The 144,179-nt window shown below is 40.3% G+C and overlaps 2 protein-coding genes across 2 annotated transcripts; one reads left to right on the top strand and one right to left on the bottom strand.

The window, feature by feature from the left end:
* Positions 1 to 44,021: 44,021 nt before the first annotated feature.
* On the top strand, positions 44,022 to 106,758 carry SHTN1 (shootin 1; the record flags this gene model as incomplete). Its single annotated transcript, XM_080348092.1, has 17 exons — positions 44,022 to 44,079; positions 53,267 to 53,319; positions 60,496 to 60,556; positions 64,578 to 64,672; positions 66,680 to 66,848; positions 70,087 to 70,184; positions 71,124 to 71,205; positions 72,946 to 73,040; positions 84,400 to 84,546; positions 85,779 to 85,932; positions 87,994 to 88,099; positions 89,991 to 90,073; positions 93,770 to 93,879; positions 94,533 to 94,586; positions 97,318 to 97,438; positions 98,017 to 98,200; positions 106,548 to 106,758. 17 exons carry the CDS (start codon positions 44,022 to 44,024, stop codon positions 106,756 to 106,758), a joined length of 1,881 nt encoding a protein of 626 aa, XP_080204218.1.
* A 1,762-nt stretch (positions 106,759 to 108,520) lies between these two features.
* On the bottom strand, positions 108,521 to 130,074 carry ENO4 (enolase 4; the record flags this gene model as incomplete). Its single annotated transcript, XM_080347836.1, has 14 exons — positions 108,521 to 109,221; positions 111,265 to 111,382; positions 111,947 to 112,014; positions 113,001 to 113,196; positions 115,492 to 115,617; positions 117,370 to 117,537; positions 119,648 to 119,701; positions 120,477 to 120,542; positions 122,028 to 122,159; positions 122,388 to 122,557; positions 124,668 to 124,822; positions 126,174 to 126,364; positions 127,571 to 127,699; positions 129,916 to 130,074. 14 exons carry the CDS (start codon positions 130,072 to 130,074, stop codon positions 109,049 to 109,051), a joined length of 1,905 nt encoding a protein of 634 aa, XP_080203962.1. The 3' UTR covers positions 108,521 to 109,048.
* Positions 130,075 to 144,179: the final 14,105 nt, after the last annotated feature.

Below are 144,179 nucleotides of genomic sequence, written 5' to 3'. Positions count from 1 at the left end.
TCTGATGGAAGATGCCCAAATCCTGCTATTCAGAATATGTCTCCGGAAATCTCTTCCTGCTAATAGGAGTTTTGAGTATGTATTTACCCTTTGTGGACTCTGGGGGCAGTGAGTACTGTTTCTGTGATGGGATGGTATTACTGTCTCAAAACTTCTTCATGAGCCAATACCTCACATAAATCTGGATATAGTTATTATGAAATCTAAGGTTTGAGCTATATCTCTGTCTTGTTATCAATAGGTAAGACGAATTTTCTAAAGTTCTAGGTAAATTTCTGTACATTATTGTTGGATAGACACATGAATCTTAGTGTAAAGACACGATACAACCTCTCAGAAACAGTGAGGCCCTAAGACATAACGATTTCAGACAAAGACAATCACCTTTTTAACAATTTCAGACAAAGACTATCACCTTTTTTCTGCAAGAGTGCCCTGAGCACCAGTAACACGACTGAGAGTTTTGTGTAGCCACGACCAAGAGCTGACGACGTACCCGTTCCCTACCAGCTCTGCCGGGCACTGGTGCTGCCACAAACCTGCCACCTTCTCACAGAGAGAAACCGCTTCTACAGGGCAGGTCCCTCTGGGAAGCTCCGTGTCTGGAGCCGGGGAAGGTTTTTGGGAACTTGCCCTGACGGCCGCCGGGCCGGGGCCGCTCAGCACCGCGGACAGCGGCGGCCCCGCAGCGCGGCCCCGGCCCGGGAGCAAGGGGGTCCCGGGGCTGCTGGTACCGGGAAACACGTTGTGAGGATGTGGGAGCCCTAAAAAAATCCGTCATGGGTCTGTGGGCCAGGAGCATGGTCTGGCAGGAGTGAGCTTACACCATGTGGGAATCGGTGTCAGCGTAAGAAGGACTTTTGCGGAAATTATTTGAACACATCCCAAAGCACTTCTATAATGGTAAAGTAGTTCTTGATAAAACTGGAATCAGAGGTCAGGGATGAGACAGCATGTCATGAATCTCTTTAATCAGGGAAGAGAATTTAGCAAAGACAAATTATTTCAGCTGAAAGAATCTGTTGCTGCAATACCCTTCTGTCACTGTGCTGCGCATCTTCATCAGGCAGAGTAGCCAGCTCAATCCAACACTGCCACTCTAGACATACTCCCATGTTTCCTAACCTCCAGGTAACCCATATGTACAGAAAACACATTTTTGTCCTATCACAGTCAACAGGAGCAAGCTTAACATCACTTAAAAGAGACTTTTAAGATCTATGGATGAACAGGATCCTTAATTAGAAGAATTCACTGCTCTTTCCAGATCTATAGTTGTTTGTCTGGGAACATTCTGCTAGGAAGTATTGCATGGTAACAGACTGAGTGGGGCCAGAATATGCAGACCTTTGCTGGTAATCAGTCAGCTCCAGTTCTAGTACTTTGTCCCCTTGCTTTCCCTTTCCATTCTGCTCCTACTATTATTTAGCTTATACTGTAAGACTTGCAGGTAGAAACTCTCTCCTGCTCTGCTTTTGCATAATTAGGCCAGTCAGTAAACATTGCTTTAATACGAATAACAATAATAAACAGCTTTTCAATCCTTGAGCATATAGTAAATGCTGAAAACTCTACAGTCAGAAGTTCAAATCCTTTAATGAACTGTAATGCTAGTTTATATTAAAATTAAGTTAAATTACAATTTTCTACTTTTTCATTTGGTTTCACAGCCTAGAGAGCAGATATACCCCTAAGTGCAAGTCGATACACCACCACTATAAGATACTCTTGTTGAATCCCATGGGACTATATCAGTGAAAAAAAGGTTTACGGAGTTCATCTGTTTGAGAGCTTCCAATAAGTGTAATATCTGACTACATTTTTATGTATGTGTGCTCCTGCTAAGAAGAATCTCTGAATCAGCCCGTACTCCATATCTAATTGGTGTGGATATACAGGTAACACAGAAAAAAGTGCAGTGACAAGGAAAGATCAATGACTTATTAAAGTTCAGATGAAACATTGAGTGCTACCTAAACTAGAATGCTCACTAGACAATCACCAGTTAATATAATACAACTCATTCTATGTTGCTATGTAATAAATGTACAGCTCCATGCATACCTTTACACTGTGTGCTTTGAGAGAGGGAAAGAGGCACAGGCAGCATCGTTTTTTCATGGGTTATCCTGCAAACAAACAAACAAAGAAGAGTGAATAGTAGTCTTTTCTAAAATTATATAGAAATAAGTGATGTTCTTGACTGGAAGGAAATAACTTACCAGCCTTATTTGGCCATCCATTCTTCATGTGGAGAGTAAAATTTTGCAAAGAGAAGTTTGTAAATCTCTCAGTGGAGAATTTCTAGCTTGTACTGGAGAGATGTATTGGAGAAAGCTGAAGGGAAAGCATAAGATTTAGAAGCCTTAGAGTACAAATTACCATTTATCTAGTACTTTATACTGGAACATGATCCCACAGCCCCATTTACCACAAATTCTTGCTGACTGTATTTGGCAGCATAAAGCCTTTGGGGTCAAGGTGCTCAGTTTCCAGTTTTGCCCTTTCAGTCTCAGAAGTAAGGGAGCATTTCAAACCTTGAGCTTCTAAAAGAATTTAAGAAATGCACAAGAGAGCCAACTTTTAAATGAACTGGAAAGATTTTATGAGGACAGAAGATCAACAAGTGACCAGGACTCCAACTGTGAAAGAAAATGTGAGAAACAAGCACCTCTTCTAGTGTGAAATTAGTCTAATTCTTGGGGCCTTTAGAGTGACAGTATCAAGCAACTGGCCAATATGTACACTTTCTGCCACCCACATGGCATCAACTCCATTAATACATCCTGTGAAGCAGTCAAATTTGCCACAGTTTTGTTTAACCCCTCATTTGAAAGTGGAGATGAAATTTTTTTCCCTCTCTGAGGGCTGTATGTGTCTTTCCTAACACACCTGGGAAGCCGGTCTTAGCATACACCTCAATGCTACACACAAATAACTCAGCAGAACAAACTCATAGAACCAGAAGCCGTATGAAGCAGTGATGCAGACATACCTGATCTTAAGGAGGGCTTATAAGAAAGATGGGGCCAGACTTTTTAGTAAGACCTGTAGCAATAAGAGAGGGGGTAATGGTTTTAAACTAAAAGAGGGTAGATTCAGACTAGATAGAAGGAAGAATTTTTTTACTATGAGGGTGGTGAAACACTGGAACATGTTGCCCAGAGAGGTGGTGGATGCCCCATCCCTGGCAACATTTAAGGCCAGGTTGGATGGGGCTTTGAGCAACCTGATCTGGGTGAAGATGCCTCTGCTCATGGCATGGGGGTTGGACTTGATGACCTTTGAAAGTCCTTTCCAGCCTAAACCATTCTATGATCATTGGGAGGTGAGTGCATTGGTGGTCAGGCAACAGGTAAAATCCCAGACTACAGCTGAATCTTGAAAGAAGCACCTACTTTGACAAAGGTCCAAGCCAGCTAATTATAAGTTGCTTATCATCAAGACAGGGCTTGAAAAAGGGTGAAGGCTGGCACACTGCTGCAGATATTTAGACAATAGATGTACTTGCTGGGTTTCATTTACAGTGTCTAATAATGCCTTTCTGTAGTTTGATGGATTTCCAAATACAGACATGAACAGATCTATCATATCCTTTCATCCCGCTTTGCTTTGCACCGTCATTTGGAGGAACAGGTGTCACAGGGTCTGGCTGCTGGCTCTGCCAGCACTCCCAGCCTGTGCTCGTGTTGTTAAGTCTTCAAATCTGCTACTGCAAGACACCTTAATAGCAAAAAATGCATTATGGAGAATAACTCCTCTTTGTCCCCAAGAAGCAACTCTGTCTAGTGTGACTGCATTTACTATTTTACTGGCAGCATGCAAGAGGATTGTTTTGAGGTGAGTGTGTGTATGTGTGCTTGTGCAAGTGATTGTGTCTCTCTCTGGTGGGCAAGCCAGGTAAAACTGCTTCTCAGTAAACATGCAAACACAGAGACACAGAACAGTGTGATTCATTAAACCACTGATCTGATGTTCTTAACACAAATTCCTATCAGATCCTGGTTCACAAAGCAATATTGATCATCTTTCTAAAGGAAAGAATTTCCATGATATTGTTGAAGAAAGGAGGAACATTTTGTCAAGAAGCTGTATTTCAAGTAAAATAACCCTCCAAGGAGCATTCACTTTCAAATTAGTAATGTGCAAGTATAGCTAACTCACAGACAGCAGCCAGTTACATACGCAGATTTCAATGAGGCTTTTAGGAGAAACAATGGTGCTGTTTTTAAGGGTGGTTGCCCTGTTGAAGTGCATTTCTCTGAATAGATACAATGCTGTAGTGCTGAATGGATTCAATGGTGCTGTCTCAAACATGGCCAGGAGTGTCTAGAAGTGGGTAGAGGTAGAAAGAGCTGGTGGGACCCTTCTTATGGTTGACTCAGGCTGCCTCCTCCAATCCTTTCTTTGCTCTAGCAGGGGCCGAGGTTTCCTTCCCCTTTTGCCCTGTGACAAGCTTCCTTCTCTGCATGAATATTCCCCATCTGGAAATAACAGAATGACATTTTTTAAAAGTGGGCTTAAAAAAATCAGGCGTAACTTTGTCTGAACAAGACATCTGGGCAACAGAAGAGTCCTAAGGGAAGTGAGTGATATCTTGACACCTTGACTATTTGAAAGCGGGAAGGAAAAATACATACACAGATAGAATATAATGTAGGAATCAATCCTGCATTGGCCTCTGTAAGGGAAACAAGTGACCTTAATGATCTATTCTCTCTCTAGAGCACTCACACAGAAAGCCATGCTCGTTCCTATTCAGCTGTGTGCCCAGCACATAACACAATGGACCTCACTCCTCGGGAAGCTCTAAGTGCCATTGCAATACAAATAAACAAGTCTCGCACAAGATGGTGAGGGCACCAGCAGCCTACAAAAAGCAGTTTTTGGGGCCACACGAAGACTTGGAGTGGGGGGGTTGTGCTGCAGAATGTTTACTTAAGGAAATTCCCTTCCCTTCCCTTGTTGAAGAATACACGTCAGTTTAAAATATGTGCCTCCTTTTTGCCTCTAGATATTTCACACACACATTCCCACATATGTCAACATAGAAACACAATGACTGCAAGCTTATAGGTGACACCACTGAACAATGCCACAAAATACAAGACATGAGGCAGAAATACATAAATAGCTGCAGGCCATGATCTGCTCTCACTGTTTGTGTGCAGCTCTATTAGTACTAATAGGAGTTAAGTGCACAGAATAAAGTGACAACTATCGCCCCTCAGCTCTGCCAGCAGTTCTTAAGTACTGCTGTGGTCCAGCCAGCACTTCTCTGTGCTACACAGAGCTGCTTCTGTCACAATGCAGAATCTACCACGGGACCCCAAGAAACAGCACACTCCATGTGCTCTGACCTGATGGAGGATGTTTTTAAGGCTCCTGCCTCCTGTCTTGCTATGACCTATTGTAACATGAAAGCAATAATAATTATAATGGTGCAATCTTGGCATGCTTATGCCTTTTTCAGGATTGTAATTATTTATTGTAACTTTGAAATTGAAAGTGATACTAAAAATAGATTTGGGTGTCCTGGAAAATGGCCTTGAAATTTTTCAGCTAAGGAAGCCACAGACAATACATGGCAGAGGACTACCATGGTAGTCCTATGTCCCACCCATCTCATGTTTTCAGTTTTGTTTTGGGGGAGGGGTGGGTTGCTATCTTTTTTACTTTTTTGTGAGATTGTCCACTACCCCTGTGTTCTGAGAAGGAAATTTGTAACCCTGCAACAGTCTTGGGATAGTTTGCTGTTCAGGCAGTAAATTACTAGTGATCTACTAAGCCACCCATGAAATAAATGGCACAGACTGCTGCAGGCACCGCCTTCTCATTGTGACTTTATCAATGTCTTGTTCCCTCTCTTCTACGGATACAAGGGGAAGGGGTGGCTGGAGCTACCCTGGGCATCTCTGCGGTGGGTAACTCTGAGGTTCTGGGCAGAATGTCACTGTGCTGTGAGATATGGGTTGGGGTCTGCTGTCTGCAGGTGCTGGGCTGTCTCTTCAAGGCTGGGAGGAATCTCCTAGATGTGGTCAGTGCTGGCTGGACAGGGCAGACAGTTTTCTCAGCAGCATTATGTGATCTTCCCAAAGAATTCCCTGTGTTTAGAATGATAGAGTTATAAGAGGTGTGAGGGACCCTGGGGACATCAGAAGTCACTCCTTCAATATTGGGAAGGAACATGAATGTCAACTGTATAAAATATTGTGTGGCCTTTTTTTTTTCTTTTTCTTCTTTTCTTGATAGCAATATATTTAGAAAAAGCTGCTGAATAGTTCTTAGGATGTGTCATTCTCTTCTCAGCTAACTTTTAAAAGCCAGGCAGCTAAATTACTCCCAGTGGCAGAAAGATGATGTTCAGCTAACCTCTCTTTCTAGCTGTCTCTCTGTTCTCAGTCCACATTTTCCAAACAATTTTCCAATGTGTGTCAAAATAAATTTTTAAATACAGCTCACCTGAACTCCAATCCAGCCTCCACTGTTGGCAGGAGAAAGTTTCTATCAACTTCAAATGCATTGAATCAGACCATGAGGAAGAAGTTACCATGTGAACAACTTTAAGCTTTTATTCTTCTTAAAGTTTAAACATGTAAATGTGTGTTCACACATGCATAAAAGAAGTATCTTTTTTTTCTGTCTGTTCCACCTTAGAACAGATAATGTTTGGATATTTTGCACACTTGGGTATCCTTGCTCTGCTGCAAGTAGCAATACCAATTCACAGCTAACATGCAGAATGGAGGTTGCCCTGCTGCTCCCTTGCTGGTGGTGCACAGCTCTAGCTCCAGCTCAGCCCCACGCCATCACAGTCCTCGCACTCTCACAGAGCCCAGATTTCCGCACAAAAGTAAACAGGCACTCTGGTCTTGGGACATGATTCAGACACCACCCCCTAAGGGTATCTCGGGACCTCAAAGGAGGGGAATGTTAAGATAAAGCAGTTCCTGGAAAATGAAAACTACAGTCAGACGTGCAAGGTAGATTTGCTTCTAATCTACAATTTCAAGGCAGTAATTTCTCCCTCTCACCCCTACTGTGATGCTCACTACACAGGCTGGGTTTTTAGGCTTGGCTCTAGAAGCAGAACTTGAAGCTTACTGTGCCTTTTGAAAGAAAATATTGGAGGGCCTGTTATATCTCTTTATTAATAGGTTTTAACTAATCCTCTATTCATTGATGTCCATTATGAGATTATACAGCTCAAATTAAGTTAGTGCATACAGTATATCTACAAAGAATTCAATAATTGTGTGTTTCTAAAGGAAAAAATGGTTCAATAACTATGGCTGAGATTAGCAACTGGCATCATAGTCTTTGTTGACTGAGGAATATTGCTAAAGTGGGGCAGCTTTTCTTTGCCTGTACAAGTTAAACCCCTAAATTGAGGTGGTTCTGCTCTCTTGGAAGAAATGTTAAGAAGTGTTAGTAGTGTACATAGGGCACAAACATGCATTTGGAGGAGGAATCAAAAGCCACAAGCTGGCAACAGTGAGAACTCCAGTGGCAGGAGCTATTCTCAGAGGAGAAGAGATTTATGAGCAGTTACATTCATGGTTTATTTCCATCAATAGCATTTGATAAGGCCGTAGCAGGTCAGGATGGCCGAGCGGTCTAAGGCGCTGCATTCAGGTTGCAGTCTCCCCTGGAGGCGTGGGTTCGAATCCCACTTCTGACAGCTTCTTTTCTGGACAAGGAGATTGAGATGGGCCGAGGCCAATTCTATGAGGTTCAACAAAGCCAAGTGCCAGGTCCTGCACTTGGGTCACAACAACCCCAGGCAATGCTACGGGCTTGGGGAAGAATGGCTGGAAAGCTAAGCAGTGGAAAAAGATGGTAGTGGTGTTGGTGGTGATGGGTTGTTAGTCAACAGCAGTTGAATATGAGCCAGAAGTGTGCCCAGGTGGGCAAAAAGGCCAAGAGTATCCTGGCTTGTATCAAAAACAGTGTGACCAGCAGGACCAGGGCAGTGATTGTGCCACTGTACTCGGTGCTGGTGAGGCCCCACCTTGAATCCTGTGTTCAGTTTTGGGCCCCTCACTACAGGAAAGACATTGAGTTGCTGGAGTGAGTTCAGAGAAGGACAATGGAGATGGTGAAGAGTCTAGAGAACAAGTTTCATGAGGAGCAGCTGAGGCAACTGGAGTTATTCAGCCTGGAGAACAAGAAGCTGAGGGGAGACCTCCTCACTCTTTACAACTACCTGAAAGGAGGTTGGAGCATGGATGGTGTTGGTCTCTTCTCCCAAATAACAAGTGACAAGATGTGAGGAAATGGTCTCAAGTTGCACCAGGGGAGGTTTAAATTGGATATTAGGAAAAATTTCTTCACAGAAAGGGTTGTCAGGCATTGGAGCAGGCTGCCCAGGGCAGTGGTGTAGTCATCATCCCTGGAGGTGATTAAAAGACACGTAGATGTGGTGTTTAGGGACATGGTTTAGTGGTGGACTTGACAGTGTGAAGTTAGTGGTGGGACTTGATGATCTTAAAGTTTTTTTCCAACCTAAATGATTCTATGATTCTATACGTATAACCTCTTTGAGACAAGGATTAGTTGTTCAATAAGCACCTATGACAGTTGTGCCCAGATGTTGCATGTATACCCACCAACAAAACCGACCTGAATCACCTGTTCTCAGGGGGCTTCCTGGACCTGGCACACTCGGAAAGGATTACATCATTTGTCAACCAGATTGTGAATGCCAAGTTTTTTTTTTTTGGAGGAGGAGGAGAAGAGGTTAGTTAGTTGCTTTTTATGAGCAAATACTTTTATAATATGCTGAACTAGCTAAAGCTCTGCTTTCTGTCAACCTTAATTTACTTTGTATCCAGAGCTTATTATCAGGCTTGACTGATACAGAAGTCTTCTATGCTTAAGATGTGAAAAACAGAAAAGAGCATACCTCGGGTATTCTTCCTGTCTGATCACTGCGTATGTAGATAAAATCTGACTACAAGCGCACGCATATGAGGAGCTTCCAGGAGAGGCAGAAGTTCAGCATAAAAATAGGCAGCTAAGTACAAAAGGGAAGCTAATCTTTCCAAGAAAAGTCAATACATTATGCTTCAATTGGCTGCATACTGTGCTGAGCAGGTAAATTGTAGGAGCTTTACAGGACACTTGTGTCTAACTAAAATAGCTTTTTGGTTTTAAAATCTCTTCAATTTCCAACAGCTTTCTGAAGTTAGATCCCCCCTCTCCCTCAGCTGGCTGGTCCTGCTCTCTCACATTTGCTGCTTACAAAACGAATTGCCTCTTGGGAGTCTGGTTTACCAAAATGCAGAGTCACATCTGCAGTCCTTACTCAAGCAAAACTCATATTGATTCATCCGCACTTTTATAGAAATAAAGACTGCAGAACCTGATCTTCCCTCACAGCCACAGTGATACCTCTGGTTAAAAGGGGAATCATCGAAGGAGCAGTCCCAATGAATAAAATAAGCCAACAGTGAGAACTTCCATCCCTACACCTTCTCTCTTCAGTGTGAGTGAAACCATGCCCTCATCAAAGTCAGGGACATAAATGACTTTGACTTACAGAACCAGAAATTTCACATTTTAGATAGATTTGATATGATCTCTGCAGATGTCTGGAAGAGCTGCAAGACCATCACAGATGATTCCCTCTCTAAATATGATATATTGAGCTGACTCATGCCACTCACATTAGCTGAGTTGCTTTATAAATCCAGTCTTTCCATCTAGTCTAGTCCCTGTCATGTATATCAGACCTGAATGGGTCTGGATTTTATTTTCTGTTCTTCCTCCTTTTATCCTTGCATTTAGCAATAGAAACTGATAATTCATAGAGCAAAGGATGACTTTGCTGCTGTGCTTCCAGACTTAAAGTTGGTGTCTCTGATTAAGTACCATCTACATTTTTCTCAGCTAAGTTCTCCCACATCACATTTTCCTTTAATTTTAGATTTTATGTTGGCAATGGATGGGATGCATTGCACCACAAGCTGGCTAAAGAGTCACTTACAGAGAGAAAACCTCCTTGAAACAGCAGGTAAAGGCACTAACTCCCAAACTCACACAGCCACCTGAACAGCCAGCTAGCCCTCTACTAACCAGGGAAGAGCAAGCAAGGGAGAAGAGGTGTGGAGGAGAGAGAGCAGCTTCACTGGTAGGGCACATCTGGGGTCCTGCTCTGCATGCACGGAATGGTATTTTCCCTTCACTGAATTCCTGGGTGAGGGTGACATCTGCCTCCTCCAAAGATGAAGACTTTTTTGTGGATGATTTTTACAGTCCCTGAAATATATCTCTATATATACAACAACAACAACAACAAAACAAACAAAGCAAAACCAAAACCTAAAAAAACCCCATCACCTAAGTGATGTGGGATTTAAATAAGGAATAACCACTCAGTACTTTGAGATCTATATTTTAGGAACAGGAAATGGGATGTTCTGTTTGGTAGCAAGACAGCTGCCTGGACTCTGCCTTTAATCCTGGCTTTACATTGGTCCAGCCTTCACAATCACATAGGGAGAAAGGGCAGAGGGAAATAAACAGAAATGATGTATGTGTTTGTTTGCAGAAAACAAACCTGAGGGAGTACTAGAAAAACAACCAGGAAAAAATCCATTATGAAAATATTTTACATTCTGTCAGCTTTTGCCTTTGTCAGACAAGAAGTAAAAAGGCAGGAGAGCATGATATTAAGATGCCACTACCCAATAATTTGTTGATAATTGCCGTTCAAGAGCAAATGACAATGAAATGAGTAAGGTAGAGCTTTCACCCACTCTATCCTGATTTAGGCAGTATGCTTTGGTACACACTTCCTTTGAGTAAACAGTACCTATAGTTATACAGGATCTATTCTCCCATTGATGTACCAGGGATTTATGTAGGTGAGTCCCATTAATGCTAATGGAAGTTATGTGTGTAATTCCCCTTTTTCAGCAATGAGAGAATAGACCTTTATGTTTCTAAAGTAATTACAGCCTTAGCTCTGGCTAGGCTGTTCTCCCCACCCTCCCCCTTTTGATAACTTCTTTGCTTCCCTCCCCAGCACTGACTCTGGGAGAAAAAAAAGGGATAAATTCCTCCATTCAGAAAGGAAAATTGGAGAAATAGCTGAAAGGTGAAACAAATGTAACTAGATCCACTCATTGTGTGAAGGAAATGCAAATACAGGAAGCCAATCACATCCGCTACCTTTGCTGTGCTTTTGGGGACAGATGTAGATTGATTTTCTGTAAATTGTGTATTCACTGGGTATTCATTGTTTTCTGGGCATGTAGGTTATTTAGAGAGAACGAGGTTGGTGGGTTTTTGTTTGTTGTTGTTATTGTTTTTTCCTGGCACTTAATCCATTTTAGAAAAACTGCACATTTTGATACTGCCAGAATTTTGCAGAAAAAGGTTAAAGAGTAAAGTGAATGGGGATTTTGGAGAAGGAATTAACTGATTCACAGGAACCACTGTTGCCATCTGAGTCTGAGTTGGGGGATAACATACCCCATGTGAGAGCTTAAACAGTCTGGAGTTTGTAACACCTTTAATGGGCTTTCTCAGCCCTGGGTTCAGTAGCAGCAGGTTTTGGAGGGCACACTGTAGTGTCAAGCCCCAAAGGTTTAAATATTGTAATATGTTTATGTTCTTTTCCTGGTTTTGTGACAGATTACCTCTGAAAGTCATGTGCCAGGTCTTTTATTATAATACTGGACCTCTCCACCTCTAAAATGAAGATGCTGTTATTTTCCTTTCAGAACAGGTCTTATCTCATTGAGGCACATGGGGTATGCAGAGAACACCTGTATTATTTATCTGTTTAATCACTCTAGGCCTTTCTGTGAATGTTTTGCGTCTTTCTGAAGAAATCAGGTCAGCTTTGCAGTTCTGCTGACTCCATTTTGGTCCCCAGATCTGAACCAAGGTCCCTCACAAGGGATGGGGACAGGGGGAGTCCTTGTGTACCTGGCTCAGGATGGAGAAGGACCCTGGAAGGGCTGAGCTCACTGCTTCTGTGGCTGTTGGTCACGATGTGTCTTTCTTCTGGCACCACGCACACCACAACCCCTCCTTCCCAGCCACCTGGTTTTGCCGGTTGCTGACATTCACAAAAACAGGAATGAGGACATTTTTTACACCCTGGAAATGTGTTGCCCTCTGCAACTCTATTCTGTCCGTGCATCCAGCCAGCCCCACTGCCATAGTTACATTTAGAGAGAGTAGCACTCTTGGAACTGATTTAAGCAGGTGTGAGTATGGTTCTGACTTTCACCAATGTCCCTGAAAAACCACAAATGTAAATTCAAACATAAAACATACAACTGTAGAAATCCTCAGCACACAGCTCAAAGTTTTGTGGGTGCAACAAGAGGGGTGAGGAATCCCACTGCACACTCTATCTCCTTATTTTTTTCCCCTTTCATTTAAATTCTATTATTTTTCTTTCAGTTGCTACAGAAATCAAGGGGGACAGACGACACGCAGCAGGATTGGGCCCTCATTTAGGAATCTTTCTATTTTACTAATCTCTTGCAAAAAGGAGTTGTATACTCTTGTGGTTCTTTGCCACCTGGCAGGGATAACAGAAAATACCCAACAGTTTCTTATAGGCTCCCCCAGAGTTTAATACCCCTCCTGCCATGTCAAGAGAAGAAAGGAAGAGTGGGTGGAAACTTTTCTTAAGTATCAAATCAGTCAAAATGCTGATTTATTTTCTTAAAAGCTTGGTAGAGATTAACCCCTGTGACATTTACAACACACATACATTACCTGGATTGAAATACCACTGGAGCTGTAAATGTGAGGGGCAGTGGAGGGAAATGATTGGAATGGGGAGGAAAAAAAAGTTCAACATATTCACTAAACACTCACCTCCCCAAAGAGGATGGAGTGGTTTTCAGAGGCTACTTCTCTCCCTGTATTTTTTTTTAATGCAATGATACTGAGTGGAAAGCACAGATTCACACACACCACCAGCAGTTCAGAAGCATGGCTTCATTGGAAAGCTCTTTCTCTGAGCAGTCCAGTGAAAAACAAGAACCATTTGGTCCTCTAGAGTTCTTACTTACTTTGCAATTACCTTGAAAATAAATGCTACTTTTTTTTTTCCTAATCATCTGCTGTGTTTCTCAGCCCTTGTTTTAAGGTGAACTGTTTTCTCCTCTGATCCTATGCAGCTCCAGAGAAGCTTGCAGAATTTGGAGGAGACACAGAGGGATTTGCAGCAGGATTTCTTGGGTTAGTTAGTTTAGTCTCTTCTGCTGCCACATCTCGTGCAACTTCAGGCCTGTTTCATAAAGAGCACTGTACATGGATGACCCTGGGACAAGCCCTGCTCACCTTACTCATGTGAATAATCAGTTCAGTTCAGGAGAGAGAGCACGATTCACCCGCAGACGATGCAGGGACTGAGGTCTAGGTTTGCAGAATCGATTCCTTTTATTTCTCTGGGTTCAAACTCTTCAAATATGCAACCTTTTCCATCGGCAGATGCTCTGCCTTTGCTGAGCATCTCCTCCAGCACACCATGGGGAGGGCACATGGAAACACCCTGCCACTTACCCAAACCCTGGCTCCCTGAGTCACCTTGAATTCCTTCTTCTTGCCTTTGCTTTTATTGTGAAGAAGTAAATTGAAACAGAAATAAACCTGGGAAACATCCAAAATCATTTAAATCTATCTGTACGCTCTAAAATGACAGATATATTGTGGGAAAATGCACGTTATCAGTCTTTTTACCCATGCACTGAATTTTTGACATTTCCATTAATTTAATTTCTCAGCTTCTGAAGGAATTATTTTCCAGCTTGATCATCTGTTTTTCCATCCGTCTCTTAAGGTGCTGTTGTGGTGTGCCTTGGTTTTGCGATATACCTTACCTTAACATTTTTAAGCAGCTGACCCAGAAAGTGCCAAGCCAGAGAAAGACTTTTACCATGATGAGAGCAGTGAACCAGTCATTCATATCAAAAATGCACCTTGAGATAACTGAACAAGATTAATTGAGCAAGATTAACTTTGGGTAGATATCTTTTCTTTAGTTGACATTGAAAAAATACTCATTTTTTTAAATATGGGTATGGAAAATGCTGACATTTTCATTTGCAACCTTTTCATCAACAGAAGTGCTTCAGGAGACTGACAGGAGAGCGCACAATTTTTTACTGTTATCTCCAGATACTCCGTATTTCTTTGACATTTTGTATCTATAGGGCTGGTTTGTTTGTTTTACAGTAATTGTGCAAGTGTTGGTGTCTTTGCCTTATCTTCCATCTCTAATGATGGGTCCTTGTTCTTTGAGCAGCAAGTATCTGCTGGTTAAGGAATCTATCATTTTATATGCCTTATTTTTTTTTTCTCATATTGCAAACACTTATGAAAAAGTACATCGTAGTAGTTGTTCTTTGGTGAAAGAATTGCTACTGTAGTTTCCTTTCTGTGTACACTGATGTGCTATGGAAGCTTTTATTACTGGGTTTTTACATGCAACACCTTGAAACATTTATGTGAAAAGAGTCTCCTAAGTGTTTTGCCCTTGCCTAGAGCAGTGTCTAATAAAAAATATTCATCATGAGCAAATGCAGGGATGAAAATATACCAAATGTATTCTATCTAAAAACTTGCGTTCAGCAAGATTATAATAATACACACACACTTTGTATCTTTCTACTTTATCAGGCTGTGGGAGGCAAATTCCTTTGACCTATGAAGTTGATCTGTGAACTGTGTCAAAAAATTCAAAACCTCACCGTTGAGGTTTGTGCATTCTATTAGCATAATTTACCACCCAAGCTGTAAATGTACACTTTGTACAATGGCATGCTGAACAGATAGCATTTTACAACTTCCTAAGGGGAAGTGTTTATATCTAACATTTCTTGTGCACATTTGATTATAAGTTTGCCATAATAGCTGCCTTTTTTTCCCTTTTTCCATCCATTTTTTTTTTTCCCCAGCTGCTCTGGAAGTGCCTAATAAAAATGTCTTCTCTACTTCAGATCCTGAATGTTTATTTGTGCCATATAACGGACCATCAGAATACGCAGGGAAATGGACTTTTGTCTGGACTTACTCACATCCTTCTGAGAAGAACAGGAGAAAGGATACTGGACCTTTGGGTTGCATTTGGGTTTCTCTCTCAACCACCTCCAGCCCTCCAAAACACAGTTCGTGGGTTAGAATAACAAAATGGAAGAAATATTCAAACCTGAACCTGAAATATTAGCAGCTCTCAGCTTTATTTTGTGTGCGTGTGCGTGTGCAAAGGGCGTTTGTAGAGCTTACTTCACTCTTACTAAAGCTTTGTACGACCGACTCAGAATCAGCAAGATGATGTGTGCTGTCTCCCCTCCGCCCCAACCCCTCTGGCTACACCATCCCCTTCTTTTTTTTTTTTCTTTTTTTTTTTTAATTCCTGAAATTAAAATGTGTTGGAATGCTCAGTGCTGCTTTTCACTCTCTTTTCAATGGGCCCTTTAGTTTTTCACACCAAGGTGTCCTTTGGGGTGCCAGGTCAGGCTACCAAAACAGCTTCTAGGAGGGGATTAGGACCAATTAACATCTTTGTACACAAAAGCCACTGGCAGCTGAACAGGCGGCCTGGTGGCCCGCTCGGGAGCTGCATTTTAAATAGGGGCCTTCTGTACTTGAGCTCAAGTGGGAAGAGGCGGAGAAAGTTTTTATTTATAATTGAAAATGCTGCTCCTGGATAAAGTCTAATGAAAGGCAGAGTGGTGTTCAAAAGTATCTAACAAATACCATTTGAATATTGGCCTTTATTGTATGATTTCCATCAAGGATAGCATAACAATATAGTCATTTCTCCTACATATTGAGATGAAGTGATTTTTCTTGTGGAGGAAAACAGCTTCATCCACACATCGCGTCAGCCCTTCTGGTTCTCATTTCTTGTTTTAAATTCAGCCATACTTTAAAGACGCCTGGTAGGATGGCCACTCAGGAGTATATACGTCCATAAATCTCTTTTTGAAGGGAATTCTGGCACTCATCTACCTGACCCACCAATGCATTAGCATGCGGAAAAAAATTAAAAAGATATAATTTAGGTATATGCATGCAGATGGAGGAGGAGGGAGTCCTACAAGGGAATTGCTGTGTTTCATATGGGTAAACTTGCATTTATACCCCTTGGGTTTGTGCAAATAGGGAAAAAATAAAGAGCTCCAGGTCTGAAGTGTTGAATTCAGCTGAGACAGATCCTCAGCAGAGGTAATGGCTTCAGCAGCTTGGCCCTGGGTATTTTGCACCTGACTTAATATCTTTACTTCTGCTCTGCTTTGTTTTCAGTGCATATCTCTTCTAAATCATCACTCTTGCAATCTGATCAGGCATTAAAGCAAAGGGAAAGAAATATGTGGTGTGTGAATTACTATTGTACGAAACCCAGCAATTTACAAGGGATTGTAAGTGGGAGCTGTGTGAATTCGCAGCGATGTTATGTTATAATGATTGTAACAAAACTGATTTCTGGATTTTGAGGATGAGCTGTTTTCAAACACAATATTTGTAACACTGCATAAGCATTCCTCCTTCTCTTTTCATAATAATAATAACATGGAAGTTTTGTATATTTTTGTCACTCAGACTGAAAAGTCATTTCTAGAAGTTTCCTAACTGTGTGTTTGATAGAGAGAAGATTCATGATAGGAAATAATAGCACAAATGTAATAAGTCCACCGGTCAAGCTGGTACTGATGTCCTGATCGATACGCTTTTAAACGAAGGAATTATAAGGTGGAAGGATGGTGCACAAAAGTTTCTGGGAGGTTTGCAACCGGCTCTCTGAAGGTAAATAAGAGGAGGACAGAAGCTGGGTCAGTCTGCATTGGTTTAGCTGCACCAGTGCACGTGAAGGATGCAATCTGCTAGAAGAGCACTCGATGCCATTTGCTACGGTGTTTATTAATGTATTTTTGGTAAGCAACTAAATTATGGATTTCTCTCCGAGTTGACGTGAATAGAAAAACCCTAATCACGATCATTTTCAACCTCCTGGTTTATACAAATAAGGACAGATTCCACTTAGTGCAGCGTTCTGCAGCAAACATTAATACACTCGCTATGTGTGGCTTTGCCCCTTCCTACCCCCTCTTTAGTTTCAGATACTGTATTGTATTTCTTCCGACATGTTGATTCTACCTCATGTTAAATGGTAATTGGCAGTAGTATAGGTGGGGAGAGAAACATTGTTATATTTTGTTCATTTTTCACACTTCAGCAGTTATCCCTTTCTCTCCCTGGCTGTACGCTTATTAGTGTATGAAATGCAGGTGTGTGGGAAATGGCAAGCACACATTGACAGGTTATTTTGTTGGCCACTGCCTAATTAGTAGCATAGTGGATGCACCCTGCTAAGCTTTAGTGTGGTGCAGTAGAGCTGGTCTGTTCTAATTTCCTCACAGCTTTGATATTCAGCAAGAGATTGACGGTTCGCACAAAGAGCCAAAGCGCGACGGAGGCCTGCAGAAACAATGGCCCTTCTTGCTTGTAGACACCACAGATGTGAGAGAAAGCTGACTAAAAACAATTGGCCGACACTGTCTAATTGTCTCCAATGTCAGCATCATTAATGTTTTCCCATGTAAAAAGTAAAAGGCCAAGGTTGTATCCTCCCTTTATTTTGAGTCACATGATTATGTAACTTACTGAGATTCAGATTAAGTGTTAATTGTATTTGTGCAATAAAGAAACTGAAGCTACCTTGAATTTAATGAATATGTACTTAATTAATTTTGACAGCCTTTATCTTTATTACCTATTGAATAATCACAATCAGAATTAATAACATTTATAGGCAATTAAAATTACAGCCTATTTAATGATAATATATGTTTACATCTTTTGCTGAGATACAAATTATGAATACTTATTAGCAAAGAAGTTGTTTCCCTGCCAGGAGGGTTTCTTGTCTGTGTTAACAGCAACAAACAACAATAATCAGTTCAATGTGTAATAGTGCCTTTCACATCAGACAATCTCCCAAAGCGCTGCACAAGAGCACATGAGAAAAGGCTTCACAGAATTTAAAGGTAATCACTAAATGGCAAAAATTGTAGTGTGCCTGGAACAAATGCTTCAAAATTACACACGATAAGACAACTCTGACAATATTTGAGCAGTTTCAAAGCTTTATTTTCTAGCAGAAAAAAAATAATCAGAATAAAAAGGGTCCATCAAGGTGCAACATCAAACTCCTTGCTGACCCAGTAATACCAGACCTGAGCTTCAGCAGCTACAAGCCAGAATAGTTCCAGTGATATTAGTGTGGCTAAAACTCCTTTGGCCCCGAGATTTTACATAGAAATCCTAATTCAGTGATATTATAGAGGGAGAGCAGACATGCCTCTGATTCTACCTGTGACAACAAGAGTAGGGAGCTTGGTGGGAAATACAGTAAACTGTACAAATAAAGATGCTTTGGCACAGTGAATCCTCTTTGCCACCATCCAAGAACAATAAGGTCAGTGCAAGGTAAAAGAAGAAGGACATGGGCTGTTCAAAGAAGGAAGAAAGATCAGGCCTGGGGTTTGTCAGGCGCAACTTAAACCATCAAATGCATCGGAGAGAGGCAACTGGTGCATGTAACCACTCTGCACACATTTGTACTCACTGTATTAGCCTGCACAAGCGATTTCACTCTTTGAATCTTTATTTTCTTAACATTTCTCCCATTCAGAGCATGGCAAGTCTTTGTCCCACCACACAGCCACTGTCCTCAGAGAAGATGCACAACTCCCACTAAATAATGGAACTTTGCATCATCTAGTTCAGGAAAGAACTATGTCTGATGTATATGTGACCTAAGATGAGATATAACTAACCATCTCACTAGACCTGAACACACAGCAGTTTGGTAATTCCCCACAAAGCCAGGATTCAAAACATGCATGTCTGGACTCACATGCTCAGCATCAGCTTTATTTTCCTTTCCCAACCCTTCCTCTCATCAGTGTCCTTCTTGGCTTTGCAGGGCAATGCTTCTTTCTCACTCCTGGCCCCAAATCATCAGGCACAATCACTTGGACAATATATGTCAGCAAAATGCCTAAAATCTCAGCATAGAAGAGAGGCAGTGGGGCTGGGTAACAGCTGGGGGAACAAGGCTGTCTTTCTTCTTTACATAGTCAAAGGTATCTCACCTACCCCATTACATGGCTCCTTGTGGGAATTTCCTAAACTGAGACGTATCCTAAAACTGATTAAAAAAAGAAGAGCAGTAGTGGTATGCAGTTCCTTCCTCCTATATCTAACAAGGAATACTTTCTCCCCCCTCTAACCATAGTGGCATAATCATTAAAAGTCTTCTGTGGTAAAAGCACAATGCCAGACTCTCCGTTATGTGTGTGTTTGTCCCAGTCACTGGAAGATCAAGGTACCTCAGGATGGCCACCATGGGTGAAGCAGGTACAGGAAAGGGCCTTGTGGGATTCCAAGTGAATGTGCTGCTGCTGTGTGGACTTGGACAGTCTCACAAGGTGACTGGCAACAGAAAGCAAGGGAGGTTCTCCTTTGCTGAAGAGGGGGAAAACAGCATTTTTGGGTACAGCTACAGGGTTAAATAAAAGAAGGGAAGGAGCAGGCTGGACACCTGAGCCTTCCATTGTCTGCATTGCTTAGATCAGTTCCCAGCTTGCTCTCAAGGCTCTAGCTAAGTCTCCAAGGTAACATGAAGGACAGGTTGCTGCAGGGATTGCTCCCAGGGGGTAGCATGTCTTATGTCATACCATGCAGTTTGTCTCCTCTGGCATTATCCCACAGGCTTTGGAGTCCTAAACATTCTCACAGACCACTGTGTCTCAATTGCAGTGCATAGCACATAGTCTTGGTCTATACTAATTAAAAAAAGAAATTAAAAAAATTATCTAATGAGCTGCAATACATCCCTTGCATTATTTCAAGTGTTTTGAAAGGTAAAAAAACTCTGAAACCTAAAAATACATTTATTTCTGTCTAAGCCTACAGTTTGCCTAGGAAGTAGAGAGCCACCTCCAGGGTAGTGTAAACATTACCCATCAAGAGGAATTAGCCCTGAGCAGCAAGGATACAAGCCCAGATGAGTCTGTTGACCTTGGGAACAGAGATTTCTCCCTGGCTTTCTTTTGTTTATCAATGTAGATATAGCCTTTGTAACACCTTCTGAATGGGCAACCGTTACAAAGCATCAACAAGTGACTAAAGTAGCTTAGAAAAGCAGGTCACTGTATCCCAAATTATCTGATCCCTGTCCATGTCATGAAAAGAACAGAAAAATTCTGAAGTGAAAAAAGAAAAGGAGGGAATAGTGTGAGACAGGGAAGCTGAAGGAAAAGGCAAAGAAGGAGATGTAGAAGAGAGGTGGAGCCACACTGTTCTCATATGGTTGTGTTCCTCAACTGACAAGCATCAGGCTCCTGGTCTGGGACCTGAGCTGTCCCATCTGAGGCCACAAAGCAATTATTGGTTCTTAAGTACACATGTGGTCACTCAGCTGAGAGCTGTAACTCTGTTTAAAGGAGCCCCACAGAGATGGAGTGCTTTGGTGTGCTTCATCTCAGTTTGCTTTGAGTGTGTCTCTGGCTTGTATCCTGCATATCTGGCTGCTTTCTGTCTAACTGCACATCACTGGTACGTGTATCTTGACCTAAGTTTTGATATTAGCTATTGGGCTGACTTGTTGCACCTTAGTCTTTGATGCTCTCTGTTATCTTAAATAAGGGGGTTTTGTCTAAAAATGTTTAGGAAACTTCTGCTATTGACTTCTGTGAATCCTTGTAGATGTAAACTGCAGGGTGCCTGGAGAGTGAATGCTGGAAAGGATTGTTTAAATCCTGAGCTTCCCTGTGGCACTGGATTTGGAGAACTGGATAGACTCTCTCACCTGAGTACAGGTTCTAAGCAGGCAGTGCCTTTCTAGAAACCAAACATAAAATCAAAAGATGGAGCTTTTACTTCATGCCGTAGTGATCCCAATAAAACACAGGTGTTTAAGCTAGAGCATTTAAGTCAAGTTTATTAGCCATGGCAGTCACCATGCCTGTATAAAGTTAATGGAATGAGTTGCACTTGAGTTATGTTTGACTGATAAGAAAGCAACTAATTGTGTAGTGTGAAAGAGAAGATGAGTGGGGCAAGTAAGCAAAGGTCAAATAAGTTTGGGAACTGGAGAGCCTTTGATTCAGAGAGACTGACAGAGCTTTGCTTGCTCATACTATGGAAATGAGGGTGAAAAGGGAGAAATTATTACTTTGTATAAGTATATAAGGAAAACAGCCCTGAGGGAGAAAAGCTATAAGGTAAGGTTGATGCTGTGAATAGGTAGTCAGACATTGTCTAAGCTCTAGTTTAGCATTTGAGTAGCTTTGCAATCAGAGTTAGTGTGAGTAGTGTCTACCTGGTCCTAAAAAGGAGCTTGATAAGTGTATGAGAGTTATTGTGTGAGATGGTGTGTAGGGCTGAACAGTCTTGGATGTTCTCTGTTCATTCAAGTTCCCTGAGCAGCAGAAAGATCATGTCAGAGGTGGTTGTGTACAAAGAGCTTTGATGCCTGAGAAAATGGAGTTGTCGTCTTGTCCGGACTCCAGAGTCTGGATTGTAAGGGTAAACTGAGGCTTGGAGAGAGAATAAACAACTGCACTAATTCAGATCTCTGAAGAAATATGTACTGACATTCACAGTGCTTAAGTAGCATGTTTGAGGGCCTCTTACCAACCATTTAAAAATTGTGACTGACTTCAAGGTAAGAGTCCTGCTAACTCCCCTCTTGTGCAGGGAGACAGCAAATAACCAGTTACTGCTGGGAATTGACAGGAGAAAAACGAACAAAAAAAACCCCACCAAACCCACAATACATTTATTTATAATAGCTACTGTGTATGAAATCCCAGAATCACAGAATGTCACGGATTGGAAGGAACCTCGAAAGATTATCCAGTCCAATCCCCCTGCTGGAGCAGGAGCACCCAGATAAGGTTACACAGGAAGCCGTCCAGGCGGGTTTGAATGTCTGCAGAGAAGTAGAGTCCACAACCTCTCTGGGCAGCCTGTTCCAGTGTTCTGTCACCCTCACTGTGAAGAAGCTGCTTCTCATATTTAAGTGGAACCTCCTGTACTGTAGTTTGCACCCATTGCCCCTTGTCCTATCATTGGTTGTCACGGAGAAGAGCCTGGTTCCATCCTTGTGACACTCACCCTTTACATATTTATAAACATTAATGAGGTCACCTCTCAGTCTCCTCCAAGCTAAAGAGCCCCGGGTCCCTCAGCCTTTCCTCATGAGGGAAATGCTCTGCTTCTTAAATCATCTTTGTTGCCCTGTGCTGGACTCTCTCCAGCAGTTCCCTGTCCTTCTGGAACTGAGGGGCCCAGAACTGGACACAATATTCCAGGTGTGGTCTCACCAGGGCAGAGTAGAGGGGCAGGAGAACCTCTCTGACCTACTGACCACCCCCTTCTAATACACCCCAGGATGCCAATTGGTCTTCCTGGCTACAAGGGCACAGCGCTGGCTCAGGGTCATCCTGCTGTCCACAAGGACCCTCAATCAATGTATATTTATTGTTCTGTCATTTGTTAAGTTGTGGAGTGCATAAACAGTAATTTCACAACCCTGAATGCCTGCTGCGTTCTTTTATTCAAATGCAAGATCCACCTCTTTAATCCCATAATTCATCAACTTTGTTACACTTAAGACATTGACTTTTCCATCAGGCACAAGGAAGTGAATCACTCACCTCTTATGCAGCTTGTGTACTCTTACATCAGCTTCTCTCACCTTAGAAGAGTGTACTTGGTTGTATCTAAGGCAATTGAGAGCTCAAAGCCAGGTTGCTTCAATCTAGGCTTGAACATTAACCTTTTCTGCACTGCAAAGGAGGTGCAAGGAGGCTGCACCACTCATATGCCTACTCAGAAAGTGCAAAGCAGGAGCAGATGCTGCCTGTAGCAGGGGGTGACTGAGGAGTATGTTGGACTTATGATGGAATGACAGCCAAAGGTGAGACCTTGAGAACTGTTTTACAACTACTTATCTTCAGGGATTTTATTTTCCATTATAAAGGTGCTGGAATTCAGTTCTAGCTATGCAGTTAATTGCAGTTATTGGTTGTATGACTGCTTTTCTCTGTATGTCCAACAGTGTAATGTACTTCAGGCTGTGCATACCTACAAACAAAACCACAATATCCAGAGGAGCTGAGACAGTGCCCTTGCATCAGTAAGTGAATGATAATACAGAACTCCCACTAAATAGATATGTTTCTTGTACACACCAGCGATAAGAGATGGAACTTGCCATATGCCAGAAATACTTGCCCATGTGAAGGGATGTGCCTTGCTGTCTGGCCATGGGACAACCCCATCCTCCTTGCTGCTTGTCAGTACGCCTCCCTACATATGAAATGTGGATCAGACAGGATCTGCAGCACAGGTGCACTGGTTCAAGCACAGCAGTGGGATATGGCTGATTGAGGAGAGCTGCACAGCATTGCTAGCTGAGGTATGACGCTTCTTTTTGCTGCGGAAGACACTCCAAATGCGAAAGCCAAGGATGCAGACTTAAAACTATCCTTTTCTCAGGTGCCACTTATATCAGAAGCCATTCTTCCTTTAGTTGTCATTTACATTAACAAATTTGAGGTATCAGCTTGTTTTTCCTCCATTTCTTGGCAAAAGGTAAACTACAGGGCTTTGTGACTTCAGGGCATTTTTTTCTTCCTTGATGCAGCGGAGTAAGCAATGTGCTACTGAGTGAGTTGTTTGCAGTGAAGTTATACCTTTATAAACTGTCCTTGCATTCCTCAATGACTTTCAGTGGCTGCACAACACACCCTGCTATAGCCATACCTGGTGACAAAACGACAGAAGTTGAGCAGTTGTCAAAAAAACATTGATCACCAAAAAAACCACAGGTTTTGTCTGAAACATTATACGTCTCTGGGGAAGAGCTCCCCTCTGGTGCAAAGCATTTTGAAGAAGGCTTTAAGTAGGAGTGTCCTCACCATCTGCATTGGGAGGCTCTGGACTCCAAATGTTCCTACGGGATCCCTTTGCCCAACTAGGAGCTTCTGCACCTCATAAATCCTAACTTTCTCCTTAAAAACAGTTGGGAGTTTTGCAATATACAGATCACAGTGCATTTCCTGCCAAAAGTATAGACTTTAAGCTATGTTTCAAAAGCAAATTCCATGCAAGTATTCTCCTTACCTTTTTTCAGTGTCTGTTTTAAGTTTTCTTAGTGTTCTGAGTTTTTACCTGAATGTGTTTTACCTTAATAAAAGGCAGGTTAAATAAATGGTCCTGTTTCATCCATTGCTATGGTACCCGTCAAGGAGATCAATAAATGAAGCAAATCTTACTAGAAATAAGGAGGCCAAAGAAAAAAAAATGTAGGTGAGTTTTGCAGTATCATTCACTCAGATAGTAGTAGTTTGCAGTAATGTAGGCAAGAACAACAGTATTGACTTGTAATCCATTATGAAATAAGGTGTTAGCTTTGTTTGCATGGTCTTGTTTTCATTTCTTAAGATTTCCTGGTGCCTTTTAGTACTTTACATCTTCATTAAGGATTTGAAAAGCAAAGATCTTTCCTTACATTTAAAATACTTTTCAAGTGCTATGATGAAGCAGTCACTTGCTAATGGATTTCTGAATGCCATTTTCATTATAATATTTTTATAAGACACCTCTCTTCCTCTATTATTACATTTGCTTTTTTAAAATGGTTGAGACATCATGTACTTTAGGTCCTTTAAATATTGTTTCTGTTTACCATTATGTGAGAGAGTTGGTGTTTTATTTATATAATAATAAAGCCATAATCCAGTTTGCCTTTGGCAGCTAAGTGCATTTATGTAGCACCTACATTTATACCCAGGATGGGTAATAGGCCATCCTCCTTCAGTATAAATCAGTCATACAGTTAACTTTGAACTATATACATGTAATATTAGCTGAAGCATTAGTCAATGCAGTCTTTGTAAGTGTCCAAAGGGATTCCAAAATGCCATAAAAGTAAACTGGACTGTATAGGATAAGTGATGTTATTTAGTGGTGAAGAAGTATCAACAGCTTGACCATCCCAAGCATGACCATAGTCTGTCTATGAGCAAAGAGGGAAAGAAGTGCAGCAGTGTCTCTGCCCATGTAGAGACACCTGCTAAGAGGTGGCTCCTGTTTGGTGGTTGTCTTAGTTAAGGCAGTTTTGGGTCACTCCCTGTCCCCAGGTGGGAAGGTCTCACACTCAGATCTCCCTTCTGGTCTGGAGGTCTTGGTACAGAAACTGCCCTTTATTTAATGAATCAGACTGCAGGCCTGACTCCAATCCAACAACACTCCAACCCAAAAGCCTTTCGTGGGGCTGCTTTGCTCCAACTTCTTTAGACAGTCTTGCAGCTCATGGGTTGGGGCTGAGAGCCCAGACCTGCCTGATCCATACAACAGCCATGAGGTGGGAACAAATCCTCCACTACTGCTGGTGATTTGGCAAGGAGATATCTGATGGCTTCTTGGTAGCTCCTCCAGGGTGTCCACTGCCACCCTCTTCACTTGAAAATACAGTGTTAAATTCTCTCCTGATCTACATCAAAACAAAGTGGGAAGGCAGTCGTTCTGGTTGTAACACTAGTAGTTCAACAGCAGGCTCTCTGTCACTGTCCTCTCTTGCAGTCATCTTTCTTGATTTAATTTCATGGAAGGTAGAGTTGACCTCTGTTCTCTGGATATACTTCTTCAAGTTTCTGTCAACAGAGATGCACCTTAAGTAAGAATAATCTAAAATTAATGTGGTTCCTTGCTGCCCAGAATACAATGAAGAATGACTGTTACAAATATCAGTAATGTTAGGATACATGACAAAAGCTCTGTAACAACACTCTGTATTTCTACTAGTGTTTTTCAGTTATTCCTGCCCTAGGATGTCAACAAGCTGACTTAGTGGCTCAGGATTTGCTCCAATGAGTAGAAGTCAAGGAAAGAAAAGCAATTATTGAGCTTGGTGGGTGTTATATTCTGCCTTAATGCATCTCTTAACTGATCCGTAAGAAATATTTCAGACCTATTAATCCTGAAAAATCTTCTTTCAGTTCATCTGTATGATTTGTGCTGCTAGCTCTCCTTTCTTGGAGCAATGATAACAATACTTTATAGAATTCCTACATGGTTAAAAGCAGGTGCTACCCTTATGAGGATGATGAATCTCACACGTTCAATGTGCCAAAGCAAGGACAAAAGAGCTAGAGCCTTGAGCCCAAGGGCTGCTAATAGGTAAAAGGAGATGGATAAAACAGACTGTCTAATACAGCACTAGTAGCGCTTCCTTTCTACCAGTCTCTGTTTGCATTATCTATTGAAGCTGATTTTCTTTTTGGGGGGATGGAGGCAGGAGGAGAACTTTAACTGGTATACTGTCTCCAGGAGTTTTTATGGCAGCTGGGATGATGAGCACAGAGTTCAGCTGGAGCTGCTGAGGTGCCACAGCAATGCAAGCAAACTGAATACAACTCCAAGCAATTGCAGGTGGGGAATTCCTGTCCCAGCTCCAGAGGGCGGGTGGTGGGCATCATGAGCAGAGTGAACCTGGAACCTGAAGGGACCTGGAAAATACCTGTTCAGTGCAATGCTTTCAATGTGCTGAGGTGAAAGAAATGAAGGGGCAGAAAGGCAGAGGGAGACAAAGTACACACCAGAAGGCTGATTCTTCCTATGCTAAATATTGTCCAGCTAGTTGAACTCCCATCCCTATTGTGATCTGTTCTGGCCTTTTGTTTGCTATTCTCTCCACCCCTCTTCCTTTCTTCATATGCTTCTGACCAACTTATACTACTTGATCATTTGTAGACACCTTGAACTTAATGTAGTTTCACTGAGGAAGGTGGCTTCATCCTAGACATCAGAGAACCAGAAAGCACCTGGTATTTTGAAGATATTTTCCTCCCATATTGTTATTGGGAGGATAATTTTCTGATGTTTGACATAAGCCAGTAGGTTCTCGACCTGGAACTGCAGGCTCAGAGACGTTTCAAAAGCATCACTGAGATACTAACTGTCCAGACCGCAGCCAAGGACAGTAGATAGCAGAGCTAGAAAATGTTTATTTACTGGAAGCGTAGCAGGCTTTTAGTAGCTCTGGACATGCAGGAATGTGTTCTGGTGACACAGTGTAAGAGAGAATGTTGAAATTCAAACTTTTCATCTTCAGGTTACCAGCTCAGACTCAGTCAATATCTATTTGCTGATGTGAATAGCTTCTAGAAAGAGACAGAAAGGTATTAGCATCTGTCAGCACTGCTAAATTGTTTAAATGAGCTGTGGGTGGAACAATTTACAGTATTTTTGCCTGCAGTCCATTGTTCTTCAGCAGAAAGAGTAAGAATAGGGATTAAATCAACATTGGTGCCTGCCAAGGACTTTATCAGACCCAGGTGGGCTTGGGATTTGTTACTAACTCTGTTCACACCAGAGTTGGACCTGAAGGGGATCTCATAGACCTGGGTGCCAGCTCTCCCCAGACAGGCAGCGATTCTTACCCCCACAAGCTGCCTTCATTTTCAGACTCTTCCTGAGAACACATTTGGTCAGAGGCTCTGCTGTTACTTCCAGAAAATATAGCTGGTTAATTTATAAAAGTCAAATGGCATTTATGACAAGGCAGAACAGGCTGTTCAGAAGAGCTAGGCAAGCTGGACCATGTCCCACGCAACACACAATTGCCTGTGTTTTTTTCCTAACTGCACCAGAATGCCTTCTTTACCAGTTTAATAAGCACATGCTAGTTAAACAGACATAGTTCTTGAGGCACTGTGGGAAGTAAAAATGTAACAGTGTTTTTTTTGCCAAGCATTTGTTCCAAAGAAATCTGCTGTTCAATAAAGACTGCTTGTTCTTGGCTCTTCTGCTGCCTCCAGAGCGGCTCAGAAGCGTCTGTATGTGTTTGGTGGAGGGGAGAGCAATTTCTTCACAATCTGGTGAGGCTGTAGGTCAGTTCATTCAGTGTGGGGACCCAGAGCCAGGATGGAAGGGTTGGTGTGACATTTTTACTACAAAGCCATGCTATATTTCAACAGCTAGTCTGTAAGCATTTGGGAGCTGGTGGCATTGCACAAACCATGGGCATGACTCTCTGCCTCAGTAGCCTCACATGAGCAGTGCCACAGGCCTGGGTGACCTGATTTTGGTGACAGCAGAGAATGAAGCATCTCTGTATCTTCCACTCTCTGGAAAGGATGGAGCTGCTCAGACTTGTACCTGTGATCCCAGGACTGCGTGTTACAGCAGCCTAGGCTAATAGTGGGGTTAATGCCACCTTTGTGGCGTTCCCTTTTCCTTTCCTTTGTCCTGACCCTGCTGCTGTAAATTCCTTATTCAGCGAAGAATTGTCAAGGTTAGAGCTTTTCTTTAGAGCACCTAGACCCAAATCTTTTCTTTGCAAAGCTGACCACTAAACTTGCCACCCTCAAAAGGGTAGTTATTTTATGTTTGTCTTATAATACCACCTAGAGGCCCTGGCTGACTTTGGGTTGATAAACACTCAGGTTTTTCTGAAAATTGCCATCTTTAAGGTTTTTCTTTAACTGGATGCTCCAGAAATGAAAGCCCCAGGAAAATGTGTCTTGCAGGAGTTGTGGTGTTTTCTTTCAGGCAGACATCAGAGCAGTTTCACCAGCATTACTGAGCTCTGCAAACTTCTCAGAACAGTGTTTACTTTTTCTATGGTGGCAATTTTGCAAATGCTCTGCTCCAGATGCGAGTTACTTCAAAAATAAGAGGGAACATGGCCATTGTATTGCTCTGGCTACCATTTCTGTATGGTTCAGAGTCCAACACTTTGGGAAGGCAATCTACCTGAGTATTAGGTTTGAGGGTATCTCCTATAAGTATCGCAAAACCTAAATTGAGAACAAAAATGTGCTGAAGTGGTGGATGAAGATGTACAGAGTATGGAGCACTCTTCTAGAGAGCACTCTTGCAGGGTATCCAGCAGCAGAAAGTGGGACTGTTTCCTACCAAACTGCATTTTCAGTGCTCAAATGTAGCTCTTTCAAATCAGAGCATCGTGGTCACACACTCAGACTCAAGCAGGTGTTGTGGAAATGAGCTCACTTCTGGTATTTCGTCTTAATGTGTTAGGAAGCAGGACAGGTTTGCTGAAAGCAGTGAGTAATGGTGCTCCCATATTCTACCTGTGGTTTCTCAACCTGGCATGCTTTGTTTTGAAAAGTGTGAGAATAACTGTAACATCTGATTTACTTAAAGGTCTTGTTTTTCCATCCATACAACTGCTTGCCATCAAACCAAAAGAAGATTTTGTCTTGAGTCATAAACCCAGGCCTAAAATTAGAAGTTAACTCTCTGTATTCCAGGAAAAAAAAATCTACATTCACTGTAGAGAATGGAATTGCTAACAAACCATATAAAAGCACTTAGACAATGCAAACAGTAATCCTAACTTGAAAATAAATAAATATTGTCTTTAACAAAATGTTGCATTAGCTACCTCTAACAGGCTGTGGTGTTTATTTGTACACTGTCCTGTCCCTGCAGCAAGGTGGGCAGGACTGCTATTAATAATGGCAGTGAATGGAATAAGACAGGTCCCATGGGGAAAATTATGATGTGATCATATACCAAAGACTGCATACTCAAGCATACAGATAAAACAAGCCAGCCTTGCTGTGGGAACAATCTTGCACAAGCTTCACAGTTGGATAATGCTTCATGTTATGTTTCTGGATGCTATTTCCTAGGCTTTATCATACTAAAAGCTGGGGGGAGGAGGAGCAGGAGACAGGTAGGAATAGTCTTGAGCTTCCTCTCAACATGGGTGATCACCAAAGATGAATTTTCCAGAGCTGTTGTCTGGAGGGGTTGGTAGCCAGAGGAGGGGGCTCACTGCAGTGAGGACATCCCACTGGGGGTGATGGAGATGCTTTGCTAGTGGGTTCCTTCAGCATCTGTAGGGCCAGGGAGGAATCTGAAGCTCAGAAATAATGGGATTGCCTCCAGCTGGGCACTGGTTCCCAGTATTACAGATCACACTGACCTTCATTGACCCCTACTTCCCCTGTTTTCCCACCTCTCCCAGCTCTCCCCTCCTCTTTCCACACTCTCCTCTGTGACTTTGCCTCCCACCCATTCCTTCTCCCCCTTCTCACCACAGCCCCAGTGTACACTATCTCCTCTCACCACATCCCCTCTCATCCTCCTGAGGCAAAAGGGCTGTCGTTGCCCACCTCCAGGTTGCTCTGGCTCAGGTGGTACAGAGGCCACCATCTCCAGGATGCCCCTGCCCCATCTCTCCCAGCCTTCTGCTTTGGCAAGACCAGGCTGTGTGGTCAGAAGGTCCCCTGGCCATCACAGAGATCCCTGGCTGGGTTTTCAGAGCTGCCACAAGGTGGTGAGGTGCTACAGCTTCCCAGCCAAGTGGTAATAAGTTTTTTGCCTTTTTTTTTTTTTTCTTAAGGTACCCTAAATCAGCGGCAGTGTAACTTTACCCAGAAACTTGCTAATGAATTCTTTAGTCGATATCATTATGTTTTTGGCAGTGCTATAAACAGAAGAAAACCAGTCCATATAATGATGTGTGTGACACCAGACCTGCTTTACAGGTAGCCTGAAATATTTTATAGTAGGTACAGAAGTGTTTTGATTCCCATGCATTTACATAGTGCTGTGTTTTTGTAAGGAGTATCCAAAAAGTAGTCAGTTATAGTGTGGTGGGGTTTCTTCGTTTGTTTGTTTTAATTGTTCTATGGCCCTCTAATTGAGGACAGCCTTCTTTAGAGACTTGTATCACACAGTATCACAGTATGTTTGGGATTGGAAGGGACCTCAAAAGATCATCTAGTCCAATCCCCCTGCCGGAGCAGGAACGCCTGGGTGAGGTCACACAGGAACATGTCCAGGTGGGTTTTGAATGTCTCCAGGGAAGGAGAGTCCACAACCCCCCTGGGCAGCCTGTTCCAGTGTTCCATCACCCTCACTGAGAAGTTGTTTCTTCTCAAATTTAAGTGGAACCTCTTGTGTTCCAGCTTGATCCCATTACCCCTTGTCCTATCATTGTTTGCCACCGAGAAGAGCCTGGCTCCATCCTCATGGCACTCACCTTTTATGTACTTACAGACATTAATAAGGGCCCCACTTAGTCTTCTCTTCTCTAAACTAAAGAGACCCAGCTCCCTCAGCCTTTCTTCATCAGGGAGATGCTCCGCTTCCTTAATCATCTTTGTTGCCCTACGCTGTGTACATACACCACCCACTAAACAAACCTTTTATTTCAGTGCCTGTAGCCTTTGGCATTACAGATGAGATCATTCACTGAATGGTTTACTGGCTGGTTTTTGTCAGTTTTCAGCAGCACTTAGCATCAGCACAGCCCATCGGTGTCAACACCTTGGGATTGCAGCCTTAAATGAAAACAACCAAGGAAAGAAACATCACCTCTTCAGTTCCTTTATTTGAAGTGTAACATTTTTAAGATCAAAGTCAACCTATTCTGTGTGAACTCCTCTGCAGAATTTCAGCATAGGAATGCAAAAGCAGGATTATCACTATATGTTTTTATGTATCCTCAGCTATACTTCTGTGCATTTTTAAGTGGCTTGTACTGCAGAACAGTCTGATCTCCAGCTCTGGCATCATTTCTCTAAGGTTTTATTGGATGCTGCTGTATGCAGACTTGGATGGTTCAGAGTTTAACATTTGTCCCTTTGCTTGCAGAGGTGTGGGAGTGGTGGGAAAGGCATCCTCGGGGAGCCACAGTATGAGGGGTGCAGTGGGCAGCATCGCAGGGAGATGCAGTGGGCAGTGCAGGCAGCATCGCAGGGAGATGCAGTGGGCAGTGCAGGCAGCATCACAAGGCGCTGTCTGCAGTCACCAGCTGCACCAGTGGGCTGCGTGACGCCAAATGCACCATGACACAGGTGCACAAGGGGCACTGGTTGAACGTCTGATCCCCAGAGCGTGCTCACTCGTGCTTCCCAGAGCTGAAATAGCAGCTCAGAGATACTGATGGGGTCACACTTTGCTTATGCATTTTCTCTAAGTGTTTTCATCTTATCAAGAGATGTTTTGTATAGCCAATGCAAATTACATATCCGTCTTCCTCCAGGGACAGAAGGAGAAAATAATAGAATAAGGGATTGAGTGTTTGCTTTGGCTTCTAACACAAAATGTAAGTGGCTATCATAGGAGTGTGAAGCAGTTTTTAATATTTCCTGTTGTTTAGCAGGTGATGAACAATGGCAAATGTTGCTGTTTGACATACAAGCTAGTGCAGGGAGCTGATGAAAGTAGGAGATAGAGACATCTTATACAATAGCAGTGGAAAGCTCTGCTGTAAACATTGAGCTAGATACTCAAGATAGCTTGAGCCTTACTTAGGTTATCAGTGGTTCTGGTCCCTGCAGAGCAGGGATGCGGCTCAGAGGCCACAGCTACTAGTCTGAATAAGACAGTGAAGTCAAAAGTATCCAGCACAGATCAGATCACAAGCATCTCATTTGGAGTTTCTCAGCTGAGTGGATTTGGGGGGGAATAATACAAGATGGCTAAGCTGAAGGCTGCAGTGGCACCACTACATTATTTGGATGAGCAGCTTGCAGAATTTCTCAGCTCTATTCTATTCTCGGGAATAGTGTTCTCGATGAACATTTTGGTTTATTAATGCTCATCATTATCTAAATTGCTTTTTGTCTTTCAGTTATTCCTGCTGCTTCTTGTAGGCGGTGTTCATAGGAACTTCTTCCAGGGAGAGAAAAATTATCATTAACCCTTTGTTTGCCTTTCCATCCTCTCTTGATTCTAATAAGACATGAAAGGCAAAAATCTGAGACATCTGCTGTTTCTTTCAGTCATTTCCACAGAGACATTAGATAGCATTTCAAGCACTCAACTGACAAAACAACTCACCTTGTGAGAACACTCTGATTTATTAGATTGTTGTATTGCACTACTTTTGCACTATGTGGTGAATAGTTTTTTTCTCTAGACTTCCTTTTTCCCATTAAAACAGTATTTTTACACAGTTTTATAATATTTGTTTATGTATGAGTAATCTTATGCATGATATTTGGAATGTGAATGCAGTATGTTAAAAAGAATGCAATTAAACCCCAAATTAATCTACTGGTCAGACCCAGAGATGTGGTTAATGCATCATTTGCCATCTCTTTAACTAACAAGCCTTAAAATAGAATCAATATACTAAGAAAAAGCACTGGCAGAGTGAGAATACAATATGTAGTTTTTCCAGTGTTAGAAATAGTGAGAAGATGGTATGCTATTTCTAATGATAGGAATAGTATATAGTTTGATCCATGGAGCAGAGCAAACTTCACTCTGTTGAAACGGGGTGGACCAAGGATAGTTTTAAAGTTGAGGTAGTTACAGAAAACTAATTTTAGCTTGGCAAGCAGGATTTTTATGCCAAATGCTCACCCTAAGGAGTTCTTGTATGGCCTGTTTCATTAGACAAGACACAGTGGAGTGATGTGTTGGCTAAACCCTCTGCAGGGGCCTGGCTGGTGATCGCTGGTGGGTGTGATGCCCTGCAAGGTCCTTCTCATTTTCCCTTTGATTCTCTGTTTCGGACTTGTGGAAACATGCAACAGCCTCTTGCTGTACATTTTAAAAGGCCATATAACACTGAGAAGCTGCAGGGCAAGCCCCATTTCTCAAGAATGAATTGCTCTGCATAGGCTCCAAGAGCAGCAAGTCCTCTTAAACATTAAGAAGCGCTTTGGGACAAATTCAGTCCCAGTAAAATTCCACTGCAAATAGATTTTTCTCTCTCCTGAACAGCCCTTTATGAGCTGCTTGGAATTTCTCTTGCAAGATTCATTACCCAATTTCTTTATCTTGAGCTGCAGGAGCTGCCCTGTGCTGCAGCAGATCAGCAAAATGAAGAGTGTTGCAAAGGATATATTTCTTTGGTACCTGATGATGAACAGTTGGGCAAGAAGAAAAACGTTTGTCTGATATTTTTTATGGGAGTAAATTTGCTTATTCTTCAGTCCCTTCTGCCTTGCTAAAGGATTTCCATAAATGTTGATTAACCTGGTGAGAACACTTGTGGCAACTTTCAGCTTTGTCTCTGTCCTTAAATTCTTACGAAGAGCCCAATTTTCTACTGGCATAAACTGATAGAGCTCCATAGCATACAATGATGCCATGATGATTTTTATCAGCAAAATACCTGGCATAATTATCTTAGCATAGCAAGTGTGGGCAAGTGGTGTGATGTAATCAAACACCATCTAAAGAATGCACGTGACAGCTCTGTTTTGCAAGAAGGGAGTAGAAGGTCTTGTTCAAAGGGGAGCCCTAATGCCTTTTAATTCAAGGAATTAGCATCTGATCCTAATTATGTAGTGAAAATCAAGGTAGTGCAAGCACCAGAAAATGGACAAGTTTGCAACAGGAACAAAATCATCAACTGCTGCTGAGCTGTATGCAAAGTTCAACTGAGAGAGAGAGACAGACGAAGTGGCTCCAGTTGCACATAAATACTTGATGGAAAGCATGTTGACGAAGCAGGGCAACGAGTTATTTCTCATAAGCTTCAAAATTGCTTAATATAAGTGAAGTAAATTGCCCTTCCTGTAGAAATTAATTATGGAGACAACTTTACAGAGCAGTGTAATAAAGATGTAGGCAAAATAACAGTGGCATTGAATTCAAAAGCTATGCATAATGAATGGTCTATTAACATGTCTATGATCAGTACCAAGAGACCTTGACTGTTGTACAGTAACATACTTATGTTTCTAACTAACTGATTTTATTACTTAGTTTGACATGATGTTAGTTGTTTATCAAAGAACAAGGTCTAAAATACAACTGCAAGCTCCAGGAATAACTTACCAAGGAATAGCTTCTCGTATGTGGTGACACTTCATTAGATTTAAGTGCATTCTTTCCCTAAGATTTCTTCCACAATAAACACCTGTCCACACCAAAATATGATTATGTCCATGTTTCATACTGAAATTATGAGCACAGAGATACTTGATTCTACAGGGCTAAGATTTATTTTTTCACCCAATCTGATAGATCATCCCTTCTTCCTAGGAAAAACAAACCAACAAACAAACAACAACAACAAAGCCCACTTCTTTGCTGTTGTCATTTATCATCATGTAACATATTGTAACTAAACTAGAGTAGAGACTATTGGGAGTAAATGCTGTTAAAGTACTTGCAGATGAGCAATACATAGATCAGGTAATAGGCAATTTATGATATTTCCAGAATGCTGATAAGACTGTGTGAAGTAACTTCTTTCCTAGTGGGGAACATCAGATTCTCTTTCAAGTAGGTATGTTCACATGTGGTCTTACCAGCTTCTCTCTTCTCTTTGCAGAATATCATAGAAGAGAAAGCATCTGACCAGAGGTATCAGTGGGGGGAGAGTGTCTTTCACAGACCAGTTGAGGCTGGAAGGAACACCTGGGGGTCATCATGTCCAACCTCCCTGCTCAAGCAGGGCTACCTAGAGCTGCCTGCCCATGACCATGTCCAGATGGCTTTTGACTGTCCCCGAGGATGGACAGTCTACAATGTCTCTAGGCAACCTGTGCCAAAGTGCTTCATCACCCTCACAGTGAAAAAGTGTTTTGTGATGTTCAGAGGGAACCTCCTGTGTTCCAGTTTGTGCTTGTTGTGGCTCATCCTGTCACTAGACACCACTGGAAGAAGCCTCGCTCCATCATCTTTGCACCTTCCCTTCAGGTATTTATACACATTGAGATGGATGGATCTTTTTTCCAGGCTGAACAGTCCCAGCTCTCCCAGCCTTCCATCATGTGTGAGGTGCTCCAGTCCATTAAATCAACTCAGTGGCCTCTTGCTGAATTCTCTCTTTTATATGTTTAAAAAACAAACATACAAAAAACCCCACAAACCAAAAACAAAACCCACACCACTTCAACACTTAAGAATCAAGAATTGATTTTTAAATTATGCAAAATTTTCCATCCGAAACCAAATGAATTAATTTGGGAACTGTAAGAGGGACTGCCAGCTCTTGGGCTGCAGAGCTGTTACTGGCAGAGGTTTGGTCTTTTTGAATGATTCAGGTCATTGGTATAACATCTACAGAAAAATAAAAGTGTTAGGCCTGCTTTAAAGATCCGTCCCTCAAACTTGACAAAACAAATCTCAGATACTCTGAGTGAACACAATAACGTAGTTTCTAAGCGTAAACATACAAAAATGTTTCATGCAAGGATGTTCCCATACAAAGCCTCTTCTTCTCTGCTTCAGCAGCCCATTTTATCCAGAGATCCAGAACAGACCAGAGCAGAAGCCCAAAAGCGCACACACAAGCCACTGCAGCCACTGGTGAAACACAGCGTGATACTGGTGAGACGGTGTCCCCCACCTTAGGAAAGACATCTGGAGAGTAACTCAGTTTCTTGCTTTCCAAGAGCATGATAATTGCCTGCCAGGCTGGAAGCAAAGGAGATCTTGTATTTTGTTAGTAGGAACATAGTGATTCACTCCTGAACTATTTGTTATCTCTAAATATGTGTCCTTGCAGGTGTTGGCAGGTGTTCACATCTCAGTGGGTGAAACCCACCACCTGTCTGTGCTTGCAGAGAGAGGAATCACCTATTGCAACCAAATTATACAAGGTGAAGATCCATAAAGTACCATGCACTGCTATGAAGGGTGGGTAAACATAATTCGCCTAGTTATGTTTTATAGTTACAAATTTAATATTCAGGGTTGTTAATTATGGTATAATTAGAACATTTTAAAATGCTATGCTAAATACGTAATCTTCTGATTTATCCTCCAATCAGTTTGTGGGTTTTTTTGTGCAGATAGACATGTTTACCATTCTAGATGGGGACAGCTAGCAAAGATCATGCCAGTGTCACTAATCAAATGGTTAAGTTTTTCAAATGAATCCATATTATCTGAGTTTTTTATTTCTAATCATACTTATACTCCAGTTTGAATGCATGTTGATTAGTTAGTTGTCATCTTAGGGAAACACAAATGCTTATATTTACCCAGATATATTATGCTAGTCATTATTCAGCACTGATTGGTTTGATGGAAAAATATACATTACCTCAGCAGATAAGCTGCTTAGTCTTATTCATCATGTTAATTATACACTCAGATAGCTATTGCCATTTCGTATTTTTATGGAGTTTATTAATAGTTGTTTTTCTGTATGGTGATTATGGAGTTTATTCCTCCTTGTTCCCTCCTCCCTCTCCTCAAAATATGTCTGAAAGTGACAAACATATGGCTGTAGTTGTGCCCTGAGGGTAACTTTGGTCTGTACTCATAGTTGTTCCCACAAGGTAGCTTTCCTCAACAGGAGGGTGATGAATCCTCAGGAGCTAATTTGGGCCTTGCAGGGACTGATGGAGGCCACTGCTTCAGAAAAGAACCTACCTCTCTCCCAGGCAGAGCAGGTCCCCTGCTCTCTTCTTTGCCTTTTCTTGTTGAGGTTTTATTTACCTGAGAGATAGGATTGTCTTTTTGTCCATTAAAAGGTCCAAGTCATTTTTAGCCCAAATGAGGAGCAGGAATATGCACATTCTAGCATGCATAACAACTACATCAAGTTTCTGATTGTAGTAACCATTTGATAAGGTACCAGACTCTTCACTTCTGCATGTACGATTGTGTGATGTTCTGCTAAATAGTTAATTCGTGAGAAAAAGAAATGTATTCTATAAGGATGAATAGGTCAAGTTCACAATCTACTGTCTCTAGATGATTCCAGGCCAAAATCACCTGTTCACAAGATAATTGTTTCCAGTTCCTAGCTCTTCATTCTGAAGCCTAGGAATTCAGGAGTTATGTGAATAATCACTAGCATTTGCTTCAGTTTCTCATTGTGTGATGTTTTCAACTTGTGGAGTCCACCTGTGTGAATACTCAAAGTCCCATCCAAGAGGAGAACAGGCATGTTCTTAACCACAAAAAAAACCTGCAAAAGTGATGTGCAAGATAATTATTGGTAAGATTCTGCAGAGGTACAACAATCTGAGTTACTCATACGTGCTTGGAACTGTTCATTTTCATCAGCTTAAAGCATCAGTGAAAACAACAGGAGGTGTCCAACACCTCACTAAAATCTATCCCAGGGGAAGACAAAGTTAAATCTCTTGGTATTTATCTTCTATTTTTCTATATAATTATCCTATTTTATATGGTTGTTTGTTGCTGTGAAATTGAGAATATCTGCCAGATTCGCATCCACTGCAGCTCTGAGTTCTTTCTTACTTGTTTTTCTGATATGGCCCCAACTGCACAGTTCCCTTCATGCTGTTTGCTATGAACATCTCTTTTTACTCAGCTCAGCATCTGTTCCTGTAGATATTGCAAAGGAATCTCTTCAGAGCAGAGGATACAGTGAAAATAATGGTTCATTTAATTTTATTGCTATTTTAGTGGGTTCTTAAAACTGTGAACATTATTCTTGTTCCACCCTGTGCACTGGTTACTTGACTGCAGATATGTTTTGATGCAGACAGATGTGATTTTTATGAAGAGCTCTCACAAGACTGAAGCCATTCTAATAGCAAATATTGATCTTAGGCAAATTCTAGATGCTTTATATGCTTTTTTTTTTCCCTTTAGCTTTTGTCCATTTTTATTATGTTTGTTTGTGAGGATACTGGAAACCTCTGGTCATAAAAAGTATAGGAATGCTATATGAGTTTAACAAGCAATATAATTTTTAACAAGTTAACAAATATTTGTATTGTTTGCACACAACTTAAACAGATTGGGCACAGCCCTGGTGAAAAAACATACATGTCTATATATTAAATACCTCATAAGTAGGAACAAGTCAGTAAACAGCTGCAGTCAATAAAATGAAAACTTGGGAAAATTCGAAAAGATGTGAGGAAATGCCTCCCAAAATATTATCAAAAACTGATAGTAGCAGGAAGAAATGATGAGCAATGAAGGTCACAAACTATCTTATGATTAGGGAAGTTCCTGTATGGCCACAAAAGGAATTGCCCCTCCAGGAAAGGCATCATCATTTTGAAAGCACCCAGGTCTTTGGCACTGCTCCTCCTGTTCTCTCTGGATGCAAATACAAGAGCTGCTCTGTTCTTAAATCAGCAGGCTCAGGGACAGGCTTGTGACTAGTCTGCTTGCAAGAGTCTGAGGTTGTCTTGCTTATCACCTGCTCTTTTACCTGCATATTGGCACTGACTCTCCTCTGGAAATCCTGTGGAAGAAATGACCAGCTGCACCCCATGGGCAGCTGCCCACAGCTGGGCAGGCAAAGGGAAGGACAGCAGACATGGGGTTTTTTTAAAGATAACACTTGGAGCTGCTGTGGTTGCTCAGAGATGTGACCCTTGGTTTATGGGTTCCTCTCTCTGTTCACTCCAGGAGCTGTGGCTTTACCCCATTTCCACAGGTGAGCCTACACAGCCCTGTCCAGGGCTCAGGAGCAGCAGAGGCAAGGAATGAATCTGTCCTGCTGCAAGCAGAATAGCAACAACAAAGGGGTTTGAATAAATGTACCAGGGTGTTATTTCTGATAAGGCTTATAAACATGATCATCTGTGAACAACGGAGCGTGGGAGCAGAGATATGGGGAGGCTGAATCATCCCTCAAAACACAATCTCTGCAAACCCTTCCAAGTGTCTGTTTTGCGTTACTATGTTGAGAGGTGCAGCGAGGAAGAGGTATTGCTGTTCAGCTCTCGTTTTCTCTCCCATCCTTCTTGGAACCCATTATCAGCTCTTGGGTATATGTGGGCCTGCCTGGAGATACAAAGTTGCCTGTGAAGAGTTGGAAAGTTGGCAAGGAGGTGTCTTGAGAAGTTAGCTTTGGTGTGGATGATGGGAACTGGAGGCAGAGTGGAGCAGGAGTGGTACAGTCTCAGTCTTGTCACCTGCACAAATCATCAGAAGGGCAGACTCTCAGGTCAGAAACTTCTGAAGATTTCACGTTTCCTCTTCTTTGTAGCCTATTCTGGTGCTTACAGTAAAAAGTTTTAATACTAAGCCTGTCTTCCCTCTTACAGTTTAAACCCTGCACCAGTTCTCCATTTCATTGGTTACTAAGGAGAGTTTATTAACAACTTTGTGATGGTCATTCACTGATATCAAGACCTTCATTATTCTTTGTCTGGGTTTTCTCTACAGGAAACAACCCTCCAAAACACACTCCTTTTTCTTCTTACAGGCCCAGATTACGTTTAGAACTGATCGCCTCTCTCTGCAGACTCTCTTCAACTGGTCTGTGTCTCTGTGTGACGTGTGGCAGCAGCTGACATGCTGTCCTGCCTGATGTTTCACCAGAGCCATGCACAGCAGGAACAACCCACAGCATGTCTTACGTACCTATTTATAGTCCAGGTTTTGTCTTTTTTTTTTTTTTTTTTCACAGCCACATATAACTTTCATTTAGTCAAACTTCCAGAAATTATGCACTTATTTTACTGATGAATTTGATTATCATTGTTTCTATGTACCATAACAGAGCATTGTGCAGAAAGATACTCAGTTGAAATTACTGATCCACTTGGGTAAGAGCTGAATTCCAGTTCTACAGTGCTTCTAGCCTTCCCCATGGTATCACTCTTTCATTCTCCTACCAAGTATCATTTGTGATTCTCAAAAATGTGCAGAGTTTATGACAAAGCTATCTCAGGTCTTGGAAGAACAGGCACAGATGGGTGGAACATGAAGATATGGTGAATCTGAATTTTCCTCTCCAAAAGGACATGGATTATCCATGACATGTCAACCCCTGACATGGATTGTCCAGTAGAAAGTGACTTAATCCTGGATTTTTTTCCTAACACTGGTAGTGACTGTGTATTGGACAGGTATTTAGATTCCTTTAATCTTAGCTTTCCCACTTAACAAATAAATACTCCAGTGTGTTTCAAACACATGGACCCTGCTTTGAGTGGAAGAAGACACTTTGAGAGGCATTTGGGACAAATTCAACTATCCTCTCGACATTATCCATACAGCAGGTGGAGGGAACGTAGAGCATTTATAAAAAGGTTACTAGAACTTGATAAGTCATTACACCATTTGTGAATTTTTGTGGAATCGTAACATGCTGCCATTGTGAAATATACCGCTTTGAAATTGGGTCCATCTTTTTGAAACACCCTGTATTCCTGAAATGTTATCACTAGAAACTGGTTACATATGTTCAAAGTACAATGTTGCTTTTCTTTGATAAAGGAAGCAATTGCTACCCAATCACTGTTTAAACATTATGAAATCAGCTGTTGGATGCTTGTATTGCCTGCTCAGGCCTTTTCTGATCTTAGTGTTTTACAGCATTGACTATCAAATTACAATGTAGACATTGTATTACATTAAAATAGGCATTACAGACGCTTATTTAAAATAACCCTAAAACAATGAACTGAATTCACAATCCAGGGAAACTTTTCTGGGGATGTTAAATCCTTAGATCATAGGGGGATCCATTAGCAAACTTAGTGATGGAGATAATTTTTTTGTTGTCTGCTAACTTACAAGAAGAAAAGCAACATTTCATTAACAATTAATTAATACCTTTAAGGAACAATGCTGCAGTGGCACCCATCCTGCTATTGCCACAAAAAGGGTCTGCAACAAGGACATCCTTGTTTTAGACACTTTTCAAGGTATTGTAACTTGATGTAGGTCTAAGTGAATAACAATGAGAACAATGATGAAGCTGCAATACAGAAATTATGGAAGGAAATTCTTTTGACAGAGCTATAGTACCTTAATTTGAATAAATAAATAAAATAATGGAAGAATTGGTTTAGTGTCTCTGCAGATATCAAAGAGATTTTATGCCCTATTCTGGCTGTGCACAACAGACAGAACATTGTTGCAAGACGAAGATGTCCGGTCTCTTGGCACCGTGCAGGGATAAGCAACCCCACAATGACTCTTTTGCAATGACTGCTATTGCGCTGCATGAAACCAATTGGTTTGGAAACGGAGGGGGGTGATATCAGCAATGGGAAGGGGGGCTTGGAAAGAGACCTGTGGCTGAAGGGAGGCCAATGAGCAGCCCAAGAAAGGATGCTGAAAAGTAAAACCCTGGCAAACCTGCTCTGACTTGAAGTGGAGGCTATTCGAAGTTGAGGTCAGCTCAGAACTCCGAGGACTTAAATAGGGCCTCTGTGTTCCTTCGAATGGAGGCGTTTATTGATGTGTGACTTTATTTGTAGTTTTTACATTCAGCTCTGGTTACAGACACAGATTCTGGTTTATCCTTTTCCACTAGGCTGAAAAGCCTTCAAGTATTGAGGATTTTCTCCCGTGAAATTAACATAATCAAATAATTTGTTTCCTTTTTGCTCGATTAAAAAGCTCAAGGGTTTGAGGTCTCTCATTGTGAAGAGCTCTCCTCAAACCTTGGGTATTTTTTATTTTTTTCTTTTTGTGCTTTCTTGTAAATGTCCCTATACCGCCTTTTCAAGAACTGGATACAGTAACTTTATTTTGGTCTTGTCAATGTCATAGAAGAAATTGTACATCCCATTCTTTTACTGCACTACCTTACTGGCAGCACGTATGTAATTACTTGCACACTTTGCCTCCCACCTCCTCTACAGAGCCTTCATTTTCCAAGATGATTTCCCACTCTTTGCATACGACTCCACCCCTAGGAGCATGAATTTAAAACTTTGCATTTGGTACAGTTAAATGAGTTTTGTGATGACTAGTTTGAAATAAGCTGATTAGCTGATGAATTTTCCTGCACGGCCTTCTTTGCCTTATAGTATGCTTGTGAGACACTGGTATAGCTCACATGGATCTCCTGGCTTCTTCCCAGGATGCTACACAAGTTATCAACTACCTCTAGGACAGATTATGTTGTTAAAGCATCAACATGGAGTCTCTTTAAAGGTTTGCCAAGTCAAGATGAGAAGACTGGAGAATACAGTCTGGGAGAAAGGAGGTAGAGAACTGAGTAACTCTTTGTAGAGAGGTATTTTTCTTTTCCTTCCCGGATATTTCTAACTAACGTTGCCACGTCTGTGGCAATGCTGTGTTTTCTGACCCATCCACCACTGTGAACGATGGGTGTTTGCCAAAGGAGGAGGGGCGGAGGTGCGTGAGTTGTACCTTTGCCCATGCAAAGCTGAGATCATTGCCACTCAGTAGCTGAATGCTAGTAGCTCAGTAGCTCGGCAAAACATAGACATACACCGGGTAGCGCAACCATTTTAATAGAAACCTCGTCACTGGATCCCCTCCTTTTTCACACCGCGATCATCAGAGAACAGCAGAAAGAACTGTGCTGTTCTGGGATGGACACAGCAGAGTCTTGTTAAAGCTTCACGTTGTTACAAAGTTGCAGTTAAGCGCTGGACACCAGGGTGGGCATGCACTTGCTTCATTTGCATCCTTACATTAATAAAATCCCCACCCCCCTTTTTTTTGTTTTGTTTTTTCTTTGTTTCTTTTTAAATCTTTTTGCATTCTTCACCTCTCTGTGCTCAAACAGCAGTTTCATGTGGTCCCACCGCTCCCCTGGGCAGCGCACGGGCCCTATGTGGAAAGCTGCCCTGTGCAAATCGTGTGGAAGGGTTTATTACACATGCACACACCTGCAGCAAATGCAGGGAGCGGAGCGGGATGGGAATCCCGGCTCACCGGGGCGAGACCCCTGACCGGCTGGGGTGCGGCGGGAGCTCTCGGCATGTCCGTGCCTGGTTGAGGGCGGCTGGCACAGGGTTACGAGGACAGATGTCTCCCTTGACAGGCGGCCCGTTGGTGGGTTTTTCCCCTCGTACCCCCTGGCTAACGCCCCGAGCGGCCCTCCGCGGCCATGCCCGGGCTGGGGTCACAGGCGCCCGGGGGCTGCCGGGTGCCAGTGCCTGCCCGCGGGCTGCGGTGCCGCCGTGCCCGCACCCTCGCACATGCTCACTGGGGCGCCGCGGGAGTCTGGGCATGTGCAGAGCGGGCCGGGCCGCTCGCCGCGCCCGCCGCGCCCCGGGGCTCCGGCCGCCGCCGCCCGCCCGCTGCCAGGTGAAGCCGCGCTAGGTGGGGCGGAGCGGAGCGGGGCAGCCGCTGGTCGGCGGCGGCGGCGGGGCAGGATGAACAGCTCCGACGAGGAGAAGCAGCTGGAGCTCCTCGCCAGCCTGAAAGACCAAGGTAAGGGCGGGCGGCGCCGTCACCGCCGGAGAGAGCGGCTCCCCCTCCGCGGGCCCGGGCTCGGCCGGCGGGCGGGCGGGCATCGGGCGCGGCCTGCGAGCGCTGGGGGGCGGCTGTGGCCTGGGCGGCCCCCGCCCCGCCGGCCGTTCTGCCCACGCAGCGAGAGAATAAAAAAGAAGCCTGAACAAAATAAATGGGGGGGGGGAGCGAAACGTGTGGGTTGTTGCCTTGCCCGTGCCCTTCCCGGCTGCCTCGCCTCTCCGCAGGTGCTCTCGGCTGCAGCCGGGTGGGCGTCGCGGCGGGCGATGGTGGGTTGGGATGAGCGCAGGAGGCCGAGGTGCAGCAGCACATGGACTGTTCCTGTCAGCCCGGACCGCCCTGCCCAGCGTTCAGGCTGTGTGCACGGCTGGCGGTTGGCATTGGTCTCTTGGATGGCTGCCCACCATCTGAGGTGCTTCCTTGGGACGGTTCTAGGGGGTGAAAGTCTGTTTGCCTCATGGTTCCACTGCAGAGCTTCTCATGGAGTACCTGGCTGTGCCTGACTTGGTGTCGTGTCCCATCTCCCGCGCTGCCCTGCAGGATCCGATACAAACCCAACCCACCAAACACACCCTGTCCATGCAAACTTCCCGCCAATAGCTTGGGGCTCGCCCTAATGTGCCCTAAGTTTCTGTAGAGCCTTTGTGCTTCCAGTGCAAATGAAAGGAAGTGCTTGTCCTCAGCTGTTTTGGTTCCCCCTGTGAGTCATTCTTGGTGCTTTTCTAGGGAAGTCCAGTGTTTTGGTTTTGTAGATGATCAGCTTTGTGAGCGTGTACTTTGGCTGGAAAACGAAAACATACTTCATCTTCTGTAAGGAGGGGGTGTGGGAAAGAGCTCGGATGGTCAAAAGGCAGCCCAGTTTTGAACTTCCTATGTCAGTCTATCCCCAAACCACATTGGTCCAACAAAGTCTCTACCTTGTCTAGTTCATTAGGTAGGTGACATTTGAAGAACCAGCATTACCAGCTGTTGGAATTGGGGACATCTGCTTGTGATCATGCATCAAGTGGTTGGCATGCTGCCTGTCTCGCAGCTTCATGGGCAATAGGTACAGAGAACCAGTGCTGTGATTCACAGCTGGTGATTCCCACCGCCGCATTCTGTGCTCTCCTGGGAGCCTGGGGGAGCTTCTTTGGAAAGGACCTGTTGGACAAAGTTGTGTGAGAGAGTGAAATTATAGAGGTGTGATCAGTGCCCCTTTTTCTGTCATTATTTCTGACCATAAATGTGCTTGGTCACCTTTGTTGTATAGCAGAAGCTTTTCTTAACCAAATTTCAGCTGGATATTTATGAACTGTTTATGACCTGCTTTGACACTTCTTTTGGCTGTTCTGCATACTCAGCATGGTAAATTCATGATGACCAGCTGCACTGCATAGATTCCGACTTAGAAGGATTTCAATGGGTGTAAAATTCATTATAATATTATAGGTGTGTGTTTTGATAATATGGGGCTAAAAATCTGGGGTTTTTCCAACTGACTGCTTCTCTCTAGTACTTTTGGCTCCAGAGTTGTCTTGGCACAAGGGGCTATAACAAAATGACAATAATCAGTTGCAAAAAAGACAAGTTTGGGTTTTTCTTGTAGAGAAATCCTGGCCTCTTGAGCTTGGTTAGATTGGGGCTTCAGTTCTGATGCCAGAAAGTCTTCTGCTCCAGTACAATGAGTATCCTTTAATGTCTAATGAAATTTTATGGGACTGCAGGAATTAGTTCAAGGGAAAGTTACTGTAACTTGAGGACTGGCTGTCCCAGATCCACTGAAGGTGTTGAAACAGAAACTGTACTCGGCAGACTCTCCAGTAAGGTGCTGCTCTTGGTGAATGTTTGTTCTCAAATGTAGCAGTTGTATGTTGTTGAGTGGTTAACAGATGTTTTTGCAATCGAATGCCTGGCAAGGAAGTTGTTTTATATGGGTGAAAAGTTACTCAGTGTAAAACTTTTGAAAATGCTCTTCTATATACTGTTTTGCATCTGAACCAATGCAAAAGTATGAGAGCATACCATAGTTAAATTATGTTAACTGACAAGTCTGAGGTGCCCAAAGCAAAGAATCTTAAGTGATGAAAAGGTAGAGATGCATAAAATTGTCCTAACAGTAATGACCTAAATATTGTTACTGTAGGTAAATTTGCTGCTTCTTTATATACTGTAATTTGAATATATATATTTCCTCTCCATTCTTATTGATAACAAAGCAAGACAATTGTACGTGCTAACAACTTTCCTCAAGTAATTTTAGGATGCTCTGGTAAACAGAGGCAGTATGAAAAGAGGAAGAAAAGCTAGTGGTTTATTTTTCCTCTTTACTGCTTCCACATGTAGATAATAGTATTACTTGGAAGTAAATGCAGTTGGTCTCTGAATATTTGGGGTAGTGGGTGAACATACCTGTCTTTATTGCATTCAAAATAGCATATGGCTTCAGATTACTGTAATGTTATGGTCTGTAGTCAGGTTTCTGAAAACCATCCATTGATTTGGAGGGATTTCAGAGAAGATTAGTTTAGTAGCCATTGTTTGGTTTCTGTTTCAGGATGTGTGTTTTTAGTCTTGAGAAACTTGCCTTGACACCAGGTAACTAAACTGTCCGAGAAGTGATCTGAAAGGCAGAGGGGAAGGCAGACAGCAGTGTACGTGGCTCACAGCTGTCGTGTTTCTATGGCTGCTTATACTTTTTTAAGCAAAGTCGGTAGCTTGGACCTGGGGCAGGTGTTTTGTAGCTGCCCGCTCAATTCTCAGTGGCAGCTGTGACGCTGACTGGTGTCTGGACAAATTTGCTCGGCTGTTTGGCAGAGCTCTGAGTGGTGACAAGGACACTGAAGCTTGTCTGTGTGCAAGATATGCTTATCTGTCACCCACGCTGAATTTTCCAAGTCCTGTGTGTTAGACTCAGATACCTGATACTGATCGTTCTTTGGTTTGCTCCATTACCAAGTTTAAGGTGAGCATCATGAAGAAACATGATCTCTGTATTGATGATATTTAGGACTTAGAAGTATTGTTTGTGGTTTAATCCTTTCTGATGTGGCTCAGTTTGATAAAGCTGATCTGCTATAAATATTAGACTGTACCCTGACTGATATTTCCAGCAGTGCATGTTTCTGTTCAACTGGCCCTTATGATTCCTGTAAGTAAGACTTAAAATTGAAACAAAACCAAATCAGGTGGCAAAACCTTGTGTTGGCAATGGTTGATTGTAGAACCTGAGGAACTGTCTTAACAGCTGCTTCATACCAGGAGCTGATTACCTGCATGGAAGGCTGCCTTGTTTGTCTTTGGTTTTATTTGCACTGCTGGTACTGTGCCCTTAAAGGCAGAGTCGTCTTCTCCTGTGGTCACTTCTGCCTTCCCTTGAAAACAGGAGTCAGCAAGCAAAACGTCTGGAGTTCTAAACCAGGTGAAATTACACTTCAGCTGCCACTGTCGTGGTCATGTTTCTGATCGCTTTGCTAAATTGGCAGCGGTTAATGACTACTGTTAACTATGCATATACTAACCAGGTTTATATGGCCTGGGTTTTCTTCATCAGTTTTAAAGATCTTGTCTTGCTCTGTGTTTGTTGACTGGATTTGATGAAGTGTGATGATTTCCAGTCTCTAGTCCCAAGCACTGAAGCTCTGTGTGATTCTTTTGGTGTTAAGATCTATCTGATCTCTTAAAAAAGGGAAAAAAAAAGACAGAAACTTTGAATAAGGGAATACCCTATATCATCTAAGGAAAAGGCTGCCAATCTGACAGCAGTATCTTGGAGTGTAATTTTTAAGTATATGCTGTTGTCAAGATCTTAATGTGATTTGACAGATTTATTCTTTGTTACAGAGGGGTAATTTTTACTGCCAGAGGAATTTCTTTGTTTGGGGTAGGATATCTTGTTGGCTGCTACGTTCGCCTCTGTAGTCATCTTTTCTATAGCTTTTTTTTTTCCCATATACCTGTGTATGTGGGCGTTCCCACACAACAGTCATCATTCCCTGGCAGAACCCATCCTGCTGGAGTGTTTTCTTCATTTATTAGAGTTTGAAAGTGTTTCCCACTTCAGTTTCTTGTGTGGAACCACATCTGTTTTTCAGAAAGCTGTGAAGGCAAATCCGGTGGTGTGAGCTTAGTGGTTGGGCTTTATCAGGCAGTGGTGGTTTCATTTCCCTGCCTGGTTTCTGGGACTGCAGGATGCAAATTTGGGGTTTCATTAAAAACAAATAAACAAAACCTTTGTACACACTGTTACAGGTTTGAGCAAAATCAAAACGTGGGAATACAAACACAGGGTCTGACTTAAAATATTTGTACTTAATGCTTACCTTTGAATACCTACACACATGATTTTTGTTTGTTTGTTTTTTAAGCACTGTTTGGTAATTGAATCTTGTAGGTATCAGCTAGTGCAACTGACACAAGACCAAAATTTTGGTTTGGCCAGCTAAGCTTTAGGCCTAACAATAGATTTATATATTCTGACTCAAGATTTGGAGTAATTGTAAAGTAACGGGTATAATGCCATCGCATACATTCACCTTTACACGAGTCCATACGCTCTTGTTCCTCAGCTCCTCCTCTGTAATGATTATCCAAACCTGCAAAAAAACAGGTGTTAATTTACTTCTACCAATAAAACATTTCTTCATTAGTATAGCTTATCTGGAGTGAAGGACTTCTTGTGCTGTCAGCTCTTTCTCCTGGCAAATAAGAGCCTGGTCCGTAGCCTAGAAGAACAGTGGGATGACACTCGCTTCCTTTGACAGCTCTGCTTGCTTTTTGAGTAAATAAATAGGTTTGAAATGCTGAAGTGGCATTACTTGTTGATCTGGCATGGAAGGGCTCTCACTCTACTTGAAGGCCACCCTGGTTTACATTGTAAATGCTAAAGTATGTACATGTAACATTTTAAAGTTTGTGGGTTTTTTATAATTTGTATTTTTTAATATACAGCTTTAGAAAGGCCGTTGGTGAATTTTTTTATTAAAAAGAGCAGCAAGGGCCTCACCACCTCACTCTGTGTAAATGAAGCTGTCTTTTCTGTTGTTAACTATGAATTATAGTCATCGTATACTTTTGCCTTTATGACCTTGTTTCACTAATAAGTGCTTTTTAGCCATAGTAAGTATCTGATATCTAAACCATCTAATTTAGATAATACGTATCTTGTGTTAGCAAATGCAGGTTCAGGAGACACAAGTTTACGACTAAAAATCAAAAGACTAAAATATAATTAAAGGAGCTTCTCTATACAAAGTTACCTACTTAATACAGATAATTGCATTGATACATGTTGACAGTCCCTTTTGGCCAACTGGGCTGGTGAATGACCATGGTTATGTTATTAGGGAGCATTCTGTGTTAACTCATGTTGCCTACTTTGTTGTTTGACTGGTTTAAAACAAGAGCAGGGTTGGCAGGGAATATGTATTGGGTGGGTTAAGAGCTATAGCCCAAATTATTCTATTCCATTTTCTGTCTTTTTACTCTCCTTAGTCTTGAAAGTGTAGTGTTGCTCTTATACTGCATGAGGGTAGCCTGAAGCAATGGAATGTGATTTCTGTCCTGATAAATTGTTTATATAACACTGCTGTATATCAGGAATAATTTTATTAAGGATAAACTTAAGTTAACATCAGACAGGAACAGCATCTCAAGAGATCTCTGATACATATTTATTATAGTTCTTCAGGAGGCAAATGAGTAAAACATTTTACTATCAATATATACTACAATATTGAATCTTTGAGAAAATGATGTATTGTTCTAGAATTTTAGTAGCACCTTTTGTAAAACATCCTCACATGTTTGTTTCTTTCACCACTGGTTTATTGGAAAGACATATCTTTATTCTAGGGTAATGTACATATATAATAATCTGAACAAGTCATGGTGAGATGTAAGAAGTTTTGAGATGCTCAGGTGCTGTTGTTTATATTGTTTATATTGTGTGAGAGCCTTCGTAGGTTGAGAAAATATAGTCCTGTCTCTCAGAGAAGGTTTAGGGAAGTCCTTGTACAACAGCATTTATGGCTTGTCAATCTATGAAGGAGTGACAATGATACCCCCTATTTTACCAGGAGGTTTTACAGCTAAATAATCTATGTGGGGTTTGGAACATGTGAAATGTTGCCTGGTGCTGCTGGTATTAGTTCTTCTAGGGTAGTTTTAGGGCAAAGGGATCATTGTCACCTTTATGCCATTTAGTGCTTCAGTGAAGGTGATGTAGACTCCTGGCTTTTTTGAGATGGCCTCAAAACTTCATTGTACATAAAACTGTTGAAAAACTTTGTATAAAAACTTCCCAATAAACCCCCCAATGTTAAAAAATGCACTGACTTTTCAGTTACATTTCAAAACCTTTTCTGCCTTTGCAGATAATCTGATATACAGCAGAAAATGTGTGTAGTCTATTTTTAAACTATTATTTCTGTTTCCAGGCCTGATAAATGCAGCAGTTTCTTTGTTAGATGTAGTGTTTAATAAATTCATATCCAAAAATCCGAATGATGGGTGTATGGGTGGATCATGTAGAGGTTGCCATCCACAAAGAACAATCTCATTTTAAGAAGCCAGGTCCTTGCCATTCATTAGCTGTATTTAGAGAAGAAGTAATTTTTTCAATGACAGGAAGGGGGTGGGCACGGTAAAATGGTGCTATAGAAAAGGTGTCCGAGTGTGGCATGAAGGAGCTGATTTTGTGGAACATGCCGTGGATCGTCATCCACGGTAAAAAGGGGAAGAGTTACCCTGGCCAGGCAGTTCCATTCCCAGTCTCACACAGGTGAGCCCTTGCTGGGCTTTGCTGGAGCATTGTGTAAGTTCAGTCCTTGTTTTTTGGTAACCTGTTCTTGTATCCATGCCTTGAGGGCTGATGATTCAGAGCCCTCTGTTCACAGAGTGTGTAAGAACTGTCAAGGGTGAGGGAAACCTATATTTATGTTTTTCAGCTGTTTATAAAGTATTGACTAGCAAGTATGAGTTTGCCTTAGAGGTGAGCAAACACTAGTAGTTTTTGAGTATGAAGAATCTTGAATTGTATCTATTGATACAGTTTTTGTTCCTTTTCTTGTATCTGGATGCTAGAAATCTCTTCCCTTGTTTTCCTGAAGGGAACAGGGAAATGGCTTAGAAGTGGAACAGTGATCAAGAGGTATAGTTTTCACATTGCTGTGTAGGAACCATGTTGTTTCACTTTAGGTGCCCTTAGAGAAACTGCATCAGCTGGTTTCATGCCTGTTCATCTACCTGTTAGTTTTTTTCTGCTTTTTGTGTATGGGAGGTGGGTAGGTAAGGAGAAATGGGGACAAAGTATAGGGATGAATGTAAGACCTTGGTGTGGGGATGCAGGGCACATTTTTAAGAAACCTTGTTTTGTTTGTTCCACTCTCTAGAGACACATTTTTACTTGGATGAGCATGAGTGAGGATTTTTTTCCATGTTTTTAAATGATTAGATCTTCTATGAGTTTGCGTGCGGACTGTGACTTTACCTTCAGTGGTTTTATTTAACTTCTTATCTTTGAGAGGGCTGGAACTTTTTCAACACTTGCTGGTCACAGCAGAGCTGAGTTTCTGGCTAAAAGGTTTCTAGTTTTCCGCAGTTTCCCTTTCTAGTTAATATAGTTAGCAGGGTCTTGCCATTTCCCCATCGCTGGTCAGGACACACAAGGAGCAGAACCCTGTGCATTGAGTTACTAGCCCACTAGCTAATACTGCTGCCTATATGCCAGATGTTGTGTACCTCAGTCCTGCATCTCTAAAGTGAAGTGATTTTGGGGAAAAGAGGAATTAGGATAATTGGAGTTTTGATATCTGAGGTATTTCTGTGCTGCTGCTGAAAGTAAATAGGCAAGCAGAATAGCGATGCTTGGGGTGAGTTGAATTAGTTTTATTTCAACAGGCTTTAAAATGCTAGAGAAGGAGGAGAAGAAGGATGTGGCAACAATGTAAAGTGTAACTTTATCCCTAAGAGCTTCTTATTTGGAAGAGTTTAACTATCTAAAGCTAGAAAGGGCTCGTAGGTTTTCAGGTGGCTAATCTACCAGACTCTACATATTCACATCTTCAGATATAACATCAGTTACGTTAAGTTTAAGACAAAACTCCAATATCTCTGCTATCATCAGCTCAAAACTCTATATTCATATCCTTTATCTAGTTTAAATTAAGTTGGCTTGAAATAACACCTGTATGCCAGTGTAGCTTCTGTGAGGTGCAAGAATAAAATGAGGAGATACTAAGGGGCTGCAAGAAGATGTAATGTCAACAGCCCTGTCCTTTTATTCTTGCAGTATGCATCTTGTAGACTGAAAAATGTTCTTTTCTAGCAAGGTTTACTCCTCTGAGGTTTGGAAGTGTATTGGGCTTCTTTCTAGTGACAGTAAAATTTCTACTGTCTCAGGTGCCAAACAGCCCACATGGGCCACACTGAAAGAAAAGTAGAATTAGGAAGTCGGGGCAACAATGTCATGTCCCTAGGGTAGTAAAATGAAAACTTTAAGAAGGGCATATAAAAAAATACACTGGAAGCTTCATTGGTAGCTGATTGATTGTGTCTGTGTATTATTTACTAGTTTGAAACACTTGGGCATCCAGCGTCCTGGAGGTTGATCCCTTCCCTGCTGATCCCTGCAGCTGAGTTCTTGTGTGATCTTGGGTAAATCAGACAATCTTTTCATGTCTCCACTGTGGAGTTTAAAGCAAAAAAAAAACTCTCATAGGACTCTAGCTGGAAGAAAAAGTTAATAAATAAATGAATAAATAGAGATGCTCAGCTACTCTGGAGTACATACATGTAACAGTATTGTGTTAACCATGCTTTCTAGCATTGATCTGTAACCTGAGCCAGTGTGGGTTTAAAATGGTGACTGCGAGCTTGCACATTCACCTTGTAATTTTTGAACTCGGTCAATAAGGTTGTTTAACTCTCCATTGATCAAAAATTGATTGTTTTGGGAGCCACCATCTTTTTCAGACGCTTTCCAATTACTTCAGTTCTAAAAGGATATCCAGTTCATGCATAGGCTATTAATGAAGTTTGTGACCCATGTTACTTAAGAAGCCTGTGTAGATAGCCAGAAGAGCTTTACAGTGAATGGAGAGCTCATTTGTGTAAAGGAGGTGGTGCAATATTAACTTTTTTCTTTTTTTTTCTTTTTCTTTTTGTATAGCTATTGGCGAATATGAAGAGCTTAGAGCAGAGAACAAGAAAACGAAAGAAGAGGTTTGTATCTCTTGATTATTTCTTTAATACTAAAATGCTAAATACCTTATTGGCTATGGGAGGTTGTTGTCTGCTTTTGTGAGCTCAGCTGGTTACTTACAACAATCTCACTCATAAGTACTGCTTGTATACCTATATGTGTGAAGGAGCAAGGAATGCAACTCCCAGCAGCTATTCTAGCTGTCCCACTCCAGAAGAGTTGCTATAAATATATATATTTTAAATGAGTGGTGCTGCCACCTGTTTGCATATGGTTACAATGTGAGCATAGACCAACTCAAGTGTTTAGATGTTATTAGGAAAATTTGTTTCTCTTGGATCTAAACCTTGTTTTATTACAACTTGGTTTGCACAGTGGAAAAGAAAATAAAACAACTCCCCCCTTCACCCAGCCCCTCTGAAAATTCACTAGGTAGGAATATGATTTCTGAAGGGATTTGAAATCTTTCTCCCTGCCCCACCCCCCAAAAACCCCGCAGCTTTTAATAGGAGAGCAAGATGTCTTGTCTCAACTTGCAGAATGGCACCGCACCATAGAACAGATTTGCAGCATTATCACATATCCTTCTGGGAAATCTGTGCCTGTCCAACTTGAAAAGAGCCTTTTAATGTGTAGGCTGAACTTCATACGTTACCACAGGCTTCATTTTTTAATGTTCAGAGGTACTTCAGTAGAGAAATAATGACCACTTTCTAGATTGTTCATTGTAATGAGGATGCGTTGTCTTCCGAACAGTAAAATAAAGCGAGTGTGATAAGGTAGATCTTGCCACCCAGGACTCTTGTTCATTCAACACACTTGATTTCTGCGAGGAAGCCAACAGGAACTCTGAGAGATTTGATGGCAGTGCTGTGTTGCATAAATCCTCATCAATGTGCAAAAGGTTTTTAGCAGGTATCTGCCAAAAGAAACTGTGGCCAGTAAAAGCCTCTTATCAGTTCTAGATAGTGATGAAGGCAGAGGAGTCAGTGCTGCGCTGTGTTATGAACAGAAAATTGTCTTTTCTCTCATATTAGTGAGATGAAGATGCAAGAAACATGTTGGCTTTCAAATCCCTGTTAGCTGCCAAGGCTTGTAGGTTTAATTTGGCTTTTTTGTGAAGTCATTTCTGAAGGGTCATGTTTAGTCCACTTGTTATAAATGTTGCAATTAAGGCTGTATTGGGAAGACCTTGTCCTTAACTACTTTCTCATTATTAACAAAACCTTGAAGCTTATCTTCACATTATGGGTCAGCAATGAGTATCTGTATTTCCACCGAGGTTGACATATTGTGCTCCACTCCCTCATAGCCACTGACCTTGTCTTTTTTACTGTTCTTGTTGCTGCGTTCCTGCTCTGCTGCCCTACCCCTGAGCCTCAGATATCCCAGGGAATCTGTCCTCTGGTTTTGCTGTTCAGAACATTTGGGCAGTTCATCTCCTAGTGCTCAGAAGAAAAGGAGAATGAAACTGAATTAGACCGAGAGTCCATCTAGTCTGGTATCATGTCTCTGACAGCACCAGAGAGGGTGAAGCGTAGAACATGTATAGGACCTCCACAGACGACTATTCTGGTCTCCAAACCACTTACAGCCTGGGGACTTCCTCAGCTCTGTGTGGTTCTGTGTGTTCTGCTCTCTCTTCCTTGAATTTGTCCCACCTCAGGAGTGCCCACTGCGTGAAAAAGTGACTCCCCAGCTTCACCCTGAACACACATCCTGCTGGCTTGGGTGTTTCTTCAACAAAACTTTGTTTAGTTTTGGGGGGGGGGGCAGTGTGAAGGCTTTTCTTGAGCTGCATTTTTATTTAGAAATTTTTTTCTTCAAAAGCAATGAAGTTTTTGTGGCCAAAACTGTGATGAAATGAGATGTTCCGAGGTTGTTTCTTGCATTCTGCTGCTCTTTCTTCCTTGCTCCTCTCCCTCACAAGGCGTTTTTCCTGTAACTGCATATCTCTAGCCGCTCCTGTGTGTTTCTTCTGAAGGCTGGTATGATGTTTTTCAGAATACTTGCGTAACAGCTGAAAATCCTCCAACCCTGAGCACATGAGGATTATATCCCCAGTCCAGCAAATTAGTTAAGCACGTGCTCAGGGTTGGAGGATTTTCCGTTGTTACGCAAGTATCCTCCATCCAAGAGGTGTGCTTGTGTAAGCAGTCCTGCTTAATTGTTTAAGTGCTTGGATTCAAGTGTTTAAGTGCATTTCTTCTACAAAAAAAGAATCTACTGATACCAAGTTAATGGTTATGTTTGCTGACAGTGCCAATACTGGAAGAAACTATTCCTTGTGTTGCTGCAGGGCTGGGTAATCCTGAAAGCTCGTTAGCATCTCTCTAACTTGGTATCTGAGTTTATGCTTTGCAGGATCAAACCTGATATTGGAGGAAGTAGAGCAGGGACTGTCACTGCCTGGGGATCTGGGAAGTTTTGGAGAACTTCTGTTCCAATTTCTGCCACTGTCTGTCAGTATCAGTGTAAGCAAGTGGCTTGCTCTTTATTAGTTGTGGTCACATAACTGCATCGATAGGAGGAAGAGAGAATTAATTATTTTAGAGAAAGACCTGCAGACTATTTGTGGGAAGTACCACATGGGAGTAGTTAGGTAGCAGTCTGTGTGTATGTGCTTTGATGCACTTGGTTGGTATTTTTTTCTAACTCACCACTACGCTTTGGTTCTGAAACATGAGCTGTGTCATGGGGAAATGATCCTAGTTTATGTTACAAACAAGGAACTTAAAATAAGATGTAGTTTTAATTTTTGAAAATTTATGCTCTTTGTTCCGTATTTTTTCTTAAGATTAGAAAGTAAATTGACTTTTACGTAGGCTACTTTGTTCAAAGCACTGCTGCTTAAAAAGGGTGCTATTAACCATGAAAATTCAGGAGCAAAATGTAAAATCTCTGCACAATGTCTCTTCCTCATTGCCAGACTGCCAATTTGGAGGCCTCTGGTGGGGTCTCTGACAAAAATAATGCAGGCTTTTTATTTTTATTAGTATTTTTAAATACTTTCAAAAACTGGAGCAAAAATGACATTGGTGGATTACATCTCTTAGGTCATCCTTTTAATTGAGGTAGCTGACTCAACCAGTCCCCAAAAAGTAGATAAGTAACATTCAGTTGCACACAAATGTGGATAACTTAATGTGCAGTTCTGACATATTCAGAATCAGATCATGAATAAATATTTGACTACTTGCTAATCAGACAGAAATGACTCTCAATACTGGTTTTGACAGTGTTTTGTCATGCTGCCAGTAGGGGGAAAAAAAAAAGGCAAGACAGCTTTCCCAAACAGTAGGTGTAATACAGTGTCTCTGATACATCATTCATGGTGTTCGCTCTGATAAAGCACGTGTATAGAGTGGATTATATGTTTTGTCACCAAATGGGAACGGAGATGGGGTTCTGCCTCAATGACATGCTCATTCTTTCTGTAAGCAGAATATAACAAATGTCAAAGGATACTTTTGAGCATTGTACCAAACTCATAATTTTAGAACAAGCATTAAATCTGCATAAATTTCACAATCTGTGTAAATGGGAAAGAATGTATCTTGTGTTGCTTAGCAATGGCTTAATTGACTATATGGCTACTACGTGAACTTCTTGCATCTTAATATCTGGGTGGAACAATCTCTTTCTTGTTTTTGCCCTTTGAAGGCCTTTTACTGAAGTCAGTAGGAGCTTATGTGCAAAATAGTTGGAAAAAAAAAAGAGAAGCCTGTTAGAAGAGAATGGACAAAAAAAACCCCAGGCTGCCCCAGAATTAGTGGCAAAGAGTCATTAGGCTGATGGGAGCGGGTGTGTGGAGACCTGGGTATCCGCAGGCTGGTTGTGACTTCCCAACATCACATTGTAGTGTCAGGTTCACCTGCTGGTGTGGAACTACCCTGGAATTGTGTTGGATCACAATACAGGCCACGTTCATGGGCTGCTCTTCACATCCCCATACATGCGGTGTTTGGTTTGAGCACTGAGCTTTGGTGCGGATGTGATTTACTTGTCATTAATCAGCAAATCAGCTCTCTGTGCTATGAATGAAAGTATCACCTCATAGGAGGCAAAACTCTGGAACTCCTGAACTTGCTCCTGCAAAGATGAAAAATCATAAGGGAATATTCACAAAATGAATTTTGGAAATGGAACTGTTATTTGTTTCTAGAAATACAAATGCAATGTGGTGTTGTTTCCAAGAAATGATCATTGATGGCTGTAGCTAGTTCAGGAACTGGAATGGGAATATTGTCTGTTACCTTTTGTTTTATTTGGATAATGGTGCTATAAATATTTGACTAAAAATATAGTAAAATTATATAAACACTTATTTTCCTCAGCGGAGAAGCTGGAACTTTTAACAAAATAAAAACAGAGAAATAAAATAAATAAAAAATAAAATAAAAACAGACAATCCACGAGTTACTGGCTCTTTTTTTTCATTTGAGGGTACTCTTGAGTACGGACTTATCTGTTAATGCTGACAAGTATTAATGCTTTTTAATTTTTCAAGTAAATACTTGAAAACTGTTTCTCCTCAAGAGCTGAAGGTGCTTGAATGTGAAAAGTAAACGGTAGAATTTATAGTCATGTTATGCTATTTGCCTTTTAACATTTAGGTTTAGTGATATTCTTGTCAATTAACAAATCTACTATATACGTCTTTTTGCAAAATGAGGTGGTTGTGAATTTTGAAGGCTTCTGTGCAGCTTTTTGAGACCAGCTGACACTTGTAAATCTTGATATTTTAAAACTTTCCAGTTTTAAAGGTAAGGTCAGTTTATTTTAAGGGGTATCTTTTTATTATGAAACTTAATTACATAAATATTTTTTGTTTTCCTAAATTTCCAGTTTGATGCAGTACAAGTAGTTAAAGACAATTGCAACTTTTGCTGCTTCTTAGCTAGATTGGAGATAAACTATTTTATTCGGTAGGACATATAAGAGCTCTGCTTGCACAGGTTTGATTACAAGACAAAAGGCAAAGTGCTTTCCATTGATCATTTCAGCGAGAGCAACAATCTCCCACTCTTCTTTTCTTCCTGCTCTTTCATTCTGAAGCACAGTAGCAGTGAAAGGAAAATATTAAGAAAGCTGCGACTGGGAGCAGGAATTGCTCTGCAGAGACCCAAACTTGCAGCCCTGATTGCGCACGGAAACATGCGGAGCTGCCGGGAGAAAAGTCGCCTTGCCGCGGCCCACATGGAGCTCTGTCTGCAAATAGCTCTCGAGGTGAAGTGGAACAGGTCAGTTAGCATCCCTAGGGAAAGCTGTTGCGCCTCGCAGCATGTTGTGGAGGATTTCGAAAGGAGCTTTTCCTACCATTGGGACAGGGAGTGTACAGCATCCTCCACATCGAGGTTTCCATCAGTAGGAAAGTGTCTCCTTGACTTCCACAGGCAACAGATCAGATCCTTAAAGCACTAATCTTTCTGCTTTTTAAAGCGAGCATTAGAAGTGCTCGCTCAGTGTGCCGTGGGCTGAAAGCTCGCAGTGTGCAGAAAAAGCAGTGGGAGAAGGATGCCAGTGTGGTTACAGTGTGTCTCGTAAAATCTGAAGAGGCAGCAGCTCCCGCTGATCCCCCTTTTGCAGCGGAGCTGTGCTCTGCAGGAGCAATCAGAAATACTTTCTTTCTGCGCCTTTTACTGCCTTCTGCTCTTAGACTGCGCTTCTGCCAGTAAGGTAAGGCAATTTTTTGCTGAGGAAACTGAGAGGGAGGACAGCAAAGCAGCAAGACGTGCACGGATTCCCCTTCCCCAACTCTCCCATGCGAGATTCTCTGAACAGCTTCTTTGTTAACAGGGCTGGACAAAACGGTGAGTCCTCATCTGGCGCCGCTTGCTCAGCACATCTTGCTCCTTCTGCCTTGTTTCACAGACCTTTACAGCAGCTGCTGGCTGACCTGTCCCCCCTGCTGAGCCTCTGTCCCTTGCCTCGTCACCCCAGTGCCAGGAGAAGAGATTGCTTGATGAGTGCAGCTCCTTTTTCTCCCACCCATAGCCCTCAGCAGCACGTACAAAGCCAGTGTGGAGGCTGCCCCTGAGGTGACACCACGGGCGTCTTCTCCTTGCCCAAGAGCAGATCCTTCCTTGGGCTTCATCCAGGGTCCTCTGGAGCTGAGAGAAGGTCTCTCTTGAACTTGGCTGCCTTTGAATTGGGCTCTCCTCCTTCTTGTTACTTACCAGCAGGCTCCTTTCCCAGCTAAATCAAAGGGGGTCCTCATGTGGAAAAACTGAAAATCGAGCAAAATCAGTTCTTTTCCAATGACTGGTGTCCTTGTAACTGCATTTATGTTCTAAGGAGCTCAGTCACCCAAATCTCTTGCAGAAATTAACTCCTGGTCTTAACATTGATTTATTATCGTGAACAGACACAGCCGCATGTGAGGAAGGATGTCTGGTATGCCGTGTGTGTAAGACACGTTGTGTGCCAGTCATACTTCCCCCCCAGGTCATGTGTTTTTTACAGTGTGGTTAATCACTGACTCTTATGAAGTTTACTCATTTCTTTGAGTTCTTTCATTTACTCACAGAAGAGCTTTTCTTAGAGAAGTCTATTTAATGTGTTTTATTCTTTCCCTTTGAAGAAACCTATCTACCGTAAGATTGCAGCCCTGTGTAGTATTAGCAGTAACCCCAAAATTAATAAAACCCAGATGATGGGATATCCTTAAAGTATGAAAATGAGTATCCTCCCTGCTTCAAGGCTGAAGCTTTGCTCATGATGTGATGAAGCTGAACAACATGTCCCTGTTTATTGGCTTTGAGATTTTCCTTGCACATAGTAGGTATAGAACTGTAGGCCTCTCTTCCGCATCTATTTGTGTTAAAGAAACTAGACTTAAAGCATATTCTTGACATGCAAAGTATTGCTTGAACTGTTGTGTGGAACATGGATGACTGTTTCTATCTGTTATGGATAATGTGGCTCTTCTAAAATATTTTCAGACTAGCTATGAATTTGAACATAAACTCAAGTAGAACCTGCCAGTTTGATTAGGAAATACTCTGGGTAGTGAATATTTTATGCATAGTTTCTATTGATCTTACGTGACTGAGACCAAAGAGAAATGATGCCTTGATAGGCCTTTGTACATTATTGTGCCGGCAATTGATCTTCGTTACTTTTGCGTGTTGTGGCTGACTGCTAATTAAATAACTGGGATCAGTGTTTCATTTCAATTTTCTCTTCTCCTACAGTGTGACAAAATCAAGCAAGAACGAGATGAGGCTGTCAGAAAACTGGAGGAGTTTCAGAAAAGTAAGTTGATAATGTTAGTGGGGATTTTTTTGGTATAGGGAATGAAGGACACCACTCTCCATACTCCACAGCAGTGTTTAGAATGCTGAGATTCAGGTCCACTTGCTGTTTCTCCTTCAAAACCTTGTTTTAAGAAGTTAATCCAGTGAGACTTTGACCATTGTCAGACTAACTGCTGTCACAGCATTTATACACTCTGACATAGCCATTCTTAAGGTGTGAAGTGGTGAAAATACAGTGGTACAAATGCAACTCCATGTCACCTGGATTCTGCAAGTGACTTTCAAAATGATACATGCTTGGATGGAGTGGGATTTGATGCTATCGCTGAGATTGACAGTGACGATGATAATAATAATAATGGTAATTTTTTCATTAAGAAGTAGTAAAATTACTTTAAGCTTAGACACAACAATAAAGGTCTTTAGGATGAACTACTGTCTCGACAGTTTTAGAGAAAGTTTCATCTTGTGTGGGCTGTGAGAAAGTCAATATTCAGTTTTATACTTTTATGGTAATGGTTCTATTGAAACTGCGTAGTGTCTGGATGCAACAAAGCACATCTAATGGGAGTGGAAGTATCCTAGTGGAATAGTTTCTTAGAAGAGACAATTACAATAGGATTGTGGTCTTATTTCTGGTTTGTGCCAGTATGGTGAACTGCACCTTGAAGCATCAGAAATATGGATGAAGTTAATGCAGGAGAAGGAAACCATGTGATCTCTACTTTTGTGCAACTGTGTTAATAGAGGAACTTGCTCACTTCTATTTTATAATTGTTCAGGTGATACAATTATGGAAAATAGTCTGAAATCAACTGGAATAATCTACCGCCTTAAATGATCTTAGATAACTGTTCTGTGAGGCAAGAGTGTTCTCTAAGAAGTCTAATTCCTCTGGAAAAAATTGCAGCCCATTTTGTTTTTGTTATGATACCAGGAATACCAGAGTGTGGCAGAAGATGTCAAGTAGTTAAGACTTAAAATTTGAAGTAATATTTGATGTTGTAAAATTTTATAGGTTTCTTTTATCTTCCTTTCACATTTTTAAAGGACGTACCTTGTAAACATAGTGATAAAATGCCAGGAATATTAGGATTTTAAGGCAATAATAGAGCCCATTATTTAAACGACAATATAAAAGGCAATTATATTGATGAAGAGCTACATCGGCTTTGTGTCTGTGAATAAACTTGGCCTGTACTCAGCTTCTATTTGTTCTCCTGGCATAAACACATATTGTGTGTGATTCCAGTTTAATGGGGCCCCGTTTGTATGCCAAGCAGCTGCATTTTAGGCCCTATTGCGTGATTTCATAGCTCTCTGAAAATTGGTTCTATTGAGCACAAGAGATAGAAGGTGGTGGTGGGGGGGAAAGCTTCAACACACAATCATTTCTTTTCAATTGGAGCCAGCAAGGTTGATGACAACATGACCATTGTGTTATAATGATAAGACCACTAAGGATCTGTACCTCTCATCAAGGCTTTCACACAACAGCAGATACAATTTAATTCACTGCTCTGTCAGCAGTGCTGATACCATTATGCCGTCTGTCTCCACAGTTATAATCACTGTCCTCCGAGAAATGCAGTTGAAATGATCTTGAGCAGTCAAAGAAACTCTCAATTAAGGCTGCCACTTCCAATGTGTCAGATTGTGTCTTATGCACTTGGTACAATTTTCACTTCCAATCCTGTTTATTTACAATGTCTACCAGTAATTACGCTTAACATGTCATTTAGTGAGGGTGCCCCTGCCAAGGAGATTGTTGGGTGCTGCGGTACCATTGAGTGGGAGTTTCTCGCAGTCAATGCCATCAGCGGCTTTTAGTCCCTGATGGGATGCAGTAGTAATGTTGATAATGCAAGTATCGTGCTCATCAAGTCATAATTAGATGCCACTCAAATGTGCCACTTGTAATAACAGTGTTGATTCATGTTTTCTCGGTGACTGCAACTACTAATTAGTTAAGTGGTTTTTGGTTGGCCTGCATTTGCTGTGGATTATTATTACCCCTGAAAAAAACTGTCAAGGTTAGAGATGTTTCAGGCCACTTAGTGCTGCTTTATGAATTTTAATATTGACATAATAAGAACTTTGGACAGACTTAGGAAATAATATATTTTTGTATTTAATTTGGAAAGATTTTTTTTTCCCCTGAGTTAATCATAATTGCAGGTTAATTAAGTTTAAATGAACCAAGAGTAATCCCTAGTTCTGCCATGTGAGCCCAATCCTTATTTCCTAACTTTAGCTTTGCTTGAGGCCATTAGATTCCTGTCTGTAAAACGGGAGCAGCTCTGTATCTCCACTGCTCCCTCATCCTGTCCAAAGCATTTCATGACTCCACATTCCCAGAGCTAGGTAAAATAACAACAGAAGAGATGTAGACATGTACTACCTGAAGCTTTTCCTCTCTCAAATTAAATATAATATCTGTTACGGCATGCTTGGACCAGATCATTTCTCCAAAGTCGGAAAAAATGGAGATAAAAAGACAACCAAAGAAAGAGATGTGGTTGCTCTGCTCTTAGAAGGTTTAATGTAATATATAGTTTTGAGGCCAAAATTTCCCAGTAGTCTGCCCTGCTCTTTTTCTTTTTTTTGGCTGATCAGATTTTGTAGAACTTGTTTCTTGCATCTGTGCTGTGAAATGACTTGCAGAATTTGGGTCAAGGCTGCTGCTTAGGCTGAGAAAGGGTGCCAGGAGCCAGGGAGGAGCTGCATCAATGGGCATGGTGCTGGCATGAGAAATGGGCAACTACTGTTGGGTTTGCTCCAGATCCCCTGTGCAATGTGGACTTTGTCACTTAGAGATGACTTTCAGCATTAGTTGAATACCTGCGTACTGCTGGAGATTGAGAAGGGTTGCAAGCCAAAATGTGTGTGTGCTTTTAAGTGTCCCCTAGCTCACATTGGTACCCGATGTCATAAAATAAAATTCATTTTGTAACTCTTGGTCATTTCAGGAATATTGTGTAATAGGGATCCTTTAAGTGCAAAGGACAGATGTGTCTCTTGCTCTTCCAGCTGTGATGACAAATACAGTAACGCAGCTGTGTATTTTGGGTACAGTCAGACTGCAGAAGATTGTGCGTGTCCGTGTGTGTGCTGATGTCTGACAGTGGGGCTGGGTGTGAGACCACAGTGCTTATCTTGCGGTGTGCTCAACATGGGGAGACTTCAAATAACAAACAGTTTGGACATTACAGCCTTGCTGTAACACACAACTTGGGTTGTTCAGCTTAGCTTGTCAAAAATTGGGCAGTGGAAGCGGTGTTGAGTTTCCATCAGGATTGTACCCAGCTGCTGTCAAAGCTGATAGGGAAGAACCAGGAGAAGGAGCTGTGCTGTGCTAATGACTTCAGCAGAGTATGTGCTGCAGGACGCACTAAAATGTGGAGGTTTTGGTTGCTTGACTCTTTTCTCCATTTCCTAGTAAACTTGCTCCAGCCCTGTCCGCCCTGCAGCTTTTCTTATACAGTGTGTTTCACAAGTGTGATGATACTTAACATACTACTTAAACCTAAAGACCAGAAGGTGAAAATAATTGTATAAGACAACTGAGTTAATATTGATGTTTAAAAATATCAGGGTCCTAATCTTCTGAAAAGGATGTCCATACCAAATTTTCAAGAGGATTACGATGGCAATTTTAAGGGGCAGTCCTAATGGTCTCACTTGGATTCCTCAAGTGTTAATGAAATAAAGGTGATGAATAGTGATGGTCAGGGGGGCTCCTTCTGGCCTTCCATAAGTTTATGCTGAATTCTCCAGTTCTCCCTCTGATGCTGCAGATGTGGCTCGAGAGAGTCGCTTAAAGTGATGAACCAAATGTTCCATATTCGAAACAGTTCCTATCCATGGAGATTATCTAAGTATGTTCATCCCTGTATTTGAAATGCTTACATAGAATGTTAACAGAAAAAGATGTAATATTTCTGATCATGGGATGCGTGTGTCAAATGTGTGTGTCAAATGCAGGAAAATACTGACTAATTTTTTAACTCTTCCCCTAGTTTCTCACATGGTTATTGAGGAAGTAAACTGCATTCAGAACCATCTTGAAATTGAGAAGACGTGCCGTGAAAGTGCTGAGGCTTTGGCTTCTAAGGTGAGAAGAATTATGGTGATTCTGTTTCATCCCATTTCTTTTTTATTTTTTTAAACTTGAGATTGTATACATGTCCCTTATATGTTTTCATATAATCTTATGGATCTGTGAAATTGTTTTGAAGTGGCAAAACCTATAAACCATATGCGAGATGTAAAATACAATCCTTCCTTGTAAGGAAAAAACATACTATTTTTAATTTAGTTTCTCTTCTGGAACACTAAGTCATGGACCAGCATCTTGGTTCCTATTTTTTATATGCATTTAGGTTAAATGGAAAACAAATTTTAGAACTGTCCGGTGTGAGATATAAAACAATAATGAGCATTTCAGTGTCTAAATCAAATGGAAAAAGTCAACCACTGCATTACATTTCAGGTGATTGTTTATGAAAGCAAAGCGAGGGCAGGGGAAAGGTGACCTCCGCTGCTCTGTTGATTGCGTCTAGTCTGATGAATTTAGCAACTGTGTAATTTTCTATATTCCATCTCATCAGAAGTGCATTATTATTAAAGAATGTTTTTATCTCTCTGTTATATATTTTTTGGTTGTGTAAAATGCATCTGAGCCACTTCATCAGAAAATGGATTACAGCAATTTTGAACCAAATTTCATTAGCAATGCTGACTGCCTTTTTTTTTTTCTTTTTATTCCCCCTCCCCTCTCCATCTACTGCCCAAAGTACATCCTTAGATATGGTAAAAATCACACCAGCAAGAAATCACTTTAATTTAGATGCATTAGCAATGTACTTTCTGGAGGTATTTACTTAATTGTTTGCATAATGACACTATATTAGAATTCATAAGATAGACAATCAGCATATAAGTAAGAAAATGAACATATTTATGCACCTTTTCTTCTTCTCTGCACTTTTCCTGTAATGCATGTCCGGGGGCAGTTCAAAGACTGACTTTACCCCATGGGGCTGCTTTGCCAAAGCTGATTTGTTTGTTAGTGTGAGCTGACTAAATAAGGTTCCTCACACCACCCTTCCCACCTGGGCAGTTTCACTCTTTGGGAGCCAGATGAAGTTCTTGAGTAAATCTCCTGTAGTTGGGATGCTGAGGAAATGGGTGATCAAATGTGATTGCTTAGGTAAAACTTTAGGCTCAGCCTAACTGTTCAGTATATATTTTATTTCAAGGTAAATATTGGACTTCTCAGGTGCATGTTGATTTCATTATGTTGTACATCATTAGTATAAAATTGAAAGAAATTATGAGAGTGAAACATCTGTAGAAATCCCTGTTCAGTTTTCCCCGGCACCTTGGTCAAAATAGAGATTCATGAGAGAACCTCTTCTGTATCATCCACCAAGCGGGCATGAGTTTAAGCATCCAGTCCAGTTTGTAGTTTGACACAGAAAGAATTGGTTTATGATACAGCTTTCATCGTACATATATTGACTGTACAATAATAATTCCTGAGAACTGAAAATAATTCAGTAGAATTTTGAGGTAATTCTGCCATGACTGGGAGTATAGTAGTTGTGGTGTTCATAGTTTATAAGCAAAATAAGGGCTTGTGGGGAGGTAAGAGTTTTTATTTGACCAATTGATACAGCTGACAAAACCAGATGAGCTTTCAGGACCTCTCTTCAGGTCATTCACTTCGGGTGCCTGTTGGTACTGCTGCATGCTTAAGAGTAAAGGCCTGAAGCAGCCATCACAAAGAATGTGTAGCATTTAGTAAGCTTGATAGTTAATTTGATTTGAACCTACGCAGGTTAGTCAGAAGTACCGGAGAGGAAAGAAGGGCATGCATGAAGCATCATGCTGAATTCAAGCCTCCTCAGAGGAGAAAGAGAACAAGCTTCCCATCTTCAGATCATTTTAAGGTTGAGTGGAGCATATAATCTGATGTCACTTTGTCTTCTTTGTTTGATAGATCTTTTAATGATAAAGGAGAAAAAAATACAATACAGTTGACTTATTTTTTTTCCTTGCACAGCAGCTTAAAGACAGACTGACTATCTTCTTACTGTTTGTGCTTCTCAACTTTCAGCTGAACAAAGAAAATAAGACCTTGAAAAGAATTAGCATGCTTTATATGGCAAAACTGGGCCCAGAAATCATCACTGAAGAGATTAACATCGATGAGGATGATTCATCCACAGATACAGAAGCTAACTCTGGATTGTGCAGTTCTGTGCAGTGTCAGCAGCAAATAAAAGGTGAGCGTTGTTGCTGAGCCTGCAGCACCACACAAGGCAAAAGGTGTCTAAAGAACGGCAGGATTGGTTTGTACCACAAATACAAGACATATTTCTGAGAGTGCTCGTTGAAGGATTTCTCGGAAAGACTGTAAGAACGTGATAGGCTTGTTCTGATACTGGGTAATGCATGGGGTGGATATACAGCTTGCAAAGTTAGTTACAATTGCAATAGGAAAATGAGATCGACACAGCTAAGAGAGTTCTGTGTTACTGACTCAGGAAAATAAATATTTCCTCAGATCCTTAACAAAGTAAAAGTTAAGCAGAAGGACGAGGTCACCTTGGTATTGCTTCAACTGCAGTCTCACTATTTCAGAGCTTGGTAGACAGCACTGTTGATTTCTCTTGCCGTTATGTACCTTTGTAGGCACAAACTTCATTCACATTCCAGAGCTATTGCCAAACAAGTAACTTAAAAAGGGACTTTGGTACTGGGTAAAACAGCAAAGTTTGAGAACATGGAAATACCTTGATAAGAGAAATCTGTACTTTATTAAGAAATTTCTGGTTCTTTTTAGAAGACGATTACTTTAATCCAAAAACTTCCTTGCTTCTTCGTCTAACTTTGTAATGAAGTCATCGTGATTCTGGATACATTCCAAAAAAGGAGAATGCCCACATTCTGCATTTGGTGACAGAGAGATTAAGTGGTTCACCTTTTAAACAAAAGCTTTCCCTTTTTTCTGATCGTAAATTACAATAGCGAATGATGTTTAAGTACAGCTTTCCTGGACTTTCAGCCTGACCCTGTTGTTTTCTGTTCGAAAGCAGCAGCCTCAACAAAGTGGTACAAAGTATCACTGAGAAAAAAGAGTAAGTGTCGTAAAAATGCTTTAAAAATATCCCACCCAAGAAATAAGATGTCATGGGTACCGTTCTATAATAAGCAGTTTTCCATCCTGTAGATGTAGGAGAAGAGGCAGAGAATGGTGTGATCTACATCGTTCAACCCATCTGAATCAGAAATAAGACTCTGGAGTTCCTCCTGTCTTTTATTTGGAGAAAGATGTCAAGGATACATTTAAAGAGAGCAAAGAGACTGGCTGCAGATCAGAGGAGAATGTGGTTAGGAGGGTAACAGGGTCAAATGAGAGAAATATTTTAGGAAAGCTCTGATGCATATGCTTTCTGTGTTGATAAAGAATTCATTAAAGAATGAAATGTGGCGTGTTGTAAGGGATTTAGAACTCCTGTCTTCTGGTTCTCACTGTGGTCTTATTATCAGATGTTAATGACCTTATTTTCATGAGTGCTGAGTATTTTTAAAAGCATGGGCAGCCCATTTGCTATCGGAGAAGATATTCCATCCCTGTGCCTGGAGAGCAGTGTGTGTGTGTGTGGTGGTAGAGTGATCTGACACCATCTACCAAAAGGCAGAATTGGAGCTGTGTCCCTGGCCTAAGTCAAGGTGTGTGGCATCTGTCTTCAGGGGAAAATCTGGAGTTACGTCTTGGAGTACCTGTTGAGTAAAAGACCATATGCAATGAAAGAAATCTTTTTCAAAACTCCCCTCAATGGTTTGGTATGTTGCCCAAAGTGAATTCTTGCTTTTCTATGCGTGTGTATGGTTCCAAACATTTGTGTTTTGTGTTGGGGATCTTGGAAATCTTTTAGCCTTCTTTCTCATCATTCAGCAAAATATTGGGTGTTTCTTGCAGTGATTCCTTCCCTCCAGTCGCTTTTCTGTACAGATATATAAATAAGTTAGTACAATCTGAGGCTATTTGATTAATAGCCTCTCATTTATTAAAGGGTTGAAAATTTGTCTCTCAGCAAAAAAAAGAGGAAGGTATCTCATGTGTTAGGGAAAGGTGATAGTAAAGCTGTAGTTCGTAATGGAAGTGTAGAGTGGTCTCAGAACAGTACCTGTAATTAATTTGTAGGTTTTGGGTTTTCCTTTTGTTTTAGTTGTCCTTTCTGATATAACAAACTGAAAACTCAACTGCTTTGATCAAGCAGTTTAGTGCACACCCTGTATCAAAGAAGAAACATTTCTTGTACGTATTTATAAGGATTTGGGACAATGAGGTTGATACAAATATTGTAAGACCTGACTTAATCCAGGTACCACAAATTTCAGTGAGACATTTTTGCTCCCTTAATTTCACTGGGAAGCACAAATAACTAAATCAGATGATTTGGTTCAAGAATCTTCTGGGAAAACAGGTCTTTTTATTTACTTTAGAAAGTGTGTGCCTTTAATTTGGTGGAAAGTAAATCTAAGGCTCCTAAATTGAGAGGGGGTCTGGGGGAGAATCAACATTTTCGAGGTGTGAGGCCAAACAGAATGACATCCAGCATATCATCATCATCTGCAATTGATTAGCAACAGTTTTCCCAACTCATGGCTGATATTCAACAAACAGCAGTGCTATGAAATACTGGAAGCAGGTGGGGAATGAGAGCACTTACTGAAAGCTAATATATATCAATAAGTTTATATTTTTGCGGTGTTTTTATGTTAACCTAAACCTTTATACGTTATGTATGCAAACTGATCTCCTGTTAAGAAGTGATTATAATCAAATGTTTTATTCCATTGTGAATTTAATTTATTTCATATTTTGATAATTAAGGAACAAAAATTCTGAGGGGAAAATTACAAGCATTAGCTCTTCCATCAGTAAAGGTTATATTCTGACTCTGTTCCCATAATGTTACAAAGACTATAAATTGGCAGCTGTTCAGGACAATTTCTTCAGTGAAAACCTCCCAAGTATTAACTGCCCGTTGTTTTGTTTATTTCCCATGTGACAAGAACTCGCGATCCAAAAAGAACTGACGCGCATTAATTTGTTTTAAAGGATGCCTATTAAAAATTGCTTTCTGCTACCTCTGAACCAGAGTCTCTGTGATGTGACAATCTCCTGAGCAGGACTGAGGACACTCTGTGGTGGCAGGATTGGCCCCATTATAGCAGGAAATGAATCATTCAGAATGCAAATAAAGACAGCAGTACTGAAGGAGGAAACTTGCCTCACTAGAGTAAATCTGAAACTGCGGCCCAGTTATAGATCTGTTACTTGACACTTATGCAAACTTCCTAAATTATTGAGGATGTGCCTTGAATACAACTGATGCTTTGTATGCAGTTAAGGTGCTTCGTACTCAACTATATTTGCATTGCCATGACATTTCCTTTGTTGCTTTCTTCCAAGAATAAAATATATATTTCATTTCCTTTCTTGAACTGTAGAGCTGCGAGATCAAATCTTATCTGTTCATGAGGAAAAGAAGACCTTAGCCATTGAACTGGAAAACCTGAGGTGCAAACTTGTAGAAGTAATTGAAGAAGTATGTATTGTACCATGGAAGGCGAGACCACGTTAGCGTGTAGTCAGTACTTTTTGTATCTAATTTTGCTAAAAACGCTCAGTTGTGAAGTTAATTGAATACTATCTAATCGCAAGTCCTGCCAGCCTGCCCGTATGGTGGAGCACTTAGGACATGCACCTAGAACTCAACATCAGACTCCAATCTGCTGCTGTCGCTGGCACGTGACTTTTCATAATCTGTCCTAATGCCCATAATATAATTCTCATCTCCCCTTCCTGACACCCTGTGGGGTTTTTTTTGGATTTCCTTAAACCTGTGGATGTCCAAGAAATACTTTTGGAGAATGTCCAGTTTAATCACTGGTGCTACTTCATTGAGCATATCCTTGAGTTTAGCCATTGGCAGTGCCCTGTTGTCGTAATTAGACCAGCAAATTGGCTTTTTGAGCCAGCAGAGTTTCATTCCTGCTTGAAAGCTGGCGAAGCCATGTACTGATGCAAATCAGGACTTAGTGGCTCTTCCTGTCTGTGCAACACTTGCATTCAGAAAGATACAGCTGACAGCTCTTGGACAATAAACAGAGCCCAGGAAAAAAACCGAAACAGCAGCCTGACTATGTTAAAATGCAAACAGTCAAGGGCAGACTAGTAACTTTTCAACCAGGTGCTATGGCTCCTCGTCCTGAAAGGTTCCAGAGATGTGATATTTGCAGCTGTGACTGGTACGTGCCATGCGAATAGGCCATGGGAGGATTAGTTCATAACCCTTTATTACATCTGTTGTGTGGTCTGCAAGTTGGGGTAAAAATGCTTTCCAGGCCACTGGAAACCTTAACATCAAGCCAAACAGAAACAGAATTACTGAAAGCAAAATATTGCTTACATTATGTATGTGCTATATGCCTTATGCCACTAACTAAAATATTCATATTTTGATTTGTTCTTTATACTTTTCTAGGTAAATAAATTGAAAGAAGAAAAGGCTGTTTTGACAACAGAAGTTAATAAGCAGCAAAAACTGTTGGAGAAATGTAATAGAGGTATGTGGTCTCAGCAGGTTCTCTGCCAGTTTGCTACATCCTTTGCAGAAGCTTCAGAGCTTTACATTGTACGAAGAGTATGTTACAGAACAGTAGGTCAGGACACAGCTAATAATTTTAAATATCTAAAGACCTGTGAGCAATTTGTGTATTCAGAGGGTTATGAGGAAAAGGCAAGAGTCCTGGGAGTGAGGTAAACAAGATTTCCAAGTTATGGAGGGAACGCAGGGACTTCCCTTTCTTGGAAAGAGATGAGGGGTAAAACCATGACACAGAAGGTCAAAAAGGAAATACAGCTCAGAAGAGCTTTTGCTTAATGAAGGTGAGTGGTTCCACATGAGAAATAGGTGACCCAAAACAAGTTTAGAGGGGAGAGGAAAGATTTTAGTGCCTTGGTTTCTGTGCCTTTTTCTCTTGTTGTTTATTTAGTCTTCTCAAAAGTTGTTTGGTTGAAAGTCTCCTGGGCCATTTCATGTTTTCTTAAAGTGGAAGCCAACAGGTCTGACAGCATTTCATGGAAGCTGCCACCAAGTGTTCATCTCTTACCTGTTCCATGTGTCTGCATTGCTTAAGCCAGACCCTTAAAACATCAGATTTCAGATAGGTTGATTAGAAAGATCGGCTTGAAGGAGCTTCTGATGGGGTAGTGTGGCAGATGAAACATTTCCGTGTTTCTCCTGAAAATGTTTCAAAAGAATAACCCATTGTTTTGCACCTGCCTGTTCTCCAGGAAGAAGGTGTTATACCAGGCGAGGTCCTAATGCATTGGCAACATAAAGCTAGATTTTTATGTGTGCTTGAAATGAGCTACTAAAGTATCTATTCAATATGTACTGTATTCTGTGTTAATGGGGCAATGTCTTGGAGCTGTGTAATCAATACGTTTCTATCAGAGTTGGTGAATTAATCTTACGTCTTTCTTAGTGTGTGTGTTGTTTGCTGGGGTTTTTTGTGTTAACATCATTTTGAGAGCTGGGTGGACTGGGCTGTGTATCCCACTACTGTGTGTAGCTTTAAAAACTGTTACGCTCATCTCCAAAAAAACCAAGAAACTTGTGTACAACAGTGTTAGAAATCCCATGTCATTGCCCTGCAAACTGGTCTTCAGCCAGTAAGAGCTAAAGCTCATGAAGATAAGCGGTCACTGAGACACATTGAGAATAAATGATACCTGAACACTTCCAGATGATCCTGGATTGAATCCTGTTCAGAATGGGTTTGGGAAGTGTGCCCCATGCTTAGCGTTAGCCACCCATATGAGCCTTGCTTTTGTGAGTACAGCTTAAATACAGGGAACACGAAGTTGCGCTACTTTCTTCTTGGGGCTCCTTTATATCTCTGTTGTAAAGGGACACATCAAACCTCTCTCAGACCAGGTAGGCAGATACAGGTGCCTCCAGAATAACTCAGTATATTCAGCAAGGCTCTCTTGAGGCTTTGCTTGCTTATACCCAAAGAGACAAAATACGATCTGTGCTACATGATGCCTGTTAATGGAGATTTGGGTGGGTACTGGATGGGAGGGGTATTACTCTGTTCAGAAGGTCAGTAGTTGTGCATGTATATAGGGAGGTTTAGAGCAAAGACAGCAAATATTGCAAAGCAGACTGTATATAGAAATGTGACATTATGTTCTGCTTTCCTTCAAGGATTCATGGTACTGGAGAATAACAAGGTAAATCAAGCAGTACTTTTGTCTTCTTTTGATCCATTCTACTTCCGATCTTGTTTTATAAACAGTGTCTGTGCTGGCAGTAGAGGAATATGAAGAGCTTCATGTAAACTTCGAACTGGAAAAGAACCTGCGGAAGAAAGCAGAGTCGTTTGCACAAGAGGTGAGGAGTCAAGAAAAAGGGATCTTGTAAAATGAAGACATTGCAACTGGGCAAAAACATACCAGCTTAGCTGACTTGATTTCAATTCCCAGTACTTATACAAAAGATGTCTTTGAATTTTCACGTACTACTTAGCTAACATCTGTACTTCATCCATAAAATGGGTTTACTGTTTCAACAGCATTTATAAAGCACTTCAGTCTTACCTGTTTCCCCTTGAAAAGCGAGGTTTTAAACTGATAATGGGCTTTGTCAGCCACATCTTGGTGTGCTATCTGTAATGCTTGGATCTGGGAAGGATTAGTTGCCCTTCTAGTGATATAATTTGAAGCACTGTGTTTCTCCTAAAAAAATACCTGAACTCACAAAAAAACCACTGCAAAATACGGTATTAGTTGAGGCTTCTGCAAGTTTGGCTGCTATTTAGCACATGCCTCTCAAATAACCTATTGCAAGGAGCATTCAGGCTGGAAAAAACTGTTTCCATGTTCTAGAAAAGTTATAAACTCCCAAAGTGGAAAATGAGTTACTGGGTTGCGTTATGGAGTGGCCGGTGGTTGCTCTGGTGGCTTGTGACTGGCAATGTTTGCCTTAGTAAATGCTGATGAACTCTTTCATTCTGTTGATAGACTGAAGCCCTATCAAATAACAACTCCTTTTTTCTCATGAGCTGCTTCTGTTTGCACTCTAGATTTTGAGAGCTCTGCACTTGGATTATATTTTCAAGCGTTTCTATCCTGAGCCGTGCATCAGTATTTTGGTTAATAGAAGTTAGGCTTCCTAAGTAATCACTTTTCATGGAGCTCACATTTAAAGAAAACAATTATATATCAAAATTACATGAGTCATGAGTACTGAAATGTTGTAAATAAAGGAAACATCTGATATGAAGTAGATTTTAGATTCTGAAAGTGTGCTTGCCAGCAAGTAGGTATTTAGCCTTCAGGAAGTCAGCTTGGTCTGAGTAAAGAGCTCTTTCGATTCTTGTCTTTTCTGCTGCTGTTACTCTCTTGAAAAAATATAATATATATATATATTTGATAACTCCCATACATCTAACTGCATTCGTTCAGTGATTGTAGCAAGGGCATATATACATTTTGAACCTGTACAGAAAACAATGAATAGGTTTACTGTGGTTTATTAATCTTGTGGGTTTCACTGGGCATTTGAGTGTCTTGGATATGAGCAGAATCATACAGCAACATTTTATACAAGCCAGGTTTTGGGAGATTTGAGATAAACTGTAAGTAAATGTGAAAATCTGTAAGGTGGGGCTGAGGAAGTCGACCCAGACATTGTTTGCACTCGTTCTCTGTCTCTTACTCTGCCATGTAAAAGGTTGGAGAACTTTACGGCATCTGGGCCAAGGGTACTGGCTCTCTTTCTCCTCATCCTACCTTTTGCTTCCCTTTCCTCTTCTCTCCTTTGCAAGGTCACCCCATTGACCCTTTGGGAAACCCACTGAAGAAGCTAACTTGGCAGAAACTGATAACTTTTATGTACAGATCAATTTCTGTTTGTAGGAACATTTGCATTTGGATAACAGGGCTGGGTGCTCAGATTCTCTTTCATTCACACAGATATATGGTATAACCTAGCTTTAGATAAACTCCTGCATATCAATTCCATTACTGGAACTTCGATCATTCAACAAGTTGACTTGTAACTGAAGTAAATTTCAATTTATGTAACTTGTATATATATACAAACTTGCAGTCTCCTGCCTATTGTTGTCAATATCTCTGCCACATGTTGAAAATGTAGCTGTACTTCAGGCAAAGATAAAGCAGCTGGCACATTTTCCCCCAAGACAATAAGAAATGATAGAAATGGAAATTATTACCTAATTATTTAAATGTTCTGTTAACTCTCAAGTTTTAGGTGTAGAGATGAACATTTCAGGATGCTGTTAGTATCAAGAGAGGTGGGAGAGAAATCACTCAACAATCACTCAACAGGAGTGATTTCTGAAATCCAAAAGACTGCGCGGGCAGCCTCCTGTGAACCCCAGTTTTAAGAACTTTGTGGGATGAAGCCCAAATTCCTCTGCTGAGCAGCACTGGAGACACCTCCCTTTGCTGTGGCTTCAGTGCATTTTGGCCATTTACATTTTGATCAAAGTCTCACTGGGGTTTTTGAGACAAGAAAGTGAGATCTGCAAATTCCATTTGAATTTACTAGAAGATAGAGGTATTTATTAGTGACCAAAAGCTGTTAAACAAAACATTGCCAATGTTTGTTAAGTATTCAGTGGAACATTATTTTATAAATAGGAAATATTTATATTTAAAATATAAATGAAAAATATTACCTTCTTGCAACTATTTTTAAATTTTAGGAAATCTGGATTTGTTCATTACGTATGCTTTTATGACAGCTATTTTTAAAACACAGTTTTTTTTAAAACTTCTGAGATTGTGCAGGTATTATTGTTTTATTAGGGGTGTTTGACTATAATATCTGCAGAACTGTTATTGTCAGGAAACAAATTTCTAGGAATGTTTAAGCATGTTCATTTAGCACGTGTTATTAGAGTATCTGTCTTGTGTCTCCTACTGTTGCTTTGCTTTATCTTCTGAAGTACAGAACAATTACGTGCTTCTGTTCATTAACTGACAACAGAAGATTGTACATAAAGTCTTACATCTCTCAGAAATGAGTGATTTGTAAAAGCTTAGTTTTCCTTGTTTTCAGATTGTAGAAGAGTATAATCTGGTACTGTGGGCTCAGAATGTTTAGATTCATAACTGCAATATTCAGACACCTATACGTTTTGAAAGCTTATATTTAAAGTACTTTGTGTATTTGAATAACAAAGTGACAGGCAAGCTGTTAAGTACAATGCCAAAGAGATGCTGATATTTGCAAACAGGTACTTACTGGGTTTTGTCATTATTTAGTTGTTATCTCTTCCAAAAATATGGGCCCCTGTTGTTGCAGATTAACAGCGTAACTCTTCAGTTGAGGCTTTTTATTCCATGAAGTTCTCCCATCCGAAAATGGAGTCACTACACCAGTGAGCTTCAGGCCTGTGCTAGTCTTCTCTTTGTGTGCTTACTTCTCTTCCTTTGCTATCATGCTAATCAGAAAGATTTTGGGAAAGTTTTTCAAAATACAGAAGCATGTGACAGCGAAGGCATTGCTCCTCTGCGTTTGGGAAACCAGTAGCATTAGAAATGACTTTACAAGTTGTTACCATTGGCCTGGTTTCACACCGATGCTGTCCCTTTAGTGACCTGAGACATCGGAGAGAAGCTCTAGCCCCCAACAGCAAAGCTTTATGCTGTGATGCTGTGTGAGCTCCCTCTTGTACGGAAAGGTCGCAGCTGTGTTTTGAGAGCCGAGGTTTCCAGCATGTGCTTACAGAAGCTCTTTGGATTATACTAAGGATGGGTAGGGATTTTCTGCTTGCTTTCATCAGCCACATGTTTTCTGTCTCCCTAAAAAGAGTGTTTCTTGGGAAAAAAAGAAAGTCCTGCTGGATTTTAGGTTGGATTTTGCAGAAGCACAGTGGTGGGTTGTGATAAACTGTGCAGTGTTGAGAGAAGGGAATAGCTTTGAGCAGGGGGCAATGCTGTACATTCAGTGCTTTGTGTTGGACTCATCTGGAGCACTTTGAGAAAGGAAATAGGCTCTGAGTGACGGGGGTGTCACTGCAGCACCACGACATAGACTTTAGAATGGGACGTCTTAGTGTTTTGTATTACTGTTTGTGACACCTCAAGCAGCATGCATGTGGCTTTTAGTTCACCAAAATACAGACTTAATGCCTGTGGAGCGGCAGTTTGGTGGTGACGACGTCTTTCTAAGGGGCTGAGGTGTCTCAACCTTGCCTTGGCTGGGGGAGTTAGCCCATGTTTTCAGATGAATGCCTTTCTCCATAGGCTGGATTCAGCTTTTAGCTTTGCCCTCCCAGTGTTGCGCTGCGGCTGGTGTGGGCTGCTTTTTGAAGGGACGCCCTTTGCGTCCTGCCCTCCTGGCAAGCGAGGACGATTTGCCACAGAACGTGAGCAATTGGGAGTGCAGGTGTGAGAGATAATGGGCAGATGAGCGTGTGTACAGGAGCGAATGCAGGTGGGGGGAGTGGAAAGACAGGGAGCGAGAGAGGGAGGGAGCAAGTGCATATAGAAGGGAGCAAACACTTGAAAATCAGAGCTTTTGATTAAAAAAATAATCCGATACAGCTTTAATTATAGTCACGCTGCTGGCACCACCATAATATATATTTAATTAATCAAAAATGATCCAACTTCAAACATTCGAATTCATGCTCTTTAGAGGTTCTAAAGAAACTGAGTAAATATTGTCAGCCGTGGTGTGGAGAGGGGGAAGGAAAATGAGAGAGGGTTTGAAGTGAGTCACAATCCATTGTGAAAGGTGCAGGAATCTGCATAAAAGAACTAAATAAATAGAGTGTGTAAGGGGTGGGGGCATGGAAAAATCTGTACCTATCTGAATAAAACAGGGTTGTTAACACAGGAATCTTGGCAAGCCTAACCAGAATTCTAGTGTCATGTTTTAAGAGACACTTTAAGATCTCTCAGCTCTTTGTGGAGCAGTTTATAAGAAAACAAAAGAAGGCAGAGAGTATCTTGAAGGCCATCGCAATAATATAGAGGCTCGCCCTGAGAAGCGCTCTTCCACAGAGATGAGCAAAATACAATACATACAGCCAAAGGAAGCCAAAAGGGGAGGAACACAGGGAGAGAAGTAAATTGAAAGTGTAAAAATCCAAGGAGTTTAACAAAATAATCTGGCATAAATAGTTTATTAGGCGTACATCTTGCCTTGCAACAATATTTTGTAAAGTGGACAGTTTATTACTGCCGTGTGCGCTGGCATGGAGACAACCCCTGCACCTAAAACTACTCTGGAAACCTCCCAGAGAAGAGGCAGCATGTTCTCCAAGTCAGCCTTGGGCTGTTGTCTTCTGTCCTCTGTACCCTGGATAAATAGAGATGAAGTTTCAAAGTGCTGAGCAGGTTTCCTGGGGTTCCTCTGACTTTTAAGGCTAGCATAGGCTTTTTCTCAAAACACACAACTGGAAAAAAAAGAAGGGTTTCCCAAGTGCTTATGGTTATCTGTAAAACAGTTTGCAGCTTGAGACACTGAAAGGTTGCATTCAAAGGAACTGCGATCCAGATTGATCAAAAAAATAAAGTGAATCCATAATGTGCATCATTTGTCTACTGCTTGTGTTGCCTTCCAATTCTCAATACTTACGGATGCACTAAAACAGGATACGATACCTGTGTCTGCGTTTCTGAGTAACTATTACATGGCAACATGTTTGCATTTAACTTGTTTAGCTGAAAATGCCTTCATCCGCTACCTGGGCCAGTGCACAGCTGACATTGCTTAATCTGGGACTGAACCTTCCCTTATTGAAAGATGAAAGGTAGCCATCGTTTTATAAGACTTAGGAAAACGTATTGTCATTCTTAACAGATGTCTGCGCTGCTCGCGAGGTTGTGTGTGATGGATTTGGCTATGTTGGTGACACGAGCTCCCAAAGAACTCTTCCTCAGATGCATTTGTGACCTCTTGGGTTCCTTTGTGAGGACTTTTGCATTAACGTGCTGTACCTATGAGAGGGTCCTGCAAAACCAGCATTTGTGGAGCAACTCTGTGCTGACAAGTACCACACTCTGTGTGTTACCAAGGACAGTTCAACAGAAACTGGTATCTGAAGATAATTAATTTGCAGTGCAGCTGACTTGAACTGGAAATAATAATTAAAGAGACATGATAAGTGGTTAGTACTTCAATTCTCCTGAGCTTGAATGTTAACACTTTTGAAACATGATGCAACACTAATCTGTTTCATCAAGCTTTTACCCAAGAACAGGCTTGTGAACTGGTAACAGATGTGTGCTCTAGGAAACTCTCTCTTTGGTCTCTTTTTTGTTCAGACTATTAATCTATTGGCAAAAAAAAAGTGAAGAGGTTTCCTCCTTTTTCATGTGGTATATGATCTATTTCTGAATATATTAGATGATGTCTAAATGCTGTAAAGCTAAGAGCATTATAGAATGTATCACTACTACAAAAAACCCCTGTTATCTGCAGGAAACAAAGAAATAAGTAACAATAGAGATTATTTTTTTCCCCTCTATTTTGGGCCTTGAGTTATTCCTTGTAACCAAAGGATGAGTGCTGTAGTTTGACAAACTTTTTTTATAGAACAGGCTGTTAAAATAAATAATACTGTGTTTTTAAGGAAGTCACGATGCTGTTGGGAATTCAGTTTTCTCACACTCAAGATCCAAGCTCCAGGAACCTCTGTGGTGAGAAGCAAATAGTGGACAAGAAGTATGGTTAACTCATCTACTCCATTTCCCCCATTCTGGGTAAATTAGATCTCTTGAGCCACAAAACTTACTAATGCTGTATCTTGTAGCTCTTTAGAAATATTCCCATCAGAAGTTGTCTGGCGGTTAGCCAAATAACCAAGGCAACTGTATCTTTATTAGACTAGCATTGATACAGATCTTAACAAAAACTATTAACCATAAAATTGTCTGTAGAGCAGGGAGTGACTGTAGGCTGCCCATCGCTATGTACCTGTCTTTTTTAAATGATTGTGTTCCTCAATTTTCTGTGGCAGTTTGAAAATCCAACTAGGATTAGTCTTAGACTTCCTCCTTCAGAGGAGTCAATGGAGGTCATGACACATCACCGGAAATGCATCACTCTGGTTTTCCTTCTCTTTGTATATGGAGGTTATGTTCTTCCCCACCTGGGAATAGCTTCTGTGGAAAGAAACCATCAGGTAATGTGAGATAGAAAAGAATCCGAATAGCTAACATGAAGGGCATGGAGGGCACAGGACGAGACTCTCTTTAACAACAACAAAACCCCCACAAACAGAGAAGGATCAGAGTGGTGCCACGTGCACTTAAAATTCAGCTTGTGCCGGAGGAAGTTCTCTGGATTGTGTCCTAACTGCAGATCCCATTTATTTGTTGTAGCCTTTTTTCCTGAGTAGCACTCCAGACACCTCTGAACCCACTAAACCTCAGGGATTTGTAACTCGCAGGAGGCTGATACCATTGCTTGGTGTGCAGTGTTGATCCTGAGTGTGGAGAGAGTGTTTCTAGGTCAATGTCTGAACTATGGGTGTTTTTCTTAATGTATTTTAATACGATACATCTGTTGGTCAACCCTTCTATAAAAAAAACCCACTAGCCATTGTTTCCTGCTGTAGTATTTTTATGCAGTGAAGCTCACAAGCCCAGGTGTCCTTGATAATACAGTGCAGTTAAGCAGTTACAAAGTTAGAGTATATATATTTATTTTTTTCTTGATTAGCCATTGAACTGAAATCCACACCTGGATTTATATTTTAAGCTGAACGCCTCCTTAGAGCCACTTAGTGTCCTGACAGGCCATAATCAGAAAATATCACTCTGTCCCCCCATCACATAAAATCCTTCAAACAGCCTGTTCTTTGGGGGAGATACTGGTACCTTGACCCAGCCACTCTTGGGACTTATTTCAGGTCTGAACACAAGACTATACGGCTTCAGGGTACACATAATGCCAAAGACATCAGCTCCTGTAAACTGTGACAAAGGTAAATCTGTGGTTTATCACTCCGTAAGGTGGTGCTGCCAAGGGTTGAAATCACGGCCAGCTGCTCAGTTTAGTGATCGTCTCTTTTCTGTATGAGACTTCTGAAGTCTGACTCTGCTTTGCCACGTACCTTTTGTTATTGTTTGTAGCGGGTGGCGTTTGCCACTGGTTTTTATTTTATGTCATTCACCCAATGATTACCTTATTATAACAGTGCTGCTGTATTGAGACATTCTTCTCCTTTCAAACTGTAGCTAAGAGAAAAAAGTTATTCCATGTAGCGACTACCCAATCGATATAGATGGAAATGTAGCAACATGTGGATATTATAGCATTTTGTTTGGCCTCATTTTGCTCCTGGAAAAGAAGCTACTTGGAAAGCTTCCAGTTATACCCTGAACGCTACTCAGATGATGATCGAAGTTCCCAGGGACTTGACACTAATAGAGTTGCTTTCTAACTTTTTTAATGAGGAAGAATTCCTTTTTCAGCTCTGATGTAAATAAAAACCAGCTGCAGCAAATGCTCTGAAGGGTGATGTTTGAGCAGGGGTCTAGAATGAGGTGTGGCACCATTAAAGGTCAAGGGAGAAACTTCTATTATTTTCAGGATTTCACCCCCATCTCTTTCCACCTCCCCAATTCTTGCTCAAACTCTGCTGATGGGAAGTGGCCAAGTCCCAGATTTCCTGCACTTCAGAGCTTCTGCTTGTGAACCCAGAGGGGAAAGACAGGTAGCTGGTTTGCACAGCATTTGTAGGTTTTTAAAATTAGAATGATAGGTGTAAATAAACTATTGTCCTTTGTGATCTGCCTTTAGTTGCAGCTGTGGTTTCAGTAGGTTCTGTCAGCATCGACTTATGTTTCTAGCATTGATTGGGATACTCTGCAGATAATTGTCTAGCAGGTGGCAAAGTCGGAACTAATCCATCAATTGGTTAAATTCCACCTAGTCCGAATAATCCTGTTAGCTATTTTGCCCTTTCAGCAGTCACTTTAATTAATATTCAGGCTTGTGCAGGCAGTCAGGTTTCTGCCCTGCTGAAGTAGGACTTGATTGTTTTAATTTTAAATTAGAATGAATTTCTAAGGGTCTTTTTTGTCCCGTGTCAAACACACAGAGTGACCTCTTAAAAACTTGCAATTAGTTAATCACCAGCTCTCTTTTCTGCTTTATCTGCCACAACCATCTTGTCTAGTTCTGTCTCTTCCATTTGGAATATGCTGGTACTTGGAGGACGTGTGTAAGTAACTTCTGAAATGGATGGGACTCCCCATGAGAAATTGATTCCTATGTATCTAATTGCAGCATGAAATTAAAAGCAGCAAAGTTTGTGGTGGTGAAGAAGCTTTCACATTTGTTGTAAGCAGGAATGTATTTGCCATGTCATGAAAACAATTAATAAAGCTAATGGAAAATGGGCTTCATGTGAAAACTTCTGAATCTAAAGTCCTTCACTCAGATCTTCAAAATGATTTTTTTCATTTTGTTGCAGAGGAGCGTGAAACAAAGTGAATATGAATTTTCTACATTTGGTGAAGTATCTGCTCAAATTGAAGAAATCAAGTCGCTCTACTTGATTTCTTCTTGTTTTGGCAGCTCTCTGCTCCCTCAGGCTGGAACAACTCTGTTCTCTTCGTTTAGTGGCAGAAACTCAGGGAACAAAAATATGAAATGAGCACCTCAAACTATTTTTCAGATTCCAAAAAAACTGAAATCCAAGTTTTTCACTTTGCTTTGCAATTTCACAGTAGGTAAACTGCGATGCTAGCTAAAGGTGGCTTCTAAAGAGATGTTGTTTCTGTCAGAGTTAAATAACTATTTGACTGAACAGAAAAGCAGGAGGTTTTGATTCAGTATTGAGTTCTTCAGCAGTGATTTAGAGGCTTTTCTAAAGTATGATGCTTCAGAGATGCTGTTTCTTTTAAGAAGATAAAACGCTAAACAAATAGATGAGTTCCCTGACAAAGGCAAACCTTTCTGGGTTGGGGTGGGCAGCTTTGGTTCTGAACTTCTCTTGCCTTTGAATTATTTTTGCCACAGCCCCACTAGTATAAGGTAACACAAGCAGAACTGGTTTGATGGCAGAATTTTGGGACAGGAAGCTGATGCCCAGTGCATATTTGCAGCACACCACAGCAGCCCGTGTATTGTTATAAATGGTTGTTTGTTTGATATCAAACTATAGTACTAGAGCCTGTATTCGTTGTTTCCTCTTCATCGAATACTTCCAGTCCTTTATTAGCTGCTCCATGGCACAGCTTTGCCCAATGAAGTGTTCATTGTAGGTTTTATTAGCATTAAGGCCACATCAGTTGCCTCTTCTTGGCACGCAGGGTCAAACAGGCTGCATGAAGAGTTAAAAGTTCAGCGTGGTCAGAGGCTTCTCCGTCTGCAGGTACAGCTGGAGAAAGGGCTCTTGCTGGGAAGGTGCATTTGAAATGTCCGTGCAAAGAACTGGGTGGAATGCTGGCCACAAATCTGCATCAGCTGATGGTTCTTTAAAATGCAATTACATTAAAAAAAATAAATCAGTCATGTAGCACTGCAGTAGCATTGGATGGCAAGAAACCACGCATTGTATCTGTAATTTTGCTTTGTGAATAAATAGTATGAGAACCTGAAGAAAATGTCACGGAACTTTTGTATTTCTAATACTTTTGTTCTTGAAACATCTCCTTGCTTTCACTGTGCCATACAACAGTGTTTGAACAGTCTGAGGGAGTATCTGCATTCCCAGGCTGTGCTCTGTTCTGCCACAAGTGGGATGCTTTGCTGGCCTCTGCACACTCTTCTGAGACCCCAACGTGACCCAATCCCTGTTTCTGCTGTAAGAACAAGCACAGCTGAGTTTATCCAGAGTGGAAGCCCCTGTTGCCAGGGGGCAACCTGAATGAGGTGTCAAGATGCAGAATAAATTCAATAGGGTGTTGTTTGTTTTGTTTTGATTTGGTTTTTTTTTTGTCAGGAAGCAATATTCTACCCCCTTTCCCCCCTCTGAGTTCCTAAACAGTCTGGGATGAGCAGATCTCTCTTATGGAAACTATATGTGCTGACAGCTTCTGCTCCACTTAGGTGAAGCCTAGAGAAATGCGTGGTATTTTTATCAATGTCACATCTCTAGACCGTTTGATTAGTTCCCCCGCATCCCCCCACAATGTATCTATTCCACACATCAAAAATATAACTGGGGAAGGGGGAAAAAATGCAAGCATCAGCAGTAAAAGCCTGAAATTGCCTTGAGATGCCTCTTCCCCGGGCAAGTGCATACACTGGTTACACAAACAGGGACTGAAATTCATTTCCTAAACACACTCCATTTTCACATATCCAGGTAGCCCTGAAGTAAGTGGGCTTTATGCCAAGGCTTGCAGATGTGTTTGAGAAGATGGCTTGTGAATTCGTAGACATTTTTCCCTCAACCCAGAGTTCTCTTTATCTCTCCAGAGCTCTAAGAATAGGGATCAGATTGCTCCTATTTCCAGGAAGCAAAATTCAGAGATGTGTTTGAATCCTGAATGCTGCCAACATGTGGGTAATTGAGGCGTAGCAGTGGGTAGTTCTCTCAGCAGACACCTGGATCCTTTCAGTGTGAGTTCAACACTTGCAAATTTTGCTCTCAAACTTCCTTTCCCCTTCCTTCTCACCTTCTTCCCCTCTACATCTACCATATTAACACGATGTTAATGTTCTCGTTTTCTTTCCAACTGCCGTTTTTCCCAGAATATCATTAGACTGTGCTTAACTATTGTTTTTGTTGGGGTGGGTTTTGTTTTGGCAGATGTTTATTGAACAAAACAAGATGAAAAGGCAAAGTCAGTTGCTTCTGCAAAACATGGCTCCTGATCAACAGCTTTTGAAGGCTTTGGATGACAACGCTAAACTAACCCATACATTAGAAGAAGAGAGGCTTCAGCACCAACAAAAGGTAAAACACCATTACTTTTCATATGCAGAAGTCTTTGAAAGCCTCTTGAATTTAAAGAGGGTTGTGCATTTCTTATGTTCAGTATTATTTGAGATCTTATCCCCTAGAAGAGTTTAAAATCTGAAAACTAAACTTTAGAGAAGATTGTGATTCCCTTCTTCTGAGTCACTGGCAAGACAGGAGTACAAAACCTGAAGGTTTTTCAGCCTGAGTTCTCTGATTTTAGGTATTTTTTGTGGACACCGGTAAAGTACAAACTTCATTAAAAGCATTATATGATATTGCATTAAGTGGAGAGGAGGTAACAGGAGAATATTTTGGATGTTGAGTAATATAAAGGGTATTTTAGGGGGATAAGTTAAGACCAGTTGAGAGGTAGCCAGTTCATGTTAGTAGTCTGACCACTTGCTGAAGAAATAAATGTACAGGGAAGAGCCATAAATGCGGGAGCAGGGAAATGTGAGGTGAATGCTGCACAGTGTTGTGATAGGATCTAAAGTGCTAGAATCTAAACAAATATTTTCTTTGAAACTGGACTAGATCAGTCTCTAACTGGGAGAAATCACCATTGTTTCCCTTGAAAGCCTGGAAACAAGTTTTTTTCTTAGGTGTGAGGCCTGTTCTTGAAACTCTGGTAACAAGTAATGCTAGGAAGAGGTAGAAAGTTCCTGTGAGCGTTTTTGAAGGATAATTGCCAGTTCATAGAAAACCTTTGTATCTTTAGATCCTCAAGTGAAATGTGTATATAGGGAGTTGGGAAGTGATTGCTGCTCTGCACCCGAATGCTGCCTCTAAACCTGATGTTCCATAATTCACCCACTGGCACCTGTATGTGTTGAGACAAGGGAGTTCAAACAACCAACTTGCCAGTGGAAGCAGTAAGTGAGAACAAAAATGTCAATGTTCTCGTGCTTCAAATGGAGAAACCTTCTGAAATTGAATTCTAATTACATGATAAAAGCTCTATACAAATTAAAATGGAAAAATCTTATAGATTAAGTACTTTGGGGCTAAAAACATGCTCTAAGAAAGAGATAAAACAAGTTAGGATCTCATCTTTCAGAAAAATCTGTCCAGCTCTCATTGAAAACCTGTCCTCTTTCTGGGAGTCGTAGCTCACTCCTTTGCTATAACATATTTTCAGGAATAACTGTGCCTGCTGGGTTATTTGTCAAACAGAAGGACAGCAAATAGCTTTTATTGTACTGAATGCTATTGTTTGCCAACCGCAGATCAAAGAGTTGCAGGAGCAGCTGGAGAATCAAGCATTGCATAAGGAGATCAGTCGTCTTAAACAGCAACTCGAACTTTTGGAAGAAGATAAAAAGGAACTGGAGCTGAAGTGTCAGAACTCAGAAGAAAAAGCTAGAGACCTAAAGCATTCAGGTAAAATCATATAATAACTTTCATTCTAAGATATAATTGAGGGACTGTGAGTGGTGCATGTCCATTAGAATTTTACATGTTACGTTTGAGACTCCAGAAGCAACAGCTTTTGTGTAGCTGAGATCCAGATCTGTGCTTCATGTGATGAGGTTCAGCAGCTGCCTTCAACCACAGAACAGTCGTGTCCAGAATGTGTGTGAAAGAATAACCTGGCAAAACCTGGCATCCTGTGAAGGAAGAAATTCCTGACCTGATGCTCTTCATTTAAAATTGCTTTTAAAAAGGACCCCTGGTGTGTGTGGACTCGCTATGGGGAATGTGGGGCTATGGCTGGTCAGGTGTTTTGCATGTCCCTTTGCTTTCAGTCCTTGTTCAGCTCAAGGCCTAAGCAGGTGCCAGTTTTAAGTATGATCCCTCATCAGGAAAGCTGAGCCCATCAGAGGAAGCCAAAGTCCCTCTCCTTAGCTAAGAGTCCACGTATAACCATGCTTTTCTGAAACAGATCCTGAAGAGCAGGATTATCTTTAAGCTTGTTAGCAGTCTTGCTTGGAAGAGCTGCTTTGTGTTAGTGTTAAATTACCCAGCCTTATAATTCTGCCTAGGCAGTGTATGAGTTCTTCCAGCTGCCTTGGAAAAGGTTGGACCTTCACAGCAGATTCTTTCCTTTAGGCCTGTTTGTCCTCCAGGAGGAATTTATCAGCATAAAGACTGTACCTGGAATTAAAAGTCACTCAGTTGATTTTTCTTTTTGAAGTTAAAACTAATTGTTAAAGATTGTTCTCATAATGATGGATTCAATTAAAATGACAAAGAACTTTCCCACTTTGGAAATGGTGTTCTGTACTCCTCCCATAATTCCTACTGTATCCAGAACAATTGCTAAGAATTTTTGTAACTAAAAGAAATGTAAGATGTTTCTTTCTCTGCTTTTGCCCTTCCCCAGTTAATTTCATTAGACAGCATTTCAAGTGCAGAAAAGTAATTTCCACTTTGTAGATTTGACACGAAAACAGGAGAGAAAGAGCAACTTCTGCCCATTGCCCAGTTTTGACCATTTTTATGGGGAAAACCTGCACCATCAGCAAGACACAGATAAGTCTGGCTGCTGAAATTGTTCATTTCTTTAATCTCTTGTTAGTTCATTCTCAAATATAACCTCAAATAGACTGTCACAGGAATGTGATAAACTTTTACCTGCTCTGTCATTTTATATGAAGAATCCTATATGAGAGAGTGTCACTTCAGTTTCAGAAGTAACTCAGGGCGGAGGTAACTGGTTTCATGAGAATCCTGTGCATCTAGGACATTGTTCTTGGTATGAAGTGTTGCCAAAGATAGGACTTCCTAGCACTTGTGTGGTTTAGTCTTGTTTGGTTTTTTAGTTAATTACAGAATAACAGAATGTCAGGCATTGGAAGGGACCTTGAAAGCTCATCCAGTCCAATCCCCCCGCCGGAGCAGGAACACCCAGATGAGGTTACACAGGAAGGCGTCCAGGCGGGTTTGAATGTCTCCAGAGTAGGAGACTCCACAACCCCCCTGGGCAGCCTGGGCCAGGCTCTGTCACCCTCACTGAGAATAAGTTTCTTCTCAAATTTAAGTGGAACCTTTTGTGTTCCAGTTTGAACCCATTACCCCTTGTCCTACCATTGATTGTCACTGAGAAGAACCTGGCTCCATCCTCCTGATACTCACCCTTTATATATTTGTAAACATTAATGAGGTCACCTCTCAGTCTCCTCCAAGCTAAAGAGCCCCAGCTCCCTCAGCCTTTCCTCATAAGGGAGATGCTCCACTCCATCTTGGTGGCTGCGCTGGACTCTCTCCAGCAGTTCCCTGTCCTTCTGGAACTGAAGGGCCCAGAACTGAACACAATATTCCAGGTGCGGTCTCACCAGGGCAGAGTAGAGGGGCAGGAGAACCTCTCTCGACCTACTGACCACCCCCCTTCTAATACACCCCAGGATTAGTAGCTTTTTTGCTTAAACCATCAGAGTTGCTTTTTAGAGCAGATGTGAGAAACCAAGAACTCACTCGAGTTTGTTTATTGCTTTCATGCAGTTGATGAACTTCAAAAGCGAGTACAGCAATCGGAAAATCCGCCACCGCCTCCACCACCGCCGCCCCCTCCTCCGCTGCCTCCTCCCCCTCCGCCCAACCCCATACGGTAAGAGCTTGAATCAAGGGTCACAGCGTTAATGCTTTGCTGAAGCAGAATACATTACATGAGCAGGAAGAGTGTCTTTAAAGAATAAAAAATAGGCTTTCTCCATCTGTCTTGGGCTCCTTACCAGCAGGACACATTCCCTGTCCCACCTGCCAACAGACCAGCACCTTGACCGATTTTGCACAGTGTCTGCCTTGCCAAACCTAATGAATTGTTTAGACTGTGGTTTTGGGGGAGGGGGGATACCTGTCTCCTCTAAATATAGGAGATTATTTTTTTCTTTTCACCTGGTAGCTGTAATTATAGACTTGTGAAGTGCTTGTCTGAATCTACTGGTAAGAAAACCCCTTTGAAGCAAAGGATATGTTGGATTACGCTGTGTTGCTTCCTGTCGGATGCTGGTGATGAAAGTGCAGACTCCATTGAGTTCCCACAATTGCTTTCAAAAGTTAAAAAGAAAAAAAATAAAAGAAGAAAAACAAATGGACAGACAAAACAAACAAAAACCCAAAGTGAAACAAACAAATGTCCAACAACAAAAAACAAACCAACCAACCAACCAAAAAAAACCAAACGCACACACACACACACAAAAACAACCAAAAGCCCCACAAAACCAACCAAAACCCCCACAAAAACAGCAACAAAACACCACAGAAAATCATCACCCCATCATCAAGCAGTTTTGGGTCAAATTGTCAAAATTAAGCCTGATTTTTGCAGAGGACCGTAAGAGAGCCTGGCCAATACATGATGTGTCAGTCACTAGACCCAAATTAATTAACTAAGCCCCAAGATGTGCTTAATGAATTTTAGGAACTCTGCTAATCTTCATGTGGGCTGCTTGGTTTTAAGAGTAAATGGACTTTGATGACACTTTCTAACCTTCTGTAATAGCAATGACATACAGGAGTCTTGTTAACTACAGTGTTAAATACATGAATAGAGATGATTACTAGGGAGAATTCATCTCTTTGTGCATCTTGCTTTGTTTTTAGAAATCCAATCTAAACATTTTCTGAACAATTATGTTTGGCCTTTTGTTAACTCATTTGCCTTGTTCGCTTCACTCTCACTAATGTGCAGCATGAATTAAGCATGTGGGGGGGGTGTTGTGGGGTTTTGTTTTGCATATATTTGCACCCTTTATTATTTGGAGTAGCTACCGTTATTCATTTTAAGCCCTGTAGTAGCTAAATCAGAGTATTTCCTTCAGGCACTGTGAAGTTTATGTGCATAGAGGTGGCTTGAGGGCCAAGGCACAGGATGCTGCTTGTTTCTGGGACAGAGTTTTGGCTCTTTATATCAGGAAGGTCACTGCTCCATAAGGAGCAACGTTCAGTAGGGAGCGACGGGCTCCACTGACACATCAGATGTGCACAGGAGCTTATACTTGGGCTTCAAGATGAATAATTTCCTTCCCTGAGTTTTTACATTTTGACTATAGTGAGGGGATAATTATTTGACACTGTAAGAAGATTACAAACTTAGAGTTGGTGGGGAGATACTGATCACCATATTTAAGTGTCCTCTGGAGAATAATACTTCACTTCAATATCTACAGCTCTTCCTTCTTTTTATTATGCCGGAGCAGCTTCAATTTGTCATGTGTCACAATGAGACGCTGTCTTTTAATATTCAAATCTGGAGTGTTTTGATTTGTGCCTAATGTCTGTTAAAAAGAAATAAATTTTGCTGGTGCATTTTGATGGGAGGCATTGTGGGGGGTAATTCAGCACATACATCTGCATTCAAGAACTGTTAAATGAGTCTTTTGTAAGTAGCTGTGTAATCAGTTATAAACAAGCTGTTTGTGTGTCGTGTTTGAGTGCATTCTAACGGTGTGTAATACAGGACAGAATGACAATCTGCAGTTTCATTTTCCCCAAAGGTCTCTGATGTCGATGATTCGCAAGAGATCTCACTCCAACACCAATGTGAGCAAGAAGGAGAAACCTCCTCAGCAGGAGTCAGGTACGGCTCACCCTGCCTTGAGTCGTGGGGATTATTCACTGGGTGCTGCAGGTACAGCTGGTGAAGGTGAACTGTGGGGACAGGTAGTGATGCAAATGCTTAGAATCGTCAACGTTGACTGCTGCTCCCAGTGTCTACATTTGTCTACATTTCAGCCCAGAAACGTGATTGTGGCCTGGATATGTGTGCTCTGAGGTAGGAAGAGTTCTCTGGCACTGTAGCTTTGGTACTCCTGTGAGAAGTGGCTGAGGACTTTGGGCTTGTTTAGTTTGGAGAGAAAGAGCCTGAGGGGTTATCTCATGTCTCTCTACAGCTCTTTGAGGGAAGGGGGATGTGGAGAGGGAGGTGCTGAGCTCTTCTGCCTGGGATCCAGTGGGATCCATGTGGGAATGGGTCAAAGCCCTGTCAGGGGAGGTTTGGACTGGACATGAGGAAGTATTTCTTTACCAAGCGGGTGTTCAAACACTGAAACAGGCTTCCTGGAGAGGTGTTTGATGCCCCAAGCTTCTCAAGGTTTAAGGGGCATTTGGACAATGCTCTTAACAATGTGCTTTAACTTTTGGTCAGCTCTGAAGTGGTCAGGCTGTTGGACTAGATTATTATAGGTCCTTTCCAGCTGAAATAGTCCATTCTGTTCTACTGCAAGCTTCCTTGAGATCCCAAGCACATCTGTGAATCCCTCATACCCATCTGTCTCCACACCTGAACTGATCAGCATCCAATTTACATTTTCCAGATGGATTTTAGTATGGACAATCTTTGAGGCTGCAGATCAAAAACCTGAAGGGAAGAACTAGTACTTGCTGTAACTGAAGAGAAGTTCTAATCTTTCTACTTCTGGCTCTGATGCTTATCAGATGTGTCACTGAGCTGATATATTCTCCCACATCAGCGAATTAAATTATCTTTCTTTTTTTCCCTTGGGGAGAGGGTGGTTGTGTTTCAGGCTCACAGAGGGACCTGACAAGGTAAACATATGGCTGGGTATGGTGATGTGTTGGGTGAGATGGATGGGGAGAACAGGATGGTTTAGTTTGTGCCCCACGCTGTTACACTGACTCCATGCAGCTTGTTGAGCTGCACCCTGGCAATTTGGTACCACCTATAGTAGGTGCATTGTAGCAATGTCGAGAGGCTCAACCTACACCTCTAAACTGGAGATACTACAGCACGTAGCTACAGCTGTGGTATGTCCAGGACTTCGCACTTCCGCAGGTTAACTGGAACAAGCAGAAGAACAAACCCAACGAGCATTAAGTGGAGAGCAGATTATATACAAGATAATACAGGGAAGTTTCCAACTTCCAAATGGCTTCTTGTTTGTGATTTCTTCTGCCTTGAGCCTCTCCACAGAGCTAGTTTGTTAAATGCTTCATTTTTCATCCCCCAATTCATATCTTATGAAATTACCACTCAGAGTTGACCGTAATGCTAATCCTTTAATAATATGGGAAACCTGAAACAAAACAAATCTTGCACTAAGGTGGCTCTGCATGCAAAGTAACAGCTGAAATTGCGTTTTATTGTTGTTAATGGAAGCTGGAAACTTAGTAGGTTGAGAACAGGAGTTAAATACAGATTTACAAATGATCGTGAGAGCCTGAAGACTCAGAGCTAGTTAGACGAGCATTGCTGGTTAAATAGCCAAGGTTTTTCTTGCTGTTTCTCGCTTCCTTTAGAACCAGCAGGAGTTTGTAGTGAATTGCTTAACTCATTTGCTGCCACTTAAACAAAGAAGGGGCCTGCAGAAGGGAACCTGACTAAAATTATAGGTATGGAATATAACTGTTAAAGAAAAAAATCACTGTTAGCAGACTGTAATGGTATGTAAGCATGGCTGGATTGTTGCATGGGACCAACAGGCAGAAAGTGGGGGAAAGGAAGGATTACACCCCCCATTTCTCAGAGGAATAGAGGAATGGGGTGACTTGGGCAGATCCCTGAGGAAATCCTTGGGAAATGGTTACCAGTCTGAGAGAAATAAGGTTCTTGGGCTGGGTAAAATAATGAGAGAAGTGACCTTGTACCAAGCTCTCTGATGAAGAGTCAATCTTATCTTTTGGTAAAAGTTCAGTTATGTTGCCTTCATTTATCAAGTTTCCTTACCTTGAAGTGTCCTAGATGTTTTGATTACACCTTTTTGTTGAGACTGTTATAAACAGTGATTGCAGGAAATACTATGAAATTCACTGTAAGTTCTTTACACCCCATTCTTTCATTATTTATTAGCAAACTTTAACAGTTCTGACCTTTCTTCAATCACATACAAAGTGCTTCTTCTCTTAATAGTTGAGCTGTTCTTAAAATAAAAATAAAAAAGGAGGAAAGTTCTGTCTTGATCTAGTTATTATATCCAACTTGAGGCTTGTTTTGACCCTTGCTAAGGACCTAGAATGAGTGGTTTCTATCCCATACCACCAATTAAGCTTTTATATTTGAAACAGCCTGTTTGTGAAATTAAAGCCTGACATTAAATCGGCTTACAATACAGAAACTGCATTTCTGTGAATCATCAATAGTACCCTGACAAGTGAGAGAGTGAAAGTCTATTTAAAATTCCTGTTATATAAGGTACAGCACTGCAGCTTTGAATAGGGTCAACCATATTTCTCCATTTCTCCATTGCTTTAAGTACTCTTTTTTTTTTTCCCTTTTCGGTATGGCATGTTAAGTGTCTTTCGTTACATTACCCATAACACTGATAAGTTAACAGGTATTGTTTTGGTTCATCACACATCTTCCCGTTTCATCTGAATATTTTGCAGTCCTGATACTTAATCTCTTGAAAAAGCAATTGTTTCCTTTCATGGTATGAAAGTTTTGCCCTTTAACTTGGTGCAATGTTCTTAAAAGTATGTTTGTAGTTTGGTCTGAGATGTCGGTGTATCATTCCAGTGAGGTTCTTAAGCCCACGTGAAACACAAGGCACGTTTAGTAGCCCTGTAATGGGCATTAACAACTAGTCCTGGCTCAATGAAGCTGTGGAAATTTCTGCGAAGCCACAGTTAAGAGATAAGAGTGGAAGTGGGGCCATGTTCTTCAGTCCTTTCCAAACAGTTGTAGGAGCTTTGTGTTTTTCAGGATCTGGGCCCTGCTTCTGTCTAAACTTCTGCAGGTGCTGCTGTTTGGCATCTGCGAAGTCCCTGCTGGATCCTCAGTGGGTGTAGGTTGGCGTTTGATCCTTGAAGAGCTTGTGACAGTTTGGCTGATAGCAAAGATCACTAATAGTGCTGTACCCAGAAACTAGAATTCCTGATAAATAGAGATGAGATTTCTGGTTTCTGCTACCATACAGGTGAATGCAGTATAAGGTAAAGTGCTTCTGTGTGGGGCGGAAAATTAAGGGTAAGATAGTGGTGCTGCAAGAAAACCCTGTGAACAGCCCACTTGTGGGGAGAAAAATCAGTCTATATATGCTTATAATTTATGTTTTTTAATAAAACTGAGGAAAAACGTCGATTTGGATAGTATGTGGGCAATACGCATCACACATACAGGCAGGAAGACCTACTGCAGGGAGTATAGCTAAGTATATTGTATATATCAATGCTGTTTCATTATTAAAACTAATTTATGATTATGGTAACTGGCTATATGTTGCAAGCAAGCTGTTTAGGAGGCCGTTTAACATGTCTTTGTACTGTTTCTCTGTAGTTCATGTCTGGAATGTGATATGCTCTTTGATTTTTGGAACAGGTGAAGAAGTTACAGATCTGAAGAGACAAGCTGTTGAAGAAATGATGGACAGAATTAAAAAGGGAGTTCATCTGAGACCAGTCAACCAGTCAAGCAGACCTAAAACAAAGGTTTGGAATAGATAACAGAGCAATAATACTAGCTAAGTACAGTAATTTAGACTGAAATCAGGCTTTCTGTAAATCACTCAAAAGAATACATTTGCTTCACCTCATTTGCTTGATTCCAAGTAAAATGAATTAGAGCAGCATATATCTGAAAAATAAGAAGTGAAGCTAACAGTAAGTAAACAGCAGCCCAGTTTCTTTGACACAGAAAGGAACTGAAAGCAAACATCTTGTAAGCAAACAACTACTGGGGAACTAAAAGCACAGAGGGAGTAACTGAATTGGGTAAAGGGAATGGTCAAGAAGCAGACTGTATTTAGCAGTATTTCTTCCTTTTGTGCAACACATAGCACTAGTACATGAATGTGGCTGCTGTAAAATATAGCTTACAGTCTTCACAAAAGCGTAATCATTCTTTAGGTACAAGCTGGGATTCACAATGTTACAAGCTCAGGCTCTCCCCTTCATCTTCCCTTCATCTGTCTAAGAAAATAGTTTGAACGTTAACCACGTGCCCGTGAGAGGAGAGAGCAGAGGAACATAACACAACCACACACCTGTGCAGGAGACCCGTGTGTGACATCTGTCGTCAAGTACGAAGTCTGTCATAGTCCATTCCACCTTTTTTAACTTGCGTGTGTTTTATTTGTTTACAGCCAGAAACACCAAAGCCCTCTGAAAGTGCAATGAAAGAATTAAAAGGGATTCTGGTAAGAAAACTTGTAGTTTATATTTCAGTTATTTCTTCTCATTGAGCTGACAGGGTCTTCTGTGCAAACTAGCCGAGTATTTGAAAGTTCTGTGTTACTGTTTTGGTTTGAAGCTGTAGAGCAGTTCTGGAGTGAATCCCCCGATTCCACTTTTGACTTTGGTCCGGCTGAAAGATTGGTTTTAGTCTTGCTGACAGAATTTATTTTGGAGAAAACCAGCCTGTTAACTCTGCTCCAGAGTTGTGTGTTCCTGCCGCTAGGGGGGATGTTCTGGTCTGCACCTGCCAGGGATCCTTTGGAAACTTCCCAGGTACTCACAGTGAGGATGCTCAGGGAGGGAGAGGCAGCGGAATAAATCTAGTCCCAAGTGAAGCCCCTGAACCGCACATAGAGGAAACGTAGGGTTCTTGTCACCTGCTCTGAGCTCCTGCTCTCTCCTGAGTCACTGAATTTCTTGTTAGCAGAGACGTAGCCTGAATAGAGCAAGAGCTCTGCAGTCTGTCTGCATTTATATGTAGGAAAAAACCGATTCTGAATAGCTGTCCTATTGGGCATGTATTTGGTCCTGCTCAGAGCAGTGTGCTAAGTTTGCTGCTGTTCTGTCCTTTACTCCTACATCACATTGCTTATTTAACTTGCTGTTTCTTGTGGACAAGTGCTAAAATTGTATAAAATAGCCAGAAGGATAGTCTTGCTCCCTGACTTCTGTGACCCTGAAGCTTTTAAAGTGAAGTGCAACTTTGGCGCATCAGGTGACATTTTGGCTTTGTAAGGGGAAATGCGGTGAAATTCTGCCCATATTGAAGCAAAACACTTCACATCCACTCCACAGAAGGTAAGGCTGTATTTTAATCATCCATAATAGCACCTAAACAGCCTTTATAGAAATAACTTCAGTATTGTCTTGAGTGATGCAAGACAGAACATCAAGTGTAGCCACTGCGATGGTAAGAGACTGTGCTGTGATTTAAAATGAAGCATGCGGCACTGATGGCACATTAAACTTACCGTTCTCCAGTCATATGAAAGCAGGGGAAGAAGAGAAGAAATGATTTAGAGAGCCATCAGACCTTCATGCTGAGCTCTAATTAGAGAGGCAGATAATTAAATGTGTAGGTAAATAGAAAAGGAATAAAATACAACACAGAGATGGTGTTTTAAACGTAACTCCGTGAGTACAGGAATGGTTTGATACAGTGTGCTATTTGGACCAGTGAGGGTTGGACCCATTATCCTGCTGAAGGTCCTTTCATTTTCTAATAGCTGTTTTATTTCTTTGACACTGTATCACTGACATCAGGGGAGATTTGATTATGTACTTGAGGGGGAGCAGAAAGAAACCTCCAGTCACTGCACTTCTGTATCTCGCTTGTTACTCTTGAGCCTCTCAGGATATTTGTGGTGTAAGACAAACTGTGTAAAATCCAATGCCAGTCTATTCCTGAGACCAGTCATTAGGCACAGTCAGACAACAAACATGGGGGTGGGATGTGATGGAGTAAACATTTGTTGTTACTCTGTTAATTATGCATTTCATGTAGACCTCTATATAATTGGTACAAACAAAACACATTTATGTTCTGTAAATTGCAGAGTTTGAGTGACTCCGTTGCTCAAGTGGCTTTTGTACAGATCTGGAGCATACTACTCATTAATAATATACCTGCTCAGTTCAATTTCAAATACTTGCCAAAGAAATACTTTAACTTTTGGGCGGGGGTGAAGAATTAGTAGCTGAAAGTAATACAGCTTTTGCAACTTGGGATGCCGTTTCTTTTTGTCATTTGCTGGTTCCGTGTGGAAGTTATGTGCTTGTCAACAGAAGGTGTTAAGAACATGTTATTTATGCTCTGGATAGATGCCATAAGATACATTTTGAAATATTAAATAAATGGGATTCCTAAAGGTGGCAAAGATTCAGAGGGGGAATGAAATAGCACAAGGGTCCCAAATTTTCAGTTGCGTTATAAACATCCTTTAGGGAAGTTTTACAGTGAGGTGAGTGCTTATCTAGTAACTGACTTTTGTCGGTTGGGAAATGCATGCACTGTGCACTACGTACCTGTTAAAATGTGAGCAATTTGGGGAGGTTTTGATCAAAGCAGATTTTTTTTATTTCCTCAAGAAAAGTGCTCCTGGATCTACATCTTAGCTGATTCAAAATACTCACCTTGGCATAAGCCAGTAATAGAATTAGTTTCTATTTTGTATGTATGAAAAAATGTTTCAACTTGGTCTAATCCTGTGTGTAAGAGAAACCATGAAGCATCTGGGTATAGGCTCAGATAGTGACTCCTGCAGACATGTGTACACACTGGGATGCAGCAGCACAGGACCATGCTAAAATACAAAATAAGGATCTTTGGCTTTTTGCTAGTAGAGATTAATTATGGGCATGATAACGCTCTAGCAGTTTGTAAAGATCCTTTAAATATTAAGATGGAGGAAGTCGGCAGTTCCCTGCAAACATCAGAGTTTGTTCATTACTGATCCAGAGCATCTTGCTGAAGCCTGATATCAAACCTGTAAGGTGTAGGTGTGGTTAATCTGTACATCTGGAAATCCATGTAAGGGGGGCAGTGGTGAGCCAAGCCCCAGCTGCTTGCTGTTGTACTAATGGAAGAGCTTCTCACACTGATATAGAATTGCAGTTGTTTTTCTGCAACTTGAAAGTTTTTCAATTTGTGCATATGGGGTGTTTGGCAAGTCATAATATATCCTCTTACTGTAGGAAACACTGAACAAATCCACTAGTTCCCGAAGCTTGAAGTCCCTTGAAACAGACAGCAGTGAAACGGAGCTGGAACGAGTTCTGCGACGCCGGAAAGTCACCACAGACCAGGACAGTGGCAGTAAGTGGCTGGACTCCTTCATGGTCCTTGTCTTCTCCGTGCATTAAGTGGCTCTTGGAGCTTTACTTTCTCTTCCAGACTATTGCCATTTCAGCCATTATGGAGAACCCTGCTTACTTCTATAGTGACTCACTTTTATGTCACACATGTCGCTTTTCATCCTCATTTTTTCCAAGAGGTGCCTCTGTCAGGATTTTCTGCCCACGCAGCCATATAAACACACACTGCTCTGTCCTGCCTGCAGCTCAGACACTCTTAACTAGAGTTAATAGTCTGACCCTACTGTTAAAATACTCTTCAGAGGAATGATAACCAGAGAAATGAGGTTTAGGACTAATGTTTTGAATTAATCTTGTCTGCAGAGAAAGGGTGTGTAGTTTTTAAGCTATGCTTTACTATCAGCATCTGTAACAAACTGTCCATGTTCTGCCTGGTTAGAAACAGAGCCTATGCAAGTGTAAGTCTGTGCCATAGCTGATACAAACGTGGCTGGTTTTAATGTCACTCAATGGTTTTATCTTGAACTCTGTAGAGAGACAGTTCAGTGACAGAAGCATTCAATTGTCTTTGGGTTTTAGGTCCCACTGGATTCTTGGCCACATCAGAATCAAAATCTCTGCCTGTGCTGGGTTCGGGAGCCAGTGCCGCACAAACAGCACCGAACAAGAAAGACCTGGAGACAGAATTCACTTCCAAAGTACCCACCTCAGGTCCTGTCTCTAACCAGACTGAGGGTGTCACAGGCTCCAAGCCTACATTACAGTAAGTAGAATATGGATTTCTAGATAGATTTGAGTACAAGGTCTGGTTAGCTGGTGCATTTTGAAAGTGCTTTAACATCTATTTTGGTTAAAAGGATAAATGCACAGTCTGCAACTGTTTACCACTGACTCATGAGGTGATTGCAGTCTCACGTGGAAGTAGAAGTTGAATTATCCTTAATAAAGTTCTTTTCCTGTAGAATATTTGAGCATTCTAGGAAAAAAAAAGTTAATTTTCTCTGCTAAAAAAAATAGAACTCGAAAAGTTTTCAAGGAATAGTAATCTTGAGTTTTTTGCAATATCTGAAGACGGAAGATAGTTATGCACTTAACTCCTGATTTTTAAAATAGGTAGTTCTAGCAATTTAAGTCGTATTAGTCTGTGTGCAGGTGTGCGGGGCAGTTTCTGTTGAACCAAAATTGGGTGGTAATTATTACTGTTAAATGTTTGTTGGTTACAACTCTGAACTACCTTTAAATCCCAATATCAAGATTCTTCAAAAAAAAACCCACCCCAAAACCCCGGTTAGTGCTGCATTTGCACAGGCAGGTGGAGGAATCTTTTGTCTCAAGAGACTGAAGACCCAAGGTGCCAGTTCAGCATCAGAGAGTTAAACCTGCTTCAGGGTTATTTATTTCAGACAGATCCTACAGAGGATGGGTTTGTTTTATAACAATACCAATCTCCTTCTGAATTCAGGCTGTGCCCTTCCTTCAGTTCCCTTGCCAGGTGGTTTGTCAGTTTGTCACTTCAAGAAAAGGAAATAGATGAGACAAATGAGATCGACAGAATATTGTAATCATGTCTAATTAAACCTCTGAATTCCTGTTCTGTCAGTTGAAAAATACCACCAGTACCAATTCTAGCAAGGCTCCATTGCTTAGTTCAAAGGAGTAAGTCACGGCAAATGAGCTGGAAATTCAGTTCGCATTTATTTTTATGAACTAATATTTACTTCACTCTCCTGCAGGTACTTTTATCATTTATTTTAAATGGATAAAGAGCTCAATTTCATTTTTGCCCTACTGTTTTATTTAGTTCGCGCTGAGTTTTAAAAGCGGATTGTGTTTTGCAATCATATGTATTTCCCCCTTTTATTTGATTAAGCATCCTTAGAAGAAAGGTGATCTTCATTTTAATTTAATCAGAAAGATGAAGATTTGTTCAACAGTTAATTTGGCGTGAATAATGCCATTGGGTTTTCTTGAACTGCTACCCTGACAGAAAGGTGAGGTTGTTCCTGAAAAATACTGTGTTTGTAGTTTGTGGATTTCTACGATTTTGAACTGATAACCTTAATCAGAAAATACAGCAACTCTTTCCGCCTTTTGTCTACCTTTTATTCCACCAAACTAAGTGCAAATTGCATTTACAAGAAAGGAAATGAAATAATTGCAGGCCCCAAGGTCTCGCAGAATGCATGGTGAATTGACAGTGAAAAGGATCTTGTGTTGACAGTCACAGTTGTTATGTGTTGTAAAAGCATATGTGAAGCTCAATTTATTTCTCAGCTTGCCTATTCAGTGACATCCTAAAAGACACATTTCACTTTAATTTATCTGTTTAAAGCATTAAAACAAATGTGGTGGGCCAGACTCCTTAGTGCTGCAGGGCTTCTTTGTGCTGTCGCTGGTGTAAACCTGCTTAATTGGAAAGGCTCATCATTGAGGAGGGTTTTCCAGCAGCGAGAAGGTGCTGGGGCTCTCATACTCTGATGCCGCTGGGCTGGCAGGGAGGAGCAGAAATAACCTGGATGCTTCGCACCACGGTTAATTGCAATTACTATGTTTTTTTTCTTCTGAGCACTGTTTGCAGCAAAGGTTGGGAGAAGCAGCCTCCAGACTCCCAGGTGTGTGAGCGCTGTTTTGAAACACAGCTCACTCAAAGCAGATGTCAGAAAGAGGTTTATTTGTCTAATGTGCCTGACAACTTGGCTGTAGAATCAGACAGTTTTCTGGGCTTTCCCGAGTACATCTATACTAGCAGTTTAGTTTGGGTCAGCAGAACACTTCTGAAGCCAATCTCCCTACTGTCCCCCGTTTGATTTGTGTCCCGGAGTGGTCTCAGTGCATAAACTGGATCCCTGGATTCATTGGATGGGTGAAAATAAACCAGAAGATGTGATCCAGTCTTTCGTGCCTGGCCTAGGGGCCACATGAGAGCTGGTTCAGTGAGTAACCCCCCCGAAACATGTGTTACGAGGACACCAGTCTGAAGCACTGTCTGTTCCCCTCCTGTTGCAGCACACTTATTTCCTGAAGCCGCCCATGTTAACTAAACAAACAGCATGCTGCTTTGACCAGATACCCTAAATGACAAAGGCACACGAAAGAGTTATTGTGGCTCCTCTTCTCCTCATTCATACCTGAGGTAAAAGGATGCAGCTGTCTTATCATTTGCAATTCCTTGAAATCTGACAAAGGTGTGACCTACTCCAACTGTTTGCAGCAGCCAAGCAAACCTTTTGTAGCTCAGTAGAGGACTGAGTGTCTCATAATTACCAGGTGTCTCTTTTTTTCTTCACCTGGATTTTAATGTACAGCTTCCTATTTGAAACCTTAGGGATAGTTGTGCATGAAATATTTCTCTTCGCTGCACCATTTAGTAAGGCTTGAAATCTGAAGGAGGAGGTAGTACTTCCAGACATTTAAATGCAAACAGCCCTATTCATCATTCTTTACGTTGAGTAACAGTTGAGCACACCAGTTCTCATGGAGAAAGAAGGTTGGGACTTTGAAAAAGATGCAGGCTTGAAAATGTGTCTGTGAACAACAAGTCAGCTCATTGAGAAAAATCCTGGATCCTCCCTGCCCCCAAGTCAGGTTCAATCTCACCCAAATGCTAAGGGGGTGAGGAATGTCAGCGTTTGCTTGAAGTAGGTCTTGCAATATGGTTACTCTGTGCTTAAGTGTTCCTAAAGCCCTGGCCTCCAGCTGAATCAGCTCAGCCACTGGTGTGAGCTGCCAAAGGCAAAAAAAGGCTGTAATATCAACAAATACACGTTGATTCTGAAACTTCTCCTTGATGGTAGCTCAGACAAGTTAATTTCCAAGAAATATTAGGGCTTCAAACCACTAGGTGAGGTGTTATTTCAGTGCAGGGGGTTGTTAGAAGAAGGGTCTGAAGCCATTAAGCAGGTGATGCATAACGTGTGAAGTTTCACTGAGGTTGTGCTGAAGGCAATGACATAATACTGTGTGTCCTGTAGAGAAATAGAGGCTTTACCTCAGTATTCAGGTAACTTCCTCTGCAAATCTCTTCCCAAATGTTTAACCCAGCGTGAGCGTAATTCTGTGACAATTGCTTAGAAGAGGACAGGTGACAATTGAGTTCCATTGGGAGCGGGAGAGTTCCCGTGCCGCCCTGGGGGTGCAGACACAAAGGTGTTCCAGCACTTTGTAAACATTTTGTTTCTGGGCAGCAGAGTTCTCCCCTAACAGAGTGAACCACAGAGAGGGTTAGTCTTAATCTGATGATTTTATACAATTAAAGGATTTGTCCTTCTCCTGGCTGTAATCTTAGTACCCTTGAATCATCCACCAGCTCTGCGGGAAGCAGCTCAGCCTGAGCCAGAAAAAACTCTAAAGGTTTTCCAGTGCAGCTTGAACGTGGGTAATTTAGCCTGAACAACAAATGAAGAAAACAATGAGATGTTCCAGAAGTTTGAGGTCTCCTCAATATTAACTGTTTTAAAAATACTGTCACACATTTTTCTTAGACCGCGCTTTTTGTGCGCGCTCTCAGTGCAGGTGGGAGCTCTCCAAGATTCTTCATTTAAATTAATTTGCCAATCTCTGTGAGCATTTTTTAAAAAGCACATAAAGATGGGAAAAATTTCCATACTAAATGTTGTCTGCAGTTCCATTCTGCTCACTGCTCTCTCCATCACCTTTCTGCTCAGCAAGATTTGGCAGAGGCATTCCAGAAATGGAGAAGGTTTATTGCACTTTCTTCACAGACGCCTGGTGTTACAGATAGTGCTGGGACTATTATATCAGAGGAGGGAACCACCAGACTAATTCACTGGTGTTTGTGTTCCCTATCATTTCCTTTTGACAAATTCTGTAGTGTGATGGAATTTTTTGTTCGCTGAAGGTTTTCAAGATTTGAAATTGGTGTCTTTTTTACCGTTGTTCAGTAAAAAAATCGTTGTTACTCAGTTGTTGCCTTTGGTCCTGTCTCTTGTATTCCCCTACCTTGTTAAAAATTCGGAAATATTTAAGAAATGCATATATGGCTTTTATTCTCAGTAAAAGTCTTTGAGTGAGGATAAGATCATCTCATATGGGGATCTTGCAGTACAATGGGAATGCTGGGGTGGGCTGGGCGGTACTTAGGCAAAGGGCAAGCTCTAACTGAGACGCAGGCCTGGCTTTTAAGCATCATAAAGAAGCAACTGGTGGTGAGCAACTGTCAAATCAGCTTCATGCTTCAAATCTCACCTCTGGGGAGTAAGGAGTGGCACTGGGTGAGTTTTAGTTAGTTTTGATTTGGAAAGCAATTTTGCTTTGAAGGGTGATGACGGCTGTTTCAGCATCCTCAATGGGGCAGCTCGCTCAAAGACCATGTGTACTAATTCAGTGCCATGTTGGTGTCGGCTCTTGTAGCAGAAACGGCTTCGGTCCCACCAGCTCAGACTCCAGGCAGAGTATCCATGGGGACTCTCCCATGCCTACACTGTTTACTTACAAAACTAGTCTTTGTTGGAATAGATTTTTACCAGTATTTTCTAAATACCCTGTAAAAAAAATAGGTATTCATACAGTATTCCCCTCAACTGGTTTCCTTTAGCCTTCTGCTTTTTACGTATTGTTAGGAAATTGGATGGGACTTAATCCAATAAAATTTTCCGTGATATTTACATAAAATTCTGGTTTCTAATGGAAACACATTACAGTGATTTCATGAACAGAGCACTGAGCGAGGTTAAATAATACCAAGGTTATAATATTAACCAGAGGAAACAAAGAAAATCCAAGCCTCAATTGACAATCCGACCCTTAGTTTGTCCTTTTGTGCTCCTACTGTAAATTATTTACAAAGGGCACAGCAGTACTAGCTCACAGATGGCCCATCAGGCGTAACCCTTTATTTTTACACCTTCTGTAGCTTCTGTAACTAAATAAATGGAATATATTGCTTTTGGGACTGTTCTCTCACAAGCAGTACTCAGTACTGCATGGGACATTGCATATCCTGTACAATTAATCTAAAATATATATATCATCTAAATTTGAATTTCACAGTACGGATTTTATGTGTTCAGTCATAGAAACATATGCAGACTTAGGAACAATTATGCATGAATGAGTACAATAGGACTAAGTTGTCAGTTTCTGGCATAAATATATAGTTGGACAAATAACAAGAATACTGATAGAGACATTAACAATCTTAATGAACAAAGAGCTTTGCATAGAGCTAAATGCAAGTACTGTGGACAAAATTGTAATTGTTTAAAACTGTGGCTAACTACATCTGTACTAATTGCTTTTCCCAGTTTTATTTGTAGCAGCAAAACCCGCTTTTTGAAAGGGAGCACCAAAATTATGTTCATTCTTACACTGAAACTTTATTATGCCTGTATTCTGCTCTCGACAAACTAGGGAAAACGAGCTATGAATACCTGATAAATAGGGTTAATAATTTTTAACAATACCTCAGCTGTAACAGCAGCACTGTCAGGCTGGTGCTGCAACCGTGTAAAGGATTTGAAGAAGGGAATGTTCGTACAACAAAGTCTGAATAGTAATTCTTATTTTTATGCTTGAAACGCTGATTTAATCACTGGTTTTCTCCATTAAACTACTTTATATCGACATCTTTCATTTTTCTGTCCTTTGAAGGTGGTAAATATGATTGCCGTTTTATCCATTTTTGTTATAAATGAAACAGACTTCAGAGCGCTTGGCTGTGCATCAGTTGTTGGAATGCTGCCATACACTAATGCAGGCTCCCCACTGTGAGCCCAGTGAAGAATTATACTTTGATTCACCAGATTGTATTAAATAGTCCAGCTGTTGGGATTTGAAAGATAGTTACCTCCAAAGTGAAATAAAAATGAACTTGGCATTTATGGCTTTGACCATTTTTATAGTGTTGGGCAATCAGCTTTTCAGAGGTAGCACTTTTAAAAATAACCCTCTTCTGGTTACGCTGCTTTAAAAAGTTTAATTTGCTGTAACATTCAAAATACCCCACCTTGTATTTTCTGGAATGATTGGCAACTTTTGCATAAAATAAGCATTATTTTCCTTATGAAATCACTAGCTTCTGATGATAATCAAATGAGTCTGAAACTGTATCTATTAGCGCCAATTTCTGCATTAATTAACTTATGCCGAAGTTCTAATGTTAGAGACAATTCTTGTAATTAAAGCTTGAACATGGAATTTCATTCACTGTATCAAGTGCTTCAACAGCAAGCTGAGTAAATTCTTTCTGAAATGTGAAGTGCAACAACTGTTGTTTCTGTGATTATTTACTGGTTTTTAACCTGTACATTTCCTCGCTCCCCATCAGGTGGGAGCCAGTACAATCTCCGTCCCATCCTCTAATTGTTGAGTGGGGTGACCTCTTTTTTTTCTTATGTCAAAGACTGACAAAGACTGTCATAATAACGGGCAGTTCACAGCAGATGGATCCAGTAGCTGAATTTCTTTCTCTGGCCTCTAGTTGGTTCCACTTTTTCCTTTCAAGGATGTTATCTTAGCAGTATGGAAGGCTGGTCCTTATGAGTAAGCATGAAAAATGAGAAGAAAAATAAAATAGGCTCTGGACTAGCAGACGCAGTTGCTTAGAGCAGCTCTACAGTGAGGCTCCCCGGGAGCTGCGCACCCACTGGTGCATGTGGGACCTTCCTGCACAAAGGGGTTTTGCACGCACCCAATTTGGTGGTTGTAACTTTGTTGGTGTAGATGCCTATACTGTGTTCATACCATCATGTAAGCCCCTGCCTAAAGACAGGCTGAGCCTGTGGGAGCCCCTGGAGGAGGCGTAGGCTGCCCGTCTGCCCGTGCAGCAGCACTAATATGATGTAGGAAACACCCAGTCTGCGGCTTGTTCAGGTCGTGCTTTCCCAGCGTTGGCATCGGTCTCTGCTGGTGTGTTCTGGCTAATCTAAGGATTTGCTTGCACGTTTTCAACACTAGTACAAAGCTTTTGAATATAGACAAGTGCTTTTAGTGTTTATAGCGTGATGCCAGCCTCAAGAAATAACCCTGGTGTCTCTGACCTTTCCTTCCTCTCTCCCCACTCAGAGGGCTTTTTATCCGCAGGAATCCCTGCGCTGCCAGCAATCAGCCGTAACCCCGTCTCTGCAGTGCGGCACGTAGGTCTATTGCCCTCTGTATTTCAGCAAATCCAGTAGGTGATTTTTCAGGAATCATTTACCCTCGCTCCCAGTGAGACCACGAGCAGCCTGTTGGCTGGTTGCGCTGCCTCTGCCTCCCTGCTATATGGCAGAGGGTGGTTCAGTGAAAGCCTGGGACGGGACGTGGAGAAGCAGCCGTGTTTTCTCAGGGTGCTGGGCCACCTTATCTAGACGGTGCTTTTGCCAAGAAAGGTTGGACCAGATGATCCTTGTGGTCCCTTCCAACCTGGTGTGCCACGAGTTTATTCTCCTTTCAGGCTGTAGGGCTGTTACCTAACAGACAGCAGGGACTGGGAGTGTTTTCTCTGGGTGCAACTGCTCTGTTGGACATGAGGGAACCTAAATTTGGCTCAGAGATGAGAGAAAATAAGTTCTTAAGACTTTAAAGTGATTCTTTAATAGTCAAAGGATTTTTTTTTTTCAGTGCTTTTTAAGTTTGTTTTTCCTTGTAAATATCTTCCATGGCTGCCTTAACAAATATTCGGTAGAGGTAATGTGACCGTTGCATTTTGTGAACTATCGTCTCTGTGTAACAGCTGTAAATCTAGAAATCTGTTTGCTAGTTCAGTAGACTGAACTAGCTCAACTAGTTCAGTTGTGGTCGCAGAATCATACAACAGTTTGGGTTGGAAGGGACCTTAAAGACCATCTAGTCCAACCTCCCCCCATGGGCAGGGACACCTTGCACTAGACCAGGTTTATCAAAGCCCTGTCCAACCTGGCCTTGATCACTGCCAGGGATGGGGCATCCACAGCTTCTCTGGGCAGCCTGTTCCAGGGCCTCACCACCCTCACGGTGAAGAATTTCTTCCTTAGATCTGATCTAAACCTACCCTCTTTCAGCTTAAAGTCATTACCCCTTGTCCTATCATACATGCTACTAATAATATAAATCCCTTTTCTTTATATTTAGATTCTTTCTCCTAAATATGTGAACTGTTATCTGTTTTCATATATTTATTCTTTCTTCTCTAGATCAACTAGTCATACAGAATTGACAAGAAAAGCCTCTAGCAGCGAAAAAGAGACAGAATCCGTTGTAGTTTTAGATCCTGTTTCCACCAGCAGGGATCAGATGTCCGAAAACACGCTGATTCACAACAAAGTGCAAGAAGAAAAAATCAAGCCGCTGGGTAAAGAAACTAGTGCTGAGAAAATGAAAGAAGCAGACAGTTCTAACTGTTAATTGTTGTTCTGAAAGGCTGTAACTTTTAGGAATCATTATCTGGACATGTATATTGCTTAGGTGTGTTACTAGGGGCTACGGTCTGTACTCCAAACAGCTTTCAATAATAGAGATTGAGATGGTCTTTTGTATGCAGTTTTGTTACATGCATTAAAGTGTTAAATAACTATGTATCACTCAGTATCCCTTTGGCATTTTAATTTCGCAGGTATGGTTAATATTTTCTTAGATAATGTCAGTTACCTTTTCTTCAAAACGGTATTTGAAAAGACCTTTTAAATTATTATTTTGTTGAGAAGATGCCTTGTCAAAGTTCCATTCTAAAGCTTGCCAGAAGTCACTGGCGTCCCTCTTGAACTGGACAGGTTCAGGTTAGACCCTGTGAAACTGATTGCACACACATTAGCTTTAGTATGGGGGCTGTTATTAATAATTTAAAAAATCAGGTTTTAGACACGTTGCTTTAAAGATATTTTGATATCTACATAAACCAAGATCTTGTAGGTCTCCGTACTGCTGTATCCAAGCACACTCTTTTGAGGAACTTAAAAAGCACAAGCATTAACCCTTCTGTTCCGTTTGCCCCAGTGGACAGCTGGCCCAAAGGCTGAAAGGCAGAGGCGGTGCAGCGTGTCATCTCGGTCTCAAGGTAATGATAGCCAAAGTCAAAAGTTCGTGGGTTGAGGTTGGTGCTCTCATTTGGATTAAAAGCTTTTCAAAGGACAAGCTCTCTCCTGTTTTTTGTTTCAATGTTACAGAGCAAAGTTTGGAGCTGCTGCAAAAATATAAGTTACGGTAGACTCCTGGGAGTATGGAGTACATTTGGGATTCAGTCCGTCTAAGATTGCAAGTTATTTGGAGTCAACATTTTGAGAACTCCCAGCTGAAAGCTTGCAGCACTAACAAATAAGCCTTTGCCTGGAACCCAGTACACACTGGCGGCATTAATTTCTTTGAGAACACTTTTAGATGTTGCTATTTGATGACACAAATCCCAGTTTCCCTCAGCCCTTATTTCCTATCAAGATAGTGAGACAGGTATGTAATGGGTTTGCTCCACTGCCAATTCACGTTCCCTTTTAGTCTCTTTTTAAATTCTACACAGTATCTCATTCTTTCATAATGAACGAACAAATGTAATCAGGGATTTACCTAAAGATCGGCGTAACTGAAATTAGGTGGTCAAGTACTTGAATGCACTTGGATTATTTTTTATTTAATGGTTTGAAACAGTGATAGTATTGAAGGATGAATGTTCTGAGTTTGTTGGTTTTGGCTCTGCATGCAACTGTCTGGTGCTTTCCCTAAAAATAAAATGATAGTAACGAGTGTGGTGGCTTCACATCTTTTTTGGTGTTTTTTGCATGTTTGGTAAGAAAATCTTGGACTTGATCTAATTACTGAACTATGTACGATTCTTAAACTTGGGGAAATTTGTCTCTCATTGATGTCTTAATTTCTGGGGGGCGGTTGATTCTGGTGCTTTATTTTTCACTTAGGTATCTGTTACACTGAATTTAAAATGCAACATTTTATATATGTATTTTTCCTCAAATTATTGCTGCTGTATTAGATGTTCAAATTTTCAAACGATACAAAACCCAGAAGTTTTTAAAGAAGTATTTCTTTTACTTAAACTGTTTGGTACCTAGGACATAAATTACTTATTTATCTTTTCACTCTTGCTTATTAAAAAGACTCTTGACAAGTTTCCCAGCCCTTGTGATACTGAGTGGTTATTCCCTGCCTCCGAGTGAAGCTTCTGAGGGATGCCGGTTCCAGCTGTGTGCCCTACATTTGGGGTCTGCACTGATGCACTCGCCCTGATCGTGAGCTAGAACTGGAGCAGCATTTCCCTTGTAGGCTCGATCTAAGGGCAGCATTGAGGGGGTGTGGGGGGATGGAGCAGCATAACAGTCAAGGCCTTTGTTTTTTGTAAAATGCTTTTTTTTTTTTTAACTGTTTGTCAATAGCTTGTTCTTTGTATGGAGAGAGACTTCGACTTTCCCAAAACAAACATTTCGTTTTGGACACAACACAGAGGTATTTGTTTTGTCAGTTTGTAAATACGGCACAGAATTTTGCAGTATTTTCAAACTATAGCCACTGCTCAGTTAACTTGGTTTCAGCTGAAAGAAATGGTCTCCTGGGAAAAGAGAAGGTAGTTTCTGAATGCTTTTAGCTAAAGTGCTTGAAAATAAATGGATTAAGGAATAGGTAATATATGAGTTTCTTGCTAGAATGTTTTGGTTTGTTTTAAGAAATGTATCCAAAAGTTACTGTTGACAACCTAGGTCAGTGTGATGTTCTCTGGGAGCTGGGCAGGCAGGCTGGGAACCTGCAGGGCTGGCTGAGACAGCTTTGGAAGCGCCGGATCCTGCTCTGGGGGAGGAGATACAGCAGAAGGTTGATTTTCTGGCTGTGATTCTTCACCAAAAGCAACAAATTCAAGAGTTGCTTCACCTGAAATAGAAGAGAAAAAAGAAACTCATGTTTGCCGTAATCCAGTTTCTTGTAATGTTCTCTAGTGCACTCAGATTTTATTTATGTATTTATTTTAAATGGCACGTGATGCTTCCAAGAGTCTCTAAACACCTTCAAAGTCTGGCCCTTTGAAACAGGAGCGAGTCCTGCACTGTGATTACATGGTGGGGATATTCATTGCATTCTCTTCCTCACTAATGATCTCACCGCACTGCCCTTTTTTTTAAGCCCCCATCTTTCTCTGCACTGTGTTTTTGCTAAAGCTCCTGCCAGCTGCCCGTGCCTCCGCTCTGCCCCAGCCTTCAACAACTCAGTGTAAGTGCAGGTTCAGATGTTGCTCCTGTAATTAACACTTCACCTCTCTTCTCACAGCTGTTTTCCCCAGTTCTGTGACTTTCCTTCCTCCCCAACCTCACCACCTAATTCCCCTTTTTGGCACATACACAACACCCACCCCATCACTGAACAGTCTCAGCTATAGCTGTCACTTTTTAGCAAAGACACGGCCAGTCTGTGCTTGACCTTGCCAGCAGCTCACACGCGCCTTCCAGGTGCACTTGAAGGCTCAAACACGGCACTGGTGTCAGGGCTGCATTTCAGCTGAGACCTGCGCCCCCCAAACCGCTCATGGTGAGAGAGGCCGGTTGTCCCGGTGCTGCTGGGCCCAGCTCTGGCCACGCTCAGCCGCCCCTGGGGACTCCAGATGGGTCAGTGTCACCAGTGTCACCTCCCACCTCCGGAGCCCTCCGCTGCTCAGCGCTACAGCGTGTTCCGTAGCTGTCAGCCCGGCCAAAGGCCAAGTTTGAGATGCAGCTCAGACACGCTATCGCAATAGTTTCCTGCTGGTGATTTAGTTATTGGATTTTATTTCTGCCAAAAGATTAACAGCTTCGGGAATTGTTGCTCTTTCATTGTATGAGGTGTAGGTTTAAATATTTCTCAAAGTCAAGCTCTTTCGTTTAGACTATACCATTTGAACAGGGAATATATTAATATTGCTGACAGTTAAAATTCATAGTTCTAGAATTATCCGTTTTGTTTTTGAAAAGCGAATTCTGTGAAACTACTTTCTTAGCAACAAAGAAATCTTGTCTATGTTTCTATTTTTTGCAATGACTATATATGAGCAAGGGGGAGATTTTGAAAACTCAGAATATTTTCAATTTCTTTTTAATAAAACCTTTGTTTTATAGTGTCCATGTCAAGTGCTGCTATCCTACCTATAGAACTTTGAAAATTATTGGAAACAAGAGAGTAAAATGACTTAATTCTCCTTCATTTTTCTTAGGCATAATAAATTCTTGCAAACCCTTTCCTTCCTTTCTTCCTCTCCTTGTCTCTCTCCCTCCCCTTCAGACTGGAAGCTTTTATTCTATCTTGATTGATACCTGAACAAGTGGGAAGTGGCTCTAAAGAACTGTTAAGCATTTAACAGTGCAGAGTAGAGAGGAAAAAGATGATGCAGATCCTGAAATGCAGGCAGATGCATACAAGTGGCTAAGGCTGAATGTGCATCGTCAACTTCGGGTTTTCTTGGGTTTTATTTAGTGCTTACCCATGCAATTGGAGCTTTCCAAGCACATTTTGCTGGAAATCTAACACACAAAAGGGGGTTGTGAAATGAAGTTTTGTTAGCAATATATGTTTAGAGGCTGGAGGGAGGTAGGGTATTTGGCCTAAAATTCTCATTTTGGCAGCTTTTTGGCGTGTTATGTGCATGGTTTTTGTTTTGTTCCCTTTGCACTGTGGGCTTCAAGACTCCAACCAATTAATTCTGGAAAAAAGCTTAATGTAGGCTACTCCTCAAGAAGGGGTCTATTTTAACATTCAGTAAACAGATAATCCATTAGGACAACAATATACATTGTGGCAAGTGCTATCCTAGTTTTTTTTTTTGTCAGCGCTTATTTATAGTCTTTTGATTTCGCTTCCCTCCTGTGGTGCAGTTTCAATCATTCTCCCTCCAATCTTTGTTCTCGTATTCATTGCAAGCTGAAAACAAAGTAAGAAAGAAGCTCATACGTAGCGTTCTATTCTTGGCCAGTTCTTCCTCTATAGCAAGAAGGCGGTTGTATTTGGTCACCCTTTCTCCGCGGGAAAGACCTCCCAACTTGATAAACCTGGCACCCAGTCCAACAGCCTTAAACGAGAAAGTGCGTATTTTAAAACTACACGGTTCGGGAAGCGAAGTCGTTCTTCATTATTAAATATGTTATCCTACTTGTGATTTAACACTCTTCTCGTTCTACAGATAAAAACCTTCCTTTAAATATTAATAAAAATCTCTTTGTGAAAGATTTGTCGCATGCAAACAATAATTTTCACTGGCATACGAAATGAAATTTTATTTGCAAATGTAGCTTTAATCCAAGAAAGACTAAATACATTACTGTTAAGAATTTTTGCCTAAAATATTATTACGACTCAGAAATGTTTTAAGTAACTCACATTTTTTTATAAACTAATGCAACCAAATAGATCATACACACTTTTGAATATACTTCCTGCTTTGGCAAATTTCCTGTGTGTTCTCTTTAGACTCAAAGATTAACACTCTGGGGGAAAAAAAAGCAACTCTAGAAAAAGCCCATTTTGTAAAATGTTGTTTCTTTCTCAAGCAGAAACAGGCTTTCTTCTTAAAAAATAGCTCATGTTAAAAGCAGCGTTCTGGCAATTCTGCAATTGAACAGCTTTCAATACTTACCAGATCCACAAGGCTATCATCAGAAGATTCTCCGTCTGGACTTCCTAATATGGTAATATGTCTTTGACCTATATATAAGGGGAGTGTAAAACCTTCATTAGTGTATATTTTATATATTCGACACTGAAATTGTTTGGACTTTCCATTCTTTTTTTTTTCTTTCTTTTGGGCTATCTAAGCTGAAATACAAACAGGAGTAAAAGCAGTGGAACACGTCTCAATGATGTAAACTATATTAGTTTGCTACATTAAGATTATGTTTATTTTCAGCACGGTTAGGGGAATATCTAACATCTCATCCTAATTTCTGTCTCTAGCTGATCTCTCTGGTAATGTATTCTCCAGGCTATGAGGCTGTTGTATTTATTTTAAATGTGCTCCTTTCTATACTAATGATTTATCTACACTATAAAAAAAAAGAGTTTACCATGATGACTGAGTGAAATCTTTAAGTTGCTATTTAGGTGCTTTGAAATAGTAATTCTGGGCTTTTTGAAGGCATAAGGAAAGAATTTAGATACATTAAATTTGTCAACCTATTCCTTGGGCATAAAAATGAATAAAGCAAAATTGATACAAAGACAAATCTTACATACGAAACTGCACAAGTTCTTAGTACTGTTACCATAAAGGCTCAATAATATGAAGTCAATAATCTATGTAAACTGCAATTTTAAACATTTTGGACTTGTTTGCATTTCTTAATTATTAATACTAGTATTAGTCAAAACTCAGATTGCTCAGCTACATGTTTTTTTCAATTTTGTTTAATTCTGATATCTATTGGTGTAACACTTGGCTGCAGTGTCAAAGGGCACCCACATTCAGAACATCCACAGTATAATAATTTACTATAGGTGAAGCCTTGAATGCTCTTTTAAGCTCCCGAATGGAGATTTGTGAATCAAACCATGAATTTTTATTTCTTCTGACAAGCACTTTCTAAATTAGAAGTGTCAATAATTTATTAAAAAGATATAATAATTCCAGATGTAACAACACTATTTATTGACTTGTAGGGTTTGCGAATCAGCCTTTTCCCCCCTCTACTCACCGTCCAGAAGTCCAGTAAGTTCTATGAGGTCTGATACCGTGGTTTGGTTAATATATTTTAGGACAACACCACTGCACATAGGTACGTTGATGTTTTGGTCAATTTTAAGTTTGGATATATGTGTTGCAGCATCTTCAGCAATCAGGTAACATTTGGAACCAAGAGCACAGCATATGTTATTCCATTGTTCTCTGTCCTGCATAAGCAATCAAGCAAATAACTGGAGTTTAAAATACTAAACTGAACAGGAACTCTAATTGAGGAGGTAATTTAAAAAAAAAATAAAAATAACATTTAATCCTAAAGATAGCCTTCATATATACATGTCATATTTTATACTGTATTTTAAATCTACCTAAGAAAAATATACCACTGAAATTTTGCTTGGATTTTAAGATTATGCTAGAAAACATAAATTCTACGTCTGGAATTAATCAAAGGTAGTTGCATACAAGTATAGCTTAAAATGTTTCAAATTAAATTAACTTTAGGAGTTTGCTATTTTGATTTCCTTTCTGAAATTGATTTAATTTTAATGGGGTATAAAATAATTTTCTATTGTTTTCTTCAGAGGACTCATTCTTGTGTTAATATTTTCAGTGTCACAGTATTTGTTTGAATATAAAATAATGAAACTGGAGGCAGTCATAGACTCAGTGACACATCTCAAAACAGGATGATCAGAGCAGTAAGACTGACCATAGGGAACAGCACAATAAAACCCTCACCTTCCAGCAAAGCTCTATTTTTTAAGTCTTTGTGTTTTCATTTTAAGGTACTATCCCCATGGTACTGAGATTTAAGGATAAAGAAACCACTAGGATATGTAAATAATTTGAAAGAAGAAATTTACGAATTAATTTGTTTTCTTTGTGTCCACATAAGACAAATTGTTACATTAAAAACATTACTTTCCTAGTTATTAATTCTGCCATAATAATTCTTGGTCTGTGGATCAGACTTTCATAACTACATAGCTGCAATCTGTAGGGTACAGTCCTATCAGGATTTCAAGCCTGCACATACGTGAAAATGAAGTTTTTGACACCTGAAGAAATATTTAAACTTAAGCACTAAAGCGGTCTGCTGTCTGCCACTGAATTGTTGAATTGCTACCAGAGCTAATTCTCAAGGACCTGATTATCTGTGGCAAAGATGTGTCAGGGGTAAACCGGGTAAATTTGTGCAGAGCCGGGAGGGGGATGAGAGGCATTTCTCTTAACAGAATTCTATTTCAAACTGTACTTCACTGTCTGTTGTAATTCTCCTGCAGATTTTCATACTGGAAACATGTTTCTTCACAAGAATTCTCAAGGAAGTTTGCAGCTGTGGCAGGAGTAGGGAATAAATGGGGTGTTTTGGAACATGGGTAATTCAGACTGAAACAGCGCAGGGAGGCAAGGCTCACTAGAGTGAGGTGACAGTAAATACACATTAAAACAATGAACTTTTAGAGTCCCAGTTAATAACAAAATCAGATGGATTTTGCAGTTCATCTGGTTTGGAATTATTGATTCAAGCACTGGGCAGATTCACAAAGACAACATCACTTTACTTCTCCCTTCAATCACAGTCTTCATGTTTTGTTCATGAAAATAAGCCCCATATATTTATTTCAAAGAAGACGAAGTGTGCAATTTGACAGCAAGAGCAAATTTTTATTAAGTTGTGCAAGTGCAGAATCTAGGTTTCCAATTGTGGGGTTCTGCTACAATTAAGTTTTTATCTTGTTTGTAATACATGAAAACTTAATCTTATGTACAAATGCTAATCTTTAAGGGTACGCAATCTGTTTCTTTCATTGATCTATAACTTGATAACATGCTTAGTAGTATTCTACTTTATTGTTGTAATCTATTGGTCACATAAAAGTAACTCGTCTAACTTTTATCACAGTGGTAAATATATGGTATCTTACTACCACTTTAAAAATCCTGCCGAGCAATGCTGCCAGTGACAGGTTTGTTCTGCCTTTGGGTATATATCTCAATCATAAAGAATAGCAGCAATATTTTTTTTGAGTGATTCTACAGAATATACAACTATGTGCAAATTTTTAGCTTCTTCCATTAATATGATATTATATCATTTATATTATCATTCAATTTTATAATTTGATTTTTACAATTTGAATTATTTTTTTACTTAAGAAGAAAAATGTAATTAAAATGACAGTGGTTTAGCAAGCAGAATCAGGAAAAAAAAAAGGCTTATAATTCTTTAAAATGTTTGTACTGACCACATTCTGTTTATGCAAGAGTTATTTTCTGTCAGGAAATATGTCAAAAGCATAGAAAAATTTAGTGTGTTTGTCAATTACACTTATGCTAATGAATTGTTACATACATTTTTGTAGTGATATTTTTTGTGCCTAAAGACTCCAAAACCAGAAGCTTCCTATTTTAGATGTTTTGTAAAGATGTGAAAAGGTCATTGATATGTCACTTAACAGCATTATCAATTTTTCAAGGACTGCACTGTGGTATCTTACCTCTTTTCGTAACGGATCTATTAATGCAATAATAAAAGGAAAGTTATTAATCAGTTCCACGTACATGTCAACCATTTCATCAGGACTTTTGAATGTTCCGGTGAGTATTTCATATTTTCCTTTAACCTAGAAAGTGAAGTAAAAAGCATAAAAGATAAAGAAAGTAGTACTTTAAAAAACAGAGTACTAACGTAAGCATACAGCTAGTGTCTCTATTAAGGCGGTAGATTGTGTGTTCTTCAATGAACACACACTCCCTTGTCCATTTTACTGGTCAGCACATTAAAGCTCTGCCTTAAGTTAAGAGTGGATTCCAGTGGGCTTATGCCTAAGTCTCTGAAAGATGCCACTCTCCAAACTAGTGAGATCTATTTCAGCATTTGCTAGCCAACACTGCCAGCTTTACACTACTTTATCAGAAAGTCAGGAATCTTTGACATATTTATTAAATCTTGCATGAAAGATCTCATCTTTCACTTCCCCAAAAAGTTATTTTCTAGCCCTTATTTTCATCAAGAAAATATTGCTGTGCAAAAGGAGTGAACCCACAGTGCTCCAAGACAAGGTAGTGCCTTTCCTTGCCTCTTTCCCCTTTCAGAAAACAAAAAAAAGACTAGTTTAAAACTAGTCTCATCACCACGGGAAGCACAAGCTGCAGCGTACAAGGATTCTTAAGGGCACAGTGCCAAACTCTGCCAGAATATTCACTGCTTTAGTAACGTGAACAGTTCAACAACAGAAAGTTACAGAATTACTGATAATTCATCTTTTAAGAATTTGGCTCATTCTGGTATAGGATACAGGTATCGCAAACTGTCAGGAAAGCGACTGCTTTCACAAAATATATTAATAACGAAAGGTTTCTCACCGTAGTACACCCAAATACACAAAATCTCATGAGATAATAACTATAATAGGAAGTTCCTTTTTGTGTTTTGAGACAAACCCGAGTGGTCCTGGAACAAGGGGCACAAACTGAAAGACTTGAGCTGGAGATAAACAGACTTTGTCAAATAAAAATCTTGAAAAATAAGAATTAAAAAATGAATGTTGATACACGAGATGGATGTTAGTGGGTAAACACACATACCATAGTACAAATACACAGAAACGGTAGTTTGCAGAAAACAATGGATGTAGTATAATAAAACAGAAAAATAAGCATATAGTGGTGTGAAGGAATTACAGAAGTATACTTGTGTAAATAGTTTGTTGTTCTTCATCCTTGAAAACAAGGTGGATAGAAGATAATTCTTTCATTTACACCTTATGGTGAAATGAAAAACCCACAGGACGTGTCGCTTAATACTTTAATTCAAAATTGTCTGAGATGTAATGTGAAATTAAGCTGTTTTGTTAAATAGAGCACTTAGGAGATATTTGGCACAGACTGATCTGAAAAATCTTATTAAATAAACAGATAAAAGAAATAAACCTGGCTGAGGCAGGAAGGCTTATACCATTTGCATAGTTAAAGTTAAATCATGAAGGTAACAGATTCCTGTAGGCAGGACACAAGCTGTAGTGGGTGTCTGCCTGGGTCCAGTGAGCTTTATTCCATGCAAGGTGCGCGCCAGTGCGCTGGTACAGCTGCGGAGGAGGAATACCCGCGTTCTTGCTGCTCCCAGCACAGCACGCTACCAGAAGGATGGCTGTCTCGTCCCCTTGTGCTCACAATCCAATGACACATCTGCGACACTTGTACTGATTCAACCATCATTTATAAATGCAGAGACAATTCTTTTGGTTTGCTTGATTGCTACCTTAAAAAATGGAGTTAGAAGTTTCTAGGTGAGTGTTTAATGTAATAATAAATAATGTTAGCAAATAATAGCTACATTCCTCGTAAAAATCAACAAAACAGTGAAAATTACTTACGTAATCCATTAATCCATGAGCAGCACAATTTATTGCTAAATACATGTCCGTTCCTAGCTCCAGTCCAATATTGTTGCAAGCTGTTTGCATTAGGTGCAGCGGTTGCTCTAGATTATCAAATCCTGTTATTAGGCAACCTAAGTGTGATATTCTTTTTAAGACTTGTGGCTGAAAGTAAAACAAAAAATAATCACACTATTTACACACATGTATGTGTGTAATACTTATATACATATTTTCACTGTCATTTCATTCTGCATTCAGTCATCAAAATATAAATCTGCTCTCAGAAATTGCATTAGCAACTTTAAGGACAATTCTCTATGAATGAGGGGTAATGAAATGCTAATAAGTAGACTTAACAGCCCTTTGAAATAGTCATGTAGTTCTCACTTTTATATGGCCAGTAGTGGTTTATAAAAGATTTTAAAGGCACTCTTACCAACCACTGAGTTGTCATGGATGCTATGTGAAAGTTCCTAGTGCTATGGACTACCTCTTTGCCACAAAAAAACCACAATATTCTGCACTTTTAAACAGTTTTTACTTATTTATCCTCAGCTACAGCTTTGATATTGCCTCTATGGAGTGTTGAAGAAATGTTAGAATCTTCCAAGACTTCCAGAAGGAACAAATTTCATAGAGGAGAAATATCTCCAGTACAGATACATGGACTCATCTGTCTCAGGAACAGCGTTCCTGGAGAGGAGCCACAAGCAGAGCTGTATTGAGCAAATATTTCACACGTCCTTGTCAGTTTTTTGGTAGGTTTTTCAAGCACTGATTTTTAACTTTAAAGTCTGTGCATTTTAGATTATAAAGAATGACACTAAATTGCCCAGAAAGCAGCAGGATATAATCCTGGGTTAGACTGGAGAAGTCAATTGGAAGGCATTAGTTTTGACAAGTTAGAGAACTAACTACAGTGGACAGGAGAGAGGTCTGGCTACACAGGATACATGAATGTTCCTTCACATAAAAAAATTCAGAAGAAAACGCAGGTCAAATAGGTATGAGATTATTTTGTAACAATCTGCAAGGAGAGACAATCTGACTTGTTGCTTTTGGAACATGAGACAGCAGCTGCAGCAATAAACAGCAGGAACTACTGCAGTCTTCCTGCATTTAATGTGAGATAAATTCTGCATTTTCATGGCACCCATATGGGGTGACTTGTTATTCTATTAAAAGCATTGATTATCTTTATAAAAACATTTTTTCTGTTCAGTCTTTACTTCTATAACCTAAAAACGTTCTTCTTCACTACCCACTTTGTCGCTTTTCCTTTTTATTTCCCCCCAAAAAAGTTCAAACTATCATGATGCTTTTGTGAGTTTAAAATTCAGTCCCACCACTATCTCCTTTAGTTTTCTCCTTTTGAAATAAATTGATTTTTTTTTTCTAATCTAATGCATTGCTTCCTTGTGCATATTTTAAGGAATTAATTTAACTTGAAACTGCGGTACTTATAGTGATAAGAATATGGAAATTATCCACCAGAAGAACATTGGCCAGCTGATTAATGATAACAAATATTGTGTTGTTTAAGCACACACACACACACAAAAAAAACAAACAAAAAAAGAAAACTTCTGTTCATCTCGTTCTCTTGTACATTTCACAGTAGCAAAAATTCTCACTTGATAATATATTAGTCATCTCAGAATGGAAAACAAAACTAGAAGGCATTTCCATCCCACTATTTAGAAAACTCATCTATAAATTACAGGTTTTGAAGTGGAAAAAAAAAAAAAGATCATTTGAGTAATATAAAATAACATCCTGCAAACTATGGTGAGTGCTGCCCTTTAGCTTCTGGTTCATATCTGCCGTTATCTATAACCTCAAGCAGGAACAAGGACCTTAATGCAGAATGATTAAGAGGGGAGTTTTGCTCCCAGAGGTAGGAAACAGCACAATATGCAAGTTTTACAGGTAATAGCTTTAAAGCCTACATGATCAAAAGAACATGTTCTCTGCTGGTGCTACAGGCCTGCAAAATGCTCATCTGGACAATTCACCAGGATTTCTAGATGAGGAATATGACCAGATTCCAGAAGAATTTCCCCTTTCTGTTATTGTTCTGTGGGAAGGGAAGGTGTAGTCAGAAAAATCCAAATTATTATGTAAAATATGAGCATTTAGAGTACTTAGAAGTCTTGCTTTGATGCTTCCAAAATGGTAATGTAGCTTAAACTTCCATTTCTTAAGAAAATTTTGGTTTCCTGCTGTTGTTAATACTTTGCTGAAGGCTTAAAATGGAAATCTCTTTTCTTACCGGAGCTTTCTTCCCTGCTTTGCCTTTCTTACTGTCTGCTAGTTGAGGACTGGGCTGTTGGGAATGAAAGAAGAAATAATTCAAGTCCCTGGAAAAGTCCAAGAATGGCAGAGAGACCTCAGAATAAAAACAAAAACCCAAACAAACAAAGAAAACCAAAAAAACCAACCAAAACCAAAATATAAAGCTGACTGAATTTTGGTCTAAAGAGACGGCAATTATTTAAGTTAGGAAACAGCTTCTGTTTTGTCTTGAATACTATCAGCAACCATCCAGTTTTATTTTGTGGTGGTACCTAATTTCAAGTGTTTATTTCTATGTGGGCATCACCCCAACCATCATTTGTTTTTCAAAAGATTCCCACCTAGCCCATCAAAAATACATGGGGTATTAGAAATTAGAATCTAGACTCTATGCCTGGAGAAACCCGACAACCTCACTTTGCAAAAAGCATATGCACATACTGAGACTGATACACTACTACAGTAATAGTGCCTTGAATAATACATGTTGCGTGTGTAGGAGACTTAGCAAGATCAGAACTGTATATTGTATATTCACTGTGACACCATTTACTCCCAGCGTACTTCCTCAGGTATACAGAAATACTTACTATGCTTAAAACAATGTTTTATTCTATATTCATTCATTTAATATCACCAAATGCCCAATGTTTTATTTATCTGTAAGGGGAACACATCTTCTATTCTGTGCCATAAGACTAAACCTGATGACAGACTAAATGTTCCACGTTTAAGCCTAAAAAGACAATAGTACCAGAATGACCAAATTAAGTAGATTATATTATTATTACACATTTTTATTGTACCACTTTGCCTGGAGGATCCAACAGTCTCATAACTTCTTTCTGAATATCCAGAACTCTTTCTATGCCCTGCAATTAAACAACAGTAGTCCTCAAAAGCAAGAAAAAATATTTAATTTTAGCACCTTAAATCAGAGGAGAGATAACACTTATTCTAAATGTAGATCTTAATATAAAGTCTTAAAAAAACCCTCAGACTCCTATAGACTTTTACAACACAATTCCACACACACACAGAGTCAAGTGTCCAATGATAAAGGGTTAGTACTAGTGGAATGAACAGGAATATTTTATTATGCCACTGAATGGGATGGCAAGAAAAGTGGTCTCCTTGTCCCCAAAAGGAACCCTTCCCAAATCTAACAAGTAAGAAGTATCCAGGTCTGTGTAATATCTAAGAAGGAGGAAGATGATAATCACTGTTCACAACTGTGACTCTATCTAAGACTTCCTAACTGGAAACTCTGACAAAATTGAGTGTATTTACTTTTAGAACACTTCCAAGAAGCAGGGTAAAAAATCAGTGTTTTCATTTTAAACACTGGGAAATGGAGGAACACTCCAGTCAAATAAATGTATTGCTTTTAACTCAATCCTGGTTTTCCTTTTCAACAGAGTTACTAAAAGTTTAATGCTTCATAAATCACATTTCAGATTTTCTTAAATTGTGCCAGTAAAGGAATACTGAAGGGGGCAGAAGTCAGTCGCAGCTGACAACACATCAACATAGGATGACTCGCTATGTTTTTTGCACTGCAGCAAACAGCTTGCTGCTCTCCCACGAACACTAGGAGGCATTATGTCTTTCAAAGGTACAGAATTAGCAACTTTATTAAGAGCTCTTGGTGACCATTTAAAAAAGTTAAAGGAAAAGGAAAAAAAAAAAGAGAAAGAGAATCGAGCTCAGCTATTTGTTCAGGTCACCAGCACACAAAGTAGAAATACAGCCTTAATGTAGGCATCTTGTGCAGATACACTCTTTAATGCAACACATGGCTAAACAAAAGGAGAGGGTTGATCCAGTCTGTCTCATCCATCCTTCTCGCCCCTTGAATAGATTCTGCTCTGCTTTGTATTCCCTTCTATCTTCACAATTTCATTTTTAAAGCAATTTATTCCCAAAGATCTTAGGCCTTCCTGTGAATTTGTTATGAGTTTTGTTATTTTGTGTGCTCTATCAGTCAACTGATACTACTTACAATCTACTAATGTAAAATCTCATTCTAAACAAAATTAAAGTCTCTTATTGTTGTGTAACACAATTCCCCTACACCACCTTCAATGCACTGATTTTTTCCTCTATGCTAACACATACATTTTTAACTTCAAATCTTCGTGTATCTTCTTTTAAATCTTCATCTATTTACTTCTTTTAATGTTCCTTGTGTTAGAACTCTGCACTAACATTTTTAAAAATTTTAGCCTTGCAAGCAAACAAAAAATGAAACATACAGCTTGTATGGACTACATTGAAAAGATCTACATACTTATGTACATATATAGTTTATATGAAATCTATACAATACATTTATAAAAATGAAAATGAAATGGTACCTGTTTGAGTGACAGATGAACTGGTGGTATAAGCATAAGTTCTTTCATTAATTTCAGTTTCGCAGGTAAAATTTTTTCACAGTTCAACAGAGTAATGATTGGGAGTGGTAGAGACATTTCTTTAGGTGAGTCCTTTAATTGGAAGTACCATATGAAAATAAAAATGTTAAAAAATCAGAACAATTTCTTATATCTGCTAATTATGGCACAGGGTTCAAAGACAGCTATAGGCAATGGTCTTAAGGGTGTGCTCTATGAGGTATATTTAATACCACTGTCATGAAGGACTATTGGCTTCAGAGTTCTAGAATAATTGTGATAACTGGGACAAATAAGCAAAATGACAAAAGTCAAGTGTACCTGATCATGTTTCAGCAGCGCAATATGTAAGTACAATGGGATACGGCAAACAGTGGCACCAGCCTTTGCTACAGCAAGTGATGTTCCCCCAATGGCAAAGCTGCCACAAAGCACCGGTTCAACGGGTTCTGCAGGTGGTATCATTTTCTCTGCAACTGACACCTTCTTTCCTGCAAGATAGAGTAGCAGCTGAATATTTTCTCGGTTTAAAACGTGCATATATATCACAGTTATACGAGTAAACACGATATTGTCATCTCAGTCTGTACTCAGTGTATTACAAAACAACCAGAATCAGGTTTTTTTAAAACTTAATCTTGTCAGTTGTCTTGTATGAAATGAACTTACAAGCAATTGAAGTATCTGTCCTCACTCTGGTGGCTACTGTATTTTAAATCCATTTTTTTTGGACATCTTTCAGCCACTGAAATCTGTCTTTTTATTTATCTATGTTTATATCCAGTAATGTTACATCATTTTTCAGGCTCCTTTTATAAACACAACTTTGGTGTTCTTTACTGTCCTCCTTATATGCCTCAGCTTTTGCATAAATAACTTGGAAGATTACATTATACCCCAACTGGGAGCACACATACTTGATTTCTTCTAATAATGACTGTGAAAAAAATTAGGCCTATTACAGTTGGATTTTCCAATGAGAAAACAGGTCTTTTAAATATTCCACATGCATAATATTGTTACATTTTCAAAAGAACCTCCTTTTCTCTCAGATACTCAGTAGAGTAACGTTTGTCAAAATGCTTGAAGCCCAGCAGTTTTCACTATCATATTTATTGCCTACAGTGCTGACATGGACATGTACAGTAAGCACCCACGTGAAACCAAATAAGCGCTCTGATCCTTAAGAATCATATGCATTGTATACTTTTTTGTAAGTCTAACCAACTACTTAGGTTCCTAATAGGAGTGTCGTACAAGTTTTGATTGCAAGAAGATATATAGGACACAACTGATATTTTATGATAAAATGTTCATAATAAGACCTTGACTGGATATGCAGATTAGATTATATGTCAATTGCATGCTATACACAGATTCTATATCTCTTACATTGAGGATGAAGAGCTACACATATAGACACCAATAATCAAGTACTGACCAACTCTGACAAACCACAGCATTTTGCAGAGATCCTTTACACTACACTATTTTGTAACCTGCATAAATTACAACACAGATGCTACCTCTGAAAGCACCTGCTGCTGGAAGTCACCATCTGTTAGTGGTCTACTGTAACTACAAGTAGCTTTATAATAATTGGCTCCTAATAGGTACTGATTCTAACAACAATTTTGCAGTCAATGTCACAAATACAAAAAAAAACCCCACAATTAATGAAAGCAAGTGATGTATGTATTGGCAGAAGCTTGACTGAAAGTATAATATATAACATGATGAGAAATGCATGGACTTGTCAACTACTGACATTATGTTTCAGGTCAAAGGTGCATTTACTGTGCACATATCTAACATATTGGGAGGTTTTACTGATAGTGTAGGACAGCTCGAAACAAACTGATAAAAAATAATTGAAAATTTTCTGCCCTTCCGATCATTGTAACAAAGCTTTTTTCTTTTATTTTTTTTTTTTTTCCTGAGAGTAATGCATAAATGGAGGTAACATATGGTGTGTGGGGTTTTTTTTTTTGGCCAAGTATATTTACCCTGTTTCTCTACTCTAACACCATTTTTTCCTTTGGTAGCATTGTTCACTCACTTCTTTTTACTCTGTACTGCCCGACATTCCCATTTCATCCCCTTCCTTCTTTCTCTTTTGTTTTTCATCTTATTTCTTTCTTTTTTCAGTGTTGGCAATAAACTTCCCTTCCTCCCTCTTTCCATTCTTTTCAACTTCTATCTTAATTCTATTTCCATTTTCCTGTTCAGTTCTGTGATACCCTTTTCTTTCCTTATCATTTTCATTTTTATTCTTCATTTGCATCCTCCTCCATTCTTATTCCTCACTCTGAAGGGTAATAACCTCCTGTCTAAGCCAACTGTAAAACAAAGGCAGAAACTCTGTTCAACCAATGCATGTGAATGATGAGAAAACTCTGTATTTTCTCCTCTCTCATTTCTGCAGTAGGAACTGCTGTGATCAGAAAGAAGATTTGGGACAGAGTAACCAAACCCTATAAACATGAGACACTGTGTCATATATTCTGAAGTATTCAGTGTCCATGGAATACTTCAGAAAGTATTTTAGCACCTTTACTAATGTTGTATTGCAGAAAATATTAAAATCAAGTAAACCAAAACCTGGTTTTGCTCCTTTTTTTTTCCCAGGTAGCACTGTTGCTGATGGAGTGTGTAAAGTAAGGGCAAGAGTGGCTTCTGCTTCTTGCTGTTCTTTTTCTTTTTCTTCTTGCTTCTCAATTTCTTTTTTTTCTTCTACCTTTTTTATAAAGTATTCACTGAGAAAAGAGGCATAAAGTTTACTGGCTCAAAATATTGTTAGACATGTGACAAGCAGACATAGGATACAGGCTAAAGAACATGCTAAGAGTTGAATTAAGGATTTGAGCTTCTGCCATAGACTCATTGTGTGAATCTGGAGAAGTCAGTAAGTGACGTTATATTTTGTTAGTCATCTCAAGTGTTGTTTAAACAGAAAGAACACAAGCATTATAAGCCTTAACACGTGCATTTCAAATCATACTGGTTTGAAAGTCAGTTCTGTGCAATCTTAGCGTGAAGGATGTATTTGCTTTGCATGGGTAGTAACAGATCCTGTCATAACTTCATGACACACAACAGCTCGGCCTAGGGTGCTAATCCAGTAGGTCAGTTGTACAATGGTTATCTAAGTGGCTGCAAGCTCAGAAGGAGTTGAGTTTCAATTACATGTACGAAGTGGAAACTGCATACATGGGTCACAGTCACTCAATTCAGACAAACTGTGTAAGATACATAAAATAGTGTAAACGATGCATTAAAATCTTATTTAGACTCACTTCAGTTGGAAGAATTTCCTTCCAATTGAGTCCTTGTTCCCTTCAGTGAGGTTTTCCCAAAGCTAATCCACATGGAAGGCAATTAGGTCTGTTTCCTGCAGCCTGTGTTAAGTGTGGCAGCCCAACCACTATCCACAACAGCAAAGTGTTACTCCTCTCAGGGATGTAGCTGGAAGAAACACTTCCAGCTATGAAAGAAGATGACAGGCCATGTTACTGCTTTCAGGGTGAAGAAAGCCATAACATTGCCAGGCAGCTCCTCTAATGTTACCCTAAAACTACATTTAGATACATCTGTGATGCTAATGTCTATTTTTCTTATAAAAATACAGACATATTTCTTTGAATGGAAAAATATGGTCATTATTTTTTGCTTTGGGATGCTCCCAAGAAGAAATATTTGTATGAAAAAATAGACAGATATGTTCACTAAAGGAGCTATGTTTCCAAATAAATTAATTAGCCCAAGAAAGAAGCCTTTTGGATAAGCCTGCTCAGAATGAAGACTCCACCAGAACCTGAAAACTGTTATGTATATACATTTTCTGTGGATTAGCTCAATGCAGAAGATACACACAGGCCTTTAGTACCGCTTTTGTTCTGCAGTGCAATGAACAGAAATGGAGTTGCGGTCTGGAAAAACTGGATAAACTGGCACTGAATGAGTTTCTTAAATGGAGCTTTTGACTCATGAATGTGCTCAGACATTTTTTCTTACAGACCCTTATTTTTGTATCCCATTTTTCATTTGTAGTACAAATCAATGGTGTATATTTCAAAGGCAACAATTTGCATAACATGCAAGACCTACCCAAGCATCTTGTCAACTTCACACTGGTCAGTAGGCTTTAAGTCTCTTAGCATTGCGTTCAGCGATTCATTCACCCACTCCACAGCAGTGTTAACAGAGTCATTTCTTTCTTTCTCATCAGCCTGAGTTGTGTCAGGTAAAGAATTTTCAGGTATTTGAGAATGAGAAGACATTACAATGGAACAAATCCTCTAAAAAAAAAAAAGAAAGAAAGAAGGCTTAAAACACTATTTATTGTCTAACTTGGAAATGTGGAAATGTCATTGGAAAGACTGAGAGAGATATATCCTTACCAAGTCTAAAAGTACCTATCTCCAAATCTACTGTTTGCTCCTCTTATCTTTTTTCATCTAGCACCTTCTTCCTCATTTCTTATACTTTGGTAATCACAGATATTATTCAAGTTTCTTGACCTAAATTACAACTACTTAGGCAAAAACCTCCTGACAGACCTGCTGTACACATATATTTTGTTATCAAGATAGAATGGAGTTATCTTAAAGACCACACAGTCATTATGGCATCTTTCATTGCAGCTGTTGGTAGCCTGTTGTACCATGACTCATCAGCATTTATGCTTAATGCCATCCCTCATGATCAGTTACATTTTATCTTATTTAGGTAATTTAAACTTTTCTGTACTGCTGAAGTATAAACGATACTGAAGAAAATTCACTTAATGAAGACATCATTTGCAAATATCAGAGTTGCCTACGTTAATGGTATTAACCTTACATACTGTGAATATTTATGAAATTACACCTAACTCAAGAATGAAATGAAATATAGTTTCACTGAGGGAAAGTATAAATAATTATTCCACAATAGCTAGAGCTGCCAACACAGCACCTTGAATATTTCAGGTTGGAGGAGAGATGGCAATGCATCATCAATTTTGCATTGCAGGTGATAGATGGATACGTTTGTGTTAACTCTCACCCACATCAGCCTATTAGCTCAGTGTAAAGAAGTGCTCTAACCTACATTGAATTTTCCACCTGCACTATATTTTTCTGAAACACTGTCATAAAAAATAGAAATACAAGGATCTGAAAATAAAAGAAAAAAAAATGTAAACGAAAAATGAACTTACAGAGCTAGCCACAGGGTGTAAAAGAAAGCTATATGATACATCAAGACAGACAAAAATTTAATACACAGAGATGCAACGTCACATCCCACTCATAAACTAAAGATCAGTATCATCTAATTCACGGGAAAAAAAAGGTTTTATAGTTGCAAGTTACAAGACTACTTACTCAACTTTTGAATCACAGAGATTCATATCTTTTTATCAGAGATAGAAAATAAAATCTTCCTTAGGATGTGAGTAGAATAGTATATCCCCCTGATACTGTCTTATTAAAATAAATACAATGGGAAGAAGCAGCTCATACCTTCTCATGGTTTTTAACCATACAGTGTATTTCCACTTCTAATGTTGGCTGACCAACTCCATCAAGAACTTTTCTTCCAACTAATTTACATATTGCTGGAGCTTTTGAAAATTTAGAAATGTAGTTAGCCTTAAATGAAAAAGGATTTCATTAAAAATCATTTGCTATGCAAAGAGGTTTTTATTTCATTAAGTATATTTAAATCAAATCCACTATTGAGCAAATCCATTTATACATCTGAATATTTGAAATACTTCTGCTACACTGCACATTTACTTCTATATTATCTGCTTAAGAATGAGATTTCAAGGAACATATCCAACTCATATCTAAGCAGGGAAGTCCAAAGCCACATCCAGGTTAGATGAACATGTGTTTTATTTGGAAAACTTATTGATGAGTATCAAAATCTACTTAACTCTCCCAGAAAATAGGCATTTGTCCAGAGCTTACTTGGCTTTTCAAATAACAAAAATAGTCATCATACTACTCAAGAAACTTATTTCTATTTGAATCTACAGAGCCTCCACCTCCCCTGTGCAGTGAGCTGCTATAAAATGATTTTGTCTGTGGATAAGATCTTGAAAAAATATGTCTCTTATCTTTAATAAGGAGACATGAAAGACTGTGGAGAAGAAAAACTCTCAGAAATCCACACAGAACTCTACTAGATCCTAATGTTATATATAAAATTCCTATAGCATGTTTCCATTTATTTATCTAATAACAAGTAGTTATTATGCTTTGAAATTTAAATTTATCTTTCTCCCCCATAAACACTAGAAAAAAAAATCTTCAATCTAAAGCTTTCTGCTCAGAAAAAGTTCTCATGTGAAATGCTACAAAAACAAGAAGTATTTTCAGAATATACTTCCTGCTTTATAGAAACTACTCAATGTCCTAGACACCTAATCCAAGGCTGCTTCGTCAAAGACATATGTACAGTGGGTCATGTGTCTCAACACTCAACCAATGCAATATTAAACATCTTCACAGCAGAGAATTTAATCTGGAAGGAAGCTTGTCAACAATGATACCTGCTCCTGCAATGATACCAATGATAACTGCTCCTGTTGTCGTCGCCTCTCTTACAGAACATACTTGGTGTAAGGTGTAAAATGTAGCTCAGGGTCACTACCCCACAGGAAACTGGGATTTTAGGTTAGCAAGCTCTAAGCCCTGTGTGAAAGGTGAAAACCTAGACTTCTGGCAGGCAGAGTTCTCTTACTTCTTCCAACATGGTCTTTAATGGGTTTGTTGAACTGGCATCATCCAACTTGGAGAACATGTTTGGGACTCCATCTGTATTTAATAAACACTAATGTTGCTTTAAAAAAAAGGATTAAGTTGCTACCTGAAGTTTACTACAGACTATTTTACTATTTTCATTCTTTAGTCTGGTATTTGAGACAGTCACCAGACTTATCAAATGGGAAAACTAGGAAACACTTTTAGTTACATGGAAGAGGAACACACCAAACACCAAGCAAAGGAACAACAGGTGTTACCAGTTCTAATCCCTTCCACCGGTGAAGGTAAAACACTTGGAGATACAAAACAGTGAAAGGTGTAATGAAATGTTTCATTTCCACAGCCACTTTCACATCAAAGAATGTACTAGTTTGTTGATTGTTTTTAATTCCCCAAGAGTTGCTCAGTGTTGTAGTGTTGACAACTCCAGTATCACCACAAGCAGAGGTTTCATTAGGACTACTGTCTACTATATTTCGCCAACTGGGAACAGATAAAAATTGGTCTGATTCTCGATACTTTCCCAGAGGCCCATTTGCTCTCCAGGAGCTGTGGTGTGAACAGCACCCAGTCCTCTGTTGCCACTGGACACAGAGAGCGGCTTTGTCAGGAACATCCATCTGTGCCTTCCTAAGGCACCACAGCTTGTGTCGAGACAAACAACTAGCGAGGACAAAAAGCCGGGCTGCGGCGGAAATGCATTTGGCCCAGCGACAAAAGTGCCGCTGGTGACAAGCACAAAACCATCACAGACTTCACCCGAGCCACCAGGAAATTATTTAAACTGAGTTTCAATCACAGAGGCGTTTTGCTCCTCGCATCAACCTGTTGGTTTATCACCCCTGTGCCCGAGTCCAAGCGCGGAGTCCGGTCCGCACCGGGAGCTGGGCGGGGGCTGCGGGAAGGGCCGGTACGGCCGCTCTCAGCCTCCCCCTCCACGCCGCTCCTCGCCCTTCAAGCGGGGCCAGGTAGAACGGGCGTGCAGCCCCATCCGACCCCGCTCACCCTGCAGGGCGGGGCGCCCCGCAGCCCGGCGCTTCGTGGTCTCCCTTAAGCCATGGGAACCTGCGCTCCGCTCCCCCTCCCCGCGCTACCAGCTCCCCGTAGAGATCCGCGGGGCAGAGGGGGAAGAGGGCGTTGAGCGCTTCTTCCACCCGCTGCGGCACTCGCTGGCCTCGGTAGTACTCCGCCGCTTCCTCCCGCGGCCCCCGCAGCCTCCGCTGCTCCAGCTGCCGCCGCCCGCCGGGCTCCATCGCGGGGCTGTGGCTGCTGCCAGGCGACGGCGGCGGCAGCGCGTGCTTCTCGCGAGAACCGCGCGCCCAGACGGTTGGTGCGGGCGTTAAAGCCGTTGGTGCGGGCGCGAGAGCCTCTCCCTCAAGGTGCCGTCGTCCCAGCCCCTTGGCCCCTCGGTAAACTGCCCTTTGCTCCCACGGAGCCGCTAATGAACAACGTGTCCCCACTGCGTTGCTGGCCCGGGTTCGTTGGAGAGCCTGGTTTGGTTTTCTTAGTGCCATGTGGTGTTGGTTCTTCCCTAAGAGGCTGGATATAGTCTTGCAAGTCAGAATGCCTCGAGCAGGTACTCTTTAGTTTTAAAAGTCTCTGAACAATAAAATTGTGTCAGATTATCATCCTGAAAGAGAGAGAGATTATGGTTTGTGAAATGTCTAGTGAGGATAACGGTGCAAAATGCCCCAGTAACTCTACTTCTGCATTTAAAAGCCCTTTACTTTCAATGAAAAGAAACGTTTCACAAGCTAAATGATCATTTCTAGCCTGCAATTTCCTGCAAAAACTTTCACTTTGTTACACTGTTCATTGGTAATTTTGTTGAAGTAACTGAAAATGGAGATACTTAAAAAGCTGTTAGCCGCGCACTTCCTCAGCTCTAAAATCAATATGTGTAGACCTTCACTCATTGTGTGTTCACTTCTCTAGGTTGGGTGATAATGAAGAAAAATCCCTACTGAATCATTTTCTTTTCCTTTCACAAATAGTATGGTACCTCTCCAGAGAGTTAAACCCTATTTTTTTAAGCCGTTTCCTCAGAAGAAGTTTCTAAACTGACACCACCCATTCCCTAAGGAAAGCGGCAGCGAACACGGCGATTTTCCTTGTTCAGAATGGTTGGTGTGGCGGGCGGCTGCTCGGTTGGGTACGTGGCTGCTCAGGAGGGGCTTTGTGTGGTTTCTTGGCCAGGTGGCAGCAGTGGAGTAGTCTTGGATCTGTGTGGCAAGCACAAAGTTCCAGCTTAATTAAATGTTCCTGGAAGAACAGCTTTCTAAAGGTAATGGTGCTGGTGTGGCGCTCTGAGAGCAGCACATGTTCTGGATAATATCATTGGATGTGGGAGCTGTATCTTCTGATATGTTTCAAATGCCTCTCTGTCACTTTCCCACCTTCTGCCTTTTAAAGGGCTCTCAATAAAATGCACGGTGGAGAAACAGCTTCCTTTATTGTTCCATGGGCATTGATCAACCGTTTGGGAAAGAAATGTCAAATTTGACGTTAGGAAAGCAATGAGCTGAAGCAGATTGATAATTTCTTTAATAACCTTTCTGCTTTTTTTTTTAATATATTAAGCCATTTGAAAAAAAATAGTAAGTATTCTTCTCAAGTATTTATCATTTTTGGTTCATGAGCAAGTGAATGTTACATGAGTTATCTTTATGGCCACGTAATTTCCATTAACAGTAATAGTGATTTTAAGCATGTAGAAAGAGGATGGCTCATACTATGATCCTACCTATTATGAAGTAGTTAACTGATTAAGGTTAGGATACTGCAAGCCACTTCATACCATTGGTGAACTCTCTGCAACCCCATTATCTTCATTAGGCTTGTGTGGGTGTAATTAATTGGTGTTTAGTTAACAGTTGTGTTGAATGAAAAGAATTCAGTTCTATTTCTCTTAGTTTTATTGGCCCCATGGTGCTAACAGGCTAAAGTGTAATTAAAAACTCTCTAATCAAAGTATATATAGCAAGCCCCGAGGAACAAACGCAGTGAGAAAAAACTATGATTGGTGTGACTCTGACTTTGAGAAGTAACCAGGTACAAATGACACCCTCTGGTAGCTCTTTTTGGTTTTTTAAACAATGTTTCACTTATATCAACGCGTACATTTAAAATGTACAAAACAGTCTGGATAAGTTTGCAATCATCACTTTCCTAGGCATGTAACACCATATTTTGGTGCCTTCTCAAGGGATTTTCTCACCACATCTTTTAGATCACGTGGTATTGTGGGTGGATAAAGAAATGGGTCTTGTGTTTCTTTTGAGAGCAGCTGTGCTTAATTTTTTATCACCTTTTGTCTTTGCTATAACTCTTGTGCCAGGAAATAAATTATGATCAGCTATTCCTCATTTATGATACTGTATTGTGTGCATTCCTTTTTTTTCCCCCCTTTTTTTCGCAAGATTCTTTCTATCTCACTTGAGTGTTTAAACGTGGTGCTAATCTGAGGCACTCTAAAAACAAGTATAATATGCCATGCTTAAGTGTTGCATAAAGGATTTGCTTTTTGTTGTTCTGAAATGTTGCTTTAAAGATATAAACTTGCCCCTTAAATCAATTAAGATCATGGTCTCACTGCCATCTGTGTTCTTGCAGGATTTCACAGACGAGTAATATGTGCTCATTCCACTGACAGGGTCTGCTTTGAAGTCAAGTCTGAGTACATAAAAACTGCATGACATTTCCAATAAAATCAGGATTGCCTTTTTAGCTTGGCAATAAAAATACTCTAATACTCTTCTACAAGTACATTACTGTGTTTCTTTTAATTTTTAATATTCTGTATTCTATAAAGGATAAACTTCAGTAACAAAGCTAAATATAACTTGAAGTACAAGAATAAACAAAAGCTTTGGTTGTAGGACACAGTGGAAAATAGCATTTAGATTAGACTTTGACATAGCACTTAGATTGGACTTTGAATCTTAGATTAAAAGCTTCCAAAAACTTGAGTAATACATATACTGGATACTGAGAAAATTCTAATAATGTTTAGGTGGTGTGGTGGTGGTTTGTTTTGGTTTTATGTTTGTGTGTGTCTTTTTTTTTCCTCTAGCATTATTATTTTAATTTCCAGAGTACTCATGGAAGAGTTCATTTGCCTTGAGTAATCATTCTCTGCTCCAATGGTTGCTTCAAGTTGAGTGGATTTTAGTACTAATTTATTTCTAAAGTTTGAGGATTCTTCCTGTGGGTCTGTTCAGCTCCTGCTGTGCAAGGGTGAGCCCAGCCTTGTCCAAAGGAGCCTGATGAACTAAAAAGTGAGAGCTGATAGGCTTTGATTTATCATTCTAATTCTAAAGGTAATTTGGAAGGCATGATATTTAAATACAAGGTTTTGAGCGGATTTTTGAGTTTACAGAAGGTTGTCCTCAAATTTCTGTGATATAGTTGTTTGTTTTTGTAGTGTGTAGTGGGTTTTTTAATGTAATGCACAGGTTATTGTTGCATTCTAGGTTTAATCTTGGATATCAGGAGTTTACTATGTGATTTCTCTGTGTGTGTATTTTGAAGTAACTGTGATGAGCTTTAAGGCATTGTTGAAGCCTACCTAATTCAAGGACCCTGACATGATGGATTATGGGGATTTTTGTCCGTATATTGTCAATGTCATGCTCTGAAATGTTAATATACTTACAAATATATAGAGAGGTGGAATGTTATCAGGCTTTGTGAAATTTGTATTAAATATTTTCTATGACATGAAAATAAAAATGTGAGCTCATGCATCAGCTACTGCATATGAGGTATTGGTAATTTCAAAGATGATGTGGCAACGTGGCCATAATACAATTGCCATTTATACAAACCAGCAATCAAACTGAGAGGTAGACAGAGAAGTACAAAGGTGGGAACACATACTTAAGTTGTTTGGTTCTGAGGCTGGGTTAATTACTGCTAAAATAAAAATTGCTTTGACATGAATCATTGGAAGTTGTTCTTTTTCCTCATCTCTTTTTAATGGTCAGAATGGTTGCTGTAGTTTGAACCTGCAGTATAACAGCAGACAGAAAAAAATACTATATTAGAAGGGTATTACCTGTTTCTACTTTTCTGACCTGAGATACCTTTCTGAAAACAACAATTTGATACCCTTTTAAAAGGTTCTGAGCACTAAACCACCTTTTTTATTGGTAAATCTTTCAAATCTTTCCTTTCGCTATAATGAATTTTGCAGATTTTTTTTAAGTCTAATTTTTTTTTAGGCCTTGAGTCTTTCTTTTTCCTTTTGTATTGGATTAGAAATCCCTTAAATTAGCTGAACTATTTGAGAAGCAATACTTGCATTTTCAAATACAGAAACTTTTGGGGTGGTTCAAAGCAATTTGTAGGTTATCTGTTACTGGTTAACACACCAAAGACTTACATGACTGAGAAGGGAAACCTGACTAGTACAGATAAACTGGTGATCTGTGGGTTACATGAAAAATAAAGTTTGAAATCAGAGTTACTTACAAGCATGTAATAGTTGAAGTGAATATCGCAATCAGTGAGAAATAGTGTTAATTGAGTTCATAAGTCCTGTAACTCGCTGACAGATTTTAGGAGAAGCCTTTCTGTTTCTTTCCAGGAAAGGCAAAGCTAGTAGAAGAGAGGTTTAAGGAATTCAAATAAAAGGGTAATTTTTGCATTACTATTGAGAATTTGGGCTCTCTTGCATCCTATGGGGTTTTTTGTTTGGTTTTGGTTTTGTTTTTTGGTTGTTTGGTGTGGTTTTTTTTGTTTTGTTTTGGTTTTTTTGTTTTGTTTGTTTTTTTGTTTTTTGTTTTTTGTTTTTTTGCTTAAACATATTTTTTGGACAAACTGAGTATGGAAGAAAAGGAAGAATGGCATTTTTTTTTCCCCATGGTATATCTCCTGATTTTTACAACCTTAATCACTTGGGGCATGTCTTGAACTTTTAACCTTCTTTCCCCAGCACTGATGCTGTGAATAATGGACTCTCCTGCTTGACACATAACTAGATTGCAGTTCAAAGTGGATGTCACAAACACTATTGCACCATCTGGAGCAAAAGCTTGACTATCATTTTGGGATAAGCTCATAAGCTAATATGAATTTATAACAGGCTTCATTTTTTTCCATTGCACCAATTTAGGCTTCTTTAATAGGTATTTTTTGCACAACCCCCCAAAATTTTGAAATCTTATATGAAAGTCATATTATATTTAGAGTCCTTTTAAACCTACTTTTTGCTATGAACAAGACTTAAATAGTTCCCCTGAGGATAGGGAAATGCTGTGTGAATTGTGGAGGTAAAATTCTCTATTTTCCCCTATTTCCATTGTTGTGTCTAATAGTTTTCTTCAGTTCTCTTCTACTAAAAAAAAAAAAAAAAACCAATAAAAAAACCCACATTGCTCCTACATATTTTTTTTTAAATATGCAGATTTTTGAAAGTAGATGTGATTGTAAACTGAAAAGCTTTTCAGAGTGTGACTTCTGAAGAATACCTAATATTCATAGTTCTATGTAAGATATTCAGCTATACGTTTGAATAACATCCAGCTGGTGCAATGGAATATACCTTATTTTGAAGGAGAAGAATCTATCAACTGATATTACTGCTTGGGGGGTGTGTTCATCCACAAAATACTGTTCTTATAAATTCTGTGTGGTGATAGAATTTTATTAAAAGCTAATTGTGTTGCTTGTCTCAAAGCAGCAGATTTTGAGTGTGAACACCTTTGACTTCCACTGAAAGTCAATGGGACTTGTAAGCCCATTGCATTTCTTACAGAATGACTTGAAATAAAAGATGTTGAGTGTTTTGGAAAAGGTGTGACTATTGGAGAAATAGTCCAACATGGTGCATTTGTACAGAGGGGATTAGTTCAGATTTTGAATAACCCTATTTTTTAAAATTAAGCAGTGGCTGATGTAGACATAGAGATAGTGACTGTTTCTATTAGAAATTCTCCCTTTGTTTTCTTCTTTAAATTTTGATAAACATGTTTTAAGGATCAAATACATGTAGGCAAATGTAGAAATATTCTGTTCCTGAATGTGATTTGTTCTTGGAAAATATTTTCTGTTCTACGTAATTATTCAGAAACATACCAAATAAATAAGATAATTAGCAAGAAGACATTTAGAAGAAAATGCTGTTTAATATTATCCAAATATTTCAGATTCCTAGGGCACAAGGGTACAGATCTCAAGGGAGTTTTCACAAAACTTGATCTTTCTTTCTTGAAGCTACACTATGATGTAAATTACAGAGGACTTCTTGGCCCAGGACTGCATCCAGTCAGGTTTTGAATATCTCCCCAGAGCAAGACTCCATAACGTCTCTGGGCAACCTGTTCTACTGTTTGACCATGCTTACAGCAAAAAGCTTATTCTTGTGTTACACTGAATGTGCTATTTTTAAATCTATGCCCCTTGTGTCTAGTTTTGCCCATGGGCACTACTGAGAGGAGTCTGGCTTCCTCCTCTTCATTTTCTCCCATCAGGTATTTATACACATTGTTGAGAGTCCCTGGAGGCTTCTCTTCTCCAGGCTGAAAAGTTCAAGCTGTCTCAGCTTTTCCTATTACAAAAGACAGTCCAGTCCCTTAATCATCTTTGCGCTCTGTGCAGGACTCACTCCAGCAAGTTCGTATCTTTCTTGCATCAATTGCACTGATGGAAATTATATAACCATGTTTGGTTATGGTGTATCAACACATAGCGTTTGATTATATTAGTACAAGAAAGATTGTGGTTTGATGGACCATAACCAGAATTGTGCTTAAGAATAGAACTCAGTGTCAGACTCTCCGTCAAGATTTGTCTATTTATTAGAAAACATGCATGTTATCCACTGAAAATACCTCCTACTCCCAGTATATTACACTGATACAAATTTACCTTCAACTGTGATACAGGACTGCTGCTTTCTAGTCTCCATTTCTTACAAATAGGTGCTGAAAGTAACATGCAGGGAGGAACTGATAGAATTTTTTTAACAGAAAACCCTCTAGAACTGAAGGAAGATAGTGCATCTGCAATTGTGAGTTTTGTGAAATGTACTTAAAGTGATGAGAAAGACAGTATGTAAAACTCATCAGGCTTCAACCAGAAAGCAATCAGTACATCTGACGTGTCCAAACATCCATCACAAAAATCACCACTTTCATCAGCGAAGAAAGAGGATGTATTTATTGTCAACTACTGATGTCTAGTGATCAAGCCAAGAAAGAGTACCAAATGTACACAACTGTATTTGTCAGAGTGTAAAACCTTCATATTTTTTTTGACGGAGCCAGTTTATGGATATACAGTTACTAGCTCCATTCATGGAAGGGAAGCAGTCCCCCTCCAACCTAGAATATTCTGGCAGTGCAAGCTGTGTAGAAGCAAATAACACAATGACATTATTTTGAGAAGTGCTTACTATTGCCTTATTTTAAAGTTAAATGGTATCCTGGCACTTAGAAGCTTAAATCCACAAAGGGCTATCGGATCAACTACTCTTGACCTCCTGTGTATACCAAGCACTGCATTGTTTTTTGCGTATGATCTAGGCTTTAATTTGAGATTAATTGCTGCCTGCTTGTAGCAAAAATCTTAATAAACAGCATAGCTCTTAATTAGGAATTTTGCATTTTAATTCTACCCATATTCTATGAGAACTGACTATAATAAGCAAGAAAAAGAGCACAGCAACATCTTAATTTCCCTGGCTGCTTGTCAGAAGATAGTAGAGCTTTTCTTTTGTGTTTCCTACTTATAACTGGTCATTTTTTCAGGACTGCCATGAAGTGTTTGTGAAGCTGCTGCACTAGTCTGCCCTGTAATGGGAGTTCATTCAAAGGCCATGTTGGTTCAGGACAAGCAGCAGTAGCAATTACCACCTCCAGCTTTTCTCTAGAAGTGTGAGTTTTTGTGAAAGGCTCCAGAGTCAGACTGCTAGCCTAAGCTTCAGACACAAAGAGACATCAGTTATTCTCAGTTTCCTGTGTCACAGTTTTTGACGTTAAAGTTTTAGACATAATTTCCACTCTATTTTTAACAAACTAGTTGTGGGACTGTCTATGTGAAAAAAATTGAGCCTATTGCAATTATCGAGTTTTTAAACTATACTTGTGAGAAGAGTAAGAGGAAACAGTATTTCACACATCTGCAGAATCCTTTTGCTTCACTGCTGGAAAACATTATATCATCCAGCAAAACCTTTAAAGTAATTCTGAACAAGTTATATATAAGTTATGTATGTTACATATAACTTATATATCACTGCTTAGTTTAGTTGGATACCTATACTATAACTCATTCGGATTATCAGCGTGCAAGCCCTACTACATGTAGCTCTACATAGCAAAACACAAACATGAAATTAGTTCTAAAATAGTAGTTCAGTTTCTGAAATATTCAATGTATAAACAAATTGTGCATTTGGTTTTCTACTTCATGTAATTAAACTAGTGTACATCTGGTTCAATTATATTGCAAGACTGGAGCCTGGATCTCTCCAGGTATCAGTCACACTGGTTTGGGTGCTTGTAATCTTGCCATACTACATAAACCAGCCATCATGTAGTTGCCTGTGTTGGAGCTCCTTACCAAAGAATAAAGAATTTCCCTATGGTGATTCCTCAGCAACTCAGCACATGAATAGCTTGTAGTGATCCAGCTCTCAATCCTTTTTGCAAAATTCTAAGAAGTTTCCAAGAGCTAATTATTATTTATGGAATTTATGGTACAAAGATTTGATGGTTATGACTTTGTGATGTTGTATGATTAGTAACAATGCATATGTATTATAGAAAAAATGTGGTTTGAAAAAATGATAAGGGATGGGGTTTTGTGCAGTTTTTCTGATTTTGCTCTGAGTAAACTTTTACAAGTATGGGGTTTTTCTGGCTTATTTGTACTGTCAGACAAATAAATGAAGATCTTGATTTCATACAAAATCTCTACAGCCTATATACTTTACTAATAAAAAACTTGATGTCTTTGGGTGCGCTCTTGAAGTGTTCATCAGTGTGTAACATCATGTGTTTGTTAGAAATAACAGCTGGTGTTTCAGATGAAGAAATGAATTAAATACTAGGAAAACTATTTCTGTTATTTTAATTGTATTTAGATTCAGAGTGTGGTATTTACGTAACCTTTTTGTGATGTAGTTGTTGCATTTTTGTATCAGCTATCACTTCATAGAGCTACAGAGCAGAGCTACACAAAATGTGGTCTTGTTTGAATATTTGGCAAGTCACTGTTGCTAGCAAGTGACTGATTTGAATGACATTAAAGTCATGGCACTATTCAATAACTCCACCCAGTTCTTCACGCCATTCTGGACTTTCCCGCAGCATCCTCTGCATATAGACAATGTTTTAAGATTAAAAAGAAATTGCATAAGTTTGCTTTCAAAGAAATGAGATAGGAAGTGGGGAAAATGCAAAAGAGGTGATTATATAATATTGTGTTCCAAAGCTGAAGTTGGTGACATACAAATCCAAAATAAGTGAGAGCAATTCACATAAGGAAGTTCTTTGTGTGTCTGTTTATATTGTTTAGGTTCTTCAAAAAGTCATGAAAATACAAAATACACTGAAAGTGGTGTTTATAAAGCAAGATCTTCCATGAGAGCTGGCCATTGCAAACTTGCTCTATATACACAGATACATCCATATACAGGAGCTGCTTCTTTTTTGCCTCTCTGTTCTTGAACTTCACTAAGAGCTTTCAATTGCTCTGACATTTTCAGCCAAGGAAGTAATAGTTGTTGCTGAGCAGTATTCTACAGGCAATTATCTTATCTTATCATTGGAGCAATCCCCACTAGAAAGGAACCAATACGATCAAGTTAAATCATTACAGAAAGGCAAGAGAAACAGACGGAGGAACAAATAGAGGAAAAAGGGACTCATTAATGGGTGCCTGTGCTGCAGGATTCAGAACAGCAGACAATGAAGTTAGCCTGTAAGACAAAGCTGTGGAGTTGCCTCCTGTAGCTGTTGACAGGTCTGAATCCTCTCTTCCAGAGCCTATTGTGGCCGTAGTGTGAGGCACCTGCAGAAAATGTGCCAAAACTAGGCAGGGAGCACAAGCTTTTCAATAAGCTGTCACCTCGCTCTCCTTTCACCCACCCCTCCAGTTCCCAGCAGGAGAGGAGAAGCCATACTGAAGAACTAGACTAGAAAATAGTCATGTGATGGGAAAAGGGGTCAGATACAGACAACTTACTGTTTCCAACTTTCTGAGCCTTATATGATTCAGCATTTTTGGCAATTCCTGAAAAGCAATTATTCTTTTTTGTAATACTGTCTTTAAGCTAATGACCTCTGAAACCCTGCATCATTGGGATAGGCAAGTCACCATCTGATTGGTGTCAGCAAGTACATTTTTTAATATTTATGTCTTCCTATTTCTGCTCTAGAAAGAAAAATAGGAATTTTGTTTTCATTATTTCATGTGTAAACAATAATTTGAATACTGCCAAAATTAGCTGCTCACTTGCTCTCACAGGTGAATCAAAAGATCAAGCCAGGCTTCCCACGTGGATTTCTAGACTTGGTATTGTTCTTTAAAAATCTATATTTAGGACTCCATTTGTTTTAATGTTTCTAGAGTGTCCTTGAAGGCTACAAATACTTGTTTAAAAAGAGAATGAAAGCGCTTGTATACACACACAGGGAGTAAGGATTTACAGGACATAATCTATAGATCCCAAAGTATTAAAAAGGAGAGGGTTTTACTCATCCTTTGAACAGACAACACAATCCTTGTGAGTGTGTGTGTGTGCATATCCTTGTGTATCATGTCAGTGTGTAACATTATTTTGTTTTCTCTGCATGTAGAAATCTTGTTATTGTGTATGCATATTCTTATTAGTGCAGAAGGCCTGGAGTCCCAATCAGACCTTTTTGTACTAGGCATAGCACAAACACAAGATAGAAGTTTCCTGAAGAGAAACTGAACAGGTTATCAATGGTTGCATCTGCACTGTGGGGTATGTCCTGGGCTAGCTTTATTCTGACTTTTTGGATACAAACTTTGCTGCATCTCAGCCACGGAACAGGAGATTTGTGAGGCATCTGGTGTAGTCTGAAGGTATGGTCTCCTGGCTCTCCCCGTCAGGTGATATACAGTGCTTCTCCCTTCGTATTCAGGTCAGGGTTGAGTGGGAAGGTTGTCTTATCCCTGTTTGTTCAGTTTGTTAAATAAGATGCATAGCCAAGTTGTTGGTGTTGGTGTGGTGTTTTTCTGTTTGCTTGTTTGTTTGTTTGTTTGGTTTTGTTTTTTCCCTGATAAGGCATTTATGTGGCTTTGAAGCAGTCAGGGTAGAACCTCTGGGTATACCAAGGTGTGAGAAGATGACAATACTTTTATTTCCATTTCTAGCATGTGTATCTGAAAAAAACACATAACCTTCCATTGGCTGCAGAGCAAATCTGATGATTTGGGATTTTAACTGACATCTTTAGCATCTTTATCCCAAATACCTTATGCAGAAGATCTATTTTAGTATCTTATTACTTTTGTACTTTATTTTAGAAAGCATAAGTGATAGTCTGTGCTGCTACAGTGTAATGGAATCACTCTCTAACAAATAAAAAAATCTTTTTTTTTGGTGGGACATAGGTGTTGCTGGTAACATAACGCTGTTTCAGATTGAGGAATGCTCCAAACCCTAATGTAATAAACCCTAACATAACTATCTGGCCTAAGTAAACAGCCCCAGTTCTATACTTTGTAGCTTCCATTGGAAGAAGGAGTTAATGTGTTCAAAGCAAATAAAAGGAACATGAATTGGGGCATGTTCATGCGAGGAAGATGTAAAATACATGAGGGCTGGACACCCAACTCCCATATGGTTCTGTATTAAAAAGTGTGTTTGCAATTTTTTAATTTTCTTGTATCTCTTATCTCCAAAAAACTGTGCCAGGATTTTAGTGAAGTATTGATGTATTGCAGAAACTCTTCAGTTGAAGAACCTGCCAAAAAAATTGAGTACTAATAAACTGTCTCAAGGCTGCATGCTCTTCTATATGAATAAATAACTTTTCACAGGTAAATTACTGTCAGTGGAGACTTAATTAAGGTAGGTCATTAATATGTCTGAATGGTATTTTTTATAATCTTCTGTCAAAGGTAAAGTGCAGTGATTAAAGAAATATATTCTTAGACACTCAGCCTTTCACATTGCTGTAGAATTTGATAGCTTTGGCAAAGGGTTGCAGGCTTACTGGATTAGGTACCTATTCTTGGATGTAACAGAAAAGGACAAAAATAGAATGAATACAGTTAGAACAATCAGATGAATATGTCGTTGTGTCTCTCTCTGTTCCAGTGTGGGCTATGCATACTTTCCCTTTTAGATGTCCCCTTAGGCATGTTGCAGGTAAGATTGCATTTAGTTGTTTGTTCACTCACCAACACGCTCCCCAAAAGGCAAGAGTTTGTGTCTGATTGTTTAAGACCTTGCTTCTGCTTTGAACATGTCTCGTTCCCTTGGAAAAACATTCTCTACATCCCCATCCCCCTTTAGAGAAAACAAGTGAACTATTCATGCAAAAAAGTGTGTGTGTGGTTGGGAGAGTGGGGGGGCGTGCAATGCCACCGACAAACCCTATTGAAATGCATTGGCTGTTCATTTACATTCACACTTTTTTTAATAAAAATGTTAACTAATGATGTTAAATGCTTTGCCAAAGGTCCTGGCGGGTCAGTCGCCGAAGTGCCATTTCTGCCTAATTAGGGCTCTTGTGGCAGCCCAGGGGCCTCCTGATGCAGTGGGTGACAAGCCGGGAGCTGACAGCTTCAATCGGCTCCAACAGGAAGGTTGGGCTGGTCATGTTTTCTAACTCAGCCAGGTGTTAGCTGAATGTAGGGGGGGTCTTGGCCAGACCTGAGCATTCGTTTGATCTTCCTTTCTTTCACTTGCTCTATTTTGAGCTCTTCCCTTTGCCTGTCCCGTCTTGTGTCAAGGTCAAGAATGAGCTTGACTAAATCAGCAATTTCATTTATCTCTGGGAGATCATTAGCAGTCCTTCTCCCTCCCCTTCCCAAATAAACCTTAGGCACTGGTGCAGAAACAGCACTGGTTCCAGAAGCCAGGCATTGGGCAGTCCAGATATTAAAAGGAGAAGGAATAAATGCAGATTCTTCTATAAATAAAATCTTTTCTACTTCTCTGTTTCAAACCTGCTCCTTATTATTAAGGTATCTCCATCACAACACCCTGAATAACCCTTAAAAAATGAAGTGCTTCCATGATCGCAAACAAAAGCCTAGAATATGTTTAAAACTTTATTTAATCACCACTGTCCTAAAACTATTCTATTAAAAACAACAAGAAAAACAGAATAAATAAAGTTTTATTTTGACCTCACCTATTTCTTAGTGGTACACTGACCATATTCATATGTGACCACATGCTTTTGATAGTTGGCCAGTTTTACGTGTCTGGACAGCTGACAATTGTGAAATTGGATCATCAACATATTGAGGAACTGGCTTTTTAAAATAGATATCTTCCCTTGGTTAATCAATAGCACTTTGTGCTCAGCTGAATTATGCTAGGTTATGTTAACTCAGAAAATAGACCTTGAAACATAAACACATCATTGTATAACTAACTCAGGATTTCAAAATGCTTTACCAAGACATGGCACAAAGCAGTAGACTGATCAAGGTTGAAATAATTTACCAAATTGTCTAGATTTCTTTAATCTAAGATGAATCTAATTTTCACAAGATGTTCTGGTTTTCAGATCTTACAACTAGATTGCAGACTTCTCAGTTTAAAGTGATGATTTTAACTGTTCTCTATTTACGTAAAAGCCATTCCTGTGCAGGGATTGCTTTGGCTTCTATGGAATGAAACTGCTGCTGAAATAAAAGGTAGCTATTCAATAATGCACAACTAGTTAATAATGCTCAATAATACAATAATATTAAGGACAGAAAACAAGAAAGGAAATTATATCACTTGATAGCTGTAGTCATAATGATAGGATTGTGTGAGGTTTTTTGTGTTTGTTTGATTTTTGTGGGCTTTTTGTTGTTTTGGTGGTTTTGGTTGTTTGCCTTTTTGTTTTTTAAATAGGAAGACTAGAAAAAGAAACAGTCACATCCTTTCTTATTAATGTCAAACACTTTTCTTTGCACTTATCTGTGATTCAAAAGACAACTCAGCTCTGGAGAAGACAAATACTCTTTTTTTATATTCAGCAAAATTGTAGCTATGAAACAGTAGAAAAAGAGAACTAACAGCTGAGAAGCAGTTATATGTTATGAGCGAAAGAACAATCGAAGCATAATTCCATTACAATATTTTAATAAAAATTAATTTTCTGTGAGAACAATTATTACATATCTTTCAAAAGAAATTAATATTGAAATAGGAAGG

The sequence above is a fragment of the Nesoenas mayeri genome (genome assembly GCF_963082525.1).
Source record: "Nesoenas mayeri genome assembly, chromosome: 7".
NCBI lineage: Eukaryota > Metazoa > Chordata > Aves > Columbiformes > Columbidae > Nesoenas > Nesoenas mayeri.
The sequence above is the reverse complement of the archived record's forward strand: the minus strand, read 5'-3'. Positions and strand labels throughout refer to the sequence as shown.